Genomic DNA, 137,144 nt, shown 5'->3' on the forward strand with positions numbered 1-137,144 from the left:
AACTAAACTAAAATTTATTAAAAAGGAAAAGAGAGAGCGTGTTGGTTAAAAGATCAATACACATACAGACTTGAGTTCAATTCTTGAGGTTCAGATACATAGCAGAGATGAGTTTGTAGCAGCCAAAAGTCCTTTTAGAAATAGTCTGGAGGTTATAGTCCAATGTCCATGTTCAGGGTGACTCCAGTCAGTGACTGGGGATCTCAATCCTTATGGCTCAGGGTTTCCCCTTCTTGAAACCCAAAGCAGATCTGAGATGACGAAGGATCATGTCCCAAGGTTTTTATACATTTCCTGCAGCCTTTGGCCTGAGAAAACAATAGGCTTAACTTTCCTTCTTCCAAACATCATGGCAATTAGCACAGGATAATTTATCCATTAAACAGTTCAGATACAGGTTATCACAACCTTCAAAGAGACATAGACAATAATACTATTTCACTCAAGTATATGTTAATATTCCTTTTTTGATCTTTGAATCAAAGCTATAGCAATAGACAAGATTTGTTTGCTTACATCACAAGACTTGAGCAAACATCTACTCTTCTATCGCTAACAATGCAGACTTGCGTTTCAAAGCACTATTCATTTACATATCTTCCTAACCAGTCTTTAAAGTTCGGCCATGGGTCAGGTCAGTCTGTGAGTTAATTAACTCTTTCTGGCCCTGTCACCTTTCAATGAGATATTATATTACACTCATAACGTCACACCTGCACATTTCCCAGAGTCACTACCCTTGATAACAGAATGTCAGTGATTGCATTGGCTACTTGGATCACAGTAGTCCCCACAGTAGACTTGCCCACTCCAAATTGATTCCCAACTGACAGGTAGCAGTCAGGCATTGCAAGCTTCCACAGGGCTATTGCCACTTGCTTCTCAACTGTCAGGGCAGCTCTCATCTTGGTATTCCTGCGCTTCAGGGCGGGGGAAAGCAACTCACAAAGTTCAAGAAAAGTGCCCTTACGCATGCGAAAGTTTCACAGCCACTGTGAATCACCCCATACCTGCAACACTATGCAATCCCACTAGTCTGTGCTTGTTTGCCGGGCCCAGAATCGGCATTCCACTGTATCAACCAACCCCACTGCTGCCATGATGTCCCAATTGCCACAGCCAGTTGTGGAAAAAATCCAGTAGGCCTAAACTTCCCAAGTAGGCCTAAAATTTTGGTCAAGCTAACTATGTGTGTAAAAACATAAGTAGAGGCTGAGAAAAATTCCACTGTGGGGAAGTTGCAACAGAACAGCTTAGGAAATGTAACCCTAACAGTTAGAAATTAGGAAAGACTCACTAACTGCACAGAAGAACCTGTCAATAACAGGAAAAGCTTGTTTTGCTATATCCCAAACAAGGAAAACTACTGTTAAAGCCTATACTATTTGCCAAATAAGGAAAACACTGTTAAAGGAAGTGTACTTATAAATTGTGGTTTTCAGCTATATAAACTCCTGTATTTTCTGCTTATGCAGACTTATGGCTGACTCTCCCTGTATACGTATACTTGAATAAAGCTCCTCAGGCATTTCTGATTTCAAACACAGCGCGTGGTTAATTTTCCATCACACCCGTGCTTTCAGGAACGTCTGTGCCCATGTCCTCATCACAATCGTCCTCATGGTGGCATCTCTTAGCCCCGTTCTGCACATACTCCAGCATAATGCGCAAGGTATTTAAAATGCTCACAACAGCAGCGGTGAGCTGAGCAGGCTCCATGCTTGCCGTGGTATGGCGTCTGCATGGGTAACCCAGGAAAAAAGGTGCAAAACAATTGTCTGTCTTTGCTTTCACGGAGGGAAGGAGGGGTGACTGACGACATGTACCCAAAACCACCCTAGACAATGGTTTTGCCCCATCAGGCATTGGGAGCTTAATCCAGAATTCCATTGGGAAGCAGAGACTGCAGGAACTGTGGGATAGCTACCCACAGTGCACTGCTCCGTAAGTCAATGCTAGCCACAGTATTGAGGACACACTCTGTCAACTTAATGTGCTTAGTGGGGACATACACAATTGACTGTATAAAATCGATTTCTAAAAATCGACTTCTATAAAATCGACCTAATTTTGTAGTGTAGACATACCCTTAGGTGCCACAAGGACTCCTCATTGTTTTTATAATGAAGTCTGTGTTTCTTTGTTTTCTTAGGGATTGTTTACACACATTTGCTGTATAGTTTTAACTATTTTGGTTTAGAAACACAGAGAATTAAGCCCCCTAATGTACATGCAGTTATACTGTTATAAAGGTACTCATATCAGTGTAGTTTACAAAGATAAGCTATGTCAATGAAAGCACTTTTAAACTAGCAAAACTGCATCCACTCTAGGGCGTTGTATTGCTTTAACCATATCTATTTCTAAACTGAGATAGTTAGAATGGTACATAACCATTTAAAGAGCTGATCTACACACAGTTTATTTGCATTGTTCAGAACTGTTTCAACAATTGTTTTCTACTAATCTCTTTTTTTAAGCAATTGCACTGGGCTTTACCTAGTTTTGTCTCTTTACTGAGCAAGCACTTGCTAGCAAATGGTATAATTATATACAAGTTAATATGTGTGGGGATGAGGGAAGAGAGAAACCAGAAGTGAGAGTGCCTGAGTCCTGCAGCCATGCTGAGGCAAACCTCAACAGGACTGTTCTTTCTCCTCCCATCCCAGTGGTTACATCTATGTGTTGGCTTTTAGCTTAGAGAGACTGACAAATGGGCTTTTACATAAAAGCCAATGAAGCCAACAAACTTCAATATAAGGTGTGAGGTCGTGCGTTACTTTATGCACATTCAGACTTTTCATGCTTCCTTCACGGTAGTTTTGAAATGCTGGAAGAGCTGTTTGCTACGGAAACATATCTGAAAGATGAGTTACCAAAATATCGAGTGTCTTCCATTTTAGCACTTTCTGTGCCTTTGCCTAGTTTAGAAAACTTGTTTCCTTTTTTAAAAGCTATACTAAGAGATTCTAATCACTATATCCAGTTATATGACGCACATTAAATATTATCTTAATTTTCCATTTGCACCAGTTCCTTGGGCTAGGGAGCATGCATTTTTAAAATCTCTGTAAAAAGTGTAAAAAAATATGATATTTTATAAATCTTTTTAAAATAAAGATTAAAAAGGTTAGATTAGGACAAATCGTAAAGCATGGGTTTTTTAAAATTGGTTAATTTAAGCAATGCTGTGTCTTGCTCCAAGCAGAAACATAATTAAATATATAGAACTGTTATGGTATGGCTGGAATAGCAGCCTCTTGTGGAACTTCCCAGCAGCCTGACAGGGCCACGGGTATCCCGGGTGCGGGGGAAGGGAATGGGGCAGGAAGTCTCTGTCCCCTGCATCCACTGAGCATTCCTACAGTCTTAACCTCTTTGGTGTGCTGGAGGAGATTAGCCCCAAAATGTTCCCAAGCAAAAAGTAAAGTCAACTCATGATTGGGGTCATTCCCAGTGTCCAAAACAGTCGCTCTCTTCTGGGGGCTAAGTTCTTCTCCCCCAGTGGCTACCCTGACTGTCAGGCCTGTTTCTCCACCAGCAAAGCTCCCTTCACACAGACAGACAAAGCTCTATCCTGTTGCCTCACCAGTTAGACCGGAACTACTACTATTTCTTGGGTTTTGTGGCATAACAGACTCATTTTTGAGTCTATGACCACCATCCACTGTACTTCATATCTTGTTCATGACTCAGAGTCTCGCATCGGTACTCTTAAAAAATTGCAGGTTTCAGAGTAGCAGCTGTGTTAGTCTGTATCCATAAAAAGAAAAGGAGTACTTGTGGCACCTTTAGAGACTAACCAATTTATTTGAGCATAAGCTTTCGTGAGCTACAGCTCACTTCATCGGATGCATTCAGTGGAAAATACAGTGAGGAGATTTATATACACACAGAACATGAAAAAATGGGTGTTTATCATGCACACTGTAAGGAGAGTGATCACTTAAGATGAGCTATTACCAGCAGGAAAGTGGGGGGGGGGGGAGAGAAGACCCTTTGTAGTGATAATCAAGGTGGGCCATTTCCAGCAGTTAACAAGAACGTCTGAGGAACAGTGGATGGGGGGGGGAATAAACAAGCGGAAATAGTTTTACTTTTTGTAATGACTCAACCACTCCTATTCAAGCCTAACGATACAGGTAGATGTGCTCGTTCACCTGCACATCTACCAATGTGATGTATGCCATCATGTGCCAGCAATGCCCCTCTGCCATGTACATTGGTCAAAATGGACAGTCTCTATGTAAAAGAGTAAATGGACACAAATCAGATGTTAAGAATTATAACATTCATAAACCAGTCGGAGAACACTTCAATCTCTCTGGTCACTCGATTTCTGACCTAAAAGTGGCTATTCTTCAACAAAAAGACTTCCGAAACAGACTCCAACGAGAGACTGCTGAATTGGAATTAATTTGCAAATTGGATACAATTAACTTAGGCTTGAATAGAGACTGGGAGTGGTTGAGTCATTACACAAAGTAAAACTATTTCCCCTTGTTCATTCCCCCCCCCCCCCCCCCCCCGCCAACCTGTTCCTCAGACGTTCTTGTTAACTGCTGGAAATGGCCCACCTTGATTATCACTACAAAGGGTTTTCTCTCCCCCCCCCTCACTCTCCAGCTGGTAATAGCTCATCTTAAGTGATCACTCTCCTTACAGTGTGCATGATAAACACCCATTTTTTCATGTTCTGTGTGTATATAAATCTCCTCACTGTATTTTCCACTGAATGCATCCGATGAAGTGAGCTGTAGCTCATGAAAGTTTATGCTCAAATAAATTGGTTAGTCTCTAAGGTGCCACAAGTACTCCTTTTCTTTTTTTAAAAAAATTGCAGAAGAGCTTTTTATATTGGGCCACATTTTTCTTGTATTCTTGATAAATGTTGCAAGGAAAATATTGTTACTTTAAGACGTCTGAGTTTTCTATATAAACACCTCCCTTCAGTGGTGCAGTCTATACAGTCCCAAAGGATATGATCTATCATTTCCTGGACCTTACATATTATGCATAATCCATTTTATGTGTTAATTAGAAATGAACTACTATGTAATCCATTTAGAATTGTAAATAAAGCCACTTCACTCTTCCTCTCAGGGCCTTGGATTATATCAACATTTTCAAATGTTAGGCATACTTCTCGGAAATTTTTGCCCTTCGTTTCATTTGCCTAGAGTTCTTGACATTCCTTCCTTAGCTCATTTTTGACTAGGTGTTTAAATTCCAGTTTTCTTATAGGGATTCCTAGGACAACTTATTCATGGTTAATAGTATTTTTTACCTGTGTGTTCACCAATTCATTGCCTGTTATCCCTACGTGTGCCGGGATGCATGCTATTATTAAGGTTATATCCAATTGTGCCAGTTTGATTGTTAGCAGTAATATTTCATTAAGAATATCACTTTTGCTGGCAGACATTATAAATTGCCTACAGCCCTGCTAAGGAATCAGACAGGATGGCGGCAGCTGGCCATACATCTAAAGCCCAACTTAGTGCTAGCATAATTCCTGTTAGCTCAGCGGTAAAGGTGGACACGGAATTAGCTAACCTTATGAGTCCCAGTGAGGTCTTCTCCTTTTATTTATTTCATTATATAATTGCATGTCTCTCTCGGGGGAATGGTTTTCCAGTGATAGAGCATTTTCCCATAGCTATAGATTTTGGTCTCTTTTAATCCTCTCTTTTCATTAAGATCCTTTATCTACTTCTGTACCCTGCTTACATGAGGAATTTTAATAATCTCTGACTTCCTGTTGTTTTTCTAGACCATCATTTCAGCTGGGACAGACAGGGAAGTAGCGAGCCCTACCCTTCAAACTTCCCTTCCCTGCCTTTTTCAGAGCCATGAGTCTGAGCTGTCCCTGCTACTCACCATGGGGCCCCCTCCATTTTTCAGTTTAATGAGGAAAGTCACATTATCTAGTTTCTGTCCTGTGCCCTGTACAGCAGTGGCTCTCAACCTCCACGTAGTCCCCAACAATCATTACATATTAGCTTTGTGTTGTCAAATTCACTATTAACTAGTACTTTGGCCCAAAAGTTAAGTCTAGGAGTTTCATGCTAAGAGTGATAGGTGTTCCACTGGCTATCTGTAGTACACACAGAGGTGAAGTAATGAAGGCACCATGTGCAATACATAATGCTTGTGCTTGGATATAGTCACTTTTTTCAGACTTGTGTTGACTGCTGACCCAAAGGCCTGACATCCATACGAGTCAATAATTTGTCTAGTTAGCACTCTGTAGACCGTTACCACCATTTTCTTACCCATGCCCTAGGATGTTCCAGAGATACTTTTAAGTAAGGTACTTCTACCTTTGCACTTAGCTTTAATATTTTCAACTGAGTTTGATATCAAATATCACACCTAAGAATTGGTAATTTTTCACTATATTTATAGAACTATAGGTTGTATAGCTATAACTTTGCATCTTTTTGGATTGTCCTTGTTGTGAAGATCATTCCCTTAGGTTTGTCTATAGAGAATTTGAGACGCCACCTGTTTTCCCATTCTGCACTTCTCTTAACAGCATCACTGATTCTTTTGGTGGTGCTTTTGGTTCATATAGCACCGTCATCAGCAAATAATGTGATCACTATTCCTATACTCATCTCCTTAGGGAGACTGATTATGATGTTAAAGAGAATTGGGCTAATTACACTTCCCCGTGGAGTTCCATTTGCAGTTGAATATATATTGGAAAAAGCTTTCCCTATTTGGATTTGTATAGTTCTTTTGTTTAAGAAGTCCCTTATCCAGCTGTACATTTTTCCTATAATAGCCATGGAGTTAACTTTAGTCCCTCTCTCTATATCGCATCATAGGTTTTTTTCTATGTCCACGAAGGTTACTATCATGAATTCTTTGGTTCTCACGCTTTTTTGTGTTTCTAGCTCTTTCCTGACAATGTGGACAATTGCACTCCTTCTGAACCCACTTTGTGTTCCATCTATGAACGTATTTCTTGCTAGGTGTGCTAATAATCTCTCCATTACCAATCTTTCAATGGTTTTACCTAAACATGCTGTGAGGGAAATTGTTCCGTATGCCTCAAAGTCTTGAGCACAACTTATTCTGTTTTCTCACTGGGACAGTAATTGCATGTTTCCAGTCCTTAGGTATCAGCCCTGAACTGAGCCAGGTTATCTCCTTTTATTCCACCTCTAGGCTTGTCATTGGCTGCACGTATAGCAGCGTGGGGCTAGTGGGGCCCAAAGGCTCTCTTCAACATCTCCTCTGTTGGTGTGAGACTTCTCTGCTCCATCACATATCCCCACACCCCCCCATTTGTGGTAAGCCACTCCCGCATTGGGTCTTCCCCACCTCATGAAAAAAATCAGCATTCAGGTGGGTTCTTCCAGCCATGTGATGGATGCAGAAGGAGAGGGACAGGTAACACTGCATAATTACGAGGTTGGTTTCCTTCATGGTGTACAGCCAATATAGTGGGGCATGGTCAGTGACTAAGGTGACGTGACCACCCAAAACGTAGTCCCATTACACTGCCAATGCCTCTCTTTTTTTAAATTACAGAATAAACCCTCTCCCTTGGAAATAACTTTCAACAAAGGTAGAGGATAGGATGTTCATTTCCTTCCACCACCTGGAATAAATGGTTTCTAATCCCACATCAGAGGCATCAGACTGTAGCAGGAATTCTCTGGTGAATTCAGGGTTATACAAGACTGGTTCTTGGCAGAGGTGGGCCTTAAGGGTTTGAAAAGCCTCGTCACAAGCCTTCAACTACTGGATCTTCTTTGGGCTATTATTTTTAAGGTGATCCATAACAGGGGCTGTAATCTGTCAAAAATCTGGGAATAAACCATTGGTAGTATCCTGCCAGTCCTAAGAAGTGGCTTACCTGTTTCTTTGAATTGGGCATGAAGCACATCTGGAGGGCCTGGATCTTAGCCACCAAGGTTTGCATCTTGCCTTTTTCCAGTGTGTACCTGAGGTAGGTAGTCTCATTCTTGCCCAGGTGATATTTAGCGGGGTTCACTCTCAGACCAGCAACCTTGAGGGGTTGTAGTACAGCACTTACATGTTCTAGGTAGTCTTCCTAGCTCCGACTATAGATCATGACGTTGCCCAGGGAGTAGGTTGTCACCCGCATTCTCCAACAATTTTGTAATGGCATGGCTGGAGTAGTGCCCTTGATGGACCTTTCCAGTGTCCTGAAGTGGCCGCAAGTCTCCCCAGCAGTGGGTGGAGAAAGTTTCTGTTCCCTGTGTCCACCAAGTGCTCTTACAATCTTAACCCCTTAGAAGGGCGATAGGGGCTTAGTCCAGAAATGTTCCCAAGCAAAAAGTGAAGTCAGCTCACAACTGCATCATCACCAGTGTACTAAACAGTTTCTTAGTTGAGCATCCCTCTTTCCTGGGGTGTAGGGGCTTACAGAACTGTAGGATGGTTAACCACTGGCTGATCCAGAAGCAACAAGTTACAGCCCTTGTTCCTGAACAGGGCATTTGCCACCATATTTCCTTTCCTCTTTATATAGAAAAAACCTTTTTTATCACCTTTGTCTGTTTACAGTCTTCAGGACATAATATCAGAGAGAATCCATAATTTCACCTACAGAGCTATTACAAATATTGACCAGTGTGTTATTAGATTTCAAACAATATATTACATCACCTTTTAAATAAATATCATCACCGCTTTGAAGCACGGCTTTGAATATCATCACTGCTTTGAATCCTTATCGAGCAGAACCTGTCATTGGCATGGATGTATGTCCTCTAGAATGGTGGTTGAAGCATGAAGGGACATATAAATCTTTAATGCATCTGGTACATAAATACCTTGCAATGCTGGCTACAACAGTGCCATGTGAACACCTGTTCTTACTTTCAGGTGACATAGTAAACAAGAAGCAGTCAGCATTATCTCCTGCAAATGTAAACAAACTTGTCTGTCTGAGCGACTGGATGAACAAGAAATAGGACTGAGTGGACTTGTAGGCTCTAAAGTTAAACAAGATAAACATCACCCATTAGCTTGCATCGAATGAATTGCTAGCACTGATATTATTCTCTTAGAGGTGGTTTTTTTAATACATCAAGCAGTCAAGAGTCTAGTACTGCTGCAGGGTGTGGTGATCAGAGTCCACTATATGTAGAAACAGAAATTGATAAATCATGGCTCACAATGAAAGCTATTCATTCACTTTACCAATCTCATCATGCTTGACCCTGTTAATAATAACCATATTAATATCAAAAGGTTTTACAAAAAACGCACTAAGGCCTGTTTCTCATTTTACACTTATGAGACAAAAATTCCTAATGCATATGATCTGAAGGGTTTCTCTCTTATGTTGTGTCTGTGAGGAAGATAATTAGGGAAGAGGGCCTTAATACAATTTAGATTACTTCTAAAGAGCATATTTCTTTGTCTTTGGAAGACAGCATTTTGTATGCACCATATTTTCAAATATTTTCCAAGGTAGGTTATACCCATGTTCCTTTCTAAGAAGTCTGTCACTGTCACACTGTGTGACCTTGGACAAGTGACTTCATCTTTCTGCCTCAGATTCCCAAATCTGTAAAATGGGGATAATACTACTTATCCATCTATCTCACAGAGAGCTGTGAGGAATAAGTAGCAATATACCATACCATACTTTAAATGTGTGATACATTATATACATGCTATGTATTATTATTACTGGAAAGGAAATGGGTTGGGTCTCTTCCTACAAGAGCATACAGCTACGTTTTAAATGCAAAAACTAATATTAGGGAAAAATAGGGTTGTCAAGCGATTAAAAAAATTAATCACATGATTAACCACACTGTTAATAATAGAATACCATTTATTTAAATAGTTTGGGATATTTTCTACATTTTCAAATATATTGATTTTAATTGAAACACAATACAACATGTACAGTGCTCACTTTATATTATTATTTTTATTACAAATATTTGCACTGTAAAAATACAAAAGATACTATTTTTCAATTCACCTAATACAAGTACTGTACTGCAATCTCTGTCATGCAGTGATGCACCTTTGTAAGACAGGCATGGGCACCTTGTCCCTCTAGGGCAGTGGTTTTCAAACTGTGGGCCACGACCCAGTACTGAGTCGTGGAATGTAAGGCACTGGGTCGCGGCGGCTCTGGTCAGCACCAGCAGCAGGTCCGGCTCCTAGGTAGGGGGACCACGGGCTCCATGAGCTGCCCCCGCCCCGAGCACCAGCTCTGCACTAGGAGCCGGACCTGCTGCTGGTTGCTTCCAGGACACAGCGCAGTCAGCAGTGCCAGGACAGGCAGGAAGCCTGCCTTTGCTCTCCCACTGCGCCGCTGACCAGGAGCTGCCTGAGGTAAGCTCGCGCCCCAATCCCCTGCCTCCCCTTAAACCCAGAGCCCCTTCCTGAACCCCAAACCCTTCATCCCCAGCCCCGAGCCTGCACCCCCAGTCCCCTGCCCCAGCCCAAAGCCCCCTCCCACGACCTGAACCCCTCATTCCTGGCCCCACCCTGCAGCCCTCACCCTCACACCCCAATCCTCTGCCTCAGCCCTGAGCCCCTCCCACACTCCAAACCCCTCATCCCCAGCTCCCTTGGGTGGCGAGCATCAACAATTTTCTTCAACTGGGTCGCAAGAAAAAAAGTTTGAAAACCACTGCCCTAGAGGGACACGGTGCCCATGCCTGTCTTACAAAGGTGCATCACTGGGCAGACAGGTGACCATGTATGTTTGAAGAAATAGAAGACAAAGCTTACTTTTACAAGACAGCATCTGTATTAGTTTATTTATGATGCAAACTTGCACCCTGTATAAAATTATGTATTTATACACAGGGTATGAGTATGACCCTGTGCATGGTTACTCTTGTAATATGGGCAAAGTACACCCTACTGATAAAGGATATGGGTCACTGGTTTAGATATAAATATTAGAATATACCTCAACATGAGCTTATGATTGCTCTCAAATCTGATTCAAGATCAATGCAGCATGTACTGGTACTCCCATCACCCGGTACATCTGCAGCATGGTGATACTGGCTATGGCCATGTTAGCTTTTGCTGCTGGTTGTTTTGCAGCAGACATTCCCTTCCGTTGCCAACTCTTGTGAGTTTTGCAGCCAGTCTTGCAGTATTAAGCGTTCTTTTAAAAACTCCAGCTCCTGAAGTTTTCGGGAAGTTTTCATTGAAAATAAATGTACATTTCTCATCTTCATGGTTGTGGTGCAACACCTGGAGGGAAAAAAAAGCCTTAAAAAAACCTCAAAAAACCAGAAGTCAAATTAAAAGACCGTAACACTTATTATTTTTTAAACCTCTCTTGATTTTGGAATGCTTGGGCTTGGCACTATGGGCTCCCCCCAGCCAGGGGAGTTGACCCGAGGTCTCCCGGGTCTCAGGAAGTGGGGGTGCCAGGCACGAAAGGATCTCCTGGGCACAAACGGGGGCCCTCGGCTTGCCGGGGGCTGGGCAACACTTGGCGAGAAGGTGGTTCTATGGCAGCAGGGCCGGCGGGACCGCGGGCGGAGAGGGATCGGCGACAACCAGGCTGGGGGCAGGGCCAACCCGAGCGCCCCGGGCGGCTCCCCCGCCCTACGGACCCGGCAAAACCCTCCCTGCGGGAGCCAGCCCCGCCCCCGGCGGTCGCCGCAGGAGGACACGGAGCAGGCCAGGGCTCCTCCCCTTTGATCGCCGCGCGGCCGCGCAGCACAGCGATCGGCGGGAGCGCCGCCCGCCTGGGGATAGGGGCGGGGATAGAACGCGGCACGCGGGCGCCGTGCGTGCCGGCCGCGCGGTGATTGGCGGAGCCGGGCGGGGGGCGGGGAGCGGGGGCGGCGCTGGCGGGAGATTGCAGCATGGCGGCGGCGGCGCCTGTCTCCGCGGGGGAGTCGCTGTGGCCGGAGGGCTCGGGCGCCGAGGGCGGGTTCGTGCGCGCGGTGCTGGCGCTGCCCGACAAGCCCGACACCACCGTGCGCTTCTTCGAGCGCGGCGAGCACTACACGGTGCACGGCGGGGACGCGCTGCTGGCCGCCCGCGAGCTCTTCCGCACCCGCGGCGTCATCCGGCTGCTGGCGGGGGGCCCAGGTACTGGCGGGGTCCGGCGGCGGGGGCCCGGCAGGGCGGCGGTGCGCGGGTCGGGTCGGCAGCCGGCCGGGGGGTAATCTCGGCTTGGGCCAAGGGCCGGGGCGCAGCCGGGTGGGCGGCCCTGTGCTTGGGGACGCTGGGGTCTCGTGTGTGACTGTAGCTGTAGGTTAGGGTGTGCTGGGCTCAGCAGTAGAGTCTCCCCATGTGGGCGCTGCTCACAGGGTAACTGTGAAAGGACGTGGGGTGGGTGTCCTGCCTAAAGCTTGCCCCCAGCTCAGTCCTGGGCTGTTCTCTGCTGGCCGCACAACTTCTACATACCCACTTGTTACCCGTATGTTGTTACTGTAGCCCTTTGCGTCCCTCCGGCGCCTCGCTGATTACGCGAACGTGCCCCTCTTCTCGTCTGGCGTGGGTTTGTTTCTGGCTCTTAAATGCGCTCCAGAGCCTTCTGATTAGCTGCCAAGGCCCCAGATTTGAACGCGCCTGTTGCTGGTGCATAGGATTCTGGGTCATGGTTGGCATTTGAGGGACTCACTGTAAGAGAGTGAGCAGAAAGTGTGACCTCAGTTATGGATGCATTTTTAACTATTTAGGAAGCTTCAGCAGGTCCACAAATTTTTGCTGTGTCAGTATTGGGGACTAAACAATCATTACAACAGTGAGGATTTGTTAGTTAGCATTATACAGTACTGTAATCATCGGATCACTCTATTTAACTGCATGTTGCCCTATTGCAGAGTAAGCTTCTTTACTGTATCTGCCATATGTTGTTTCTGGTGAATTTATTAAATTGAGTGAAATCTCAGATTACACATTTAGCAAACCACCTATGCAGTGACTCCCATTTAAAAGTACAACCGAGAAATACAGGACTGGATAGATTAGTTGGAGAAGTGAGAGCAATGTGTTGGGGGCTGCCACCTGGGCTGGCTCTAAGCAAGAAATGTATTGATGTTTTGGGTTCAGGAATGAAAATCTCTTGTATGGTTGCTTAAGGGGATAAGACTTGTGGTTTAATTATGTTCAGTTAGGTTTAAAACACTTCTGAAAGATCTTGTGGGCCATGGTTCCAAACCTGTATTCATATTAGACACACACGTTGACATTTGTCATAAATATAAAGGGAAGGGTAAACCCCTTTGAAATCCCTCCTGGCCAGGGGAAAGCTCCTCTCACCTGTAAAGGGTTAAGAAGCTAAAGGTAACCTCGCTCTCACCTGACCAGAATGACCAATGAGGAGGAGACAAGATACTTTCAAAAGCTGGGAGGAGGGAGAGAAACAAAGAGTCTGTGTGTCTGTCTATAGTCTTGTCTTTGTCGGGGATAGACCAGGAATGGAGTCTTAGAACTTTTAGTAAGTAATCTAGCTAGGTACATGTTAGATTATGATTTCTTTAAATGGCTGAGAAAAGAACTGTGCTGAATAGAATAACTATTTCTGTCTGTGTATCTTTTTTGTAACTAAAGGTTTTGCCTAGAGGGGTTCTCTATGTTTTTGAATCTAATTACCCTGTAAGGTATCTACCATCGTGATTTTACAGAGGGGATTTCTTTATTTCTGTTTACTACTATTTTTATTAAAAGTCTTCTTGTAAGAAAACTGAATGCTTTTTCATTGTTCTCAGATCCAAGGGTTTGGGTCTGTGGTCACCTATGCAAATTGGTGAGGCTTTTTATCCAACATTTCCCAGGAAAGGGGGGGTGCAAGTGTTGGGAGGATTGTTCATTGTTCTTAAAATCCAAGGGTCTGGGTCTGTAGTCACCTAGGCAAATTGGTGAGGCTTTTTACCAAACCTTGTCCAGGAAGTGGGGTGTAAGGTTTTGGGAAGTATTTTGGGGGGAAAGACACTTCCAAACAGCTCTTCCCCACTAACCAGTATTAGTTTGGTGGTGGTAGTGACCAATCCAAGGACAAAGGGTGGAATATTTTATACCTTGGGGAAGTTTTGACCTAAGCTGGTAAAGATAAGCTTAGGAGGTTTTTCATGCAGGTCCCCACATCTATACCCTAGAGTTCAGAGTGGGGGAGGAACCTTGACAACATTTAAAAGTCTAAGCACTTGTTTTAGACCAATAAGTGGTTATTTATAGGTCTCAAGTATCAGGGGGTAGCCCTGTTAGTCTGTATCCACAAAAACAACAAGGAGTCCGATGGCACCTTACAGATTAACAGATTTATTTGGGCATAAGCTTTCGTGGGCTAGAACCCGCTTCATCGGATGTATTTATAGGTCTCTGAGTTGCTGTAACTTGTGCTCACTGGGTATTTCCCCAGTGGACCGCGGGTCAGCTAGGAATAGCCAGAGTATGACACGCTCCCCCTAGCCTTGCACCCAGGGTTGTGGGAAGGGAGATGTTGAAACTTGTTGCGCTGGCTCTACGCATGCTTGGAATTTCCCTAATCTTAGGTATTTGTGGGTGGTTCCAGTTCCCCTAGGTCTGCAAAGTAAGTGTAATGGGACAGACTTTCCCCTAAATTATTATGTGGCACCTGACCTGTTTGAAATAAAATGTTTGGCTCCAAGCTTAGAAGGTTGGATACCACTGCTTTAGGTGTTTAACTTTAGATACCCAAGCAAGAAAACTTTGTCCTAAATTCATGTAAGCACTCCTCTTTGCCTTTCCCATAATCCTAGGGTGATAGGACACTTGGAATTAAATCGTTCCTAATCTGTCCAGCCAATTGTGTAGTGCAGTGTTACACCATGATTGGCAATATTTTTAATGTCCCTCCCCCCCCAAATTGTAATAACTAACCAACATGCTCTGAGGCATAGTGCAGTCCAGGTACTGTTGTCTCTAGTGGCTGTAACTGTGAATTCCCGTTTGTGAATTGCATTAGGCTGTTTGCCAAGTAATGCCTTTCAGCAATGAATTTAGCATGTTAATTATATAGTGCATATTTTTTTTTCCGTTTCCTCACTGTGTAACTTATATTGTGAGCATCTAGATAAGCCCAAAGAGAATGATATCCAGAAAAATACTGCAATGTGAGAGGCAAACTTAGGCCATGTCTACACTGACAGTTTTTTTTACTGAAAGTTTGGTTGATGATCAAAAATGTGCTAAAAGAAAATCATTGTTGAATGTTCACACTGTCTTCCTCTGTCAGCAGAGCGCATCCACACTTGGGGCAGTAGCATCAACAGTGAGAGTAATGCACTATGGGTAGCTATCCCACAGTTCAGTTGTCCGCCTTCTGCCGCTAGGTCTTGTGGAAAGGCGGAGTGGATCGCAGCACATCATGAGTCTGGGCTCAGTGTCCCATGATGCACTGCTTTCCATCCCAGCATTCCATGTGCTTCTGTCTTTGGCTCAAGGCATTTTTCAGTGTTGCTTGTTTTCTGCTCGCTCTGCCACCTGTCTGAAAGAATGGATCCTGCACTGCTATCAGATGCTCTTCTAGCTGTCAGAAGCACATTGCGAATGGCAGTGCAGTTAATCGTGAAGTTCCAATCTGAGCAGGATTCACGGTTGCCTGACCTGCTGTGTGCCATGAATAGAAGCAATACACATAACTTTTGGCATTCACGGAAACACTGAACACGTGGACTGTCGCTTTTGGGCATGGGAACCCAGCACTGAGTGGCGGGATGGCATCGTTATGCAAGTCTGGGATGACTGCAGAACTTTTGGGTGAGGAAAGTCACCTTCCTGGAACTGTGTGCTGAGTTCGCCCCAGCCCTGTGGCGCAGGGATACCCAAATGAGAGCTGCTCTCAGTGGAGAAGCGCATGGTGATCAGTGTGTGGAAGCTAGCGACTCCAGATTGCTACCAGTTGTTTGCAAATCAATTTGGAGTTGGGCAGTCAACCGTTGGGGCTGCGTTAACAGGAGTGTGCAAGGCCATTAATTGCATCCTGCTATGAAAGACCGTGACTCTTGGCATGTGAAATAGCAGATGGCTTTCCCTAATTGTGGAGGAGCAATAGATGGTGCACACTTTCCAGTTTTGGTGTTGGATCATATTAAAGAAGTTCTGTATTAAAATCACAAATGAGTTTGATTCCCCATAGTTTAAATTCCAGGGTATTATTAATTAAGAGGTCTCTTGGTTTTTGGTACTGTTTCTCTCCTTCTGTGTGAAACTTTCAAGCTGCTAGTTGCCTTAGTACATTTTAAGACAGAGTCTGTTCTCAAAGCAATTCACACAGAGAGAGACTCAAAGCAATACTCTGTAACAACAGAAACAGCACCCAGAGACTCCCTGCCCTTTTGTTGTATTAACAATTGTGATTAAAATAGAGATAGAGGATGTATGTGGATAATAACTGAATGATCAGGGAGGTGCCAGCCTAAGAATCTAGTGTCCATCGGCTGAAGAAGGCGTCAAGTGAAAATAATGAGAGGACCCCCCGGAGGGCAGACTGGAATCCACCCAACAGCCTCAAGAATGGGAGAACCAAAGAACAAGATAACATCTGGCAGCATGGAGCCGTCAGGAACGTGCTATCTGCTGATTGATTCAGCAACAGCATGATGAAGCAATTCCCATAGACTGGCATAGGAAGAAATTCCTATAAAAATGGACTCTAGAAAGCAAGAACTTTGGGGTCTGATTCTGCAAACCAACTTCCAGGAGCATCAGATGAGCATCTGACAAGGCCTTGCTCCCTCCTCACGTCCAGGTCACCTGGCCAATGGCTTGGCATGAGCAACTCTAAGGCTGGTAACTATGATAACAACCTTGCAGAACCTGTGTGTGTGTATTTGTATGAATGAATGTGTGAATAAATATGAGACTGAATGGAATGTTATAGCTATAACTGCTTACTATGATTCTTTCTGTATTCACAATACATGTGGTATTTTGCCTTTTCCTCTTTAATAATATCCTGCTGGTTTTTAATTTATTGGTATAACATTGGCACCATACAACCTTGTGACGGAGTACATCAATAGTAAGGGGTACTTCTCCGTGGTGTTGCAGGCACTTGTGGATCACTGTGGGCATTTCACTAACCTCGATACGGGGTGGTCTGGAAAGGTGCATGATGCATGTATCTTTGGGAGCACCAGCCTGTACAGAAAGTAGCAAAATGGGGCTTTCTTTCCAGACAAGAAGATTACAGTAGATGTTGAAATGCCCATAGTGATTCTGGGAGACCTGGCATACCCCTTAATGCCATGGCTCATGAAGCCTTACATGGGAAACCTAAATAGCAATAAGGAGCGATTCAACAATAGGTTCAGTAGCTGCAGGATGACCCTGGAATGCGTATTTGGCAGATTAAAGGCATGCTGGCGATGCCTTTATGGCAAGTTAGACCTCAATGAGGATAATATTTCCACGATCGTAGTTGCGTGTTGCACGTTGCCCAATATTTGTGATGGTAAGGGGAAAAAGTTTGCTCAAGGGTGGACTGCTGCTTTTGAGCAGCCAGATACTAGGGCTGTTAGAAGGGCTCACAACAGGAGACAGTTCAAATCAGGAAGGCTTTGAGGCAACACTTCGAAGATGAGAATCAGTAATGTATGTTGCTATGCTCTGGACTACAATGCTTAATGAAATCAAGTTTTGCAAGGAGGAACTTGTGATTTTTTTGTGGCCTATGATTCAATATAAACTAATGATTTAACTGCTTGCTTGCTTGCTTGTTGCTGCCATGTATTATCACAATTTGCAGGAAACAGAGTTCATATTAAAAAAAAGCCCTTCGCTTTTCTTGTACAAAAAAATACAGCACCACCCGCACCCACGCCCACAATTGCTGTGGGGAGAGGAGGTATCAGAGGAGGGCCGACTTTCAGAGCTGTGCATAAGTCCAGCTGTCATTTGAAAAGATGTCTGGGGGGTGGAGTGAGCGGGAAAGCAAGAAGTCCTAGACAACGGAAAGGAATTCACGGGTGGAGTTTGGGGAAGTCATGGGAAAGAGTTCTGAATATGCTGGTGGGGAGGACAGACAGGCATCTGCTCAGTTTGGAGCATTATGAAGGATGGTAGCATCTTGGTTTGTTTCTCCATAACTTTTATCATCCTCTCTATTGCATCCCTGTTGTAAGCCTCATATTCTTTTCTGTCCTGCTTTTTGTTCTGTTTTTGCTTTTGTCCTCTTTTCTGTCCTCCACTGCCTGTGTTCCCTGTTTTTTGCATCTGAGCATTGCATGACCTCCTGGAATGTCTCTTCTTTGCTCCATCTTGGGTGCTTTCTTATCTGTTGGAGGTGCTCTGCTGGTGTGTACAGGGTGCCTTCGAAGGCCACATCTGCAGAAGCACAAAGAACAATACACAGAAGCATGATTAAGTACATGCAGAGGATTGAAACAGTACAGTAAAATACACCTCTACTAACACACAAATCACTTCCTCACTGACCAGCATGGTGAGTTTATCCCAGGAGGAGGTACGTTCTACATCAAGAGAAAATCAATATGAAAGGGTCGCAGTGCAGTTGACTAGGGACAATATTCTAAATTTTGCACCCTTTTCCACAGATGGGGGTCATTGTAGCAGATATCTCACTCCTGAGAGTGAGCAAGCGTGCATCTACTACACACTTGCAGATTCCGTCCCAGTCCCTATGCCGTTTGCCTGTGTGCTGCTTTGGTCCCTGCAAGTGTTTGCAGAATGGCGTGGGAAAGTTTCCTTCAATGGGGGAAGGAACACAGAAGCTCTGCCAAGGAACCTTTGGCAGAGGATTGGCGAGTACATCCAGAAAAGTTTCCTAGAGATCTCTGGAGGATTCCCATGAAATCTCAGTGTGCATCAGCACCTTGTTCTGCCATACTGCTTAGCTGCACAGGGGAATGTCCAGCACACAGAAATACAGCCAGCCTTATACATTTCTATGCCATCAACCCACCTCTGCACTTCACAAAGCAAAACCAATTACCAGGGGTCTCCTCTCATCCATGGGGCTACTGGTGGTGGAGGTGGGGTCGCCGCTGAAGATAGCATCCAACTCCCTATAAAAATGGCAGGTCTGGGGCTCAGCGCCGGAGCGGTGTTTTGCTTCCCTCGCCTTCTGGTACATGTGCCTCAGCTCCTTGGTCATTGCTCTACATTGTAGCATGTCCCAATCATAGCTCTTTTTTGCCCAAGCTTCATGAAATCTGCCAATGGGTATTGAAATTCCTATGGCTGGAGCGCAGTTGGGACTGCACAGCTGCCTCTCCCCAGATCCAGCAGCTCCGCAGTGGTCCAAGTGGGAGAGCGTCTGCTGTGTGGAACAAGGTCAGTTGGGAAGATGTGATGTGAGCTCTCCAGGCCGAGCGAACAGCATGTTGAATTTCAAAAATTCCCGGGGCTTTAAAGGAGAGGAGGGGTGGACAGTTGCTTGCCTGGCTGTAGGGCAGCAGTGTTGGAACCGCTGACCAGAGCGGTTGGGATGGGCATTGTGGGACAACCTCTCGAGGCCAATTACAGCAATAAAATAGTGTGGTGTCTATACAGGCACTTTGGTGTCAAAACTTTTGTGTAAAAAGCCCTGTGACTCTCTTTGAGGTGGTTCTATTTTGTTGCTGACAGTGACATTGCAGTGTGTAAACCTCTACTGTTTCATTGCCAAAAGCTGCCTTTTGCCGACAAAACTGTGCATTGTAGACCAGGCCTTAGTATAAAGAAAAGGAGTACTTGTGGCACCTTAGAGACTAACCAATTTATTTGAGCATAAGCTTTTGTGAGCTACAGCTCACTTCATCGTATTGTGCTTGATCAGGAATTGCTTTAAATACAGTAACTCCTCATTTAAAGTCGTCCCGGTTAACATTGTTTCGTTGTTACGTTACTGATCGATTAGGGAACATGCTCATTTAAAGTTGTGCAATGCTCCACTATTATGTTGTTTGGCTGCCTGCTTTCTCCGCAGCTGGCAGCCTCCCTACGCGCCCCGCCCCCCGCCCCAGTGCCTCCTACCCACCGGCAGATCCCGTGGATCAGCGCCTTCCCATTCCTCCCCTGCCTACGGCCCGTAGCAGTCAGCTGGCTTGCGGCATTGAGGAGAAAGGGGCGAGGCTGGAGGAGCAAGAACTTGGTGCGCAGGCTCCCCCTGCCTCCTGAACACCGCAAATCAGCTGATTGCCCTTGGCAGGAGGGAGGGGGGAGGAGCGAGGACGCGGCATGCGGAGTAAAGGTGGGGGGAAAGAAGAGGCGGGTTAAGGGTATGGGTTTGGGCGAAGGGGTGGAGTGGCCGGGCCGAGGTTTGAGTCCTCCGCCCCTGGTGCTTGCAGAGTAGGGGAAGCTGCTGCTGCGCAACGTGCTTCTCTTAGCCCACAGCACCTTCAGCCTCCTTGCCCTGCCTCATTGTCTCCAGTACCAGTGGACTGTACCTGTGCGGGGTAAAGTAGGGGCACCTCCCAACTGTGGTACTGTACGTACAATAAGTTTGTAAACACCCAGCACATGCACACTACCCCCCCACCCCAGCGATTCACTGGCCCAATGGCCCTGCTCGGGAATAGGGCTCTACACCAAGTGCTTGCGACGCCACCGGCTGCCTGCAAAGCAGCTGCGGGCGGTGCACAGCAGAGGCCCTGCCTTGCTGTCTTGCTACAGAGTAAATCATGTTTTATCTGCTCCCTCCCCTTCGCTGGAGGGAGGCAAGAACACAGGGGGCGGCAGCCCGCCCAAAGCAAGTTCCAGGAGTAGCATTCCAGCTCCTGCTTCGCTGGAGCAAGGGGGAGAAGTGGCGCAGAGATGCACAGAACCTGGCCCTGCTCCCATGAAAGTCTGTGAAATGCACAGGAGCTTCGCCATTCACTTGAAAAAAAAAAAAAAAAAAAAAAAAAAGGGGGTGGGGAGGGGAAGCAAAACAACCATCTCTAATGTGTTTTTTCGAGTTCAGCAAGAGGAGCAGCCGGACAATCCACCTTCTTCCACTCTCTGACTCCACCACCTCAACCACGCTTCATACTCGGCAATGATGATTGTAGTATTAAATTGCTTGTTTAAAATGTATCTAATGCCTTTTGTCTGGCAAAAAAAAATTTCCCTGGAACCTAACCCCCCCTATTTACATTAATTCTTATGGGGAAATTGGATTCGCTTAACATCATTTCACTTAAAGTCACATTTTTCAGGAACATCACTACAATGTTAAGTGAGGAGTTACTCTACAGTGTAATGTTACTAGTTCACATTCAGTAAAATAAATCTGAATGGCACGGTCACAATAGTGATAGTAATTTTTCCCTCAATTGTGTCAAGAGGGAAAACATTGTTCTGTAATACATGCTAAACTTTGATTTTTTTTTTTATTTGCACTGTAAAGACTTATTGAGCTTGACAGTGTATTACAAATTTTAAAGCTCATAAAGGTTCAAATCCAGAAGATATTAAACATGCATGCATGCATTTATATTCTTCCTTAGTTCCAGGTTTAAACTGAACCAAAACTTAACTCTTGAGTATCAGCTACAGTATTCAAATGTCCTAAAGTATAACTTTTATTTTGAATGAAGGTCACATGTAAAACTTCATTCACACATTCTTCATGTGCTGCAGATGGTCACCTCTTTTAACTACTTTAAAACCAGACTGAACAAAATACTAAACATCATGCTGTATGAGCAATCCTGCGTTGGCAGAGAGAGAGCTTAACAGCGTGTGTTTCCATTTCCTCTGATTCTAATGTAACTCATTTGTATGGCTATTGGTTGAGTTCTGAATGAAGAAAACAATCTAAAATCCTGCTATAGTTGTAAGATTTGTAGGATAAGTGGGTGGTATACTTATTAAAGATATAAAAGGGAGAGAAAAGCTTCCAATTTGGTGGACTTAAGAGTAAAACCAAGAATTTTGTCAGCTACACATAGTTTCCTTAGGGTAGTGGGTTTTATGGTGATGTATAGGGGGTTTTTTTTGAATTAATGTGCATGCTCTTAACTCTTTTATTTTATTTTATTTTTTATTGTGGCAGAATTCAGGTCACTATATAGCAGGAGGCCGCCCCTTGAATTAATGTGGACAACAGAGTTTTTCATGAGTTATCATTGGTAGTACTCCCCTGAAGAGAAAACTGTAGCTTGTTTCCACTCTCCTTGCTCAGAAAAACTATTGTGTAGTGCGAAAGACAAACTAGAAAATCTGAGGGTAAAACCCATATCAAGAGGGAAAAGTAGATCAATTTTATAGATTAGTGAAAATTTTTGAAATTGACTCGATTGCTTTCTGGGTCAATCAAGTTTTCTACAGAATCTGGAGCTGTTCTTAACACTTGGAAATCCGCATACTCTTTACAACGAAGTGAGATGTTTTTATTTTGGTTCTTGGAATTTGTGTGTGCTTCTTCCTTGCTTGTCAAAATAATACTGTATCCTCTAAAGGTTATTACATTTATCCTTTGCAGAGCTCTCAATTACAGAATGTATGTAAGAAAACCAATACTACATTTACCTTACAAATATTTTATTCACTTTTCCTCTTCCTGTAGGAAATCAGAAACTCGAGAGTGTTGTGCTTAGTAAAATGAACTTCGAATCTTTTCTGAGAGATTTACTTCTGGTTCGTCAGTACAGAGTTGAAATTTACAAGAACAAAGCAGGAAGTAAATCTACCAAAGAGAATGACTGGTATTTGGCATACAAGGTACAATTTTCTATCTCCATATGATTGAAGTGGAAAAAAATGCAGATGTTTACTATGCTTCTATTCATCCAGTTTCAAACTTCCTTACAGGCTTTCAGTGCCTCCAGTTGGCCACATGATTGGGGAGGGGGAGGGGAGGTATGTCCATATTTTTCCGTATGTCGCAGCATTTCCCCGCTACTCCAGGGTGGGTGGATCCTGCACTGCAGGTGTGCCATATGATGCTCTGGGGGAGCTTCAGGACAACTGACTTACTGTATAGCTGGAGGTTTAAATTCATATTTTTTTTCTGCAAGTATAGTCTTAATAGTTTGAAAAGTTAGAACCCTGTCTATTTTATGTACTGTGAGCATGCAGTATTTCATTTGTCCCTTTGTGCCTTTAAAAAAAAAAAGCATGTATATACAGCATATTATATTACTATGTTTTACAGCATCAAAAAATCACTACACTACAGGTGCCAAAATGTTTCTATCCTCACGCTCCAAAGACAACATTGTATTAATCACATTTAGGCTTTCTTTGCAACCATTAGGACAAGAAATTTTTTTAAACCAAAAGCTAAAACTGTAGAATCTGAATGTCCTGTTGTCCACAAATTACAGGCTGGGTGTTTTGACACTTCTGGATTAGAGTAACATAATTTGAGACTAGAAAGGTAGTTCAAATTAATCTTAGTTTGAATGTAGTGTTGTAGTTGTGTTGGTCCCAGGATAGTAGAGAAACAAGGTGGGTAAGGTAATGTCTTTTATTGGACCAACTTCTGTTGGTGAGATGCAAGGTTTTGAGCTTACACGGAGCCTGGAAGAGATCTAAAGAAGAGCTCTGTGTATATTCAGAAGCTTGTGGCTCTCACTAACAGAAGTTGGTCCGGGTAAAAGATATTACCTCACTCCCGTTATCTTATTTTAAAAGCAGTTTCAGATTTCAGGATAGTTTGGGAATCCAGTTGCATTGGGAATGAATTTTATTGGATACAAATTTATGTAGTTAATTATCATATTTGCTTTTATTTCTATTTCAGATGATTTTAAAGTTTGAGAAATCCTAGAACACTGATTTCTCTGAAATGCAAAAAAACCCCCAATTTGTTCTACTAACCTGGACAGTGTTTGTTCTGCAAAAGATTAGAAAAAAAATTGTAGGGCTGTTCTAAGTTTTCTTTCTCAAATAGGGTTCTCCAGGTAACCTTGCCCAGTTTGAGGAAATTCTCTTTGGCAATAATGACATGTCGACTGCCATTGGTGTTGTGGGTGTTAAGCTATATACTGCTGATGGACAAAGAATAGTTGGAGTTGGGTATGTTGACACTACGCTCAGGAAGCTGGGTGTCTGTGAGTTTCCAGATAACGATCAGTTCTCAAACCTTGAAGCTCTGCTGGTTCAAATTGGACCTAAGGAATGTGTGCTACCAGGAGGAGAGACTTCTGGAGATATGGGAAAACTGCGACACGTAAGTGGGGTGTATATGTGGACTGACTGATTTACATTTGTATTATTTGAGAATGGGAAGAAAAAGCTCTGAAATAAGTTGTGAACTAAGATTGATAAAGGCTAAGAAATGAACAGGATTAATATATTAACTTGAGGGAATTCTGGATGATATATACATCGCTTGTTGATTAAAACGTAATCAACAACAAAAGATACTGTTAATCCTTGTCTATGCTTTCGAGTTAGATCTACGCAAGGCAGCTCAAGTCAACCTAATTCTAAGTGTCTACACTAAAATGTTGCTCCTGCTGATATAATGCCCACTGTGCCAACTTAATAATTCCACCTGCACAAGAGGTGTAGTGGTTAGGTTGACATAGTTAGGTCGACGCAGTGTCTGTACAGACACTGTGTTGCTTACGTGGACTGTTGCCCCACACTGACAGTTAAATTGGTGTAAGCACTCCTGGTGGGGACATGCACCACTAACACAAGGAGTGTAGTGGGGACGTGCAAAAGTCTGTACTTCTGAGGGAATTTTGCTCCCACTCCCAAAAAATTCTGCACGTTTTATTTGTCAATAAATAAATGTGGCTCCAGCATGGCAGTCGGGAGTACAGGCACCTGGCTGCACAGAGGTGGGAGATCATCCTACAGGATCCAAGTATGGGGGAATCCATGTGTGGGGTGAGAGAGTTCTGTGTGGGGGGCAAAATGTGGATGTGGGCAGCTTGGTGGGAGGTGTGGGTGCCAGGGGGATCTGGATGCACAGGGGCTTGTTGGGAGGTTGGGGGGGGGCTTGTGGGGATGAGACTCGGTTTGGGGTGGGGGGGGTCCAAGTGTGTGAGGCTCGGTGGAAGGGTTCTGGGTGCAGGGATGTGAGGCTCGACAAGGGTATGGATATGGATGAGGGGTCCACATGCACAGGGGTTGGGCGGACAGGGGCGTAGCTCCCTGCAACGTGACCCCTCCCCTGCAACTGAGGACGGATGGGGGCAGGAAGTGGGGGGTGGGGTATGGAGCTTCCTGCAGCTGGGGAGGTTTCTGGGGGTGGGTCTGACCCAGCCTTGGCAGCTCCTTGCAGGGGAAGAGGAAGTCCTGTCCTCCTCCAGCCCAGCTGGGACTAGCAGCTCAGCCTGTTGCAGGGTAGGAGCCACAAGCCGAGGTTACCCCAGACCTGCAGTGATTGACATCTCCACCGGCTGCTCTGGGTCCCGAGAATGACGCTCCCTCACTGCTGAGGGAGGAGTGGGGGTTGCGTGACTGCTCTTTTGGCTTCCCTTTGCTTCTCTGTCAGAAAGCCATTTCTCTGTGGGGAAGCAAAGAAATCTTCAGGGGACATGAATTCTGCATGCACGCAGTGGCATAGAATTCCCCCAGGAATAAAAAGTGATTTAATTACTGCAGTGGCTGTATGGTAACGTAATTTAGGTCAACATAATTTTGTAATGTAGACATACCCTTAAAGTAAACACCTATCTTACTTCTCTCTGTATAGTCTAACAATTGAATACAGATTAACAACTTGTCTTTGAGACTACTCTCAGTAGTTCACGTTCGCTCTCTTGAGAACTGGAAATGACTTACTAAACTTATACACAACAGATCATTCAAAGAGGAGGAATCATGATTACAGACCGAAAAAAGGCTGAATTCACAACAAAAGATATTGTGCAGGATCTCAACCGCTTGCTAAAATCAAAAAAGGAAGAGCAAGTGACTAGTGCAACATTACCAGAGATAGAAAAACAGGTGAGTAACTTGTAGCTGCTGTAGATAGAGTAGCGATTGATAATACATATTTTTTTAAAAATGGAACACTGTCAGTTGTCGACTGACCACTCTGCTTTTACTGTATTCCTTTCTTCCTGACTTTGTTTGTTAATCGGACTGCAAACTCTTCAGGACACAGACTGCCTTTCTGTTTGTCCAATATCTGGCATATTTGAGCACCACCAAAATGTGAACAATACTTTTTAAATGAGATATAGCAATAGTGTATAATTTTGATTTCACTGTACTGGTGTCATGGCTTTCGTGATGCCAAATGTTTAGAGGGGAAGGTTGAAGTCTGTAAGATTCTTTTAAACCTTTCCCTGACTACTGAAACTACATCACCTTGTAGTTGATACTTTAATGGACACTTTTTAAAGGAAAACCCACTATTACTAGGGACTACTAAAGCATAAATTAAAAGTAACTTTAAATTTGCCATGGTGCATTTACATTTCTGTACATAAGGTGGTTATGGAATCCTACTCTTCTGCATGGGTTTATAAGTGGTTTTAGGTACTTATTCCTATGGTCTGAAACTTATCATAGAGACCTCTAAATTAATGCTCTCTGTTTTGGTTCCCCATGGAATAGAATCCCATTTTAAGGTCCTGATGTGACATTCAAAGCTCTTTAAGAAATTGGGCATAGCTACCTGACAGCACGTGTGCCCTCACGCTGACTTGCATAACACTTACTCTCAAGGAAACAGTCACGTTTTTATAGGAGGAAGCTTGTGATTGTAGGAGAGGGCACCTTCCCAAGAGTTGGAATTAGACTATAGAATTCTATCCCAGAAGGAATAGGAGTGACTGCAGGCCTTGTGCCTTCTTAACTAATTGAAAATCTCATTTCTATGACTTAATGTTCCTTAAATCTTTAATTACACATTTAGGTTAGTCATAGCAAATGGAATCGGCCAGCCAGTCCAGTTTCTGCATGGCTGACCTCTGCATATGTGAGAACATCCTGTGTTTTTTGTGCTGTGGCAACTGTGCAGTGACCTTTCTAGGCAAAAATCTCATGGGAGGGCCAACTTGCTTGTCACAGCTAGGCACCATAGACTATAATGCAGGTTAGGAATGGTAAGGATGGTAAGGAGTAAAATTCTGCATGGGTTACTTAATTTGTTTGTGACTTTTTGCAATAGGTCACAAGTGGGAGAGGTGGTGGTCTCATGTTCCATTAATGGCTTCTTCAACTTTATGGCATCTACGTGATGGGTCTTGGGGTCCCCAGCCCTAAGAGTCACCTTGTTACCCTCCTGCCTCTTTACATAGCATCCATACATACAGTTCACAATAAGTTTAGTTATCAGTGTGATTCTGGCTTTCATTTAATTTTACATGACCTCATATCTGGATAAGTACCATGAAAGTGGTGTGCTAGGTGTAGTGAGTTTGTCAGGCCTCTTAAGAGTTACTGTTACAGAACAGTGAACACTTTGCCTGTTGGCACTGAAGGTTTCCTAGGGTCACCGTTCATGTGTTAGGAAAAGGTATGGTTACTTCTGCGGCTTGAACAGCCTCAAGAGAGACAGAAGGATAGTTCTTTTTGGGTGGCTCAGGGAGTAAGCATGTATGATGGTACCATGGGAGCAGCAGTAACAGCTTCTTCCATAGTACTTCAGTGAAAACAGATGCAGACTTTAAACACCTGTATAAGCATATGCAGTATTAAGCAGTTTCTCCCAAAAATATTCCATTCCCCTTTAGTCTCATTTGGATTTGAGATGGGAGCCAGGGATAGTACCTTTATCTCCTACCTAACTACTTCAAGATACTCTGCTTTCGAAAGCTGGATGCACATGCAAAGGATACTTACTTACTTGCCAATTGTTCTTCTCAAGAAGTTTAATCCTGTACTTTATTTCCTAATTTTTTTATGGTTTGTTGGCAAACAGCCATAACAAATGTAAAAATTTTTTTTGTTTCTGAATATTTTGAACATATATTTAGCGCATGCTGTATTTATATACTAAAATACTTCGTATTTTGTAATTTCTAAGGTTCCTGGTAACCAGTTCTGTGGAAATGCATGAGACACATAGGCTTTATCTTCACATCTACTGGATTTTGTAACTCAGCAGAGGTTTGATGACCCTGAGTGTAACCCAAGTTCCCAGGGCATTATGAATTCCTGTTTTAGACTAAAGTCTCATCAGATAATCAGAATTTTTGTTTGCTTTTTGATATTTTTTTTACGTTGACGTGGCTCTGAGATGCTACTTTTGGATATTGTCATTCTATAAAAGCATCTGTTGTTGTCAGAACTAGTTTGTTTTACTGTAACACACCTTTGTAACTTTAGGTTGCGATTTCATCCTTGTCGGCCGTTATCAAGTATTTAGAGCTCTTGTTGGATGAATCTAACTTTGGACAATTTGAATTGACTAGCTTTGACCTCAGTCAATATATGATACTGGATAATGCAGCTGTTCGAGCCCTTAACCTTTTCCAGGTAAGAAACAAACATGTATTTAAACTAATGAACTTGCTTCCAGTTTAATTCACAAAAGTATACACTTTGCTACTTGCAAATACAGACTACCCCAAAAATCCTTTATAGCGGTGGTGGTGCATAATTGGAGATTCTGATTTCTGGTTTCTATTTTGTGTGTTTGGCCACTCTGATGCTGTGTAATTTCCTTGAAAAAAGCAAGCAGAGTGGGGGACTTTATCTAACCCCCCCCCCCAGAAATTCCCAGCAGGCAGAGCCAGAGGGGTTCCCATCTCCAGTGTCTGCAGCTTAGTATTTTCGGTCTCATTTATTTGCATGCAGAATCCTACCTTACACGGGGAGGCTGAGGGAGGAAGGGGCTTGTCACAGTGCTCCTCTTATTGAGCAGGAAGTGATGCAAGATGCAGCTGAAAGCAGTCAGTAAACAGATTCCTCTGAAAGTTCTGCCAAAGAAACCTTGACATATTTAAATGGGCACTGTCAGCGTAGCCTTTTTAAAAACAAATGGCCGAATGTCGCTTTTGGTGTATTTGCTGACTATGCCCACAGAGAAATAGTTCAAACACTGGTGTATATACTGATTTCACCTGTTGTATTTTTTTCATACCAGATTCTGCTTAGTGCTCCTTGGCCTGAGTTACAAAGTATATGCATTTTGGGGCCCATGGAAGAAGCCCAGGGAGTAGAGTACTACTTCCCCACTCCACAAAGGAGAGACTCCTGGAGATTCCAGGGAATAAAGAACTCAGATCTGGCACCTAGGCTTGCTAGCTCAGGGAGAAAGGAGAAGTCTGAACATTTTTGCTGCCTTCTCCTGCTATACCCAAGAGTTTAGGGAGGGGAACCTCTGCTCCATTCCCTTCTCCAACTTTATGCAGGAGTTCTTGGGATTGGCACCCTCTAAACTCCTCTCCTTCCTGAGTTCCTGCCTGGGAGACTGGGACAGATGTAATTTTCTGACTAGATTCTTGGCATTGGGAGGACTCTTCCCATCTAATTTTAATCATTTGAAGATGGGCTTTTATTTAAGGGAGGTGTTGCATAGAGCAAGCTCAAAATATAGTCCTAAAAGTCCCCAGTGCAGGGGATCAAAAAGTAGCTTAGTAAAATGGCACCTTGTTTACACAATAGATCTACTGACTTTAAAATGCAAATTCGCTGAAGTGGAATGTTTCACCAAATCTATTACAGATTTCACAAAAGTCTTGTTGAAACAGGTAGGTTTCTATTGGAAACTTGCTGGTGTTCCAGAGACCCTGCTGGGGCTGGCACTCAAGGTTTCTGAGCTCCCGTTTTCAAGCCTGGGCTTCCAGGGTCCCTGCTGTGGAGCTGGGAGCTTTGATTCCTAGAATCAGGTTCCAGAGCCACAGGTTTTGGGACAGCCCCTGCCATACAGACTACACCAGGGTCAGGCATTCTCAGGGCTTCCAGCTGGCCCAGGAGATTGGAAGTGCTGGGGTCACCAGCCTGAGGCAGTCTGTATGGGGCTGCCTCTGTGCAGCAGACCCTGGGAATTGGTCCTATGACCTCCAGGCTCACAGTTTAGTGTCAGGGACCCTGGGTGACCGGAGAATCCTGGCTCAAACAGGGAGCCCATCAGCCCCAAGAGCTCCAGGGCTTATTGCAGTGGAATCCTTGTGAGTTTCATATCTAGGATTCAGTGAATGACAACATAGGGGCTTGGCTACACTTGCAAGTTAGAGCGCATTAAATCAGCCCCAAGTGCACTAACGCCTGAGGTGTCCACACAGGCAAGGCACCTAGAGCGCCTGGACTCTGCAGCTGGAGCACCCCTGGTAATCCTCCTGCACAAGAATCATAGAGCTTGTTGTGTCCTGGCTGAAATGCCGGGGTGTCAGTGTGGATGACATGTTGCATTACTGCACTGCGATTGGCCTCCGGGAACATCCCATAATCCCTTGAAGTCAAGTGGCCATTCTGGTCATTGTTTTGAACTTGGCTGCAGGCATGTGGATATCCCCTTTCAAAGCTCTGTTTCTGACAGCTGGCATGCTTATCTGCTCCGGGACACATAGCAAACCATTACTATGGAATTCTGCTGCTGCAGAGGGGTGGTGTGTGTGGGGGGCGGTCTGATGTTGATTTTCCCCCTGCTGCTGGAGCACACCATATTTTGGTCATTCCAAAATAAAATTTTGATCTCTGGCTTGCCTAAAAATTTCAGTAACTTTGCTTTAATTCCAGATTGGAACAAAAACAAATTCTGAAACAACTTCTCCCTAACCGAACACCCTGAGTTCTAGCCAGCTTTACTTGCTATATTCCTTATTTCTGTTAGCATTGCAGAGCAATATATCTTTCAGAGAACAAGATGGATTTTTTTGTCTTTTGCATCATAGTTGGTGTTAACCAAACTCCCAACTGTAGAATATTGTGACCACCCAAAACACGCAGCTTGTCATACAGATTTGCTTTTGAATTTGCAGAATGTCAGAGGAGTTGCCTCTCGTAAACCAAGCAGATTTGATTTGAAAATCACCTAGACACACTAAACAAGAATCTTGGCTATGACAGTTTTCAGATTAAAAATGTGTTTTAAATACAATTTAGCTATTTCTAAGACTTAACTTGTAAGTGATACATTAGCTATAACTTCAGAACCAGAGTAATTACAGGGTGAAAACAAAGCAGTTCAGACAGCAAAATGAAGGACTTGACTGCTTTGTTTTTTTCCTCTCTGTACTTACATCAGGGGAGCATCTTCAATCAATTTTTCATGGGATCTTTCTTTTACCCATGGTGCTCAAAGCTTTGTCCTGGTTCTCGCTGCTGTAATTAGTACAATGCAACATCTTGAGCTAGGATTGACAGGGTGTGTCTAAGTAGGTAAAATGAGCTGGAAACAGCTCTCTCCAAAGACAATGGATGTGGCTCAATAAACAGCCTATGCATTTGCTGCTTTATGGGTAAGGCACTTCCTAATCTGTCCTTGGGTTGCCAGCCTGGGAACAAAGAGGTCTGCCACATGGCACTACTGCTTGAATGTCAGGCTTTTCTCTCTTGACTAGTGTTTCATCTAAATAGAAAATCTGTTATGAAGTCTGCTCTTACATGCTTTACAATTTGAGTCAATCGCTCTGTGAGGCAGGAAGTTTCTGACTGATCGCGCAGCTGATGTCATGTAGTTCCACATGGTGCCTGAGCCATACAATTGTAATGTAGATTGGCAAGCGCAGAAAAATAAAGTTTGCTAGGAAACTTTTGAAGAGATGCAAAACCAAATATCTGTTCTACTGTCCGTCAGTTGGCTAGGTATGTATTTTTAAACAAACGCTTTAGCTATTACATACAATAGAGTAAATGTTTCATATACGTGAAGTGCCAGTGACTGTTATATAAAGTATTTTGGAGTTGGCATGACAAATTTTAAAATAGTGTTAGGTCTTGGGTCTGCTTGCACTCAGCTTGATATTTCATTGTCGTATACAGTTCTCCGATATCTTGACTGTGGCTATTGTACTCTGCCAAAATAAGATTCTCACTTTCATTTTAAACTGATATTCTACCTTGCTGAATTCCATTTCTCTCTTCTGGACACTTTCTCCATTACTATAGTGTGTCTCTCTGATAGTGAAATCAGATCTGAGACAGGATTTCCATTTGAAGCCGTTTGATTTTAATTATAGGTGAGGGTGAGAGAGAAGAGATCAAAACTACAAACCCCTCCACCCAAGCTGAGACTTGAAGGCCTTGAAGCAGATGTATCAGCTATTTTTGAGTGTTAAATGTGTCTGCGAATTTCCTGCTGGCTGAATTTTGTATAGCTCATTTAAAAATATAAAGCTGTGCGGGTGCACATGGCAGGTCTGCAGTTAATATCTAACCAAGGACTGAAGATAGTGTACTATAATCTGAACAGACCTGGTTTAAAGGTTGTAGTGTATAGTACCACAAAGTGCCGTTATTCTGCTAAATTTCATTGGGTCAGAAATGTAAAACTAGAAAACTCAAATGTTCTACCAAGCTGCAGTCATCGTTTTTTTTTGCCATACCCTCTATTTTTAAAATAATTTCTACATTTTTATTTCCAGAGTTCTGTTGAAAATGCCAACAGTACACAGTCATTGGTTGGGTTATTAAATAAGTGCAAAACTCCTCAAGGACAAAGACTGGTTAATCAGTGGATCAAACAGCCACTTACGGACAAGAACAGAATAGAAGAAAGGTAAACATACATATTGGTATGCATCTGATCACTTCACTGCAAATCCTTACACTATAGATAGGAGTCTGGTCACGCTTTTTTTTAGCAAATATATTATTTAGCCATATATTTATCAGAAACAACTGTTCAAGGTTACAGTGTTGACTTTCTATTGGAAAATAGACTAACAAGCACTTAGAGATTTCTGTAGAGGATAATGTAAATTTGTTTACAGAATGTGTTAGGTGGTGCATTATACTTGGAGCAAAGGGCTTTTTTTCTCTAATCGATTTATATCTAATAGAAGGATTAATGTATCAGGTCACAGAGTAACAGCCGTGTTAGTCTGTATTCGCAAAAAGAAAAGGAGGACTTGTGGCACCTTAGAGACTAACCAATTTATTTGAGCATAAGCTTTCGTGAGCTACAGCTCACTTCATCGGATGCATCCGATGTAGCTCACGAAAGCTTATGCTCAAATAAATTGGTTAGTCTCTAAGGTGCCACAAGTCCTCCTTTTCTTTTTGTGTATCAGGTCACTAAGCTAAACCCTCCCAGTTATAATCGTTTATACTTAACCATATATCACAAGTTACAGGGGCGTGGAGCCACAGTAGGCTTTACAGTTTTGAACACTTGAGACTCAGGCTATGTAAATGCAGCAGCCACTTTCTGATTCTTATCTAAAAGTAAACTATACACAGCATGAATACTCCGGTCTCCCAGCCTATTCTGAAAATGCCTCCACTGTGTTAACAGAACATTTAGACACCTGAGTGATCACTTATATAGGATAGCACATCTAGATCACACCATTAGGAATGTTACCTTCTGAGTGGAGGGACTTGTCCACCTTTTATAGACGCTTACTATGCAGATCAAATACTCCACACACATAAATAGTCCGTTCTGTCTTGGGGCTTTATGCTGCAGCCCATCGCCATAGTATCTGAGTGCCTTTTATGTAAAATCAATAATAGTACCCCAAGGATTTTGATACTTCATAGAGCTTTTGGCACACTCCCACTCAGTGTGAATGGTTAGGTAGCTTTTATTTCCTCCTAGACATACAGGTTGAAGGTCAGAGGATGTGTTTGAAAAGTAACTTGTTTGCCTTGTGACATCTTGGTCATAATCTTTCTATAAGCAAACAAATGAAATTTTTGACACTTCCTAAAATAACTGAGTTATCCTTTCATGTTCTCAGATGGATAGCAGGTTTGTGGGTATATATGTACATTTTAAAATTATATTGCAAAGCACAGAAATGGAGGCCAGGAAATTCTGATTTTAACTTTGAAATGGCCCCAAAGGCTGGCTTTCATATGGTGCCTTGCCGATATTGCTTGACATACTTATATAAAACACTGTATATGCTGCAATTAGGGCTGTTGATTAATCGCAGGTAACTCACGAAAATAACTCAAAAAATTAATCACAAATTAATAAAATTAATTGCTATTAATCGCACTGTTAAACAATAGAATACCAATTGACATTTATTAAATATTTTTGGATGTTTTTCTACATTTTCAGATACATTGATTTCAGTTACAACACAGTATACAAAGTGTACCCTGCTCACTTTATATTTATTTTTGATTACAAATATTTGCACTGTAAAAATTATAAACAAAAGATATTATTTTTCAGTTCACTTCATACAAGTATTGTAAGTTGCACTTTCACAATAAAGAGAGTGCACTAGGAATGTAGATTTTTTTTGTTTTGTTTGTTTGTTACATAACTGCACTCAAAAACAAAGCAACATGAAATTTAGAGCCTACATTTTTTGTCCAGCCAATTGCTAAGACAAGTTTGTTTACATTTATGGGAGATAATGCTGCCCACTTCTTATTTACAATGTCACCAGAAAGTGAGAACAGGCGTGGGGCTTTTGTAGCCAGCATTGCAAGGTATTTACATACCAGATATGCTAAATATTCGTAGGCCTCTTCATGCTTCAGCCATCATTCCACAGGACATGCTTCCATGATGATGATACTTGTTAATTAAATTTGTGACTGATCTCAGGGGAGAATTGTATGTCTCCAGCTCTGTTTTACCCGCATTCTGCCATATATTTCCTATTATAGTAGTCTCGGATGATGACTTAGCACATATTCATTTTAAGAACACTTTCTCTGCAAATGTGACAAAACGCAAGAAGGTACCAACGTAAGATTTCTAAAGATAGCTACAGCACTCAACCCATGGTTTAAGAATCTGAAGTGCCTTCCAAAATCTGAGAGGGATGAGGTGTGGAGCATGCTTTCACAAGTCTTAAGAGCCACACTCCGATGCGGAAACTATAGAACCCGAACCATCAAAAATGAAAATCAGCTTTCTGCTGGTGGCATCTGACTCAGATGGTGAAAATGAACATGCATCAGGCCGCATTGCTTTGGATTGTTATTGAGCAGAATCTGTCATTGGCATGTCCTCTTCAGTGGTGGATGAAGCGTGAAGGGACATATGAATCTTTAGCGCATCTGGCATGTAAATAACTTGTAACACTGGCCACAACAGTGCCATGCGAACTCCTCTTCTCACTTTCAGGTGACATTGCGAAGAAGGTGCGGGCAGCATTATCTCCTGCAAAAGTAAACAAACTTGTTTCACTGAGCGATTGGCTGAACAAGAAATAGGACTGAGTGGACTTGTAGGCTCTAAATAAAGTTTTATATTTTGTTTTTGAATGTTTTTTTTGGACATAATTTTACATTTGTAACTTCAACTTCCGTGATAAAGAGATTGCACTACAGTACTTGTATTAGGAGAATTGAAAAATACTATTTTTGTTTTTTACAGTGCAAATATTTAATCAAAAATATAAAGTGAGCGCTGTACATTTTGTATTCTGTGTTGTAATTGAAATCAGTATATTTGAAAATGTAGAAAACATCCACAAATATTTATTTAAGTGGTATTCTATTATTAACAGTGTGATTAATCACGTTTAATTTTTTTAATTGCTTGACCATCCTAGCTGCAATGTCTTTGGAACAAGGGGTAGTATAACTACATGGAGTAGTATAAGAATGAAAGTTCTAAGAACTCTTATTTTAATAGGAGAAGTCAGACCTCCAGTGTATGCTGTCTAGGAACTTGCTTAAAGCAAGCCTCCTTCATAAAAATGTTATATTAAATATCTGTCTGAAATATTTGTCCCTAAGTTGCTTGAACGTCAGATGATTTTCATAGACTATCTGCATGAATTTTGGATTGTACCTGTAGCTGAAACCTCATTTTTTATTTTGGCCAGTTGCAAACCAAGATCCATTTTGACCCTTTGGATTTGTGTCCTTTTTAAGAATGGTGGTGCCAGTCACAGTTCCATAGCTAAGGTTGAATTCCATTTTGCACTGAAAGAGGCTAAATTCTTTCTGTCTGAAAGTCTTTCCCACAGTCACGCTGAGTACAGAATGACTTTTTTTCTGATAATATACAAGCAAATAGTTGAGTTAAAATTTGATATTCTAAGAAATTTTGCATCTATGGGAATCTCTTCTTTGCCTGAGTGACTCTGATGTAGTGGTTCTCAACCCTTGGGCTGCTTGTGCCCCAGTCAGCAAACAGCTGTGGCCCATGTGACATTCTCAGGGCCATACAGATAGTGTGTGTGTGTGTGTATGTGTGTGTATATAAAAAAAATTGTGTGGATGCAGCCCCACATAACACACAGAGAGCTACATATGCAGCCCACAATGGTAAATAGGATGAGTCATACAAAGATACTAAGAGCTAATACATAACTGATTATAGTGTGTAACATTACTAACTATAAAAATAGCCTGTGAAAGTCCTTGCTGTTTGGCAGACATTTGAAATCCCGAGAAACTAGAAATTCTGCTGACTGAAAAGTAGAGGTCGCTGTATCATGCTTCTTGGTGAGCTCTCATACATGGTATATTTGGCTCATTCCTTGAGTCTGGGGTGCATCCACATCTTTCTGAAATATCTCACTGTATAATTTCTGTTCATCTTTCTTAAACAAAAATGTTGATTCCACTGACCTATTCAGTCCTACATGTGTATTGTCTTATTGTGGTAGTCTCTGGGACCTGATCTGGGCCCTATTGTGCTAAGCATTGTACAAACACATAAGTGTCCCTACCTTGAAGAGTTTAGTCTAAATATACTGTAGAATTATGCACTTTAACATTAGTTACCTGGCTGGATTATTCTGAGATGCTTCTAAATTTTGCTTTGCTGTCTCTGCTGTTTACCTTGGTTAGGGAAATTAATCCCCGCTCTTGCAGCCTCAAACTATTGTTAATCTGACTACTAGATGTTGAAACTTTATACCACTCAGGGAGATTTGGATGATGAAATCAAGGGGTTCGGGTAGAATTTCCTTGTTCACTGAGCTTCTAGTGATTCATTCAAGACCTTTTCTAGACTAAAAAGGTTTTAAAAAAAACTCTGCTAAGCTAATGGGTTTTATTTAAGGGTTTAAAAACTTGTTGCTACCTAGTGCAATGGGTTTTAACACCTTTCAAAGTATTTTAACTAGTCAGGGTAACGCTAATGGTTTTATTAAGATACTCTGTAGTAGTTTCTCTTAAACTTTCTCTCAGAACAGGAAAATATAATAATTTATCCCTGCAAAGTATTGACAGTTATCACTGTGGCTAGCAGAAGTGTTAGTGTAATGATGCTCTGGAACAGTTGTCAGTCAAGGTTGAAGTTGGGACCTTTCAGTTTTTGTTTGAGATCAGCCTTCAGTGTTGAGGTTGAAAGGTATTAGCCTGCATCTACACCATGGAAAAAAATCCTGGTTAGGTTGGAGGTAGCAAACTCTGACCTAAACTTAGACCCCTTTTGAATTTGGACAAACTGTGAAAGTGCACCTAATGGCTACAGGGAAGTTTCCAACATATAGATTGATCAATGGACGTTTCACATCAGAACGTGACTTGTGATTGGTTTACAGGACAAGCTACTATAAATAGTGCAGGTGAAATGAGCGGTCATTTTACTGACATGAATAGGACTTGCTGGCTTTTGCAATAAGCCTCTAGTTTAAAATATAGATATACATTTTTATCTGATGACAGGGTGACATAGTAGCGCTTAAAACTGTTTGAGCATTTGCATTATAAACCCCTTTTCAAGAATGCTTAATACAGTAACTCCTCACTTAACGTCATCCCAGTTAACGTTGTTTTGTTGTTACGTGGCTGATCAGGGAGAGAACATGCTCGTTTAAAGTTGCACAATGCTATTTATAATGTTGTTTGGCAGCCACCTGCTTTGTCCACTGCTTGCAGGAAGATCAGCCCCTTGGAGCTAGCTGGTGGGGGCTTGGAACCAGCCTGGACCAGCAGCCCCCACTATCGGCTCCCCTAAGTTCCCTGTGCGGCAGCCGCCAAGCAGGCTATCAATTGCCGGGCAGTTCAGCTGTCCCTCCCCTCCACTACCGTGTGCTGCTCCTGCCCTCTGCCTTGGAGCTGCTCCCGGGAGCCTCCTGCTTGCTGTGCGGGAGGTGGGGGGAGGGAGAGGGGTGTTAATGTCAGGGTGTCCCCCTCCCCCTGCTCCTGTACCTCATCTCCACAGAGTGGGCTTGAGGAGGGAGGGGGGACACGATACAGCTCAGGACCGAGGGAGCTTGCTTGCAGCAGCTGCTGTCTCAACTTGCTGATGTACTTAAAAAGGCAGTGTACTTAAAGGGGCAATGTGCAACACACACACTCTGTCTCTCTCTGTCTCTTCCTCCCCCCACAGGGTGTATGTCTCTGTCTCTCTATGTCATGCTGTATCTCCTACATTCCTGCTGCCTTGTAGAGTATGAGGCTACATTAATAGCAATGAGTTAACCCTTGAGGGCTCAGCTGAGTGCTAGTTCATCATTTAGCAGTAACGCATTCCTTGGGAAATATCCCACCCTCTTCCACTCTGACTCCACCACCTCAACTAAGCTTCGCAATCATCATTCCTGTGTACAGTATTGAATTGTTTGTTTACAACTGTGTGTGTGTGTGAGTGTGAGAGAGAGAGATGTCAAAGTAGTGTTTTTTGGGAACATAACTACAACGTTAAGCGAGGAGTTACTGTATTCTAAAAGTTGCTTCTGGGTCACTTACATTTTCATAAACTTTGGTTTTAGAAGCAAAAACCAACTAAAGACATGGACTTCAAGTGTTTTTAAAAAAACAACAAAAAATCCTACTAAACAAAAGCTTCATCAGCCCAGCACAAACAGATCAAACTAGTCACTTTTATGACTGTCCTCTACAAATCACTGATTTTAATTTTTGCATGTGCTACACATGGATTTAACTTTTTTAAATGATTGTCAAGTGATTTTACCTGTATTAATTTGGTTGGGCTGTAATATTCTAGGGAATAAACAAATAACTTTGAACAGAGACTCCTTCTAAAACCAGTAGTTTGTGCCCAAGGGACACGTATCAGTGTTTGGGTTGGATATGTTCCTGAAAGCTGTTTGCTTATCCACACTTATCCAAACTACTTTGGTCCAGAAATTAGATAGCCAAACTGATCTAATTTAGGTGGGAAACGCTGTTAATTTATCCAAATAGACTTGACCATCCTTAGTATGACCCTCAGCACTTCTAATTTTGTTATGCTTTCAATAGTATTTTCATGAAAGATGTAAATGGAACATTTTAAACATTTAGTATTTTTGATTGTGCACCAAAACAAATAAATGAAACTTTAGCTTAAAGCCCCAAACTCTGAGTTAAAGTGTAAATTGTCTGACCTGTCCTCTTGTTTGATATTTTGTACAAAAGTAAATAGGGTTGAATTGTCTTTTTCTTAAAAAGCCTGATAGCTTAAATAGGTACTACAACATGCCCATACCCAACCAATATTGAAGAATAAGTAGACTTTCATTGAGATTTCCTGTTCTAGCATTGCTCAGTACATGCCACCACTTCAGTAGCAGGTAAAAGCTAATAGAACTGTATGAAACTAATGGGCTTCGTTTCAGAAATTCAAGGAAACCTTTCTTTTCTCTTTTTCCACCCACACTGTTCTGCACCTGAGTCTGAGGTTCAAAGAAAATAAAACAGGAACTTGGCTGAAACGGTCAGGTTTTTGTCTGGCTTTTAGGCTTTGTTATAAAAATTTCACACCTCTTTAATAGACTAGGGACATCATACTGCCCCTCTTCTTTTGTTCTCAGCCTTCCAAGGTTAAGGTATAATAACTTTAAAAAAAAATGGAGGCTTTGCTTAAGATTTGTTTCTGACAAATCAGGAACTAAAACAGACTTTGAACGCCCCTGCCCTCTCTTTCTTAAATGACAAAAGTCTCCAGTTAACCTTTTAAAGGCTGAATGACTTAACTGTGTGTGTTCAAATAGTAAACAGTAATCATTCAAAGATAATTGCTTTTTGTCATGGTGTCCTTCTTGATTAGAAATTTGAGCTCATTCACTTAATGTAAAGGCATAGGAGCCCTGCATAGTTTATAGATTATTGCAACTGCTCTACTTAATCAAACACTGGATGAAAGTTTGACTATCCTAAACAACTAGAGTTGCCAGTTACTAGGGCACTGACAAGTAGTTGAATCTAGATTACTTTTAATTTTTATAAGTCCTGATAGAAACATTTTCATTAAATCTATGGACCAGAAAACCATTCTCCTCTAGGATTTGCAATATATATATGGAAACATTGTGCTAGTGCAGTAAAACCAGAATCTGATCTGGTTAGTTTGTTCTTAAATTGTACAAGCTCAGTGAAGTGCAAAGAGTAAAAATCAAAGGAACACAATTATCTTTGGAGAAGTAAATTTAGATGATTAAAATTCAATTCTAAAAGTCTAAAGTGCTTTGCTTAGTAATACAGGTTTCAGTGACACTTCTTTGCAAACCTGTTTCTCTAAACTGTCCCAGCAGTTTGAAGAATCTGTAGTTATGATTTTGTTAGGCTTTAGTATTTAACAAAATGAAAACTGGCACAAATCACCAGGAATCCTAGAAAAGTATGATACTGAGAACCAGTTTCAGCCAGTTCAGGATTTTTCTCGAAGAGTTAAGGGTGGGGCAGTTTCAATATGTGAAATGATAAACTGGCTAGTTACTGTACAGTACTTTGCTGCTTGTTCTTTATTGTAATTATGGAGAATAAAAATAGTCTCCGCTGTTTTGTCATATGAAAAATGTTGCTTTTAAAACGGCTAATAGGCTTGGTTTTTTTTGTTGTCTTTCTGTCATGAACATATTTAGGTTTCAGTGGACAGGCAAACGTCATTTAGGTGTTTCCTTTAACAGGAAACTGTCTTCCCGTCAATAACTCTCATGCACGACTAAGAGTTTCTTGTATATGAATTGTTTGGTATTCAGTGGTCAGGATTCAATGTGAAACTGAAGGCTCTTCGTTTGAATCCTAAGTATGATGACGACGATCTCTCTGCTTTGACGCTGTTCAGCAGTACTGCTTGCAGCAGTCCGAACTAGTTGGTGGTGTCATAAACTAACTGAGTTTTATATAATTCAGGGTTAAACTCATTTTATATTATTGTACCTGGTTCATAGTATAGTGGGGGCAGTTTACATTTCCATGGTAATTTATACAAATTTTCAGTGATAAAGACTGAACAACTGTTGTTCCGTCAAGAACTATTTTTATTGTTTAAATTAGACATTACTCCTGGGGGGATTCTGTGCCCAAAAAAATCAAAATTCTGCATATTTTATTTGTCAAAATGTAATATAATCACACCAGTTTCAATTGTTTTGAAAATTTATTTAAACTACGATACAGAAAAAAATTCACAATAAGTATTTAGCATTTCCTAAACACATGAAAGTTAAGTTACAAACATTTGGTAACTAATACTCTGCATTCCAGTTATAGTCCTGGATTTTCATTTAAATTACAGAATATCAAACAGCACAGGGAAAAAAAAACAAGTAGAATGTCATTTTAAATTGCTCAGACTTTCACACATGAGTCATAGTTTTGATGCTCATTGTCCTGGACCTGGCTGGGTACCTTGGGGAGTGCTTGGTTTTGATTGTCCTGACATTTTGACTGCTTGGTAAATATTTTATTTGCCCTTTTTTTTTTTTTAATTTATTAAATGGATCTGTAAATTAAATCCTGAGCTGTAATCTCACCCCATTGTGCCACTTTGGCACAGGAAAAAAGTGATAAAGCTCATAGATCTTCCTATCTGACAGGTTTCAGAGTAACAGCCGTGTTAGTCTGTATTCGCAAAAAGAAAAGGAGTACTTGTGGCACCTTAGAGACTAACCAATTTATTTGAGCATGAGCTTTCGTGAGAAAACCTGTATTTGTGCTGGAAATGGCCCACCTTGATTTTCATACACAGTATGCATCCGATGAAGTGAGCTGTAGCTCACGAAAGCTCATGCTCAGATAAATTGGTTAGTCTCTAAGGTGCCACAAGTACTCCTTTTCTTCTTCCTATCTGAGTATTCCCTTGCTGTCATTTATAGTAAGGCTCCTTTACATCTCTCTGGCAATGTAGGGGCCTTAAAAGTTTTGCAGGTTTTATGCTCCTAGGAGAATTGACTGAGAATGGGAATAGCTAACTAACAATAGGAACGTTAACAATGTTACTACACAGGCAGGCTGCTACATTTCTGCCTACCTTGTGCATAATAAAGTTATTTAAGAAATACTTTATTATAGTAGTCTGGAAACCCAGATAAACAAAAATTTTCAATACCTTTTCTTCCCATCCTCTACTCTCAGTAAGAAATTAGTTTTATTGAAGACTTTTTGGAGAAAGAAGGGTTGGAATGAAAGTTTCATTTCCATAAAAACCAGATATCTAAGTGCCTAATATAAAATAATTTTCTAAATCTTGCAATTTAAATGTCAATACAACAATATAAGGAGCCTGGGGGATTACAGTGGATGAGAAGATGGATAAATTGTTGGATATGTTGTTGCCAAGAAGCCAATTGGGCTGAATTAGTACTTGCAGTGGCGAAGGTCTAGGTTGGATATTAGGAAACACTATTTCACTAGGATGGTGGTGAAGCACCTAAGGAGGTGATGGAACCTCCATCCTTAGAGGTTTTTAAGGCGGGCTTGACAAAGCCCTGGCTGGGATGATTTAGTTGGTGTTGATCCTGCTTCGAGCAAGGGATTGGACTCGATGACCTCCTGAGGTCTCTTCCAACCCTAATGTTCTATGGTGGTAAAGTACTGGAATTGGAAAGTAGCCCAACAAGTAGAGCCCTGTGCGATTGGCGATCCGCAAAAATGATCCACAGATATCCGCATCTGCTGATGCTGTTATCTGCGCATATAAAGCGGATATCTGTGGATTTCCAGGGCTCTACCAACAAGAATGTTCTGAAATTTGTTTGCTTTGTATCGTATCATTGGAGGATACAGGGTTGATGTCGGAAATGTCTGGTTTTTACATGTTGATAAAGAAACTGTGATTTAAATATGTTCTTGCTTATTGAGATGTCAGAAATCAAGCTTACTGTTCAAATGTGTAGAGGAGCCTATCACTGTGAACCAAGAAGTTAGCTGCTTCTTTCTCCTCCCATAACTTTCATTCTCTTATCCGCCAAAAAATATCATTTGGTTAGGGCCCTACCAAATTCATGGTCCATTTTGATCAATTTCACAGTCATAGGACTGTGAAATTTCAGGGTTTCAGATATTTACATCTGGGGCGGGGCGGTCACGGTATTGTCACCATTCTGCATTGCTGTTGACGGAGGTGCTGTTTTCAGAGCAGGGTAGCTGGAGAGCAGCAGGCAGCGCAGACCCAAGGGTCACATGGTCGGGGGTGGGGGGCAGGGCTAACCTTATGTGTGGGCGAATGCCCTGGGTTCAGGTGGTGGTGTGGTCCCTCCCCACACACAGCCAGCTCAAGGCCCTTTTACCCCCCAAGCGCTGGACCAGGAGCTGGGTGCCAGAACCTTTGTAAAAGTTCGGGGGGGGAGGACACCGGTGCTGGAACTGGGAGGGCTGGGGGACATGCCCCCCACTTTTAAGCATGGGTATAGTTTGGGAGTGCGGGGGCAGGGTTGTCCTCCCAAACTGCAAGCCTCAGGCTGGCACAGAGTAGTGCCAACAGGAGCTGCGCTGTGTGGCAGCGTTGTCCCTCCAGTTGGCAAGCCTCGGGTAGGTATGGATTGGAGCCTGCAGGGGCTGTGCTTTGTGCTGGGGGAGCCGCACAAGGCAGCACCTGCCTGAGGCTTGCAGTTTGGTGGGGGTGAGAGGCAGTGTTACCCTCCCTGAACTACACCCATGTTAAAAAAGTGGGGGGAACTTGGCCCCCCGTCCACCTGGTTCTGGTGCTATCAGCTGGGGGCGCTCCAGCAATAGTTTGATGCCTCCTGGAAGGAAGAAACATCACACTAGCCTGCAGATTTCCCCCCTTTCCAGCCAGAGTTCAGTTCTATTGTCTACTTGTTTGGACCTTCCTGTACAGCCACCTTGTTTACAAGCTGCTCCAGAGTGTTTGCCTGTTGTGGCTACCACTGGCCTCCTTGCCAGCGACGGGCTGTTTCTGACCCCAGCTCCCAAGCTTGTTAGGGTTTCTCACCACAGCCAGTTCCAAAACTGCTGCCTCCAGCCTGCTCTGACATAGCTTCGCTGTGTTTCTGTCCTCCTGGGCCAGGTATACCCAGGTCCTCTCTTGCCTCTGGCTCTATTCTATTTTTCTGTGCTGGAAGGATTATGAAGCTCTCTGCTGGTAGGAGTTAACACAATGCCCAGTAAGGAGCTGGCATGTTCATAACAATTCGATACTTGCAGTAAGCTATGTTAGAAGGGTATATTCTGTCAGTGAAATAGTCTGTTACCTTGGTTTAAATAAAGATTTAAAATATCTAGGTTTAGCATTTATCCATTGTAATAAATCATATATTCTATGTAAATGGCAAATTTAGCCTGTGTGTGTATCTTTGTTCATCAGCTTGTAAATGAGCTATCTGGTGTAATTTGAAGCATTTTTAGCCTAGAGACTAACACCTGCATTTAATGAAAAACTTTCATGAAAAAACTTTCTGAATTTTCTCTGATAGAGAGGGCACATAGTTAAACTGTATCTAATGACTAATGGCAGCGGTATTGCATGTGTCTTTAATGCTGTATTTCATTAGCTGAAAATTAATATTTAACACTGTTATCCTGCATTTATGATTTTGTTATTGTAGGATTACGTTAGCTAGTTCTTGGTGGTATTGACACTTGGCAGTAACTAGTTGGAGGGTGGACCTGAATAAAGCACGTGTTCTTCTACAAGCCTTTTTATTTGAGGAGTGGAGGAGGAGAATATTGTTTTCTTCCTCCTTTAGTGCATCCTTTTTTTCCAGATTAGTTCAGGTCTGTCTTTCTATTAAAAAAATTACTTTATCTGGAAAATTTTTCAAACCTTCTAGCATTTATCACAATTCCCATTCCTCCAGCTTTTGAGATGAGAAAGTGAATCACCTTCAGATTATAGTCACAGAAGCTACAGTGGATGGGCTGGAGTTAGTGATTTTTGCAGTGTTGCAAACCCGTAGTTTCAAACTCCACACCTAAAATAGCATACTTTAAACATCCAATTCCTGATTTATTAGTGCATATGTTTTCTTTGTTCTGTTACCTTGCTTTGTTTTTCAAAATTGTTTTCTGTAAGCTCGTTAAGTCGTCTTTCCTTGACTTTTCTTACATCATACTAGTGGCATTCCCTGAAAATTGCATACTACAAAAGCACTGGGAATTTGTCATGAACTGGGGAAATAGTGGTGACCTTGTAGTAAGTAACATGCTAAACTAGGAATGCAAGTTCTGAAGAATTTTATCTCACTTAAGACAGTTTCCTTCAAAGCTTTGAGCAAGTGTGTGGGGAGCGGGGAATGGCAGGAGAATTTTGTGGGGAGAACTTAGATGGCCTAGAAAGCTTCTAGGAAAATTGTGGAGTCCTAGATTGCACAAATTGTTCTGTGGTAATGCCTCTAGAAGGGAACTTTATTTACCAAAGTGGCTGAGCAAGCCTACTGTAGGATGTAAGACTACCTATCCTCCCACAGTCATTTGTATCTACATGTATACATTCACACAAAATATGGGCCAACACATTAAAGAGCTTTAGAGTGAACTGAGAAACTGCTCTGTACAAGCTCAGCCCTTAAGGATGCACAACGTGAGAGACTAAACTTCATACACTTTTTCTTTTACTTGCATAAGTATTTACATGTCAGTCTAGAGACACAATATAATAACTTTATCTTTAGTGGTGGATTCTGTTAGTGCATACTGAAGAATTTTGTCAGCACTAATGAAATTTGGTTTTAACTTTGTAAAGTCTTAGAGGCAACATTTTGATATCCTAAATTGACCACGTAGAGTGTATTTAGAAAACAGTATTTTCAGTTGTTGGTATAAAAAACTTAAAATAAGTAATCTTAGTAGAGAACTAATACTCAAGTGTTTCACCTTCAAAGTACTCAAATAGCTAATTGATACTATATTGTAAATACTGCATGAGGCTGATATTTTACCTTTTATGTAAATGGCAATGTTGCCCTCTGCTGGAGATTCCAAACGCCATCAGAAATTAGAGACACGTATTTCAAAGCACAAAACTTTAGATAATATTTAAGGACTGACTGTAGCAGCATAGGTGATGCATAGGAGTGCTTCCCTCTGGCTTGAAATGGTTTCTATCATATACAGGGTTTACAGTTTGGTTCAGTGGCTCTCAGCACCCTCACTATACAAATTGTTCCAGCACCCTGTGTAGCAGTGGTGTCACAGAATAATGGTGTAAAATCTATTGGCATCATGCAACAAATTGTAATGATTTTTCTTGTATTGTTGCTTTTCATACTTTTTTTTTTTCTTTGTAGAAAATAGCTTCTACATACAGGTCTAAGATTGTCAGTGTTTTGTTACAACTTGTATTTACAAAAAATCCTTTGCAGGTCATCATTTAAGATCAAATGATTACTGATTTGGGATATTAAGCAATCTTTTAAGATTTGTGCATTGGTTTTAAAGTGTATGGGACAGGAATGAAGCCTCCCACAGCCATAATAACATGATCAAGTCCCCATTTATGTATGATTGATACCATCAATATCACAATTCAAATTGTATAGTGAAAGTAACATTTCCAGGTAATTTTGACCTGTTCCAAGTAAAAATATAGGTATACAGAGTACATTCACAGTTCAGTTGGGGGTAAGGGAGCAAAGAAGGAAGTGAAATGGCTTGATTCAACTTCAGGTCCCAATCTGGTATAAAGAGCAATACTGATCAGAAGTATAGTTTCCGATCATCGAAACACCTTAGCAGCCACTAACTAAGAAACCTTTTGGTTAGAGAGAACACATTTTTACAGAGTGCAACATTGACCAATAAGAGAAGTTAAGATTTGGCAGATCTGCCCATAGTGGGGGCTATCCTAGGTTGTAACAATATGGCAGGATAACGAAGCTTACTAGTTTAAAAAATGTTCTGTCATCTGAAATAAAAGTGTTAACCTTTAAGTTGCATGTGTTCATGCTGAAAATGCTCCCATAGGAGGGCTATTTTATGTATTACATACAAATTTGACATCAAATAAGGACTAGGAATACTAGTCTTTCCTCAGATGCTGGGAAAGGGAAAACATACTGAAGAGGAGTAGTGATCGCTTGACTTTACTCCTGAGTTTTTTCAGAAGGACACGAAACTGTATGAAATGAAAGTTGGGAGTGCTGGAGGAAATGGTCAGGAATGGGGAGCAGTAGCAATAGGAGGGAATGGGTAGATGGCTGACAGGATGGGAGATAAAAAAGGGAAGGAGGAGGATCCTGGGAACTGCAGGCCAGTCAGCCTAACCTCAGTCCCTGGAAAAATCATGGAGCAGGTCCTCAAGGAATCAATTCTGAAGCACTTAGATGAGAGGAAAATGATCAGGAACAGTCAGCATGGATTCACCAAGGGCAAGTCATGCCTGACTAATCTAATTGCCTTCTATGACGAGAAAACTGGTTCTGTAGATGAAGGGAAAGCAGTGGACGTGTTGTTCCTTGACTTTAGCAAAGCTTTTGACGCTGTCTCCCACAGTATTCTTGCCAGCAAGTTAAAGTATGGGCTGGATGAATGGACTATAAGGTGGATAGAAAGCTGGCTAGATTGTTGGGCTCAACAGGTAGCGATCAATGGCTCCATGTCTAGTTGGCAGCCGGTATCAAGTGGAGTGCCCCAAGGGTCAGTCCTGGGGCCGGTTTTGTTCAATATCTTCATAAATAATCTGGAGGATGGTGTGGATTGCACCCTCAGCAAGTTTGCAGATGACACTAAACTGGGAGGAGAGGTAGATACACTGGAGGGTAGGGATAGGATACAGAGGGAGCTAGACAAATTGGAGGATTGGGCCAAAAGAAATCTGATGAGGTTCAACAAGAACAAGTGCAGAGTCCTGCACTTAGGACGGAAGAATCCCATGCACCGCTACAGACTAGGGACCGAATGGCTCGGCAGCAGTTCTGCAGAAAAGGACCTAGGGGTTACAGTGGACGAGAAGCTGGATATGAGTCAACAGTGTGCCCTTGTTGCCAAGAAGACCAATGGCATTTTGGGATGTATATGTAGGGGCATTGCCAGCAGATAGAGGGATGTAATCATTCCCCTCTATTCGACACTGGTGAGGCCTCATCTGGAGTACTGTGTCCAGTTTTGGGCCCACACTACAAGAAGGATGTGGAAAAATTGGAAAGAGTCCAGCGGAGGGCAACAAAAATGATTAGGGGACTGGAACACATGAGTTATGAGGAGAGGCTGAGGGAACTGGGATTGTTTAGTTTACGGAAGAGAAGAATGAGGGGGGATTTGATAGCTGCTTTCAGCTACCTGAAAGGGGGTTCCAAAGAGGATGGCTCTAGACTGTTCTCAGTGGTAGCAGATGACAGGACAAGGAGTAATGGTCTCAAGTTGCAGTGGGGGAGATTTAGTATGGATATTAGGAAAAACTTTTTCACTAGGAGGGTGGTGAAACACTGGATTGCGTTACCTGGGGAGGTGGTGGAATCTCCTTCCTTAGAAGTTTTTAAGGTCAGGCTTGACAAAGCCCTGGCTGGGATGATTTAGTCGGGGATCGGTCCTGCTTTGAGCAGGGGGTTGGACTAGATGACCTCCTGAGGTCCCTTCCAACCCTGATATTCTAAGATTCTTTGCAATTCTGCTTCATAGATTAAAACAGACTACTCAAATTTTACCTGGAAGCTTATTAGAATCCTGAGCAGATCCCAGAGCACGGGAAAGAGGTGCATCTGACAACTCCACTTAATAGATGGGCTGTAGCATTCTGCACAAGTTTCATTTTCCAAATATTCCCAAAGTGGAGCCCTGTGTAGCGTGTATTACAGCAATCTGTGTATTGGTTCATCTCTCCTTTGGGAGATAGGGCCGAAAGGAGAGGGCTGTGTGTTGCTCCTCATATTCCTTTCAGTAATTCCAATCAAGTGCTCCTGTGAAAGAGGCAGGGCTGCTGTGTGTCTGAAATGTTTGTAAATGTGCCATTTGTCTAGAAATCTGCTCCCCCCCCCCCCATTACACATCTGTGCACTTTAGATTCTCATGTTTTTTTAAATTTAACTGTTGGGATGATAATGGACAAAATGGCCTGGAATGGACTATTCTCAGTAAGTGTTGCTTTGTGCTGTTAAAACACTTGCAGTATGTTGACCCCAGTCCACCCAGCAAACTGACTACAGTTTAATGGCAGATAAAACTATCCTAGTGTATAGTCTGCCGATACATTGAAGTTTGTAAAACACATTGGGTTCTCCCAGGATGAAAGGTGCTTTATACATGTAAGCTTGGTGTATATTGTTTGTTCAGAAGTTTAACAATTGGGCATGGGTTCAATCTCTGTACTGGTTTTTCAGTTTGTAGAGTGATTAAATAGCAAAGTAAAACAGCCAAGATGTTTTGTAAGACTATATTTACGTCAATTTCTGGATGACTCGCAAAAAAATTGGTTGGGTGCAGGTGCAGTGAGTCCATGGAATAGTTTGTGATATTTGCTGACAGCTCAGCAGAAATGCAATGTTCTGAGGTAAGTCATCTTTGAAAGAACTAGCTTATGACAAAGTCATGCCAGTATAAAGAAGAACCCTCATTCAGTCTGCCATACTTATTATTAACATGAGAGCTAAAAGTATTAATCACTTAATTGCAAAGGTGTAAAAAAAACCGTAAATCCACAATGCCAGTCCTGTATTTAAAGATATTATCCTATTGCCTTCTTAGCTTTGAATGAACTAATCTTTAAGCTAGTTGAATACATTGCAATGAAGAAAATATTCCCTTTACACCTGCAAAAGAGGCTACTACTATCGAACACTTCAAAAAACCTGAGCTCTATCTGCTTGGCCAGTGACCTCAGAAAGTTCAATGGTTTGACTTTCTTCAGACCTTAGCAGCAAACATGTATGGCTTATTTTTGATGTGTTGAAATTGTTTTAATAGATTATAATTTAGGTCTTAACATAGGTTGCCATAATTTCAAATATAATTTTAAATAGGCTTATTTTTTAAAAAGAGTTAAATTTAAATCAGACTTTTACTTTAAAAAATCTGATGTGATTTTCTTTTTTTAAATCACCAGTTTTTATCTACCCTGGTCAAGCCTATTAATGACTGTTGGGCATTTTTTTTACCAGACACTTCCACACGTGCTGCTTTTTACATTCATGCAGAAAACCACAGTATCTATTACTACAGATATATCTTTATTTCTGTAAGGCAGTCTTTTTAACCTTGTGATTCTGTAATTTGGTTTGCATACATATCAGTCTTGCTTAATGCTTTCTTGTCAACTTAAGAAACCTTATCAAAGTGTAAAAGCTTAGAAATTGTGTTGAAAGGTATGCCTGTTACGTCAGGATTGAGTCTGATACCATCAACATTGTAATTAAAAAAGGCCCATTGGCATAGCAACAGAGGAAGCAATCTGTGTGTGTAGGGAGAAGCTTGCAGACCTCCTCTCAATAGAGACAAGACATGGAAATAAGCATATTGAATTCATCATGTCTTTTCATGGTGTTCTGTGTTTAAATTAGTCATGATTTTGTAGTGGTACATCAGAGTGGTGGTTTGTAGGAACAGGGGTGAAATGGTAGCAGTTGAGTTGTGCCAAAAAAGTGGAGATACTGATTTCCTTTAGAGATCTACAAGATTAGTACCTATTGATATTCAAAATAGAAAGAATTAATTTGGACTAGTGAGAGGAAAAAACTGAGAAAGAATGGTGCTGAAAGCCCTTTCTAAATTCAGGGAGAATGACTTTAGTCCATAACCTTAACTAAAGAAAACTGATGTGACTTGAAGGTTGTATTTAAAAAACAAACAAACAAAAAACATTCTCCTGGTTTTTTTTACTAATGACAAATAAACCACGAGCTAGGTACCAATGCAGGACATGAATTCTCTGTTTAGTACCTTTTCCTGTTAAATCAAAATTGTTTCCCCAGTTCTGTGGTGAGAAGCATGCTTTCACCTGCCCTCCCCCTCTGAGGTCTGGTCTGCACTACAAAGTTAAGTCAACGCAAAGTGGTTTATGGCAACCTAATGATAGTCATAGACTTTTTAAGGTCAGAAGGGACCATTATGATAGTCTAATCCGAACTCCTGCACAATGCAGGCCACAGAATCTCACCCCCCCACTCCTGTAATAAACCCCTAACCTATGTCTGAGCTATTGGAGTCCTCAAATCATGGTTTAAGGACTTCAGCATCTACACTACAATGTTTCTCCCGCTGATGTAAGTCTCCTGCTACATCGACTTACCACCACTTAATGCTTAAGTCAACATAGATAGATCACCGCAGTGGTTGTGAAGACACTGTGTTGCTTGCATCGACTTAAGTGGCCTTCAGGAGGCTTCCCACAATGCTCCATTGCGACCACTCTGCTCATTGTTTTGAGCTCTGCTGCCCAGCGGCCAAGTGTGCAGAAACGAGCCCCATCCCTTTTAAGGCCTACACATTTTTAAAATTCCATGCACTGTTTGTTCAACATGGAGAGCTCACCTAGCAACTGTCGAGCATGCCAGCTACAAACTCCACATGCGAACCTGCCTGGAGCGTACCAGAGGTGGTGGATCTTCCGCGTCTGTGGGGAGAAGAGGCTGTGCAGGCACAGTTCAGATCCAGTTGTAGAAATGTGGACATCTATGAGCAGATCGCTTGGCGCATGGGGGAGAAGGGCTACAAGAGGGACCCACAGCAGTGCAGCATGAAAGCCAGGGAGCTGCAGCCGGCATGTCAGAAGGCCAGGGAGGCAAGCAGTCGCTCTGGGATGGTGCTGCAGACATGCCGTTGTTACAAGGAGTTACATGCTATCCTCTGTGATGACCCCGCCATCACTCCCAAGACCTCTGCGGAGACATTGGAGGAGTCAGAATCACGGGCCACCACACTCAAACCTGAGGACATGAATGGGGGACAGGCGACCAGGGAATCCAGTGTCATGGCAAGTCAGGAGCTGTTCTTAACCCCAGAGCAGTCCAGCTAGTTGCAACACTCCAGCATAGGCGAGCATGATGCCAGGGAAGGAACTTCTGGTAAGTACGTGGTTTGCACTGATATTTTGGGGACACATCTTCTCATTTACTAGTTTTTTATTTATTACAAGAGGTAGTGAAATAGCCACTCTACCTCCGCTGGTTACCTGCTTCTCATTGTCTGGCACAATTAGGCAGAGGTGGCCCTGTGAAATATTTTGTTTGTGTGCACCATGATGTCTCCTGAATCATCCAGAGAGATCTTAAGGAGACTTCCCTGGAGGTACTCAGCATTCCATTGCCAAAGGTTCTGTGGAAGGCTGCCTTATTTCTGCCACTGCGGTAGGACATTTTCCCATGCCACTCAGCAATTAATTTGGCAGGCATCATTGCAGCGCACAGGCTAGCAGCATACAGACCTGGTCTGAAACTGGACACGTGCAGCAGCTGTTCCCTTTTTGCCTCCATTACCCTCAGGAGTGAGATCAGCGAAAGTTACATCAGCCTGTGGGGAATGGTGCCAGTAATCAGTTCAGTTGTCTGAACCTCAAACACTAGTGCTCTTCTGGCTGCTCCTCTCTCCACCCCCGCACCATAATCACCATGGCTGGGATAGCCATCACAGTCCGTGAATACCTGATCGAAGTGAAAATGTACTGCTTTAAACTTGCATGGATTAGGGAGTGATTTCAGTATAGCAGGTCTTCCATATACCTTGACTATGCACTCACAATGGCACCTCTATGCATTCTCTTTTGCCACTGCAAATGTGGCCTTCCCCTCTCCTTCAACACTAGTGAAGCGACTGAGCCAGATAAGAAGAAAGAAGAGAACTCGGGATGACAAGTCTCTGGAGCAGCGGACACTGAGCAGAGGATGTGGAGGATCACACTCTGATGAAATAGACAGGGACATTGAGGACAGAAGAAAAGCTCAGAAGGAGTGATGTGCAGCAGGAGATGATAGTGCTTCTGAAAAAGCAAACAGACATGCTGAGGAGTCTGACCTTCAGGTGCAAAAAATTCAAGCTCACCTCCCTCTGCAGCCTGTCAAATTGTATTCCAGCACCATCCTATAGGGATGGAGATGTGTGTGTGTGTGTGTGTGTGTGTGTATATATATATATATATATATATATATATTATTTTTACTGAGGTGTAACTTGGTGAGTAGATTGCACCAGTGCCTTTTTAAATGGCCAAAGGCACTTTCAACAGTCATTCTGCACCTGCTGAGCCTGATGTTGAAGTGCTCCTTGCTGCTCTCGAGGTGTCTGGCTTCATGAGCCATGGAAGTAAGGGGTAGGCTGTGTCTCCCAGGATCATTATTGGCATTTCAACATCTCCAGTGATTTTTGTGGTCCAGAAAGTCAGTCCCTGCTTGTGGCTTTCTGAACATGTTCTTAAAGATGTGTGTCATGCACCTTCCTGGACCATCCTGCATTTGTCTGTAAAATGTCCCCAGTGATCCACCAGTGCTTTCAACACCATAGAAAAGTAGCCTTTCTGTTGATGTACGCGGTGGCAAGATGGTCTGGTGCCAAGATAGAGATATGCATGCTATCTATCACCCCACTGCAGTTTAGGAATCCACTATGTCTTGCATGTTGCCCAGAGTCACAGGCCTTCTTAGCAGAAGGCAATTAATGGCTCTGCATACTTGTGTCACAGCAACCCCCATGGTGGATGTCGCAATGCCAAATTGATTGTCAACTGATTGATAAGTCTGGCATCACAAGCTTCCACAGATCAATCACCACTTGCTTCTCCACCATCAGGGCAGCTCTCATTTTGGGGTGTCTGCACTTGAGGGCTGGGGCGAGTTCTGCACACAGCTCCAGGAAAGTGGTCTTGCACAACTGAAAGTTCTGCAATCACTGCTCCTCATTCCATACATGCTTCACAATGGGATCCCATCAGTCAATGCTTGTTTCTCAAGATCAGAACCGGTGCGCCACCATTTTCAGCTGCTCTGCGATTGCCAACAGCAACCAGGAATTGTTTCTTTCCATGGCTTCCAGCAAGGCTACTTGAAAGGAATTGTCATATTCTGCATAGTGGCTCTGGAAATGCTGCAGGATGAGGTGCATTGTGTTCTCAATGCTCACCACAATAGTGTAGAGCTGTGCAGGATCTGTGCTTCTCTAGGGATGGCAGATGTGCAGGTTTGGTCGGCTTTTGAAAAGAGGCATGAAATATTATGGGGCATAGATAAACTTAGGGAAGGGGAAAAGTGCATCGTGGGTCATTCATGCCATGTTCCCAGTCACCCCTGCATGAATGTTCTGCCCCCAGGAGGCATTGCAAACACTTCCCAAAACATCCTGCGCTAGATTGTGGTGAGTTGCACAGTGGGATATCTGCCCACAGGGCACTGCACTCTGCATTGATGCAAGCACTGCTAATGAGAAAGCAAACTGCTGACACAAGGAGTGTAGTGTGGACATGCACAACCGACTGAATTACTGTGGCAGCTGTATGCCGACATAACTTAAGTTGACTTAATTTTGTAATGTAGGCATACCCTTAGTGGGAGACAATATGTCCTACTTTCCACTTTTCCAGTGTGCCTGAACACTGTTCTCATCTGGATCAGAGTAATGTCCATCCACTTGAACAATCTATCCTAAAATGTAGATCTTTATTGAAATCCAGAAATTTTCACTTAAAAATGTTGGCTGTGGAACCTTTGTGTGGGGGCAGTGCTGCTCTTTTGGATGTACGCTGTTTGGTCTTTACCCAGGAGCAGATTGAGGCAATCCAAGACCCTAGACACACCTGCCCCCATGCAATGGCCCTGCCTCCATTAGGAGTAACAGTGGCAGAATTTCCCCTCCCCGCTTTTCCAAGAGGCTGGGGCAGCAGCATGGGGATCCCTTCTTCCCCCTGGGAATAGTAGTAGGGAATCAAGGCCACCCTTTGCCCCTCCCTGTACTTACACCAGCTGCTGGGTCTGCTGGAGACGAAGATAAGACCTAATGTAGGGGGCAGATCTGCCTACTATGGGGTTCTTAAATCATGCTCTTTAGCAGGGGTGGCCAACCTGTGCTTGAGAAGGAGCCAGAATTTGCCAGTGTACATTGCCAAAGAGCAACAGTATTATGTCAGCAGTTCCCCCCACCCCGCCTGCCAGCTGCCCCGCTGATCAGCACCTCCCCTCCATCCCTGTGCCTCCCGCAGCATGCAGAAGGCTCTGGGGGGCAAGGAGAAGAGTGAGGGCGTGGCAGGCTCGGGGGAAAGGGGTGGGAAGGGACAGGGCCTAGGGGAAAGAGGTGAAGTGGGGGCAGGTTCTGTGGCAGAGGCAGGGGTTGACCAGTAGAGCATTGGAGAGTCGGCACCTCTAGGTCCAGCCCTGGAGTCGGTGCCGATGCCAGGAGCCGCATGTTAACTTCTGAAGAGCCACATGCATCTCTGGAGCCACAGGTTGCCCACCCCTGCTGTTTAGTATCTGTATTAGCCGCTATCAGACAGGATATTGGACTACATGGACCTTTGGTCTGATCCAGTCTGGGGTATCCTATGTTCCGAAGAGTAATTCAAGTAGGAGAAAAGTCTTGTAGCATTGTGTAGTGGTTTATAACATGGGCATGTTTTCACTTGTGACGCTGTAGGATAAAATAGCCAAATTAGTTTTCAGTTTGGACTTAAGCAGGAATTTTTTACCTCTTGTAAAAGGACAGATTAATGTATCCATCTCATACCCTCACTTGTATCCTTAACAGTGGTTTTTATGAAGAAAAGCTCAGCATTAAGCTAAAGCTGAGACAGTTTCCAGATTAATGCATATGAAAATGTTTGTTTTGAGTTCTGTCTACTCAGACTTTATCATTATAGCACAGAGGTGGGCAAACTACGGTCTGTGGGCCGCTCCTGCCCGGCCCCTGAGCCCCCGGCCCCTCCCCCGCAGCCTCACTCACTGCACCGCCGGTGCAATGCTCTGGGCGGCGCAGCGGGGCTGCAGAGCCCAGCCTGATCCAGTGCTCTGTGCTGCACGGTAAGGGAGCAGGGCAGGTTGGATAAAGGTCATGGGAGTTCGGGGGGGGTGGTGGTCAGGGAATGGACAGGGTTTGGGGCAGTCAGAGGGTGGGGATTAGGGGGGTTGCATGGGGGCAGGGGTCCCTGGGGGGTCAGTCAGGAAGGAGGGGGGGCAGAATAGGGTGGTGGTGGGCAGTCAGGGGCAGGAGTCCCGGGGGGGGGGGGGGGGAGCAGAATGGGTGCAGGAGTCCCAGGGGGGCAGTCAGGAATGAAAGGAGGGATTGGATGGGGCGGGGGGGGGGGGCGGGGAGTCGGGGCAGAGGTTCCAGGGGCGGTCAGGGGACAGAGAGAAGGGGTAGTTGGATGGGGCAGGGGTCCCCGGTTGGGGGAGGGCCGCCTGTCAGGGAACAGGGGGGGCTGGATGGGGCAGGAGTCCCTGGGGGGGGCTGTCAGGGGGTGAGAAGCAAGGGGGGGATAAGGGGGAGGGCTGGCCCACAGCCCCCTCCCCTAACTGGTCCTCCATACAATTTTTGAAACCCGATGCAGGCCAAAAAGTTTGCCCTACCCTGTTATAGCAAGTCAGGTTAATTCTTAGAGTAGTGACAGATTTAACAGAGAGACCTTAATGGCTCCCAGTCTACTTCCCAGAGACTGTCTCTGGCTATGTGCTTCAGTTTTTAACCTGGGGGGGGGGGGTGCGTGGAAATGACCATGTAATTAACTGGTTTATTTCTAAATAAAAAACGTGAACGAACTTCCCCCGACACACCCCTTTCCAGGATATCTAAGAGCTTGTCCTCATTTAAAATCTAGTGGCCTAGATCTTAAGTCATTGCAAATTTATGAAGAGTAATAGTTGAGTCAAGAAATAGAAATGAAGGTTAAGAGTTATTCCTTAAAATGGCTCGTTGATTTTGTTCAGTATAACACTTTGGCTTTATAGGAACACTCTGAATAGAACGCTTTGTACAGCACACAAATATCTGCATTGAAATTTTCAAATATAAAAATTAGCGATGTCAAGTGATAAATATTAATCATGCGATTAAAAAAGTTAATCACAATTAATTACATGATTAATCACACTGTTAAGCAATGATAGAATACCATTTATTTACATATTTTTGGATGTTTTCTACATTTTCAAATATATTGATTTCAGTTACCACACAGAATACAAAGTGTACAGTCCTCACTTTATATTTATTGTTGATGACATATTTGCACTGTAAAAACAAATTGTATTTTTCAGTTCACCTAATACAAATACTGTAGTGCAATCTCTTTATCATGAAAGCTGAACTTACAAATGTAGAATTATGTACAAAAATACCCTGCATTCAATAAAACAATGTAAAACTTTAGAGCCTACAAGTCCAGTCAGTCCTACTTCTTGTTCAGCCAATCACTCAGAGATAATGCTGCCTGCTTCTTCTTTACAGTGTGACCTGAAAGCGAGAACAGGTGTTCGCATGACACTGTAGCTGGCATCACAAGATATTTACATGCTAAATGCGCTAAAGATTCATATGTCCCTTCATGCTTCAACCACCATTCCAGAGGACATGCATCCATGCTGATGATGGGTTCTGCTCAATAACAATCCAAAGCAGTGTGAACTGACACATGTTCATTTTCATCATCTGAGTCAGATGCCACCAGCAGAAGGCTGATTTTCTTTTTTGGTGGTTTGGATTCTGTAGTTTCTGCATCGGGGTGTTGCTCTTCATAGCCCTGGTCTACACTGGGGGGATTGATGTAAGTTACGCAACTTCAGCTATGTGAATAACGTAGCTGAAGTCTACATACTTAGACCTACTCACCGCAGCGTCTTCACTGCGGTGAGTCGACTGCTGCCGCTCTCCTGTTGACTCCAGTACTCCACTGCCACGAGAGGAGCAGGCGGAGTTGACGGGAGAGCGCTCGGGTGTCGATTTATCGTGTCTAGACTAGATGCTATAAATCGACCCCTGCTGGATCAATCGCTGCCCACTGATCCGGCGGGTAGTATAGACATACCCTAAGACTTGTGAAAGCATGCTCCATACCTCGTCCCTCTTGGATTTTGGATGGCACTTCAAATTCTTAAATCCTGGGTCAAGTACTGTAGCTATGTTTAGAAATCTCACATTTGATATCTTCTTTGCATTTTGTCAAATTTGTAGCGAAAGTGTTCTTAAAACTAACAACATGTGCTGCGTCATCATCCGAGACTGCTATAACATGAAATATATGGCAGAATGCAGGTAAAACAGAGCAGGACACACACAGTTCTCCCCCAAGGGGTTCAATCACAAATTTAATTAACACATTATTTTTTTAATGAGTGTCTTCCACATGGAAGCATGACCTCTGGAACGATGGCTGAAGCACGTGAAACTTAAGAATCTTTAGCTCATCTGGGACATAAATATCTTGCAACACCAGCTACAATAGTGCCATGCGAATGCCTGTTCTCACTTTCAGGTGACATTGTAATTAAGTGGGCAGCATTATCTCCGGTAAATATAAACAAATGTGTTTCTCTTAGCGATTGGTTGAACAAGAAGTAGGACTGAGTGGAGTTGTAGGCTCTAAAGTTTTACATTGTTTTGTTTTTGAGTGCAGTTATGTAACAAAAAAACCCCTATATTTGTAAGTTACACTTTCATGACAGAGAGATTCCACTACAGTACTTGTATGAGGCGAATTGAAAAATCTTATTTCTTTTATCATTTTTACAGTGCAAATATTTGTAATAGAAAATATAAAGTGGGCACTACAACACAGAATACAAAGTGTACAATTGAAATTGATACATTTGAAAATGTAGAAAAACATCCAAAAATATTTAATACATTTCAATTGGTATTCTATTGTTTAACAGTGTGATTAATCATGATTAATTTTTTGAGTTAATTGCGTGAGTTAACTGCGATTAATCGACAGCCCTAGTAAACACCTATATTCCCTGGACCTTGGGTTTTCCAGCAGCTCTTGCTCGAGAAGCTAAGCTTTATTTAAGAAAGTGACGTTTCTAATACTGCTAGCTGCAAAGATATCTATTAATGTGTAATTCAAACCATTATAGTCTGTTGCAAGCCTGCAAAACAATAGCAGTAATACAGTGAAAGTTCTGTTCCTTTCTCCTCCCACGTGCCTCCTAAAGCAGTACTAATGCTGAAGTCTAGTCACTGGCCACTTACATGTTGATATGATTTAACAAGAAGCTCGGACAGCTGTGTTATGTTTCAATAGCGGGTCCCTATAAGTAGTTCAACTCTCTCCTCTTACGTAATTATAAATAAAACGTTACATAGCTCAAACATATTAGAGCAAAGAATTATACCTAACATTATTAATGTGACCAATGAATAGTTCAGTGTGCAGGGAGGAAAAATAGTTTTTTTTTTCATTGCAAATGCAAGAATATACAAAGTATGGAAAGATGTTAACGGGGAGTGACAAGTACTACAGTAAAAACTATTCTCAAAAGGAACTCATAGATACTATATTACCTTGTGTAGAAAAATATAACTCAGTACTCCATCACTTGTCATGAAGATGGCAGAACCTCTACTGTGGCTTTACAGCCCATTAAGAATATTTTACATATTTTTACAAAATTTCAAAAAGGGGGGGGGGGAAAGGAGGAGGACCTGGTTTTTGGAATTTCATTTTCTTGTTCCCAGATATTGTGCTGATAAGAGGATGGAAAACACTTAGTTACCTTGCTGATTTTCCAACGGTCTTGTATGAGTACATGTTAATTGGTCACACTTTAAATGAAGACTACTGTGACAATAACAGACTTGTCAGTGGACATGCTAACTTTACACAGTTAAAGTGTGTGTCAGACTAAAATTCTTTTTATATGAATGCAGTTAAGCTATTATGAAATTAAATCGCCAAAAAAACAGCTCTTTTGCGGATTAAGGTTCTGTAAAATCTTTGAAACACTGACAGTAATTTGGGAAAGTAAATAATGTTGGTTGAGTAATTAAACTACAAAGGTGAAGTTAGTAATGATCTTCCAGTTGCTCTCCATTTTAATTTAACTGAAAAGGATTTCCCAAAAAGGGGATTGTATCTTTGTTTTACTGCTTTGTTTTATGAAGAAGGCTTAAGTTTTGTTTTGTGTTCAAAGTGGCTTTTCCCCTGCTTATTAGAAATATTAGGAATGACAAGTCTTGTCTTCCCTAATTTTGCTGGAGGACTACTTTTGTGTTTTTGTGGGAGTAAGGGTTGATCTCAGGTGTATTGTGAGCTTTCTCACCTTTATTGCAGAGGGGAAATCATAGGACTGGAAGGGACCATGAGAGGTCATCTAGTCCAGTCCAGTCCACTGCCCTCATGGCAGGACTAAGTATTATCTAGGCCATCCCTGACAGGTGTTTGTCTAACCTGCTCTTAAAAAGATCCAATGGTGGAGATTCTACAACCTCATTGGGGGATGTATTCTACTGCTTAACCACCCTGACAGGAAGTTTTTCCTGATGTCCAACCTAAACCGCCGTTACTACAATTTAAGCCCATTGCTGATTGTCCTATCCTCAGAGGTTAAATGAGAACAATTTTTTTTCCTCCTCGTTGTAAAGACCTTTTATGTACATGAAAAACTGTTATGTTCAGGGGTGTTTGAACTTCTAAAGAGATCCCCTCTTTCAAACATTTACTAGATATTGAATTGTACTTTTTTTTTTAAGCAGTTTGGACTAAAAAAAAAAAAACTCACTTGCTTAGCCTTGTCTTATGTAATGTCATAATTTCACTAGTTCTGCCACCAAACGAGTGTTGGTATTGGGTGTAACTAAACTAAAAGAGCCTTCTACACTTCCATTTTTGCAGTTCAGTAAAGCTTTCCATTATGACCTACTAATAACAAAGGCTTGCCAATTTGCAATAATTCTTCTTTTGATCTTTTATGTAGGTTAAATTTGGTTGAGGCCTTTGTGGTAGACACAGAGCTACGGCAGTGCCTTCAAGAAGAGCTTCTACGTCGTTTTCCAGATCTCAACCGGCTAGCCAAGAAATTTCAAAGACAAGTAGCAACCCTGCAGGACTGTTACCGAATGTATCAAGCTATTAACCAACTACCTAATGTTGTACAAGCACTGGAAAAACATGAAGGTAACATGCCTCCCGCCTCTTTTATACATGTTTTATGTCTTGTGACATACTGATATTGGCAAGAAGTAGAGAATGGATTTCAAAAGACGACTGTGGTAGCCTGTTTTGATGAAGGGAGTAAAACTGAAAGGGAACTTGAAGTGTGTTATAATTCTAGAACATCAGAGATACTTTTCAGATGAATTTAGCAAGTGAATAGAAAATAAAATGTCTCAAATGGTGTAGTATCCCTTTTGCAAAAACACTTTATAACTGATAGGTAGCCAAGATGGAAAGTTCAATCCTGTCTGCTAGGGAGAAATATCCCATAAGCCAGTCTGTCTTTAGAATTCTCTCTTGAAATCTAAAAATAAATAAAAGAATGTAAGTTTTCTTCTTTGAAAGTAACGCTGTAGTTAATTTATTGTTGACTTTTTTGAAGGAAATATTTTAGTTGTAGAATGCAGTAACTCTTTAATAGTCTGTGTTTAAATCCAAAAATCAGCTTCCCAGGAACTGAAAATGTTAGTGGAATAACTGGTAACACTTTTTTTTTTTTTTGCTTTCTGTTAAAAATTAGTGAGGCAACATGGTAAAGCTTTCCCACATCTTAAAGCAATAACAGCTGGGTAGGCAGTCTCTTTGATTTTTATTAGAATGGAATCTTTTATTACTTCAGGCAGAAAATATGGCTACTTATAGGGCATAATGAATAAGAGAAAAATGAAATTGAGTATTTCTATCTGATTTTAGCTGAAGGTGTTCAGTACCCATAAACAAAAATAGGTTTCTCTTTCTTGATAAATTGTTGTACTGTGTGAAAAGGGAAGGAGAATACCATAAAATAAGGTATATTGTCACAATTGTGGAAAATGGGCTTCCAGATCTGAGCCTAGCATGCAGTGTAAAATGTAATCCATTGTAAACCTCTGTACAAGCATAGAAAATCCATATTGCTACTAAAAAATTAAAATCTGATTATATAGAGCACCATATATAAAGGTAGGTTTTGGCTCAGAATCTCACTAAAAATGTCCTTGTTACGGAACAAGGCCTTACAAAATGGTGGTAAAGTCCTTGTAATATGTATATTAATGCATACTGTAGAGGTGAAAGAGGTGTTTTGTTTTTCAGAAATGCTGAACACCAAGTAATTTGATCCCCAAAATTACTAAAAATCTGTAGTCTGGAAAAAGGAGAAATAGTGGGCCAAATCTTAATTGCCTCTATTGATGCCAGTTAAGGGATGTGGCCCCAACTGTTTTAATCTCCTGGAGGTCTTACCATGTCTTATGGGATACCATGACTAAGACAAGTAAAATGCTCACAATTAATAAGTGAGTATTTTAATAAAGAAAGGAATAAAACCAAAACACAAGTAAGCAGTAAACAGTGGGTCCAGAAGAGTTACAATTTCTCCTGTATGTCTCTCTGTAGAGAATTTTCAACAGAGATTACACCTTTGAGTGGGTCTGCCCTGGTGGGGACATCCTTCTCTCGGTAAATTTAAGACCACAGTATATTATTCCACAAATCAGTTGAGTCCTATCTTAGTTTATCTTAGAAAACAGTTGACAGAAAGCAAAGTTTCCTAGGAGTTCCTTTAATTAGCTTGAATATCTCATTTAATAAAATAAAATAAGCAACCAAAAACAAGCATCTGAGCTATTATTCTCCAAGTAATATGTGTATGAAAGTAACTGTTTTTACCAAATTTTAGGAGATACTTAAACAAGTTTGTAATAAACTAAAATTACCATAATAAATTATATTTTTTATTAATAAAATCATTTTTGATCAAAATTTAGGCTTCTTATCCTCCACAGTACATGCACAGATCAAATTGGGGGCGGGGGGAATAATTCATGATCTCTTCTACAAGGTCTGTCCACAACCCAAGTACTGCCAAAACTCGATACTGGATTTGTGGTCTTGGCCCCCTCTGGCAAAGATCTTTCACTTAAAGCATGTGTGTATTAAGATGAACAAGTAATGCTTGTTAACTTGTTTTAAAATAATATTAAGCCAATTTAAAACTCTGCTAACGTCACATCAGTTTAGATTGTATTTAGTTTACACCCCATAACGAGATTTTTCCTCTAAATTAGAGGCGCTGTACTTGAGCCTTATATTCACTTGCAAGGTACTGTAGCAAAATATACTCTCAATGTACTATGCAAGAACTAAAGATGGAACTAAATATTGTTCAGCACTATCCAGCCTAAAACTGTTGCTCTGGCTGAATTTACCCGTTGTGGTGCCACCTCTTCCAGGCTCTTCAGGCACTTACTCCTTATTCTAAGGATTTATTCCCACCTCTGGGTGTAACCTCAAAGTCAGTGTTGACCTTACTTAGCAGCCTGCACTTGCCCTTTCTCCCTGGGATGGAGTGTGCCTTTGCCTAGACTATCTGTCAGATGTAGCTTTCATCCGCTTTGAATACTGTAGTTCTGTGCATTCTGTCACTGTTTTATTTTTGTTTTTCACTATTGGCTTTTTCTTTGAATCAACAGTATTACTCTGACATCATTACAGGTGAAAATCCATACATATGAAATGAACTGAGGAGCAAATTATATGGCAAACTCCCAAAACTACAAGGAGTCCAGTGGCACCTTAAAGACTAACCGATTTATTAGGGCATAAGCTTTTGTGGGCTATAACCCACTTCATCGGATGTATGGAGTGAAAATTACAGATGAAGGCATTATTATACTGACACATGAAGAGAAGGGAGTTGCCTCACAAGTGGAGAACCAGTGTTGACTGGGCCAATTCAATCAGGGTGGATGTAGTCCACTCCCAATAATAGATGAAGAGAGGTCAATTCCAGGAGAGGCAAAGCTGCTTTTGTAATGAGCCAGCCACTCCCAATCTCTATTCAGGCCCAAATTAATGGTGTTAAATTTGCAAATGAATTTTAGTTCTGCTGTTTCTCTTTGAAGTCTGTTTCTGAAGTTTTTTTGTTCAAGTACAGCTACTTTTAAATCTGTTATAGAATGTCCAGGAAGATTGAAGTGTTCTCCTACTGGCTTTTGTGTGTTACCATTCCTGATGTCCGATGTGTGTCTGTTTATTCTTTTACGTAGGGACTGTCCGGTTTGGCCAATGTACATGGCAGAGGGGCATTGTTGGTACATGGTGGCATATATCACATTAGTAGATGTGCAGGTGAATGATGGTGTGGTTGGGTCCTATGATGGTGTCACTAGGGGAGATATGAGGACAGAGAAAGCAATGAGGTTTGCTACAGGGATTGGTTCCTGTGTTAGTGTTTCTGTGGTGTGGTGTGTAGTTGCTAGTGAGTATTTGCTTCAGGTTGGGGGGCTGTCTGTAAGCGAGGACTGGTCTGCCTCCCAAGGTCTGGAAGAGTGAGGGATCGTTTTCCAGGATAGGTTGTAGATCATTGATAATGTGCTGGAGAGGTTTTAGCTGTGGGCTGTACGTGATGGCCAGTGGTGTTCTGTTGTTTTTCCTTGTTGGGCCTGTCCTGTAGTAGGTGATTTCTGGGTACCCATCTCTCTCTGTCAATCTGTTTCCTCACTTCCCCAGGTGGGTATTGTAGTTTTAAGAATGCTTGATAAAGATCTTATAGGTGTTTGCCTCTGTCTGAGGGATTGGAGCAAATTTGGTTGTATTTTAGGGCTTGGCTGTAGACAGTGGATCCTGTGATGTGTCCTGGATGGAAGCTGGCATGTAGGTAAGTATAGCAGTCAGTAGGTTTCCAGTATAGGGTGGTGGTTATGTGGCCATCACTTATTTGCACTGTAGTGTCCAGGAAGTGGATCTCTTGTGTGGACTGGTCCAGGCTGAGGTTGATGGTGGGATGGAAATTGTTGAAATCATGGTGGAATTCCTCAAGGGCTTCTTTTCCATGGGTCCAGATGGTGGTGATGTCCTCAATGTAGCGCAAGTAGAGTAGGGGCATTAGGGGATGAGAGCTGAGGAAGCGTTGTTCTAAGTTAGCCATAAAAAGGTTGGCAAACTGTGGGGCCATGCGGGTACCCATAGCAGTGCCGCTGACTTGAAGGTATAAGTTGTCCCCAAATCTGAAATGGTTGTAAGTGAGGACAAAGTCACAAAGCTCAGCCGCCAGGTGTGCCGTGGCCTCATCAAAGATACTGTTCCTGACAGCTTGTAGTCCATCTTCATATGGAATATTGGTGTAAAGAACTTCTACATCCATGGTGGCCAGGATGTTGTTTTCAGGAAGATCACCAATGTACTGTAGTTTCCTCAGGAAGTCGGTGGTGTCTCAAAGATAGCTAAGAGTGCTGGTAGCATAGAGTCTGAGGAGAGAGTCCAAATAGCCAGATAATCCTGCTGTAAGAGTGTCAATGCCTGAGATGATTGTGCAAAAAGTTTCTGATTGTTTTATATGAGAGTGACAGTGATAGGATATTTCATTTATTTGCAGCATACCTAAATGATCATTTGTAGTAGGTGACCTTGTTCTAATTTTTCTCACTACTCGGCTGCCCTTGCTGAAAAATATTGGTATGGGCCTAATGATTGCGGATAGGTGTGATTTTGTTATGATGTTGTCATTCAGTCTTGATCTGATTATTTTCCTATCCATTTGTTTATTGAGACCGGAAGAGCTTTTACCTCATTGAGAGATTTGACTCATTGTCAAACTTTCAAACAGTTTCTGGTAAGTTTGAGAATCTGACACATTTCAGGACTTTGTTTCCTGATTAATGATTCTTGGGAAATATATCAACCATATCATTAAGTTGGCATCAGTGACTACTTTTCCCTGGAGGATTTCTTTATATTGCTGGTCTTACTTTTATGAATTATGTAAGTTATTAGTAAAAATGCTGTTTCTAGCAGCAAAAAATTTAATTTATAATATTTCAAGATTTGAGATGCAAAGTGCTCTTACCTTTCAACTTTCTGTGTAGTAATGCAGTATTTTTAATTTTGAGTTAATAGGTATAATAAAACCTTTTACTACAGTAAATTGAAAATCGTGGCAATTGTGAAATAGTAGTTTAATTTAAAAAGATGAGAGCAGAGGTGGGTGTTGCAATGGGTTAATTCCTTTCCTTTTCACCTTTGGAGATGTTATAGGTCAATTCTTCTCTTCCTCTGTATGTGCACAGCTTACTTTAATAACAATGGGAATTACATGCAGAGAATATGTTGATAGGGTGATAAAATGAATGGCCTTTGAAATGAAGCTGTAAATGCAACAGTGTGACAAATGGAGTTGAATTTGGAGCTTTTTGATAAAGCTTAAAGAAAAGGAGTATTTGTGGCACCTTAGAGACTAACAAATTTATTTGAGCATAAGCTGTCGTGAGCTACAGCTCACTTCATCGGATTCTATCACTGATTCATTAATATGGTGCATTATGCGTATAAAGCAGTGATTCTCAAACTTTTGTACTGATGACCCCTTTCAAATAGCAAGCCTCTGAGTGCGAGCCCCCCCCCCCCTTATAAATTAAAAGCACTTTTAAAAATATATTTAACACCATTATAAATGCTGGATGCAAAGCGGGGTTTGGGGTGGAGGCTGGCAGCTCGTGACCCCCCCCCATGTAATAACCTCGCGACCCCCAGTTTGAGAACCCCTGATATAAAGAGTGTGCATATGAAAACTCAGTGTTCACTGTGTCTTAAGCCTTGTATCACCGTGCCTTAGATTTAAGTAACAAAACTAGAATGAAAATGAATTTTCATTTAAACTAATTTTAAAAGTATCTGTTTTGATATGATTCATATGCAAAAGAAATCCAGTATTTTCTTAATCTTAAATTTGACTTTTTTTGTGAATTTATATATTTTTTGCATTTAGACTTTTGGAAAACATGTTCATCTAAATTCATTATTTAAGTTGTATCATTAAACTTCCTTCATTCTTTTAAAGAAGGTGAATTTTTACTGCTACTTAATTACTATAATTTATCAAGTAGTCAGGTATATATGAGATTATTGCACTGTATGTGCCCCAGCTCTGTTAATCAGTGCATGAATAACTGATGAGTCCACTTTCAGAGAAGAGAAATTATTTGACTCTATTTATCTAATCCCTGCCACCTCCTTAGTGCAGCCCGTTTTTCCAAATTAGTTCATAGAATCATAGAATATCAGGGTTGGAAGGGACCCCTGAAGGTCATCTAGTCCAACCCCCTGCTCGAAGCAGGACCAATTCCCAGTTAAATCATCCCAGCCAGGGCTTTGTCAAGCCTGACCTTAAAAACCTCCAAGGAAGGAGATTCTACCACCTCCCTAGGTAACGCATTCCAGTGTTTCACCACCCTCTTAGTGAAAAAGTTTTTCCTAATATCCAATCTAAACCTCCCCCACTGCAACTTGAGACCATTGAGAACAGTCTAGAGCCATCCTCTTTGGAACCCCCTTTCAGGTAGTTGAAAGCAGCTATCAAATCCCCCCTCATTCTTCTCTTCTGCAGGCTAAACAATCCCAGCTCCCTCAGCCTCTTCTCATAAGTCATGTGTTCTAGACCCCTAATCATTTTTGTTGCCCTTCGCTGGACTCTCTCCAATTTATCCACATCCTTCTTGTAGTGTGGGGCCCAAAACTGGACACAGTACTCCAGATGAGGCCTCACCAATGTCGAATAGAGGGGAACAATCACGTCCCTCGATCTGCTCGCTATGCCCCTACTTATACATCCCAAAATGCCATTGGCCTTCTTGGCAACAAGGGCACACTGCTGACTCGTATCCAGCTTCTCGTCCACTGTCACCCCTTGGTCCTTTTCCGCAGAACTGCTGCCTAGCCATTCGGTCCCTAGTCTGTAGCGGTGCATTGGATTCTTCCATCCTAAGTGCAGGACCCTGCACTTATCCTTATTGAACCTCATCAGATTTCTTTTGGCCCAATCCTCCAATTTGTCTAGGTCCTTCTGTATCCTATCCCTCCCCTCCAGCGTATCTACCACTCCTCCCAGTTTAGTATCATCCGCAAATTTGCTGAGAGTGTAATCTACACCATCCTCCAGATCATTTATGAAGATATTGAACAAAACCGGCCCCAGGACCGACCCTTGGGGCACTCCACTTGATACCGGCTGCCAACTAGACATGGAGCCATTGATCACTACCCGTTGAGCCCGACAATCTAGCCAGCTTTCTACCCACCTTATAGTGCATTCATCCAGCCCATACTTCCTTAACTTGCTGACAAGAATACTGTGGAAGACTGTGTCAAAAGCTTTGCTAAAGTCAAGAAACAATACATCCACTGCTTTCCCTTCATCCACAGAACCAGTAATCTCATCATAAAAGGCGATTAGATTAGTCAGGCATGACCTTCCCTTGGTGAATCCATGCTGGCTGTCTTCAGGTTTGTCTTCCGAGTTTTCTCTTACATATTAGATTATTTTTTTTAATCACAATTCATGTTCCTTCAGCTCTTGGGAATGAGAAACGTAATTGCCTCCATATTAGTCATACTGTAGGTGGACTGGAATTTGTGACTTTGCAATGTCACATAAATCCACAATTTTAAACTCCACACCTGAAATAGTAGCACACTTCATACTTCCAATTTATTGGTACGTATTTCTTTTCTCTGTTCTGCTGTGCTCCCTTGCATTGTTCTTCAAAGTTATTTTCCAGAGACTCGTTAGATTTAAAATGACTGTCTTCCGTTTCGGCAGCTTCAGCAGTCTGCTAATGAAAGGATTTAATCTTTTACTCAGGAATAGATATTGATCAATTTTTTAAATCAAAAAAAATTTAAGCAAAAATAAATCCAGAAGAGAAAAGGAGAACAAAAAACCCAGCTTTCCCTTGGTCAGTTATGAAACTCTAGGATTGAAAGCAGAATAGCTTAATCTCTGAGCCCATTCTATTCTTGGCCTGCCAGTGAGAGTTATGTTAGTGATGGTACTTGATGTAGCTGTATGCACACTGAGACCAACAACTTATGTTGCTTAGCCCATTAAATAGCCTTCAGATGGAAATGACAGGTCACAAGGTACTTGATATAGAATAAAGAAAAGGAGGACTTGTGGCACCTTAGAGATGAACAAATTTATTTGAGCATAAGCTTTCATGAGCTACAGCTCACTTCATTGGATGCATTCGATGAAGTGAGCTGTAGCTCACGAAAGCTTATGCTCAAATAAATTTGTTCGTCTCTAAGGTGCCACAAGTCCTCCTTTTCTTTTTGCGAATACAGACTAACATGGCTGCTACTCTGAAACTTGATATAGAATGGAGTTCATGATTTAGGATTGAAAGGCTCTATAATGCTGATAGTGATCACCTGAACTGTCTAGTCCCCTAGCTTGTGCATTTTTTTTAGCCTTTGCTGGCCTGTGTTGCGGGGAGAGTCTTTATGTTTTAAAAAAAAAAAAAAAAAAAGTGTTAAACACGACTTGGCACCTAGATTACACAATGTCTCACTCCTTTTTAAAAAAGTATAAGAAGCAAATATTTACTACTGCTTCAAAGACTTGTGCATTATTAAATAATACAATTTGTGAAAAAGGTTAGGATGGCATTCTAGCATTTTGAAACCTAGACCATTTAAAATTTTGGCATGTTTTAAGCAGAATCCTGACAGTGGAGGTCTGCAGAGCTCATTAAGTTAACAGAAAATGGTGAGAACTTTGCTGATGTTCACCTTCCTGCTTCAGCATGTGCTTTGTGATGCTAAAGTCCAGCAGTCTTTTGGAGCCTGAGAATATTTTTGGAATAGTAACTTTTAAGAAAAGTTCCCCTGCAAGTTGAGGAGCCTGACGGTCTTAGCTTTCCCTTTGCAAGTCCTGCACTGCTGAGCGTTGGAGATGCATGAAGGCAGAAAAAACAGGGATTGGAGTGCACTAAGACACTGTCTACTATCTCAGTTCATGCCACTATTATAGGCAGAAGTAGATGCAGAGAATATGCTCCCATTTTTCCTTACTGGAAGTGAGCTGCTGCTGCTGTTCTGCACTGTGCACCAGTTTGGAGGAGGGAGGGGAATTAAAAGGAAAACTTCAGGCAAGTCTTGAAGATAATTTCTGTAGACAATTCCCAGGGAGGTCTCCAAGTCACGGATCAAATACAATTCAGTACACAAAATCAATAAATCCTTAGATGCACTCCATTATGCTAAAAGCTGTCCAACACCTAATGGGATCTGGAGTGTTCAAACCAGGGAACAAACACTGAAGAAGTGTGTATGTTTCTTCCCCCCAGTATGGTTCCAAAGAAATCAGGAGATGAGAGAGTGGTGTTGAGTTTTATGGAAATGAAATAATTTACCTCTCCAGATACCTGAGGACAAAAAGATGGGTTGTGGTTCATGTCAGTTCATACCTAAAAAACCTTTAAAATAAATAAATAAATAAAAAAAATCCAGATTCTAGAATTGAGAGGGCATCAAAACAGAGCCAGTAGCCCACTCTTTTCAAATGGAGGGTGTTCCAGTCAAGTGTTTCAGATGTTGGCAACTGGAGTACTATTATAGGGGAGGGATGATTGTGGATAAACATGTCCTAGACCTAGACCATTTAGGCAGTAGTCAGTTACTTCTCAGTGGTTAATATTGGTGAGGTGAGGCGAGGGGTGAGTGTGAAAGTGAAATGGAGGGGAAGAGACAAGGGTTTCTCTAAACAGGTTGGTAAGGAAATGCGAAGTTCTGGTAATAGCCAGTACATAGTACTATCTTTACATGTTAATGCAGAGGGCAAACTATGGCCTGCGGGCCACATCCGGCCCGCGGGACCCTCCTGCCTGGCCCCTGAGCTCCCAGACCGGGAGGCTAGCCCCTGACCCCTCCTCTACTGTTCCCCCCTCCCCTGCAGCCTCAGCTCACTGCACTGCTGGCTCAATGCTCTGGGCAGCGTGGCTGCGAGCTCCTGGGGCAGCGCAGCTGCAGAGCCGCAGCCTAACCCAGCGCTCTGTGCTGTGAGGTGGTGTGGCTGGCTCCAGCCCGGCGGCACGGCTGCCTGTCCTGGTGCTCTGGGCGGCAAGGCTATAGCGCCGCCAGCAACCAGTGCTCCAGGCAGCATGGTAAGGGGGCGGGGGGGGGGGGGATAGAGGGCAGAGGAGTTTGGGGTGGTGGTCAGGGGGAGGGGGAGTGGACAGGGGTTGGGGCTGTCAGAGGGCAGGGAACAGGGGGAGTTGAATGGTGGCAGGAGTCCCGGGGGGTGGGGGGCACAGTCAGGAAGGAGAGGGGGGTTGAATGGGGCAGCCTCCCCTAACCGACCCTCCATACAATTTCAGAAACCTGATGCAGCCCTCAGGCCGAAAAGTTTGCCCGCCCCATGTTAACGCATTGAGGTTACTTGTGAACATGAAAGGTGTAGATTATGTTCAGAAGTAAACCTCATAACCTTATAATTCTATACTTAATCAGCTGCTGCAGTGTTACAGCCTTTGATTCATTTTGCAGAATTCTATGATAATTCCTATTATTAGTAATACTGATGTAACTTTAGCTGCTATGATTAAATTATACCTCATGGTTGCAAAAATGTAAACATTTATTTACTGATATGAAGTGTTTGCAGTTGGCTATTGTATAGGCTCACCGTTGCAGCTCAGAAAATATGCTGGTTTCACAGAACACAGTCTGCGAGTGCTAACAATAAATCTGGAGTCTTATGTTTTTGTTTTTCATTGCTTATGGATTATTTTATACTTTGAAAATTCTATACACTTTTGTGTGAGATGTGGAATCTTCTCGTATGACTATTGTATTCAGTGTTAGGTCATGTATACAGGACATACATATAGAAAAATAGATGATATGTTTTACAGTTCAGGTTTTTTTAATGTTTAATGAATTGGCTTCCCATTTGAAATTAGTATTAGCAGATGTAAAGATCTGATGCAGAGTGAAGAAGAGATATTTTAACAGTATTTTCCAGTGATGCCCAAGGTCTGAGTTACAACTTGTAATGTCGGAAGTTTCCTAACTTGTGGGATTTTATTTTTAATACAAACAATTCACATGGGGCAAAGATAATAGAAGTTTTCAAATAATTTCAATTAATACATCTTAAAAATTGGTAACTCTAGAGGTTAAAATCTCAGCAAAAGCAGTTTTCAAATTTCTGCATCCCCCAGCAACGCTGCGTTGTATTGAGATGGCTGATGATCACTTTACCTATGCTATGCAGCACTCAATGCAGTTTATTTAGATCACTTTGGATATGAATAAAGTGCATGTAATAGCACCAAATGATTCTCTAGAGCATTGGTTCTCTACCTATTTACCATTGTGGGCCACATATGGAGCTGTCTGTGTTACGTGGGCCACATCCACACACTATATATATATATATACACACACTACCTGTATGGCCCTGAGGATGTCGCATGGGCCGCAGCTATGTGCTGACTGGGCCGCAAGCGGGCCGTAGGTTGAGAACCACTTGTCTAGTGAGAGGCAAATGGTTAGTCTCCACCCTAGGAATGAGGTAGATAAGCTAAAAGTAGGAAGAATTTCTGAAGTAAGTGCAGTCTGTGAAATAACTGTTGTCACATCTCAGTGAAAACTAACAACTCATTAGTTGTGTACTGGTGCTATTTTGCTTCAGGCTGGTAAGTTCAACTGAATATTTAGAGAAATAATGACTATCACATTTTTTTTCTTTGACAGGAGCACACCAGATGTTGTTGCTGGCAGTATTTGTAATGCCTCTCAACGATCTCAACTCTGACTTCTCCAAGTTTCAGGAAATGATAGAAACAACTTTAGACATGAACAAGGTATGGGATAGTATCAGGGGGCAGCCGTGTTAGTCTGTATCCACAAAAACAACAAGGAGTCCGGTGGCACCTTAAAGACTAACAGATTTATTTGAGCATAAGCTTTCGTGGGTAAAAACCTCAGAACTGGAGCCGGAGGAAGCTCCCGGAGGTGGAGGTGAGTCTGATCTTCCACGTGCTGCTGGGAGTGTCCCAACCAGAGGCTCCTAGCTGCTAGTCCCCACAGGTTGGGGAGGGACAGGACTTGCTCTTCTCCTGCACAGCCCCTTTCAGGGCGGGGAGATCAGACCCACTTCTGGGTACCTCCACAGGCTGCAGGAAGCTCCACAGCTGGGCAGCAGCCCCAGAGCTTCCTGGAGCTGGAGGAGGTTCCCGGAGGTGGAGGTGGATCTGATCTCCCCCTTGCTACTGAGAACACCCCATCCAGGGGCTCTTAGCTGCTAGTCTTGGCCTCACTTCTGCCCTGCCTCTAGAAGTGGATCAGAACTCCCCGTCGAGAGCGCCTGTGCAGGGGATGGACAAGTTCTGTCCCTCCCCAGCGCGGACTAGGACCGAGGAGCCCCCAGCTGGGGTGCTCCCAGTAGCATGGGGAGATTGGATTTCATGGGGAAGGGAATATTTAATGGTACATAATAAATTTTTCATGGCTGTGAAATTGGTAGGGCCCTGGAGATGACGTAGAGGTTTTTCATTGAACTCAAATAATAGGAAAATGCTGGAAGAATTGCAAATTGGGGTTTTGGAAATAAAATATAAAATGTTTAAATAAACCACTTTATTGCATGAATGTGCTTACTTGCTTGAAATCCAAAGCCTGCAGCATTGCTTCTCATCCTCAGAGCAATAGCCAGCAAGAGTGTAAAGATCAATTTAAAAAAGTTAGAAATTTCTTTCTTTTTCCATTTTAAAAACACTTTCACCCTAAATTCACGTAGAAGAGAATATTTCCAGGGGTAACTACTCCCGCCAGGTAACATGGCACACTTGAGCAAGCTGTACAAGAACTTTTTTCAAGTAGAATAGCTGATTATATAAAGTCTGTTTTTAGACAAGTTTACACAGCTGTGTTTCCATACTCATATGTGGCGGATTGCCAGGTTGATCTGCCTACACTTCCAATTTATTTGTTTTTGTTTTGTATTTTGCAGTGGTACTGTAACTTTCCAAACTGAAGCTAATTTACTTATTTTTAGTTCCCTGTTCAAGTTTGCAGCAGCTTATTCAGAGGCAGTGGTTGGTTACTTCCCAAATTAAAGATATATTAGAGGGGTTTGAATTTGTAAACATGACTAAATAGATTTTGGTTCACCCCATCTGATCCATATATGTTCCTTTAAATAGTTATAGAAACATGTTTCTCTGCTTCCTGAACTAGTGCTTAATTTCTGCAAAAAAAAATTCCCACCGAAGATGTATTCTTCTGCTAAATTGTGTACAGATGCTACTTTGGATGACTAGAGCTATTCTGATGCTATACATTCAAATTCCTGCTACTGATTTAGCATTTGTTAGGGTTTTAGATGCGCAATTTTTCTAAAATAAAGCTACCTAAATCTTCTGTTGATAGTATTACAAGTTACTTAGATTGTAAGCTCTTCTGGCACAGTAGAGTCCTCGTCCATAAATTGGGCTCCTAGGTGCTACAAATAATAAATACATGCTTGCACATGGGAGCCTATCCTAAATACTGAGGTTGAGATTTTCAAAACTATGTAAGAAATTTGTCATTCAAGTTAATGGGGGATTTTGTCTAAATCCCCTAAAATGCTTTGAAAATTCACCTCTGGTATTTAAAGTACCAAGGCTAATATGGGAGAGAATAACTGAATTTGTATTTTGTGTATTGGAACAAATTTTGAAAGAGAAAATAGCTAAGGACAAAGACGTAAATGGTAATTGGGATAAAATACAACGTGGTTTTACAAAAGGTAGAATCATGCAAGAACAGCCTGACCTCCTTTTTTGAGAAGATAATTGATTTTTTTAGACAAACAAAATGCAATAGATCTAATCTACCTGGATTTCAATAACATATTTGATACAGTTCCACATGGGAAATTATTATTTAAATTGGAGAAGATGGGGATTAATATGAGAATTGAAAGGTGGATAAGGAACTGGTTAAAGGGGAGACTACAACAGTTCATACTGAAAGGTGAACTGTCAGGCTGGAGGGAGGTTACTAGTAGAGTTCCTCAGGGATCAGTCTTGAGACCAAACTTATTTAACATTTTATTAATGACCTTGGCACAAAAAGTGGGAGGGTACTAATAAAATTTGCAGATGACACAAATTTGGGAGGCATTGCCAATACAGAGGAGGACCAGAATATCATACAAGAAGATTTAACATCCTTGAAAACTGGAGAAATGGGATGAAGTTTAGTACTGCAAAGTACAAGGTTATGCACTTAAGGACTAACAACAAGAAGTTTTGCTGTCAGTTGGAAGAGACAGGAGGAGGAGAAAGATCTAGTATTGGCTGGTCACAGGATGACTGGGCTGCCAGTGTGATGTGGTTGTGAAAAAGGCTAATGCAGTCCTAGGATGTATGCAAGGTATTTCCAGTAGAGACAGGGGAGTGTTAGTACCATTATGCAAGGCACTGGTGAGACCTCATCTAGAATACTGTGTGCAGTTCTGGTCTCCAGTCTTTAAGAAAGATGTATTTAGACTGGAAGAGGTGCAGAGAAGGGCCACTAGGATGATAAAAGGAACAGAAAACCTATCTTATGAGAGAAGACTCAAAGAGCTTGGCTTTTTTAGCTTAACCAAAAGAAGGCTGAGGGGACATAGATTGCTCTCTATAAATACACCAGAGGGATAAATACTAGGGCGGGAGGAGAGGAATTATTTAAATTAAGTGCCAGTGTGGACACAAGACAAATGCATATAAACTGGCCATCAGCAAGTTTAGTCTTGAAATTAGACAAAGGTTTGTAACCCTCAGAGGAGTGAACTTCTGGAAGACCCTACCAAGGGGAGCAGTGGGGCAAAAAACCTAACTGACTTCAGGACGGAGACTGATAAGTTTATGGAGGGGATGGTATGGTGAGGCTGCCTACAATGGCATATAGCTGATACATGACTTCTAGCAGCAAATATCGCCAGTGGCTGGTGATGGAACTAAATGGGAAGAGTGACTGTTAAGATAATTCTCTCCCTGTTGTCTAGCTGGTAGGTCTTGCCCACATGCTCAGAGTTTAACTGATCACCATATTTGGGGTGGGAAAGGAATTTCCCCCTAGATCAGATTGGCAGACACCCTGGCAGTTTTTCATCTTCCTCCGCAGCGTGGACCATGGTGTCACTTGCAGGTTTAAACTAGTGTAAATGGTGGATTCTCTGTAACTTAAGTCTTTAAATCATGATTTGAGGACTTCAGTAACTCAGCCAGAGGTTATGGGTCTATTGTAGGAGCAGCTGGGTAAGGTTCTGTGGCCTTCAGCGTGCAGGAGGTCAGACTAAATGATCATCATGGTCCCTTCTGGCCTTAAAGTCTATGAATCTATGAATATTCATAACTCTTATGGACTCCTGTGGAATGTTATATGTGAGGACGTATCTGGAAGAGACACATCTGTAAGCCCCTGCCTGTGCCACTCTGTCTCATGTCTTATACTTAGATTGTAAGTCCCTTGGGGCAGGGACCATTGTGTTTGTACAACATGGCACAGTGGGGTCCTGGTTCATGACTAGGGTCCAAAGGCACTATGGTAATGCAAATAATAAATAAAGCAAATGTTTTACTCTAGTACTAGGATATGTATTTTAATTGTTTTGAGGTAAAATAAAATACAAATGACAAATTGACAATACTGACAGAAAAAAAATGACTGGTAAAGCCTCATTAATAGATGGGTGTTGATTAATGGTCAGTCTTTCAGACTGTAGTGTCCAGCAAATGTTCGGTCTCTTTATGCCCACAACATCAGGAAGATTATCCTTATCATGAGAATGAAAGACTGTAAGAACACATGACAGTGACATCAGAAACATTCACAAATAACTACCCAACTGTTTTATTAATAATTTTGTTATGCAGCTAAACAGTGCCACAAGCACTGAAATATGACAGCGGATAGAAACAATGCAAAGTGTTTAGCCCTATGACTGCTATCGCTCACATCTCCTGCCCAGGAACCCCAGAGTGTCAGTCATTACTTTCTCCTCATCATCTGTAGTGGTCGTCCTAGCGTCTCCTGGTGCGTTCCCCATCCCCACTTCCACCCCCGCACATAGGTTAGGCAATATCTTTTATCCTGAGTTACCCTACTAAGGTTGTATACCGTTTCCAACCCCTTTTTCCTTATCCATACTTCCACACCCCACTAATTTAGGGATCTCCCATTTCTCTTTGGCTGTAGGCCCTGTGTTGCAACATTGGTTAATGTTTTGTATTCCAACTCTATATCCTAAATATACTTTACCTTCTATTCTTGGGTATATTGGAAATGTACAGTTCATTCACTAATATCAAAATTGCAGTAAGATTATCACCTCTTGAGCAACTGTATAAGCAAAAGAAGGAAGTTAACAAGTTTCTGCCACACATTTGGCTTTAAAGATCGTTGCAATTCTGACTTTCTGAAGAGGCCAATGAAGTTTTCCTAAATGGTATTAAATATTGTTTGTCCTGTAGCCTGAATACTGTGTGACTTCTACATCTGTTTACTGACCAATAATTGTCAATAACAATTGTTCTGCATTTCTTAAGTCTGAAACTGTTTTTCCACAGAGACTTGTGTAGAACCACTAATTGGCACTTGTGAAGTGTTTCTAAATCCCATAGTTTTGGTGCTGTCAGGGAACCTGTTCCAGGACTCGTAATTCTAGCATGTGACCAGTTCATGATACTTTTCTCTACTGCTGTAATGTCAAGTACACGTAGCATTATTTGATTGAATCAAGTGTGCATCGCTAATATGTTGCCTCTGTGGCAAATAATTGATCCAGATATAAAAGTTAACTTTCCTTCCCAGCATAGAGAAGCTTTTTCTTATGAAGAAAAAAAACAACCTGTATTAACTTTGGTTAAACTGTTACATAACTTCATTGTAAGATACCGTAGATCACAGGTCTAAGATTTTTGGCAAAACTTTCTATTTTATGTCAGATCACTGAGGAAGACTTGAAAGATGCAATTCAATAAAGACGAGTGCAAAGTACTTCACTTAAGAAGGAAAAACCAAATGCACAATTATAAAATGGAGAATAGCTAGATGGTAGTACTACAGGAGAGGATCTGGGTGTTACAATGAATCACAAAATAAATGAGTCAAGTGTGATGCTGTTGCAAAAAAGGCTTGTATTCTGGAATACGTTAACAGGAATGTTGTATGTAAGACACAGGGTGCAATTGTCCTCAGCTGGAGTACTGTGTCCAGTTCTGAGCTCCATACTTCAGGAAAAATGCAGTCAAACTGGAAAGAATCCCGAGGAGAGCAACAGAAATGATTTTAAAAAAAGGTTAGTTTTTCAAATCTTATGAGGTAAGGTTCAGAAAAGTGAACATGTTTAGTCTTCAGAAAAAAAGACTGATTGGGAGGGACTTGATAAGTCTTCAAATATGTTAAGGGCTGTTACTAATAGTTTGGTGATCAATTGTTCTCCATGTTCACTGAAGGTAGTACAAGAAATATTGGCCTTAGTCTGCAGCAGGCAAGATTTAAATTGGACGTTAAGAAAAACTTTCTAACTGTAAGTGTAGTTAAGTTCTGGAATATGGTTCCAAGGGAGGTTGTAGAATCTCCATCAGTGGAGTGTTTTAAGAACAGGTTAGACAGACACCTGTCGGGGTTGGTATACATTTACTTGGTCCTGCTTCAATGCAGGGGGCTGGATGTGAGGACTTCTCTAAGTCTCTTCCAACCCAACGCTTCTGATTCTGAGAGAGAAAACCCTGACCTTTTGGTCTGTTTCTGAAAGTAAGTGGCAATAATCAGTTGCGATTATTGTAGACTATGTTCAACAGTCCTGAAAATTCAGAGTTGACATCTTCATGTCCTTTCACTAAAATAGGTCCTATGCATTTCTGTAACGGTAATCTTTGAAGTGTAAAATAGCAAACATGATTCATAGATGTCACTAATTTCCCCAGGTGGTTAGTACTATATATTAATATTCTGTTCACAATATATTTTTTCAGTCATTTCAGGAAAAGCTTTTATTACTGATAATTAAGGCTGCAAGTCTGTCACGGAAGTCACAGATTCCATGACTTTCTGGTACCTCCGGGGCTTCTGCAGAGGCCGGTGTGGCTGACCCGGGCGCCGCGTGAGCAACTCAGGAAGCCCTTAGGTCAGCTGCACCAGTCGCTGCTCAGGCAGTCTTGGGCCACCACACCTCCCTCACCCCCAGCAGCAGCAGGAGTTTGGGTGTGGGAGGGGGCTCAGGGCTGGGGCAGGAGGTTGGGGAGGGGGTGGGGGCTCTGGGTGGTGCTTACCTTGCAGGGACGGGGGGCTCCCTGGGAGTGGCAACATGTCCTTCGGCTCCTAGGTAAAGGTATGGCCAGGCAGCTCCGTGCGCTGCCGCCGCCCCTACAACTCCCATTGGCTGTGGTTCCCGTCCAATGGGAGCTGCGGAGCCAGCACTCAGGGTGGAGGCAGCATGCAGAGCTCCCTGGCTGCGCCTGCGCCTAGGGACATGTCGCCACTTCCGGGGAGCCGTGTGGAGCCAGGTAGGGAGCCTGCCAGCCCTGCTAAACACCCTCCCCCCTTCCCCCCCCCAAGCAGTAGTGGGGGTCCCAGGCTGCACGCTGCTGCCCAGCACCATGGCGCCCCTGGTCTGCCCTGCCCCCGAGCACCCAAGGGTTTTTTTCATCTGTGTGCCGTTTTGATGGTATAGCTTAATAATTGGCTTTCACTCTTTGTTTGAAGGAAGACAGGTCGATTGACAAAAATCCTAGAATTTACAATATATGCTAATAGAGATTTATAACCTTACACTAGTTGGAGACCATCTGTTGATTTAGTTTTATGCCTTGGGACATCTTCTGTTCTTTTCCAACAACTGTGCTAAGCTCTTACCCTTCAAATCACATTCCAACTTGATGTAAATGTTTTTATTGCACTTCTGCTAAACAAAATAATGAATTGGATATTTGTAGTAGCACCTTATAAAATGCACTATGTGGGATTTGTTTTCAAGTCATAGGAGTTAATTAAAATGGTGGTTGATTTGCCAGCTGTGGTTGTACTGGAACAATAACCTTTCCTCAGTATGAGCATTAAAATTTATGCCTTCCGGCTTTGCATTTTGTTAGGTTTTTATAGGATTTAACTATAATGGCTGAGTCTAATAGAGAATAAGGTATGACAGAATTACAAGGTGTCATAGCAACCAAGTTTTATCAGTAATCCATTCAGAGTAAGCTTTCTGGGGTAGGTATCAAAGAACACTATTTGAAAAGCAGCATATATATTTGCAGTCCTAATAATGACTTATTCACTTAAATAGCTGTAATAAATATTGGTAACTGGATAACTCTTTTTCCATTCCTGTATTTGATTAGTTATCACTTTTTTCCATAGGCTTGATGCTCTGTACGTGTACAAAGAGTGTATTAGACTACAGCATTGCCTAGAGGGGTCCAAATGGAATAGATTTTAATTAGTAATGGGTAAATATATGTACCTACTTAAGTGTTTGCAGCATTTGAGCTGTATCTTATTTATTATCCACCCATGTACATTTTAACATAGCCAAATGTGTCGGAGTGTTTATTAATATACACCAGCAGTCCTGAGAAAACTAAATCTTGGCAAGCTGAAAAAAGGGCTTTTTTGGGTGGGAGGGGGGGTGAGATGGGAGGGGGCTAGCTAGTTCTTCTCTTGTTTAGTCAGCACTGAGTTAGGAGATTTGCATTCAGTCTAATGCCCTGGTAAGTGAATGCATGTGGATTAAAACAATGTGACAGAGATACATATGGCTTAAAATGGAACAACTCATGGCTATTTGATCTAGACTTTGCTGATGACATTGCTCTTATCAGTGAAGATGCCAACGGACTACAAAAATGCACAAACCAAGTAAAAAGTAATGGAGAAAGGTTTGAGATACGATGCAAAAAAATGAAAAGTCATATTAATGGGGACTACAGGGACAGAAATCAAAATTGAAGAGAAAACGGAAAAGGTGGACAGTTTTACGGATCTTGGAAGTACCATCAGCCAATATGGTACTAGTTCCGCAGAAATAAGAAGAAACTGGAAGGCAAATGCTGCATTTGGAAGACTCAAAAACATCTCCCTCAAGACAAAACTGAATGTGAACAAAGCAATTGTTATCGCCATCACAACATATAGCAGTGAGACATGGCAATTTACCAAGAAAGATATGCAAAAGCTGGATGCATTTAATCACAAATGTCTGAGAAGAATATTGGGAATAACATACAGAGATAAGAAGACAAATGAAGTCAGAAAAATTAGTGGACAAGGCACCCTCTCACAAATCATCTACAGAAGACATTAGTGGTTGGGACATGTGCTGAAAATGGAAAAAGCGGTCACCAAATACTGCCCTTGAATGGAAGCCAGAAAATGCAAGAAGAAAGAGAGGAAAACTTTGAATAACATGGAAAGGAACAATTCTGAACAATATCAAGCACCTCAACATGAAATGGGAAGATTTGGAGAGAAGGGCAGTTGACTGGCAAGGATGGCAAATGTGGGTAGCCCAATGTGCAAAAGCAGAAGATGGTCTAAGGGAATGCCCTGGTATGTGTTTGATACAGCAATCTGTCCGTTCATGACTGTTGTTCATCTACTGTTCCATGCCCGGAATGGAAATCAAAATCTTTGATCTGTTATGGCAGATTCCATTGAAACTAACTGCATGTTTGTACTCCTTAATCTCTGAAGCCAGGTGGACATTTGGCTATACTGGAATAGGAGAATCCTTTATTTTAGAATTCAGTATCCATTTCAACAATGAAAAAATCATTGATGTGCTCTTAAAGCTGAAAATGTGTGCATGGTGATGGTGGCTGACTTTTTATTCCTGCTCTTATGTGAAGCCCAGGAGAGAATAAATCCAGTCCTTCAGTGTTTTCCTAGGTTCTGGTGGATTTTTCCATAGTCATATGGCAGAATGTTGCCATAAAAAAGCATTTTAATGTCTGAAAACTATTGGGATTCACAATTCCACATGTTCTTTCTAAAATTTCTCACACCAGATTGGCAGCTGCACATGGAATGAAGAGAGACTTGGTGAAGGAGAAGAGAATAGCTTCTGTGTTGGGCAACTTTTCTAAATACAGTTAGGGCTACAGTTTGTAAAAAAAAATTAAAGTTTAAACTTTCCAATGTTCTATTTTGGGATAATAGATTGATTATTTTATTATTCTGAAAAGTTTTATCCGGAATGGCAGATATGATTGATTGGTTTTTTTGCTTGTTTGGTTGGTTTTTTTACCAAATAGTTTAGGAACTCCTTTGTGTGTGTTTGTTAATAAGCTGCATCATCTAGTAAGTTCAATTTTCACAGTTAAGGTTTATAAAACATTAAATATTAGCTTAATCAGCTTACCTTGGAGAATGTGGTCAAATGTAACAGTTCTGTTTCAGCATCTGCTAGTGAAGGATAGTTGAGTATAGTCTTCAAATACTTGAAAGTGGCACAGGTGATAACAGATCTGTTTACAGGAGTTGGAGTAAGCAATCAATTTGCTGGCTCCTACAGACTCTTACTGGAAGCAGTGCAAACTGGGATACACACTTCTAGGTGTCTATGGATATAAATGCTGAAAACTTATTTTCATGTTTTGCCTTTTTGTGATTACTGGCTTTGGAGCAGAAGGGGGGAACTGGATTTGGTTTGAAATGGAACATGGGAGTCTTTCAACCTTCAATTTGTGAGTCTGTGTGTAGTCCTAGTTGGCAGGGAACGAGAATCTGTAGCTCCTCATAGCTGTTTGGTCTGTGTGAAATTAGTTTCTGTGATGTGGCTCCTGTTCTTGTAGGTGAATGGATCGGTCTTCTTGATATGTCAGGCAGGTGATAGTCAATCCAGATGCAGGATTTTTTTCACCAAGTTCAATGCAGGAAAGCTTTCTTGGTGCACAGCTTTCAGATCTGGGGGTGGAAAAACTATAGTCAGGATAGTGTAGGCTACCTGTCCAGTAGTTTTGCTTGAGCACTATTGTTAGGTAAGGAGAGAGAAATGTGCATGCTTTTGTAGTGGGTGGTCCTGTTTAACTGCAGGACCAGCCAAGGTCAGAGAGACTAAGCTGACTAAATTGATCTTTGAACTTTGAAAGCTCACTTTCTTCTTTAAGCTTCTTGGGTCTCTTGCTTTCGACAGGCTCCTTTATTCTGTTAGTGTGAGCACTGACCTCAGTGCTGTAATACTTGCAGTGCAATGCATTCTCTTCGTTCCTGTCTTTACTTTTCTTGGAAATTTCTAAGCACTGATTTTCTTGTTGGTATTCAGGCATAGATTTGTGTTTTCGCCCCATGTTTACCTTTTTACCTCATCTTTATCTGTGGAGGATTTCTGGTTTGAATTCAGTACTGCGCTAAATGGATACAAAAAAATAGCCGAGCAGTGAGCCTATTGTAGTGCAGTATTAATATTGTTTGTTTGATTTTCCAGCCACCACTTTGTGTGTGTTCTGTGTATTATGTTGGAACTGCTTGAATCACAGAGCTGCAGGACACAAGAAGCAGTGTTTAACAAAAATAAGTACCTGAAAAAAACATTGAGTGGATTGATAAACAGGTGTAAATCAGTAAAAACCGAATTCCTTTAATAAAAAAACAGGTAATTTTTCCGTGAAAATAGGTAAAAACTGAAAATGCAGAACACTACATATCCCTAAAGAGGTAACTGTAAACCCAGAGTTCCCATGAGGCTGGAGTTCTGGGAAAAGGTGTATTTAAGCTATGGGGAAGTCTGATGAGACCACACTAGTCCCAGGGGCTAGGCAGTTGAAGCACAGGGTGCCAGGTCTCAGGAGGGACACTCTAGCATGGGATAATGCTTAGAATGTGTTACCCAGTGACAAACACAGCAGCCTGCAGAGTGTCCAACCAGATGGGGAGCGCTACCAGGCTTTGTATGTGATTCAGCTAAACTCTCACCAGCTAAGAATATAATCTGACACAAACAATACTGAATTATGAAATGTTGAACAAAATCTATTAAACCAAATCAAACTAAATGACTAATGTAAAAACATTGAACATCTGCATAACAAATGTATGCAGCAATCAAAATAGTTGTATTCATTCTCATTCTTCTTTTCGTAGGTGGAAAATCATGAATTCCTTGTGAAGGCTTCTTTTGATCCTAATCTGACAGAGTTGAGAGAGAAGATGAACAAACTAGAGGAGAGCATGCAGTCTCTTCTAAAGACTGCAGCCAGAGAACTAGGTACGGTGGGGTAAAACTCTCTTTAATACTTTCTTCATAAAGTGCTTTGAGCTCTACTGACCATTTAAGAGTAAGGTATTTTTATCTTTAGTTTAATTATTTAATTATTTGTTAGGCTGCTGGATGATTTTAATGGTGTTATTTAGTATGGTACATGGAGAGTAACAAGCAGCTTTATGTCCAAATTGCTTTTTGTGAAAGATGGTGTTTCAGAACGTTTACCCAGTTGCTGCATACCTATTACAGGGTTGTACAGAGTTTATTTACTGTAACTGTGTCTAGCCTTCTCCACTGATTTTATTTTTATTAAGATCCTTGGGGAATGTGTATTCAAATATCCTGTCCTTATCTATTCTTATGGGTGTCCATTCTGGAAATGCCCATTTCTGTGGTATGAAGGTGCATATAAAATGGAATACAGAATTCTACTGAGCAGAATTAAAGATTTAAAGACTACAATTTCTTGTGTGTACAGTCAGTGCAAATCTCACACTGATCAATAATTAAATGATCTCTTTTAATGAAAATAAAGTGGTAAGAAACTGACAAAATAAATTAATCTAAATTAGTTTTATATTTACATCATGGTTTTGCTCATGTGTCCCTGCTGCTTCTTCTGGAGGTTCCAGATGTACCCTACACACACACTGCTATCAGAATATTCAGTTTTTCTTTATAGATCATCTAGTTAGTCGACTACTTGAGTGAATGAAACTCTGCTTAGTTTGCTGTTTTCCAAAAATGGAACTAAACTTATTTCTGGCTACTTTGATTGGTTTTTGGGACACAAGTAAACCAAACTTGTTTTTACTTTGTGCTTCTAAACAAAATACCTGGATGAAAGGGAGCAAAAGACTTGATTGGCTAGGAGTGGAACTGGGGTTTCCACCTCCAGAAGCATGTATCAATTGAGATAAGCAGTTCTTTTAATACAAATGAGCGTAGCTCTATATGAGGGGTTCTCAAACTTCATTGCACCGTGACCCCTTTCTGACAACAAAAGTTACTACAGAACCCTATGAGGGGGAACTGAAGTCTGAGCCTGCCCGAGCCCCACCCCCTTAGAATCATAGAATATCAGGGTTGGAAGGGACCTCAGGAGGTCATCTAGTCCAACCCCCTGCTCAAAGCCGGACCAATCCCCAATTAAATCATCCCAGCCAGGGCTTTGTCAAGCCTGACCTTAAAAACGTCTAAGGAAGGAGATTCTACCACCTCCCTAGGTAACGCATTCCAGCGTTTCACCACCCTCCTAGTGAAAAAGTTTTTCCTAATATCCAACCTAAACCTCCCCCACTGCAACCTTGGGCGGAGAGGGCGCAAAGCCAAAACCCAGGGGCTTCAGCCCTAGGCAGGGGTCCTGTAACCTGAGCCCCACCACTTAGTGCTGAAGCCCTCAGGCTTCGGCTTTGAGGCTCAGACTTCGGCTTCAGCCCCAGGCCCCAGCAAGTCCTAAGCCAGCCCTGGTGACCCCATTCAAATGGGTTCGCGACCCACTTTGGGTTCCCGACCCACAGTTTGAGAACCGCTGTTCTATACTGATAGTTGTATAGACAATACTTGTAATTTGCTTTGTACACATCATATTAAGTCTTAGTTGAATATGGAGGGAGAAGGAGGAGTGAGAAAAATTGTTAATTGTTAAAAATTAATCCTCTTAATTGCTGAGGATAGGACAAGAAGCAATGGGCTTAAATTGCAGCCAGGAAGGTTTAGGTTGGACATTAGGGAAAAACTTCCTAGCTGTCAGGGTGGTTAAGCGCTGGAATAATTTGCCTTGGGAGGTTGTGGAATCTCCATCATTGGGGATTTTTAAGAGCAGGTTGGACAAACACCTGTCAGGGATGGTCTAGATAATACTTAGTCCTGCCATGAGTGCAGGGGACTGGACTAGATGGCCTCTTGAGGTTCCTTCCAGTCCTATGATTCTATGATGTGATGCTTATTTTGTATCCAGCAGCAGGATGGAGCTTTGAGTTAGATAAATGTGCCATTTGATGGTTTACTGAATTAATGGTGGAGGTGAGCAATACATTTCCGAATAAAGTTCAGATGTTTCCTGTCTGTAGCACCAAAGACAAGAACATTGAACATGGCGTGCCCAATATCATTTAAATGGCAACCCAGTTGACAGGCAGCATTCAGAGAATAGGGATAATATGGTGACATGTATTTCTAATGGTGAAATCATTCATTTCTCTTTTCTTTCCCCACCTTCCTCCTACTGAAAAGGCTTGGAAGCTGGCAAGAACATCAAACTGGACTCCAATTCACAGTTAGGACATTACTTCCGAATTACCTGCCGGGAAGAAAAAGTTCTCCGGAACAATGCAAAATATAAGATCTTAGATACCCAGAAGAATGGTGTGAAATTCACAAACAGGTATTTGGCAAACAGAATTAATCTTTTCAGTTGTTTGTTTTGAGATGCTAATTCATCCCTTTTTGTGTAGACCTATGGGGGTCGTCTTTCAGAAAAATACTGTTCGCATATTACTCCTGGGGGAATTCTGCACCACTGCGCAATGCAGAATTTTGCATTAACTTGCATGCAGAATCCTCCCCCCCCTCTCCCCGAAATGGTTTGCAGTCCTGCTAGCCACCACTAGGGGCAGCTGGACCTGGCAGTGTCTAGCTCGCACATAGAAGACACCACGGGGGAGGAGGGGGCGGGAGGTAGAGGGTTCCTGGCAGCTGCAGTTCCAAGCACGCCCTGAGGGAAGGAGACAGTGAGCAAGCCTGGGACCCAGCATCAGACTGTTTCTCCCTCTGTATCCCTGGGCTCTGGGCAGGAGAGGGGGCGGGGGTATCTGGGCAAGGGGGGGCCCCGTGGCAGGGGTTGGGGGGAGAGGATACAGGTATCTGGGCCAGGGAGCGTGGCTGGGCTCTGCGGGGAGGGGGTGGGTGGGTTTGGGTGTATTGGCTGGGGGGTGCCCTGTGGCTGGATTGGGGGGGAGGGGTTGTGGCTGTCTAGCCCCCCCCATCTGGGCTCTGGATGGGGGTGGAATGGGGAAGAGAAACAGGAACTGGGTTGTCATAGGGGTTTCTTTAACTCTCTACTCCTGGGGGAATTTTTGCCTGTCTGTATTGTTATAGACGTACTTGCCGACAGGTATTTTGAAATAAATTACCAAAGTAATTGAAACTGGTGTGATTATGCAGTGTTATTTTGACAACATCTGCAGAATTTTTAATTTTTTGTTGCAGAATGCCCCCAGGAGTAGCCTATTTACATATTGAATTGCTTGGTTTCCCCCTCTTCTGTGTAATCATTCTGCTCACAGACTGAAATGTTGTTGAGATAGGCGTGAGGGAAGGGATGCTGGTGCAGGCATGGCTGTCACGACCACACGTTCCCCTTGTATCCTGCTATAGATTTTTGCTGCTTTGATTTCAGTCCATTTCTCTTGGATGATTTGGCTGCAATTGACCATAGTAACAGCTGCAGTGAAGGCATTCTTGCAGGCTGTTGTAGAAAACAGCAAATTCTAGTTATCCCTGAATTTTATATGCTGCTATTTGAGGTAATCGTTTCTGTCCTCTAGTGTATTTTGCTTAATTAATTTTCTTGCATCTTGGCCTTTCCAAATATGCTGGCTTAGTTTTTGTACATTTGTGTAGATGATCAAAACAAGAATGAGGAAATAAACATTAATTTGATTGAAAGATTACAATGATCTTCAAAACATCCCTAAAATGTAAAGCAGTTATCTTTTGTGCTCTTAGTTGTTCTAAATCTTGTTTCACTTCACAATCCAAAATTGATGTTAAATACTGTTAATCAGCGATTGAAGATGCTAAATTTAACAAGGGAAAAGAATCCCTTAGAAAAACTGAACTTTTTTGTAACATTTTTGTTGTGCATAAAGGCACCCAGATAGACTGAGGTGACAGTCATGGAGCTGAATCTCCTCTATTCATAGAATAGGCATAGTCGCAGTGCGTGCTTTCCTATACGGCCCCATAGAACCTAACCTGGAGAGCGGAGATTAAAAGGTAGCTTAGAGTTGTATGTAGATATATATTTGTTTGAACATCATGTTGTGAAGCTGCTTGGAGTGGCTCAGAGCATGAGCACCAACCTCAGGGCAGACTGTTGAGGAGGAGGGCACACATCCCAAATTGATTGAGAGTTCTATACTTAGATTTCACCAACGAATTACCAAGTGTGAATTCCTCAGGCACTGCGGTAGCCTTAACATGGAGTCAGACAGTTCCCTTAGGTACTCCAGTCTATCTTGCCTCCCAGATAAGCTTGCTGTTGTGATAGATGGTCCCTTATATCAAAAATCAAATATTCAGGTTACTCTCAGTCCCAAAGGACCAGGCACTTAGCCCAGGTCAGTTGTACTTTAGGTCCTACTCCAAGGACGACAATTGTAGCTAATTCTATAATAAATTAACTAAAAATGTATTAGCGAAGAAAAAGAAATAAGTTATTTACAAGGTTAGAGCAAGTAAACATACCCTTTGGAACCTAAGATTAACTCATTTGTGTGTGTATTGGAAGCTGCTACAATATGCAAGCTCTATAAGTCCTTTAGGGTTAACCCAGGCCAAGCACTGGGGATCCCTTGTGTATGCTTAGAAATCTTGCACCTTCCAAGTCCAGGCAGTGAAGAGATGCGGTTTGTTCCTGTCAGGGATTTTTATTCCCTTCCCGCAGAGTTCAAGCTGATTTGACAAGTCCCCATGCACATCTCCTCTTCATACGTGTGGGGGGGAGCAATCAATGAAGTCTTGTCCTTTGATGTTCCACAATGATTTGTCTGGTGTCTGTGGGCCTTCTTTTGTTGGACAGGAAATAATACTTCCTGTGGTGAACTAGTATTTAGCACATGCTAGTGCTTCTCTCTTGACCCTGGGGGTTTACAGTTTCAGAGCAAACACGTAAATATTACCTTATAACATGGGATGCAGATATGTGAGATTACTGCCTGCATCAATTTACAAGCATTTCATAAAGTCTAACACTAAACATGTTTTCATAAACCTAATACCTGTTGTAACAATGCTAACATACAGGTGAGCCAGACTGGTTTTCAGCTATGCATTTGTGAATGTTCAATTGAAGCCTAGGGGCCTTGGAATGAGCTGTCTCCTGATCTGCCAGCATCACACATCCATCTGAATCCACCTTATCTGAAGACTATGAATTGTTCATAATGTGCAGTAGCTACTTGAGACTTTATGAATGAAAAAAGTAGACTTCTCATAGTATACATTGCTTTCTTCAACTGTGCATAGCTCTAATATGGACCTCTCTACGTGTTTGGACAAATCAGTTTGCTCAGTGTCAGGTTTTCCCCCATCAGATCTTCCACACATCACAGTTCATTATAGAGTAGCCAAAGTTCAGTTCTGCTTCTGTCCTTTTAAAAAATAAATCCATTCTCATCACACACACACATAGCAAACAGGTACATTGCTAGATTTTAAAAATAGCAGTGTACAGATACATTAAACTGCTGCTTAGGGTCACAGCAGTGATCTTCTGTTGGACTGTAGTCTAAACTCTGATCCATTTGTTCAGACCAACATAACCTTAGATGTTCTGCATCTTGATTTTTGGATTGTCCTCCCCAAGTTGAACACCCAGGACAATATCTTGCCATTAACTGAAAAAACAAAAAGTGATGTATTGTAGCAAATGGTAGTACAGACTGAGAGAACATCAACTTGAAATATTGTGATTTTGTTCACAGTAAATTGAGCTCCTTCAATGAAGACTACGTAAGAAGCAGAGAAGAGTATGAAGAGGCTCAGGAAGCCATTGTTAAAGAAATCATTAATATTGCTTCAGGTAAATAGGGCTCTGTTAACAAATGAAATGAGCTGAAATGTTTGGAGAACTTACTATAATCTTTCTTTTTTTTCCTGTATACACAATGATCTATTGTTTGCAGTTGGTTTCAAGCTCGAGTCCTTTAACTCCCAAATTGTTTGAAAATGGATTGGTCACCTATTAAGGTGGCCAAAATGTTTAACACTCCTGGATGAAGAGTTATAGCTTACCTGGAAGCGTAGTTTCATGCAAAGCAATTCTTAAATCTTTAGGGGACAAATTAAAAAGCTCGTGGACATAAATCCCAAATCTAGGGGGGAAGAAAAAAATGCTGCTAAGCAAGCTTTATTTAAATGAGCCACTAGCCCAGTAAGGAAAGAGCTGACAGTTCTGCATCTTTAAGCCAAAGAATAGTAAAGAAAATTGTAGAAAGCAACACAGTATAAGTGTCCTGTGTCTTTATGAATACTTTCTTGACTGCTTTAAGTCGATCAAAGAAATGCTGGTAATTATTTATGTGAAGCACTGCTCCTAAGAACTGGCTTTGCAGTGGGTTTTGAATAATAATTGGCAAACTTGCAAGTGCATAAAAGGGAGAATGAGTAACGAGGAAAAAAGCTGCTGATAGGAGGCAAAAATGTTAGGTGCAGAGGGATAAATAATCAATTAGCATTGCAGCACCCACGTGTGTTTCACACTCTCTGTAGAACTACAGTAGGTGCATGTGTGTGTGTGTGTGGCAACCGTCACGTACTTGAGACCAGTCTGTTGCAGCAGCCTTGTCCTAATGTTTTTTCTTTCTTTAGCTTGTCTCTCACAGCAAATGTATTTTGGGAATAGATAGTTAAGCACAGATATGATGCTGAAACAGAAATGGAAATTACTCAAGATTTCTCATTCTGCCACATAAACTGTTCCGGATTATAGGAACTGTAGGTCCTATTCTGTATCTGGGTACCATAATTAAAGAAATACAAAATGTTTAGAAGACGACTGAATCTCTTGCTCTCCACTGAAGTTTTATATTACATTTTGTTTACTTATATCTGGAGTTAAAGGCAGCAAAATCCCCCATAATGATTTTTTTGCATAAAGCTTGTTTAACTTTTATTCTCAATTTCTGTTGTATTCATTTGCTTAACTATAGTCAGTTGCAGTGGCCGCTTGCATACACTACTATGTATAGAATTCACTCACACATTGCAAAGCCAGCATTCGTTTGGCTTGATTGGATCGTATTTTCATAGTTTGCATCATGCAGTAGCTATTCGTTATGTCTTTTGCTTTAATATACATGGTGCAGCTGCGTGAAAGCAAATTAGGAGGTTTGTAAAAATGGCATCTTCTACAATAAACATCCAGCAGACATAAAAGTAGGTCTCTCTTGACTCATTTGAAGACTTCACTGGTGTGTTAACACAAGCCCACAGATGTATAATCCTATATTTAAACATAATTTTTCTGTCTTCCTTCAGTGGAGGCAATACAATAAAGAAACTTTCTACAGTCTGGATTGGGTATACGATTCTTAATTGGAAGTGATCTTTTAAAAAAAAGCCTTCATGCTGTTCTGTACCCTGCTGTTCAATGAGATGTCAGTGGAGCTAGTTAAAACCCAATGAGAGAGTTCTAATTTCCCTGTGAAGATTGCCTGGTAGAATGTTCTGGAATGAAATTTTTTTGCACTGCACTAGTCACTTCTTTTGACATGTTATACCACTTGTAAATATTAAAGTAATTACAGGTTTGTAGTTCAATCACTATAAACACCCCCAACAAACATTTAATGCTATTAACACAGGTTATAGAATTTAAATAACTGCACAGTATGTGTTCTCACTCGACCTTGTTTTCACGACACATCCAAATAGTGGTCATCAGAGATTGTGTGGGAGGAAAATATTTCCAGCTACATTGTCATTCTGACCATCTATTTTTCCATATTAAAATAAGCTTCCCCCCTTCTCTAATGCCAGTAAGAGGCAATTAGTAATGGTCATGCCTCCTCCCTATTATAGACTGAGAGCATCTTATCTTTGTGGCCCAAGTGGAGGAATCGCATCATGACGTCTTAACTCTCGCTTCAAATATGGTGTGTGGTGATTTGTCACTTAAGCAGCCAAGTACGCATTTGTATTATCACATACAATTCATTCAGTTCAGATTTGTCACTATCATCTGCAATAGGTGGTCTGCAAAATGAATGGAGTTATTTATCAAAAATGTCTTCATTATTGGTTTCCATATTTGCTTTAAAGCAAAATTTAATTAAAAAAACATGGATTTTGTGACCAGATCATAGTAATTGAGTGGAAAGTATGTGAAAGATAAGTTGAACTCTGATTTGAGATTTTCTATGCAGCTTTATTGTAAATTGCAGTCTTTTGTTTTTCATAGTGTCCACAAAATGTTGTGTGCTGCACAAACACAAAAGGAGGGACAGTCCCTGCCCTAAAGAACTTACCCTATTTTAGTTCAAATTTATGTTAAAAGTTCCCTTGTTTTTTATTTCTATAAATATAAATTCAGTACAGTTATAGATTAATTGTTCTGCTTTTCTTAAAACAGGATATGTAGAGCCAATACAGACAATGAATGATGTGATAGCTCAGTTAGATGCTGTCGTCAGTTTTGCTCATGTATCAAATGGAGCACCTGTGCCATACGTACGTCCGGCCATTCTGGAAAAGGGACAAGGAAGGATTCTGTTGAAAGGTTCCAGACACCCTTGCATTGAAGTTCAAGATGACATAGCATTCATCCCCAATGATGTTAACTTTGAGAAGGGCAAGCAGATGTTCCATATTATTACTGGTAAAAACTAATTTATATGCAATATTTTCAGTTTTCATTTAAACTCAAGAAGCAATGTCAATTTTGCAGTATTTCTTGTGGAAGATGTTTTTAAAAAATAAGTCTGTCAAAACCATTCAGTGCTTTATAGGTGGGGGAGGGGGGGAAAGAGTGGGGAAAGAGACCATTTAGTAATTTACTTATACCAGTGTTGGCATTTGGGGTAGGTTTTGAAAAAAAGATGAGACTGGCTTTTATAGGCCAGTTTCAGCACTGCTTTATTTTTGTGATGGTTATGGTTAATAAGCATGTGTTTTAGAACAAAAAGTGGCCATCATGTACTTATAAAATGTTTCCTTCTGTGCTGGGTACTTCATACACACGGACTCAGCAGTCTTGAAAATGACTAGTCTGCATGATTTTAGTAGAGGTGCGCTTGTGGGAATGCTGGTCATGGCATTTGGGGTCTGGTAACATTTAAACAGGATTGTTAGGGTAGAGGAGAGAGAGGTCACACAAGATATTTATAAATAAATATTAGAATATTAGTAAATCCCATAGCACTTTAAAAGACGACCGTGTACGTGTTCACGATTTCTGTGGAGTTGCCATACGCTTGAGTCAGAGTTATAAGTTAACACTTAAGGGAATGTTAAATTTCTCTGTTAAATTAACGTACAGTGGACTACTTTAAAAGGTAGTATGACTTAATAAATTAGTGATATAATAAACTCTTGGTAACAAATTATAAGGTGAAATCATTCTTAACACCAACAGCATGATTGCCACTGTACATACATGGAGGAAACAGTGGTTTCTGCCTTGAAAGATCCCAGGATCTAACTTGAAATGCATCATAATTCATTGCATTATATTGCCATTCTTGTTATGATAATTAGATAGGTCATTCTACTTGAAAATTTTGTCTACAGTCCTTGTTCAGAAGTTGTTGCTAATGTGACTTATCAGTGGAGATGTATAAACGTCACATTAATAGTGTAAGTGTGGATTACTTTACAGGCAGGCTTTACAGGAGCAATATATTTTAGTATGTCCAGTAGACAGTGTAGTTTCTATACAGTGTATAGATGTGTAGTTTGTCTAAAAAGTATTTACACTGTATATATATGTACATTTCCTGTAAAAGTTCATCTTTAATATGAATAATCTGCTATACCTTCATACTCTTCTGTTACCAGAGTGGATAAAAATTGATGATTTAAAAAGTGTGTATGGGTGGGGGTGGGGGGGGGGAATGTAAATTAAACAGTTCTATTTTTAAAATCTGTTTAAATTTGAAGTTGACAACCGATGTTAAGGCCTAAACTTACTATAATCTCTTACAATCACGCACATAAAGAAGTGCTGCAGCAATGAGCCCTCCTCAGATTTTGGTTTGTTTGTCTAGCAGGCGCAGAGAATGTTTTTCTTCATTTGGAGGAGTTAATTCAAAGATGAGAAACTGACTGGATGTTGAAAAATCAGGAGAGCCTGTTTTCCTCTTCCAGTCTACTAATAAAAATTAGGTGGGGGAGGATGAGGTCTGTTAATTCTGAAAACTTGAGGGACATGGAGCCAGATTTTCAAAGGTGTGTGTGTGTATATAGGCACCTAAAGATGCAGATAGATGTAGAGTAGGATTTTCAAAAGCTCCGGAGCAAGTTAGATGACCAGAAACAATCACCAATTCACTAACTACAGTTGATGTTTCCTTCGTTTAATAAATCATTTTTTAAAATAGTTTTATATGGAGCAGATTGTGGAGGAAATAATTGATCTTGTAACTTAAAACAGACTGCATTCATTGTTGAAAGGAAACACTATCAAGACTGATGAGCATAAAATTAAACCCTTCTACCTTTGCTTTAGTTTACAGGTATGTACGTGTGCTTCAGATTGTTGCTCATATTTTTGAGAAGTTGGGTTAAAAAAAATCTTCTTTAGGAAGAACTGCAGTCAAGTATTTGCAGTTGCAAGCAAGTCCATCCATGAAGTTGTGCTACTTGTTGCAGCTGTTGGTTATATAGGGAGGAAGAAGTTTTTAAAATATCAGTTTTAGATTAAATTTAGCTTCAGACCCATTAAGCTGAAGAATCCCTTAAAGCTATACATAATGTACCAAGGAGAGGAAGCTAACTTATTAATTTCTTGTCAAAATTCATTTCTTAGGCCCTAACATGGGAGGGAAATCAACATACATTCGCCAGGCTGGAGTGATAGTTCTTATGGCCCAAATTGGGTGCTTTGTACCATGTGACTCAGCAGAAGTGACTATTGTGGATTGTATTCTGGCTCGGGTAGGAGCAGGAGACAGTCAGTTGAAAGGTGTCTCAACTTTCATGGCGGAAATGTTAGAAACTGCTTCAATTCTTCGGTAAGAGTTGTACCTGCGTTGTTTCATCAAAGCGGGAGGAGGCTACTTCAAAGGATTTCTTTATATTGTACCATTTTTGTTTCTATTACTTAGAAAATATCTAATCTATCACCATAGATACTGGTGCTCCTAGATAAGGACAGCCTAAGTGTTATACTTAATGAGTGCTCATCTTCATTCACACATTGTCATGAGTCTGATAAACATGTCTCTTGCATAATCTCATTTCTTTTGCTGTGTGTGTACACAATTAGCTATTTGCACGTGGCATTAGACTAAATTTTGAATTTCAGAGCACTTACACTATCTAAACTTTGAAAAAATGTTTTTATTTTTAGGACAGCATCTGAAAATTCCTTAATAATCATTGATGAGTTGGGAAGAGGAACTTCAACATATGATGGATTTGGATTGGCATGGGCTATTTCAGAATATATCGCCAGCAAAATTTGTGCCTTTTGTATGTTTGCCACACATTTTCATGAACTGACAGCACTTGCTAACCAAGTGCCAACTGTGAATAATTTACATGTTACAGCACTAACCACTGATGAGATGCTGACTATGCTTTATCGTGTCAAGAAAGGTAAGATCTTTTAAATGGTGAACAAGATAAAACTATCAGATGCCGTGGGAGAAGAAGAGGGAGCCTTTCCTGCAAAAAGACCTGAAACTACCTTTCCTATTCTGATACTAGGTCTCAAGCTGTTCTTAGCCATCACTAATGATTTGGTCCATTTCTCTCTGAAATCGGATACCTACAGAGAGCTGCATCTCTGGGTGAATACAGATGAAAATCAGTATATTTTGTAATGAAATGAGTTGTTTTGATCCCCAGACATAGTTCTACAACACAGATTAAAGCTTTTTGTCTTGTTTTTAATATTGGATTATCAAAAGGAGAAACCCTTCCCAAATTTCACAGCTCTGCATTTTTCTAATTAACATACTACCTATAACTACTCTGGCATATTTCATGCCTTATAATTTTGTTTTAGAGCAAACAATTGGAACCTATTTCTACGGGGAGGATAGGTGTTTAGAGTTTAGCAGAACAGTTCAGTAAGATAGTAAAAAGAAATAAAACCGTAAGCTCCAGATACATATATCTTAATTAACAAATGGTTCAATGTGTGGAGGCGTAATCACTGAAGATATTGGCTAACTTATTTCTGCAACAATTCATATCTAGGAAAAAGGTTTTGCCCTTTTTAAAAGGAACTGGCAAATGAAGTTGCAAGCCCAAAAGCAAGGATTTTTAATGAATCCATAAACTCAGGTACTGTATCACTGGAGAATGCAAATATAGTACCTATATTTAAGACAGGAGAAAAAAATTAATTCAGGAAACTACAGGACCGAAAGTTTCACCTCAATTGTATGCAAGGCCTTAGAACAAATTTTGAAAGAGAAAAATAATTGAAGACCTACAGCTAAACAGTAATTGAGGTAAAATACAACATGTTTTTTATTAAAAGTAGATTGTGCCCAACCAACCTGATCTTTCTTTGAGAAGATAACTGATTTTCTAGACAAAGGAAATGCAGTAGATTGAATCTACCTGGATTTCAGTAAAGCATCTGATAGTTCCATAATTAAAGTGAATGTGAGAATCAAAAGAGGAGTAAGGAACTGGTTAAAGGGGAGACTAAAATGGGCCATGCTGAAAGGTGAACTGCCAGGCTGAAGAGAGATTACTAGTGGAGTTCCTCAAGGATCAGTCTTGGCACCAATCTTCTTTAATATTTTCAGTTACGATCTTAGCATAAGAAGTAGGAATGTGCTAATAAAATTTGCACATGACACAGAGTTGGAAGGTATTGCCAATACGGAGGAGGACCACAATATCCTCCAAGGAGATTTGGATGACCTTGAAAACTGGAGCAAAAGATATGGGATGAAATTTAATAGTTCAGAGTGCAAGGTCATACACTTAAGGACTAACAACAAGAATTTTTGCTATAAACTAGAGACTTATCAGTTGGAAATGACACAGGAGAAGAAAGACCTGGGTGTATTGGTAAATCACAGCTGTGAAAAATTGGTTTCAGAGTAGCAGCCATGTTAGTCTGTAAAACCTTTTGTAATGATAATCAAGGTGGACCATTTCCAGCAGTTGACAAGAACGTCAGATGTTCTCCCCCCCCCCCCACCCGCTCTCCTGCTGGTATTAGCTCATCTTAAGTGATCACTCTCCTTACAGTGTGTATGATAACACCCATTGTTTCATGTTCTCTGTGTATATAAATCTCCCCACTGTATTTTCCACTGAATGCTTCCAATGAAGTGAGCTGTAGCTTACAAAAGCTTATGCTCAAATAAATTTGTTAGTCTCTAAGGTGCCACAAGTACTCTTTTTCTTTTAGCTGTGAAAAAGGCTAATATAATCCTAGGATGCATCAGGCGAGGTATTTCGCCTGAGAGAGAAGGAAGAGTTATTACCATTGTAGAAGGTACTGATAAGACCTCATGTGCAATGATGTGTGCAGTTGTGTTTTCCATTGTTTAAAAAAGATTAATTCAAACTGGAACAAGTTCAGAGAAGGGCTGCTAGGATGATTGGAGGAATTGAGAACCCTACTTACAAGAGGAGACTTAAGGAGTTTGGCTTTATTAGCCTAACAATACAAAGGCTGAGGGGAGATCTGATTATCCCTCTGATGTATGTATAGAGAGAAAACACCAAGTAGGGAGAGGAGTTATTTAAATTAACGGCCAATCTTGGCACAAGAACAAATGGAAATAAATTGGCTATCAACAAGATGGGAAGGGCTCTGAGGGCTAGTCTACACTAGCAACGCTAAAGTGCTGCTTTGTGGCGCACTGTTTACGAGGGGCATTATTTACACTGGCGCGTTACAGCGCTGAAACTTCCTGCGCTCGGAGGTGTTTTTTCACACCCCTGAGCGAGAAAGTTGCAGCACTGTAAATTGCCAGTGTAGACAAGCCATGAGTTACTACTGAGAATTCTTTCTTAGGTCTCTGGCTGGTGGGTCTCACCCACAAACTCAGAGTCTAACTGATCACCATATTTGGAAAGAATTTTTTCCTAGGTCAGATTTGCAGAGACCCTGGAGGATTTTTGTCTTCCTTACCAATGTGAGGCATGGATCACTTGTTGGTTTGAACTAGAATAGTGGCGTCTCTGAGTTGAAGTCTTTTAATCAAGTTTTGAGGGCCTGAGGGGGTAGGGATAGCTCAGTGGTTTGAGCATTGGCCTGCTAAACCCAGGGTTGTGAGTTCAATCCTTGAGGGGGCCATTTAGGGATCTGGGGCATAAATTAGGGGTTGGTCCTGCTTTGAGCAGGGGGTTGGACTGGATGACCTCCTGAAGTCCTTTCCAACCCTGATATTCTATGATTCTGTGAGTAACTCTGCAAGAGGTTAGGGGCCTACTACAGGAGTGAGTGGATGAGGTTCTATGGTCTGCGATGTGCAGGAGGCTCAGACTAGATAATCATGATGGTTCCTGTGGGCCTTAAAGTCTGAGATTAAAGGAATATGCCATGATGTACCAGCCATCAAAATGTATACAAATAAACCTCCAAGTTCCTTCATAGCTTTGTGTGTGTGTTTTTGGACTTCTATCTTGGCATAGCTAATCATATGCTGCAGAGCTCCATACCAAAATGCTTGGGTGAAATTGAGGAAAGAAAAATGTTTTAAAGCAATTACAAATAGTACTAACAGACTGAAGACAAACATTATTGTAACTTAAAGGAATGTTATCTACTTCCTTTGCACTATTCTATGCAGGGATGTAAGCAAATAACACATTTCCTAGGATGTTATCAAACATAAACTAAGTGGTTGTAAGTCAAGAAATATTGGGAGGACCTAAATCATATCACTCCCTTCTCAAAAAGAGAAATATTGCAGGGCTTGTTTTTATGATCTGTTTGTTAGTCATTGTAAATACTTTTTCCTGAGAGTTGACTTTATTTATTTTTCTCCAGGTGTCTGTGATCAGAGTTTTGGAATACATGTAGCAGAGCTTGCTGCTTTTCCAAAGCATGTAATAGAGAGTGCAAAAGAGAAGGCTCTGGAGCTAGAGGAGTTCCAAACTATTGGAAAACCTGAGGAATCTGAAGGAGAACCAGCAGCTAAGAGATGCTACAGAGAAAAAGAGGTTTGTTAACATAGGCCAAATAAAACCTGTGTCAGCTAGTCACACTGACAACTTTTTTCAGTGAATAATGGTTATACACAAACAATACATGATTTTGAATAAAAAGATGGTGACTGGCAAAAGCCTTTCATCCTTTCTGTGAACAAACAGGTTGCAGAATTGTATTTTGCTATATTTAGCCACTGTTTAAGTGGGCTAGAAAAATGTCAGACTCTGAGAATGTCATCTTCTCTAGTGTTGTCAGTTTACAGCTCCCCTCCAGGGAGATACATGAAGCCTTTAGAAAGCAGTGGGTGGAGTTGCATGCATGTCTTCTCGCTGAGCAGAACAGTAGGGGACTGAAGGCATATATGGGACCATGGCTCCAACTATCCTTCAGTTTTTTCTTTCTCCCATGGGCTGGAGGCCAGAATTGGTTTGTTTTTTGGGGGTGGGGGGCTTTGTGTGCGCCTTTGGTTGTAATTTAGTTTATATGTCAATTAATAGCTCTTGCATTTGTTAGGTTTGTAGTTTGCATGGCTCTGCAGTTGACGCACTGTCTTTGTCCTGTTACGTGAGGGTTCATCTGTACTAATTTCTTCAACCTCAGACAGGCCTGTTCAGTATAGCTGATGCCAGTAAAAAGTTAGGTTCATATTGTTTTCTAAGTATTCAGAGAATGTGGAATCGGTCAGCGCTATGCTTGGCTGATGTGGCAACTCATGGTGTTAGATGCCATAAGGTGGTCGAGGGACATCTACATGAACATATCACAGGACATCAGCAATACCAGGAGGGATAAGCTGGAGTTCTGATGAGAAGCACAGTTGGGAAAGTAACTGAAATACTTCCTTCGTGGATTGTATTTTCTAAATAGACAATGTACCCTAAATTCACAATCTTCACTCATTAATATATATTGCTTTCCACAATGAAAACTCTCGACAACTTTTCATGAGTGATAGAATCTGAATACTGGGGTACAATATCTAAACTGTATTGTTAAAATTCACCTAAATGTGGGTTATTGCTGATTATGCACTATATATGTATCTTATCTATATGTATCTTATGACTTTTAAAACAAACTTTGTATGTGTGGATAATCTAAGCACTTATACCCAGATGTACAGACACTAAATTTTTTTAACATTAATGTCAAAGATTAGCATACCAGGTGTGTGCTATGCAAAATGAAAGTCATCATTCTTTGAGTGCTTGTTCATGTCCATTCCATTGGAGGTGTATGTTCTCGCCACATGCTCTGGTGCCAGAAGATTTTCCCTCAGTGGTATCCATAGGGGACTAGCTCTGGCATCCTTTGGAGTGGACGACATATGCGCCTGTATAAGGGATGCTGCTGCCCCCCAACCCGCCCCCTTCAGTTCCTTCTTACCGCCAGTGACGGTGCTGCAACGTCCCCTTGCCTCAGCAAGTTTTTGACTATTCCAGTGTGCTTTCTAGTATTTTTTGCTATATATAGTTGTTGAGAGTAGTTTCCAGTGTAGTTCTTATTAGTTCCCTTAATGTAAGTATAGAAAAAGTTAGTCCCCAATGGGACTTAGCCCAGAGATGGGGCATGCCCCAGTCTCCGGGCTTCAAGCATGGTGAGCATTAATAAAACCTGTGACCATCTGCGATCCTCACCAAAGCTGTCTGAAGTGCTTGGGGGAAACCTACATAAGTGACAAGTGTCGCATTTGTAAAAATTTTAAGCCACGAACCAAAAAGGAGCGGGACATTCGGCTTCGAGTGCTCCTTATGGAGTGGGCCCTCACACCGGCCTCCAAGCTGGCCAGACTGGACTCTGCTCCAAGCACCTCTGCATCAGTGGGGAGCACCCCACTGTCCCCATCACCAGTGCTTGCTAAGAAGCAGAAGAAACACACTGGGAGAGAGCGGCCTCCCATGTCCCATAAAGGAGAAAGCTGGAGCCGAGCAATGACCCACGTGGGGCAGCTCATCCCCGCCGGAGCACAGCCAGGTTTCAGCATCACCATCTGATCTGTCGAGCCCCCTCTGGTGCCCGCCCGCCACCCCGGGAAGTGGAAGAGGCACCCAGCACCTGGCAGTGTCGTCCACGCTGGAGCCTTTCAAGCTGCTTAAGGACATATTGTCCCTTTTGGTGCCACCAACACCTGCGAGAGAAGTTGCCTGCTTGAGAGGCAAGCCCTGTGGCCCTTGCAACAATCCCCATGTCCGCAGCACCGCTCCCCAGCACCATTGTAGGCGGCATTCCTCCAGCAGTCTCCAGAACTGCGCTATCGTCCCTCCAACACAAGCTGGCTGGCCTGCCAGAGCTCCCGGCACTGCTCTCCGTAATACCACTGTTGATCACCAGCTATCTGTCGCAGACCTCCTGAGGCGTGCTGCCAGTCCCCAGAGACCCAGCACAGGTCTCCTGAGCATCCGCGTCATTCTCCAGACTCGCGGCACCGATCCCCTGAGTCTCGATGCTGGTCCCCAGAGTCACGCCACCGGTCTCCGGATCGATGGTACGCATCTCCAGAGGCCTGACACTGGTCTCTGGAATCAAGACAAAGATCTTCACATACCCAGTCACCGGAGCCATGGCGCCGTTCCCAGAGTGAGGCATCAATCACCGAGCTACCATCCCTGATCCGCCGAGCACCATCACCAGAGGCATGGCACCGAGCTCTGACATCCCAGCACCAATCCCCAAGGGAAGAGCACGGAGACAGCCAGCATGGAAAGGGCAAGGAGGCGGCAGCGGTACCACTCTGGTCCTCGGGACGAGTCTCTTCCTCCTCAGACTTGGAAGGCAAGGAGGTCACAGTGTGCCCAGGCCCACATCACCCACCAATGGCATTGGGATTTCCCCCGGGACTGCCAGTAAAAGTGTGGCCTCAGGGCCAGTGGCTGGCTCTGTGGCAGTTCTGAAATCCGTGGGGGTTCCCTCAGATATCAGAGCATGTGCAGCAGTCGGTCTCAGGGACATCTGAGAAGCAATCGGTGACAGTCTCCCGTTCACCCCCAGACTCAAAAGAGGAGTTGGAGCAGGGTGCCCAGGGCCAGCCAGCCTTGGCCGAGGCTCCCCCAGCAGGGGAAATGGAGGTGGTCGACTCCCCTGTGCCCGCCTCCTTATCCTCTTCACCTGATGAGGCAGTGGTGGGGCCCTCCCACGTGGTTCTCCAGGAGGGTGTCAAAGTTCACCACGAGCTACTTAAGAGTGGCAGCGAATCTAAGGCTGGATGCCAAGGTATTGTCAGAACCCTCCGACACCCTATTTGACACATTGAGCACAGCAGTCCCTTTTAATGTGGCCCTGCCCATCCCCGAGGTTGTGGTAAAGTTAATCAAGGCTTTGTGGCAAACTCCCTCCTTCCTGCGCCCCATCTCCAAGCACATGGGGAGAAAATATGTCCTGGTTAAAGGCTTCCAATACCTTTACACCCACCCTCCCTGAGCTCGTTGGTCACATGCACTGCCAATGAGCATGAAGGCAGAGGCAACCCAGTTCAACCCCTAAGAACAAAGATGCAAAGAGGCTCGATTTGTTGGGCAGAAAGGTTTATTCAACTACCAGCCTCCAATTGCAAGTGGCCAACCGCCAAGCCTTGCTTGGAAGATATGATTATAACATTTGGCAATCCATGGCCAAGTTTGTGGACTCATTGCCAAAGGGCTGGAAGCAGGAGATCCTGGCCATTCTCGAGGAGGGCAAGACAGTGGTGAGGGCTGCCCTCCAAGCAGCCTCAGACATGGCAGACTGTGCAGCCAGGACATGGTTTTGGCCATGGCCAAGAGAAAGGCGTCTTAGCTACAGTTACCCAGGCTCTTGGTGGAGGTTCAGTAGTCAATCCAGGACCTCCCCTACGATGGCCTGGTGCTGTTGTCAGACCAAACAGACAACAGATTGCACGGTCTAAAAGATTTCAGCGCTACACTGTGCTCCCTGGGTCTTTGCACGCCCACGCCTGCAAGGATGTGGTTCAGACCACAGCAGACCCAGAGATTCGGGAGCAAGTGCAGGTCGGAGCCCTACCACAAGAAGGGTAATGGCTATAAGCACTGTCAGGGCCAACTGCCGACCACCTCTGCTCAGTCGGGTTCTACCCACCACTAGCTGGATAGCAAGCAGGCCTTTTGAGGGTGTGCCCCAGGGCGACTTGAAGATCGATAGGGACAAAGTGTGAATCATTATGATCGCCCCGGCTTGACCTTGCCACGTTGGTTCGGCACACTCATGGACCTAGCGGTAGCAGCCCCATGAACTCTTCCCAACTGTCCAGGACCTGCTCTTTCAGGATTGCAGATGGTTACTGCACCCAAACCTTGCCTCTCCCCACCTCATAGCATGGATGCTGTGTGGCTAAATCTTGAGGAACAAGCTTGCTGTAGTCAGGTCCAGCAAGTTCTCTTGGAAAGCAGAAGACCCTCCACCAGAGCAACTTACCTGGTGAAGTGGAAGTGTTTCTCCTGTTGGGTGTCAGACCAGAATATCTCTCTGGTCCAATCATCTCTACAATCCATCCTGAATTACCCCCTTCACTTAAAGCACCAGGGCCTCACCTTTTTATCCATCAAGGTGCACTTGGCACATTGGCCTTCCACCCTCACATCCAGGGTAGATCAGTATTCTCACACAAGATGATGATCAGATTCCTGAAAGGCCTTGCAAGACTTTTCCCACCAGTCTGGAATCTGGTTTCCCAATGGGATCTCAGCCTGGTCCTCTCCAAGCTCACTAGCCCTCCCATTGAGCCTCTGGCTTCCTGCTCTCTTTTGCACCTGTCATGGAAGGTCACATTCTATTGGCGAGGTGAGTCTCTGAGATTAAAGCTCTTACATCGGAGCTCCCATATACAGTACTCTGCAAGGTACAACTGCGTCCCCATCCAGCCTTCCTGCTAAAGGTAGTGTCACAATTCCATGTTAACCAGGATATCTTTGTCCCAGTGTTCTGTCCAAAGCCTCACACATCCAACGAAGAGAGGCGTCTGCATACCCTAGATGTCAGGCGTACCCTGGCTTTTCTACCTGGAATGCACCAAGTCCTTCCGCAGATCCACTCAGCTCTTCATTGTGCTGACTGACAGGATGAAGGGCCTCCTGGTGTCTTCTCAGAGGGTTTCAACCTGAATCACTGCCTGCATCTGTACTTGCTTCGAGATAGCACAGGCTGTGCCTGCACCGATAGTGATGGCTCATTCAACAAGAGCTCAGGCATCGCAGGCCACTTTCCTGGCATATATCCCTATCCAGGGCATCTGCAGAGCTGCAACGCGGTCGTCAGTACACACCTTCACGATGCACTGTGCCATTACCCACCAAGCCAGAGACGATGCTGGCTTTGGCAGAGCTGTGTTGCAATTGACACGTCCATGAACTGCTATCCCCTTCTGGAGGTACTGCTTGGGAGTCACCTACAATGGTATGGACATGAGCAAGCACCCGAAGAAAAATATGGCTATTCAACTTTCGTAACTGTTCAAGATGCGTTGCTCAAGTCCATTCTAATACCTACCCTCCTTCCTCTCTGTTGGAGTTCCAGCAAGAAGGAACTGAAGAGGGGGGAGGGGTGGCGCCCCTTATACTGGTGCATAAGCGTGCAACTTCAGAGGGTGCCAGAGCTGGTCCCCTACAGATACCACTGAGGGAAAAACTTCCAGCACCAGCACATGTGGGGAGCGCACACACCTACAACGGAATGAACATGAGCAACGTATCTTGAAGAACAACAGTTAGGAAAGGTGAGTAACTGTTTTTTTCCCTGGGGAGGTGTGTAGCATATACCCATTTAGACTCTTGTTCTTTGAGTAAACTTATTGTTGTTGGTGAGAGCACTACTGGTTAATCTGCTTAAAGACTTAGCTATTTGGACTCTGGAACTTCAGTGTTTTATAGATGTTCTGAAGCAGTCTTTAGGTTCAAAGACCGTAAGAGAATTTGGGCTGAGATTTTTCCTCTTCCTCATCAGATGAAGAAAAGGCATGAGTGTTCCCTCTTGGTCTTACCCAGACTCTGGGAGGAGGTTGAGGTGGTGCTGATCTGAGAGCAATCTCAGATATCAAGGGAAGCTGATTCAGACACTGCCATGGTTCCAGTGGTCTGTTGCCTTTGTCAGCACCAATTGATCATTCAGTACTAGATGCTGCCATTGATCATGGAAATGAGCTGCCAATTAAAATTGTTCTTCTTAATCTTTGTTCTTCCTTTCCCCCCTCTAATAGGCTTAAGCAAGGTTTCATTCCCCAGAATGCCTCCTAGTAATAGGCAACAGGAGGCTTTCTTATAAACAGTCTCTAGTTGGCTTCTCTGCCATTCTGGGAGTCCTTGTGCCAATAATGATCCCATATTGCCTTTTCACCAAGGGTGCCAGTAATGGATCCACCTTATCCTAGTTACATTGGTGCATGTAAATCTAACCTAGGTCTCCTAGGTTTGTGACATATGGAGATGAATCTGAGGAAACCATCTCCTTATATTGGTGCACATAACAAAATTCATGTGGTGGGGATGGGGCTGAGGGGTTCGGAGTGTGGGAAGGGTCTCAGGGCTGGGACAGAGGGTTGGGGTGTGGGGGGATGAGGGCTCTGGCTGGGGGTGCAGGCTCTGGGGTGGGGTTGGGGATGAAGGGTTTGTGGTGTGGGAGGGGGCTCAGGTCTGGGTGCAGGGGGTGAGGGCTCCATCTAGGAGTGAAAACTGGGGTGGGGCCAGGGATGAGGGGTTTAGGGTGCAGGCTGCTCCAGGGTTGCAGTGGGGAGACAGGACTCCCCTCAGCCCTATCTCATCACAGCGTCTCGAGGCCAGGGAGAGGCGCCTCTCCCCAGCCGTGGCAGCTCCAGCGGGGCTGGGCTGGGCCCAGGGAGGGGCTCCTCTCCCCCAGACATGGAAAGACCGGGGCAGGTCTGCAGTGGGGCTGGCGGGGAGGGGCTCTTCTCCCTGCTGCAGCCGTGAGCTCCTGCACAGGGCTTAATAGGCAGCTGCGCGCGGCTGCGCAGCTTAGAGGGAACTTAGCCAGTAGCTGTAGTTCTTCAGATAGACTTAGTCCAAACCCACATTCCTTCCTATAAATCTTTTTATAAATCCTAATAAATGCATGGTCTTGTTATGGAGTCCTGAGGAAGTGGAAGGATCTGAGGGATGGTTGGGGCAACAGTTCCATACAGTACTGTACTCCGAAGTCTGAATGTTGCTCCCTGTGAGGGAGCATACACACAGCCCTGTGGTCGTGGCCCAGTAGGATTCCAGGGGGGTTTCCAGAGTACGTACATACACATCTCAAGAGTATGTAATCTGTAGTCTACTCAACTTAGGTTACTTTTTACCAGTAACTGTTCTTTTGTTGCATCTTAATCAAGGTCAGGGTAAAATAATCTGCAAAATTGTTTGTCTGAGTTCAAATGATGTCATCTCTTAATTGGATGTAAATTAAATTGCTATAACCGACTGTAGCAAACCTCTCAAAGTAGGGGGAAATGTTTCATTCTTAGGTGTTTTTTAAAAATACTCTTAAGGTTATACCATACAGTGTCACTTCAGAAAGAGACGCAGTAGTACTGCATAGTTTCAGCTGTTTTGTCTGTGTTAATTTACCAGATGCATTAACATCACTTCTAGAGGCAGACACATGCTATAATATCTGCAAGTCCTTTAGACTGATGAAGGTTCCCCACTGGATGTGCTTTGCATAAGCACTTCATGCTAGGAAATCACAATTATAGGAGCCATGGGATTAAGCAGGTTATTGCATTGGAGTCGCACAGTGCAATAGAGGCTTATGCAGAATCTTGTACTCTTGACATATTATGTTACCAACACAGGGATATTGAATACTAGTAAAAAATTTGGTGCTCTTAATGTTTGGTTTTATTGCACGCCACTTCAATTTAAAAAAGTTCTGCTCATTGGTTTCCTTAAAGTCAAATGCATAAAGCTTTTCTATTTTCATGTGTTCCCCTTGGTGACTGCCAGTCTCTGGTTGCTTGGTAACAACTTGTCCTTTCCTTTGTTTTTAAAAACATGTTTCTATTTGCAGTTTAGCTTCATAATAGCTGTATAGGTATTCCAGCTGTTGCCGATCAAATATATTGGAATAGTCTCTATGTTCATCTAATGCACAGCTCTAGAGCTAAACTATGGACTGGGATTTAAATATGAAACACACACAGTAGATCCAGCCTTTCAAACTAGCAGGTTTTTAAATCTACAGGTCTTTACATGGACAGTTACTAACCTCTAACCATTTTTGTTTGTCAACAAAAGATTTCTACCCATCGTTCAGAAGGTGAAAGCACTCTTATTGCTCTGCTACTAATTGCTCTACTAATTACTCTACTAAATCCTTTACTTCAGGAAAACTTCTGACACTTAATGAAATTCTGTTCTTGATGCTTCCTTGGTGGGATTGGGGAGAGAATGATCTTAAAGGTGAAATACGCTTTCATTTTTCTTTCAGGAAGGTGAAAAAATAATTCAGGAATTCCTTTGTAAAGTGAAAGCATTGCCCTTGAGAGACATGTCAGAGGAAGACATCAGAACCAAACTGAAACAATTGAAAGCTGAAGTGTTGGCAAAGAACAACGGTTTTGTGAATGAAATTGTTTCCCGAACAAAAGTTACTCCATGAAAAAAGCTAAAATGACACTACTTGAATTGTTTCAAGTCACAAGAGCTATCATTTTCTTGTCTTGTATGTTTTATGCTTTGTGAGGTTTTGTACTCACTACTGAAGCAACACTTTCTCTTGACTTGTAATTACTTTTTAAAATGAGTACCTATTGTACCTGCGTAATAGTTTAGTTACTGCTATTTTCAATAAAATCCATTTCTCGAATATCAGGGAAGTGTGAATAAAAGAAAGCCGTAGATTTTTTTTTCCAGAAAGTCAAACTACATGTAACTTTTACCATGCTGTGTTAGTTAAGAAAACGGTCAGTTCTAGTGCAAAATCTACAGCTGCCCTCCACTGCGGTTATTTTTCATTGTCATCACTGATGCTTTACTCACTGGTCCAAAAGAGTACCCGGGATAATTGCAGTTTTAACAGGGCTGTATTAGTGATGTCTTTTAGAAAAACATTTGATAAGGAATCTTAGCTAATGATTAAACATTTAACTGGTTCTGACTATACTCTCTTTAAATGCAAGGGATTGTTTATGCTCGCTTGAGCCAGATGTAGTACAGGCTAGTGCACTTTCCATTCCGGTGCTAACTCTTCATTGTACAGAGACTGCCAGTCATGTGGTGGGTTGTAATGTGAACAAACAGGAACTAGGATGATGCCACCAATTTACTTTCTTTTGAGAGTTAAATAAGCCCAAGTCCCCAGAAGGGAGAAAGCAAATTCATTTTACCTGATCTACTTAACATGCTTCATGGGGGGGCCCTGTCTTATGTATGCAATTATTTGAATTGAAAGAGGACACAACTGTCCTGTGCATATGCTATTACTGCCTCTTACATACTGTGTATCAGCTAGTGTGCTTCAATTCAGAGTGCCGTAATCTCCCTGTGTTGGCAAGCCCTGAAGCACATCAAGGTACAAGTTTGCCTGCACCACTTGCCTAACTCTTAAGACCTTGCTTGTTGGCTATATCATAGAATATTAGGGTTGGAAGAGACCTCAGTAGGTCATCTTGTCCAATCCCTACTCAAAACAGGACCAACGCCAACTAGATCATCCCAGCCAGGGCCTTAAAAACCTCTAAGGATGGAGATTCCATCATCTCCCTAGGTAACCCATTCCAGTGCTTCACCACCCTCCTAGTGAAATAGTGTTTCCTAATATCCAACCTAGGCCTCCCCCACTGCAATTTGAGACCACTGCTCCTTGTTCTGTCACGTGCCACCACTGAGAAAAGCCAAGTTGCATCCTCTTTAGACCCCTCCCTTCAGGTAATCAAAGGCTGCTATGAAATTCCCCCTTACTCTTCTCTTCTGCAGACTAAATAACCCCAGTTCCCAGATATTTGTTGCTTTATATCTAAAACTGGCAGTCTGACAAGCTTTATTTAAAAAAAAAATGTCTGGCTTTGGGATTATAAGATATATATGCTGAAGGTGACAGACATGACTCTTTGATATATGCTCTAGCAGAGATTAAACCAGAATATGTGTTAAGGATGTTGATAGAAGCGTGCTGTTGAAAAACTAATTGTGTGTGTCTGAGCTATACACTTGTTGGAGTACAGTACATATAATTTTATTACTGCAATGTTTGTTTCTAAAAGGGTTATACTAAACTTGAGAAGTTGATCATTTTTACTTTTAATTCAGTAGAAGGTGGAAAATAAGCATATTATACCCTAGCAGATGTAGGAAAATGTTAATTCGATGCAGAGATTTTATGTACATTGGACTCTGCCACAATACCTTATTTTTGTTTTAATTTAGAATGCAGTATACTTTGTTCCTATTAAACATTGTAAGAAAAAATATCTTAAGTATAGTACTTATATACAGTATTATATAGTGTCTGTAAAGTAACTAGATTGTCAGTCAGAATAGAATTGTATAAAGCAGTGCAGAGTACTGCAATACAAGTCAATTTTCTTAATACACAAACATTCTTATAGATACTTGGGAATCTATTTAAATTACTATAGAAATTCATGGGAAGTCACAGGGTTTGAATTAGATCAACCTGTTTCACTATATCTAAAGAAAGCTAGCAGTCCTTTGAAGACTGTAAGTGACATACACCTATTACAAGCCTAGGGAAATGAGTTACTAGTATATTTGCTTATGTGAAGATTACATGCTTGAGTCAATCTCTTAGTGAAAATGTTGTCATGCTGTTTATGGTCCTTGTGACTGTTAATCTATGCATGCTTTCCTCCTCAACCATGAAAGAGGAGTTTTACTTCTGCAGCATGCCTGCTCAGCTCCACCGTTGTGTTACATGGGCACTCCACAGGATTTCATCTTGGAATCTAGTGGGCAGGGTACAAGAACCATCTTGGTTCCTCCCATATTCTGCCCTCCAAATCCCACAAGAAAGGAAGGTGTAAGCAAATACAACTTGAGGCTGTATTAATGTACACTGCTTTTCTGTGTGCACTTGAAACATCCGCTTTGAGGGGCACCAGCAGCAGCTGTGCCAAGGGAACCCCCAGAGGACAGCTCCTTCTGGAGCCAATGCTGTCCAAAGTTATGAGAAAGAGAAGTATAGTCAGGAGGTCTGTGTCAAGATCAGGAATTATACTCAAGAGCATGGGCCACTTCTGCGGATGCTCCATTGCAACCTGTGGATTAAAGGTGGGGAAATCCCTGAATGCTTCTGCAGGATGGAGGAACCCTCCAACAGACCTGTGAGTAGGAAATTGTGAGTTGAACTTTGCAAAGTTTCCTCCCATCATGCGGGTTGTTCCTCTGAAGGGGAAAAGGGTGCCATTTGTTTTAATTTAAATCAGTGACCCTCCGACTGAGGCTCAAGAGCTGCAAGTGGCTCTTTAATGTATCTCCTGCGGCTCATTGCAGCATTTACTAAAACAGTGTGTGACTTAATTATTAACCAATTTAAGTTATCCTGAGCTTTTACTATGTTAACGAATTGTTGTTAATAAAATACTTGTCCTTTTGCTATGAGAATGAATATATATGACTGACCAAGTATTTTATTAACGACAATTGGTTAATAGTAAATATAAATAGTAAATGAAACAATGAATACTCTCAAAAGAGCCACAGTAGTGTGAAATGTTTATTGCTAACCTGGTTCCTGAACCACTGAGGTCTGAGCATCACTGAATTAAATCTAGCTTCTTTTTTTTCAGAAACATGTCCGTAATGACAAGAACTGTGCCAGGAACACATCTTAAATGAAACAGGAACTGTGTCAAGAATGCAAAGATGATCAAAGCTTCAGAACTAAATTGTGCCATTATCAAGAAAGCTTGAGGCCACGTCCTGTCAGTCTTGAGTCAAGATGTAATTTTCTTTTTTGCTCATTCACACCAGTGTTCTCAAAAAGCTTGGCACTGAATACCTTCTGCATATTCAGTATCAGTTTGTAATCTGTGCAGTTGCTTTTCATTTAGAAGGCTGTTGAGGAAGAAATAGCTTTCGGTAAAAGGAAAGGTCATATTACCAAACACTACTAAAATTCATTTCTTTGGAAAATGCCATTTTCTCCCTGATTACTTTAGCATCTGTTCACAAAATAGAATGGAAGAGCAGTGTAGTGTATGTGCATGAGTGCAACATCTATTCAGTATACATATGAAATACTTGTTTTATTTTTCTATTGCATTCATAGGCAAATGAGACGTAGCTTAAGACAACTGAAAAGAGCTAGAACAATCTGATACAATGGTAGGGAGAATTCAGTGATCAGATAAACAAGTTAATGAATTAAAATAAAATCAGCCTATCAGTTCTGAAACTCCAGTTCTCATGTGACCAGTAACCTAGCTGTAGTGTTTGCCTTTAAGCTATTTAAGACTAATATGTATAGAATAACACTGATCTGAATGTCCAGTTGCAACTGCATGTTCACCTCTAACAACTGATAAATGACTTTAAAATCTGATTTTTGTTGTATGTTGTAACTTAAATGTTTATGGAATTTAAGATGGAGTACAAATATCCTAGCTAAATGTGTAATTTAACTCCTTGTCCATTGAATATAATTGAATGCACTGTCATCAACTTGTGAAACTAATGACATTTTTATGCTGTTTAAATATTCTCAAACAGTGTTAATGAGCTCTTTCTTTATTCAGTAATTCACCCCCTGAGTACGTGTATGAGAAGATTTAGACCACCAATCACACTTGGTCAAAACATCTAGGGAGATAAAAAGATACAGTAGATAGTGTGCACAAGAAAATCACAGTAAATAATTGCACTCTATATTATAGCTTTGGCTTGACAATTGAATTGGGACACCAGTGTGACCTAAAAAGTCTGCTTTTACCACCACAAACTAGTCAGGGGCCAGCTGCTTGAGAGGACATATGAACAGGGCGTCTTCAGCATAGGGTAACACTGCTCATGTAATACAGTAACTCCTCGCCTGAGATTGAAGTTATGTTCCTGAAAAATGCTACTTTAAGTGAAATGATGTTAAGCAAATCCAATTTTCCCATAAGAATGTAAATGGGGGGAGGGAGGTTCCAGTGAATTTTTTTTTTGCCAGATACATGTGTATATATACATACACAGTTTTAAACAAACAATTTAATACTGTACTGTGAAGCTTGGTTTAGGTGGTGAAGTCAGAGGGTGGAAGAGGGTGGGATATTTCCCAGGGAATGCCTTAGCACTTGGCTGAGCCCTCAAGGGTTAACACGTTCATGTAGCCTCACAGTCCATGTGGTAGCATGAATGGAGGGAGGAGACCCAGCATGGCAGAGAGACACCCACCCGCCTTGTGTGTGTGTGAGAGAGAGAGAGAGATGCATATTGCCCCTTTAAGTACACTGACCCCACTCTAAGTACACTGCCTTTTGAAGTAGATCAGTAAGTTGAGACAGCAGCTGCAGCCAGCAAGCTCCCTCTTTCCTGAGCCCTGTCATATCCCACCGTGCTCTGTGGAGATGGGGTACAGGAGGAGGGGGACACCCTGATATTAACACCCATCTCCCTCCACCCCCCGCACAGCAAGCAGGAGGCTCCTGGGAGCAGCTCCAAGGCAGAGGGCAGGAGCAGCAGAGGGCAGGAGCACCACACGGCAGCACGGGGAGGGACAGCTGAACTGTGTTGCAATTGGTAGCCTGCTGGGCGGCTGCTGCACAGGGAACTTAGGGGAGCTGATGGGGGGGGGGGGCTGCCAGCCCACCCTGGTTCCAAGCCCCCACCAGTGAGCTGCAACAGGCTGCTCTTCCTGCAAGCAGTGGACAAGCAGGTGGCTGCCAAACATTATAAATGAGCATTGTGCAACTTTAAATGAGCATGTTCTCTCCCTGGTCAGCAACGTAACAACATTAATTGGGATGACATTAAGTGAGGAGTTACTGTACACAAGAATTAGGACTGTCAAGCAATTAAATTAATCCTGTGATTAAACAAAAATAGAATACCATTTATTTAAATTCTTGATGTTTTCTACATTTTCAAATATATTGATTTCAATTAGAACACAGAATACAAAGGGTACAGTGCTCACTTTGCATTTATTTTTGATTGCAACCTAATACAAGTACTGTAGTGCAATATCTTTATAATGAAAGTTGAACTTACAAATGTAGAATTATGTACAAAAAATAAGTGCATTCAAGAATAAAACAACGTAAAACTTTAGAACCTACACGTCCACTCAGTCCTACTTCAGCCAATCACTCGGACAAACAAGTTTGATTATTTGCAGGAGATAATGCTGCCCACGTCTTGTTTACAATGGCACCTGAAAGTGAGAACAGGTGTTTTCATGGCAGTGTTGTAGCTGGCATCACAAGATATTTACATGCCAGATGCGCTAATGATTCATATGTCCCTTCATGCTTCAACCACCATTCCAGAAGGCGTGTCCATGCTGATGATGGGTTTTCTCGATAACCATCCAAAGCAGAGTGGACGGATGCATGTTCATTTTCATCATCTGAGTCAGATACCACCAGCAGAAGGTTGATTTTCTTTTTTGATTTTTGGTGGTTTGGGTTCTGTAGTTTCCGCATTGGAGCATGGCTCTTAATAATACATATGAAAGCATTCTCTGCACTTCATCCCGCTCAGATTTTGGAAGGCATTTCAGATTCTTAAACCTTGTGTCGAGTGCTGTATCTATCCTTAGAAATCTCACATTGGTACTGTGACATTGCACTCTATATGATTTTATAAAAATATGCTAATGAATGTGAATATAATGGAACTGGGATATGCTTCATGCAAAAGGTCTCATGTAAGGTATCTTTACAAAGCTTATAGTCTACTGAATGTGTTCATCCTAGTTGTATGAATGTATCATTCTTGTATCTGAAACTAGAACTATAAAACATAACTGAGGGCCTATTGTAATTATGCAAAGCGTGGGCCATTAATGGTGGTTTGGAATCTTGATGGCACCCATTAACCAGGACAATGGACTGTAGATGGCTCTGTTTTACTTGTAAGTTTTCCTGTATAGGTGTGTGCTGGCAAGTGAGTAATGAAGTCTCACAGTGACATGTGATCATGTCACCTGAACTGGAATCCATCTTTAACCTGGTGCTTGTCCATTGTGAAGGAGGGGTGGGAACCCAGAGAGGGACAAAGGATTCCCACCTTATGCAAAAGATATATAAGTGGGTGGAACAGAACAAAGGAGGCTGCAATCATGAGAAGTCCCCTAGCTACCACCTGAGCTAGATCAAGGGCTGTACCGGGGAAAGGATTGTGCCAGACTAGGAAGGAGTCCAGTCTGTGGTAGAAGCTTATTGAAACATCTGAGGGTGAGATTTTATCTGTATTCAGTTTTCTTACTGTATTAGACACAGACTTGCATATTCTATTTTATTTTGCTTGGTAATTCACTTTATTCTGTTTGTTACTACTTGGAACCACTTAAATCCTACGTTCTGAATTTAATAAAATCACTTTTTACTTGTTAATTAACCCAGAGTATGTATTAATACCAAACAGCTGTGCATATCTGTCTGTCAGTATTATAGAGGGCGGGCAATTTATGAGTTTACCCTGTATAGCTTTATACAGGGTAAAACAGATTTATTTGGGGTTTGGACCCCACTGGGAGTTGGGCATCAGTGTTAAAGACAGGAACACTTCTTAAGCTGCTTTCAGTTTAAGCCTACGGCTGTTAGGGGACGTGGTTCAGACTTGGGTCTGGCTCAAACCAGGCAGAGCACTGAAGTTCCCAGGTGGGAGCGTAGAGAAAGCAGGGGCAGAAGTAGTCTTGGCACATCAGTTGGCAGCCCCAGGGGGTTCCTGTGATCCAACCTGGCACAGGTACCTTCTTTGCATTTTGTCAAATCTGCTGTGAAAGTGTTCTTAAAATGAATATGTGCTGGGTCATCATCCAAGACTGCTATAACATGAAATATATGGCAGAATGTGGGTAAAACAGAACAGGAGACATACAATTCTCCCCCAAGGAGTTCAGTCAGAAATTTAATTAATGCATTTTTTGTTTTTTTAAACGAGCATCATCAGCATGGAAGCATGTCCTCTGGAGTGGTGGCTGAAGCATGAAGGAGCATATGAATATTTAGAATATCCGGCATGTAAATACCTTGCAATGCCAGCTACAAAAGTGCCACGCCGAACGCCTATTCACACTTTAGAATAAGAAGCAGTCAGTAGTATCTCCTGTAAATCTAAACAAGCTTGTTTGTCTTAGTAATTGGTTGAACAAGAAGTAGGACTGAGTGGACTTGTAGGCTCTAAAGTTTTACATTGTTTTGTTTTTGAGTGCAGTTATGTAACCAAATAAATACATTTGTAAGTTACACTTTCAAGATAAAGAGATTGCACTACAGTACTTGTATGAAGTGAATTGAAAAACAGTATTTCTTTTATCATTTTTACAGTACAAATATTTGTAATAAAAATATAAAGTGAGTACTGTACACTTTGTATTCTGTGTTGTAATAGAAATCAATATATTTGAAAATGTAGAAAAACATCCAAAAATATTTAATACATTTCAATTTATATTCTATTGTTTAACAGTGAGATTAATCGTGATTATTTTTTTTAATCAGTTAATCGTGTAAGTTAACTGTGATTAATTGACAGCCCTAATAAGAATGCATTGTATTTAACTTCCTATGGCAGCACAGGCTGAAGTTTGGTTTCCCTGGGGCAGTATCTTGTTTAGGAAATCATGTATATTTGAATCTTGGAGGTGGGGGGGGGGGGAGGCGGAGAGGGAAAAGTAAGAACAGGATAAAATTGGACAAGGGCATGAGGCAACCACCAGCTAGGGTTTTGCCAACTGTCTGATCACACAAACCCAAACACCCTTGCCCTCTCCCCCTCCCCACTCACCCCTTTCCACCCTCCCTCTGTCGCTCACTATCCCCCACCCTCACTCACTTTCCCTGGGCATGGGGTTGGGAAGTGGGTTCTGGACTGGAGCCAAGCAGTTTGGAGTGTGGGAGGGGGCTCTGGGCTGAGCCTGGGGCAGGGGGTTGGTGTGCAGGAGCGGGTTTGGGGTGCTGGCTGTGGGAGTGGGCTCAGGGCTGGGGTGCAGGCTCTGGGATGGAGTTTGGGTGCAGGAGGGGGTGAAGACTGCGAGCTGCAGCCAGGCAGCACTTACCTTGGGCATCTCCCAGTCAGCGACGCAGCAGAGCTAAGGCAGGCTCCCTGCTTGCCCTGGCCCCATGCCACTCCCAGAAGCGGCCAGCATGGCCCTGTGGCCCCTAGGGGCAGCCAGGGGTCTGCATGTGCTGTCCCTGCCCCAAGCGCCATCTCCACAGCTCCCATTGGCCACAGTTCCCAGCCTTGGGGCAGGGGCAACATGTAAACTTCCTCTCCCGCCCCTCTGCAGGGGCCACAGGGATGTGCTGGAAGCTTCCAAGAGCAGCGTGGGGCCAGGGCAGATAGGAAGCCTGCCTTAGCCCTGCAACACCACCAGACTTTCAGTGGCCTAAAATCTCCCTGTTTGGCTTCAGTAGCCTCTGGGAGATAGAGCTTGATTCCGGGAGACTCCTGGTCAAACCAGGAGGATTGGCAACCCACCCAGCAACGCAATTCAAGCATTAATTCACAAGTTGTTTCAGAGCTTCTGCGAGGTGCAAATCATTTTGTGTTCTCTAGGAGCTTGATATGCTTTAACCATAAGAGTTGGTGCATAGCAGTGAGAACCCTGCATCTTCGGCTTTGTCTACACTGCAGGGTTTTGTCGCCAAAAGGCAGTTTTTGGTAACGAAAGGGTGGAGGTTTACACGCTGCAATGCCACTTTTGGCAACAAAACTCTTCAGTTTCAGCGACAAAATAAAACCACCTCGACATGGGTGGTGGGTACCATAGGCCAGAGGAGGCTGAGCTTCTCCAAACAGCCTGGCGTGGCCCTGCCCATGCTCTGCCCTCCAGGAGTGCCTTGACTCTCTCCTGTCTCAGGTTGGGGCTGAGGCCTGACAGCCTGCTGCCTGGACTCAGGGATGCTGGGGTTGGTGCCTGCCTGCCTGGCGCTCTGGAGCTGGGGTCGGGGACACTGTGTCGGCAGTGCTGCCTGCCTCACACTCCAGGGCTGGGGTCAGAGGCACTGTGGTGACTGGGGGCTGAGAGGCTGGCAGCTGCGGTAGGGGTGCTCTGGGCTCGGGGGGGGAGGGAGGAGAGGGAAAAGTAAGAACAGGATAAAAATTGACAAATAGGATAAAAACAGGATAAAAATGGTTGCATTAGGCAACCACCAGCTAGGGTTGCCAACTGTCTAATCACACAAACCCAAACACACTCCCGCATAGAATCATAGAATATCAGGGTTGGAAGGGACCTCAGGAGGTCATCTAGTCCAACCCCCTGCTCAAAGCAGGACCGATCCCCGACTAAATCATCCCAGCCAGGGCTTTGTCAAGCCTGACCTTAAAAACTTCTAAGGAAGGAGATTCCACCACTTCCCTAGGTAACGCATTCCAGTGTTTCACCACCCTCCTAGTGAAAAAGTTTTTCCTAATATCCAACCTAAATCTCCCCCACTGCAACTTGAGACCATTACTCCTTGTTCTGACATCTGCTACCACTGAGAACAGTCTAGAGCCATCCTCTTTGGAACCCCCTTTCAGGTAGTTGAAAGCAGCTATCAAATCCTCCCTCATTCTTCTCTTCTGAAGACTAAACATCCCCAGTTCCCTCAGCCTCTCCTCATAACTCATGTGTTCCAGTCCCCTAATAATTTTTGTTGCCCTCCGCTGGACTCTTTCCAATTTTTCCACATCCTTCTTGTAGTGGGGGACCCAAAACTGGACACAGTACTCCACATTAGGCCTCACCAATGTCGAATAGAGGGGAACGATCACGTCCCTCGATCTGCTGGCAATGCCCCTACTTATACATCCCAAAATGCCATTGGCCTTCTTGGCAACAAGGGCACACTGTTGACTCATATCCAACTTCTCGTCCACTGTAACCCCTAGGTCCTTTTCTGCAGAACTGCTGCCGAGCCATTCGGTCCCTAGTCTGTAGCGGTGCATTGGATTCTTCCGTCCTAAGTGCAGGACTCTGCACTTGTCCTTGTTGAACCTCATCAGATTTCTTTTGGCCCAATCCTCCAATTTGTCTAGGTCCCTCTGTATCCTATCCCTACCCTCCAGCATATCTACTCCTTCCAGTTCAGTGTCATCTGCAAACTTGCTGAGGGTGCAATCCACACCATACTCCAGATCATTTATGAAGATATTGAACAAAACCGGCCCCAGGACCGACCCCTTTTTGTGCCGAGGTCAGTAATAAAAAGATTAAATAAGATTCTTCCCAAAACAGATCCCTGAGGAACTCCACTTGTAACCTCCTTCCAGCCTGACAGTTCATCTTTCAGTATGACCCCCTGTAGTCTCCTGTTTAACCAATTCCTTATCCACCTTTCAATTTTCATATTGAGCCCCATCTTTTCCAATTTAACTAATAATTCCCCATGTGGCACCATATCAAACGCCTTACTGAAATCAAGGTAAATTAGATCCACTGCATTTCCTTTGTCGAAAAAATCTGTTACTTTCTCAAAGAAGGAGATCAGGTTGGTTTGGCACGATCTACCTTTTGTAAAACTATGTTGTATTTTGTCCCATTGACCTCAATGTCCTTAACTACTTTCTCCTTCAAATTTTTTTCCAAGACCTTGCATACTACAGATGTCGAACTAGCAGGCCTGTAGTTACCCAGATCACTTCTTTTTCCTTTCTTAAAAATAGGAACTATGTTAGCAATTCTCCAGTCAGACGGTACAACCCCTGAGTTTACAGATTCATTAAAAATTCTTGCTAATGGGCTATAATTTCATGTGCCAATTCCTTTAATATTCTTGGATGAAGATTAGCGATGTACCCTCTCACTGTGCAAGGCTATGCTGTGACCAATGCTCAAGCAACCGATGGGGTTGCAGGAATCTAAGTCAGACCGTTACTAACCCACCAAATCCACTGGTAACCTGACGAAGCTGCAGCAATTGTAACTGAAACCCCCAAAACTAGACCTTCTGGATGGCTGGTGAAAAGTGAAAAACCCACATGGCTATTTTCCAGTTTTCCAAAGGTGAAAAATCCATTGCAGACACCAAAACTGGCAGTCAGCCTAGCATCACCAGAGACCCAGCTACTAGATTAAGGGTGAGAAAAGTGGGACTGAAATTAAACCCACAATGACTACCCCACCCAGGCAGCAAACTCCATTAACTCCTCCTCTTGCGGTCTCCCCAACTGGGAGCCAATCACCTGGCCACAGCAACACCACCCTGTTCAATGGTGGTGGCGGCAGCAGCAATGCATGGGATAGACCCCAGGTGCAGCTGGTGGCCCCTCTCCCACCCATGCTCTGCAGCACAACAAAGGAAAGGAAAGAGAGAAGCCCCCATGCACTGAAGGCAAGTGGTAGGGAAGGAACAGAGAGGGGACCTGTGGAACATTGACTGTGCTGCTCCCAGCTGAGATCCTTCCACTACCTTTGCTCACCTCTCCGCTTCTACTCCCATCACAGCCACACCCTAGCTGGTAGTGTGAGCATTTCTAACAAACTGGCTTAAATATTTCTAACTCCAAAATTAATGCTTTTGAGTCATCTTTGCAATGTTTTCTCACTCCCATGCTGTTTCCTGCTTTCTTTTAGTTCTAACAAATGAGCAATAGCAGGCAATTGCTTGATACTCACTCAATATAGTAGGAGCTACACAATAATTAACATGTTCCATTGTAGAATTGCTATTGTGTGTATCACGCTGACTGAAACATGCTCTCTCCCCTGATTTTATGTCAATTGTTTATTTTTATTTTAGCTCTCATAATGGCAGCATCTACGGCACTTGCATAACTAACTAACTTAAATAATTAAGATTCATTATAAAATGTAGCTTGGCTTTTCAAAGCAGCTGGGAACTGTGCACATCGAATAAACGAAGGTCATGATCCTGCACATCTGCATACACCCAGAGGTCTGTCTGAGTGGAATCCCTTTCTGGAGTGGAGTCTAAAATTGCATATTCTTCTATGTTTAAAGCCTCCTACAACCTAAAGTTGAAAGAACCCAGAAGGGTTTTACTTAACCTGTATACATGCTGTATGTACATCTCCCTTTGATGTTAAAGGGTGTTTAATGCATAGATCAGGGAGAAAAAGTGTGTGCTTATGGTTTAAAACTATTGGTGTGTGACGGCAGAGCTAGAGTCAATTCCTGGCTTTACTGCAACCTTCTAGTGTGACTTTGAGCAAGTTACTTAATCACTCATGCCTCAAGATCCATCAGTAAAATGGGAACAATAATATTTCCCTACCTCATGAAGGTATTGTGGGAATAATTCACTACAGTTAGGTGCTCAGATACTGATGATGTTATGAGTGCATAGGCAGAACAAGCCCCAAGGGTGCGCTGCACGTAATGAGTAGAAATAATGCATAAGGGAGTGACACTAAATGATTAAATGCTTTGAGATATTTTCACAGCGATTGCTTTGATAGCAATTTGGTCTGTATTTTCTACATATCACTACGTGGAGACACAGGATTTGGTAATCACTTCTGTTTATGTAAGTATGCGATGGATTTATTGAGTACTATAACTTTTCATAGCCCTTAACACATGAAAGTCATGAACGTAGCTCTGTGTACTTGGATAAACTCAGGTTTCAGAGTAACAGCCGTGTTAGTCTGTATTCGCAAAAAGAAAAGGAGTAGTTGTGGCACCTTAGAGACTAACCAATTTATTTGAGCATGAGCTTTCGTGAGCTACAGCTCACTTCATCGGATGCATACCGTGGAAACTGCAGCAGACTTTATATATACACAGAGAATATGAAACAATACCTCCTCCCACCCCACTGTCCTGCTTGTAACAGCTTATCAGGTTGCCTGATGATCACTTTAGATAAGCTGTTACCAGCAGGACAGTGGGGTGGGAGGAGGTATTGTTTCATATTCTCTGTGTATATATAAAGTCTGCTGCAGTTTCCACGGTATGCATCCGATGAAGTGAGCTGTAGCTCACGAAAGCTCATGCTCAAATAAATTGGTTAGTCTCTAAGGTGCCACAAGTACTCCTTTTCTTTTTGGATAAACTCAGTGATATTTACAATACACATCTGTCGTTGTTTATTTTCAGTGTAGTAGCACATAGGTGCCAGGTGTTGTACAAACCAAGACAAAAAGATGGTCCCTGCCCCAAAGAGTTTATAGTCTACGCAAGGACTGCTGTCATCCGTCATTTGTAGTGAAGACACTAATTGTTAGCTGCTTTTGGACAACTAGGATTTTAGCTACCAGTGCAGTTGGTAATACAAGTCAATTCATTGCTTTTGGGTTGCTGTGTAAGGTGTAGCTGATGTGTTAGCAAGTACAGTAAATCACTGTAATAAAAGGGAATGGGCCATGTGATTGGGTCAGGTGTATAACCTCTAGTTAACCAGCATGGGGTTTAACTGGAGACTAAGCCCAATTAGGCCATGGGGTGGCACCTGGAGGTGTGTGCATAACTGGTGATCAAACTCAGCAGGGCCCTCTTAACAGTGGGAGCAGAGAGGAAAAAGAGACCTGGGAGAAGACCCAGATGAAAAGTAACTGGGTGTTTCTTTTCTTGGACTAAAGGCTGAGAGAAGCTAGGGAGGCCTGAAACTTTGGTGAGCTAGAAAGCAGCCTGGGTGCCTAGGGCACTGAAGCCTGGCGGCAGAGGTAGGTTGTCCTGAACCAGGGGGAAGCCAGAGGCAGTGAAGCCCAAAGGGTAGTGATGCTAAAGTGAAAGGGGCATTTGGATTGAAGTTCAGAAGGCTGTGAAATGGCCCATGAGGAGGGGAGATTCTAAGGAAGAAGCTCTGAAATAAGAGCAAGGAATGACTTTGAAGGCATAAGGCTGATGCACTTCTTCCTCAAGGCTTCTTGCTGGAAGCTGAACATGTCAGGGAAGGCTGCTGGGAACAGGGCAGATCCCAAGTATGGGCAGTTAAAAGGCAAAGGCTGCTGAAAATGGCGATTCTCACTACAGCAAGCCCAAAAGGTGGCTCAGTCAGGAGCTGAGACTGAGGAAGTACCAAGACAGTGGGAGGTGAGGGGTTCTTGCCATGGCAAGTCCAAGACTGGCTGTGATGAAGTACTTGCTGTTCAGTGGGAGTAGCAGTACTAGAGTGGAGATTTCTTCGAGTGATCTACAGTGATCCCATGGGTCTTAGTAACCCTGAAGATTGGTTATTATTCTGTGGATTCGGGACTGGAGTACCCCAGGAGTGTAATACTAAGAAGTGACCTGGCCAGAGGGTCGAGCTGGGAGGCAAGGCAGCCCACTGTAGGCGCAGAGCGACTGTGAACAGGAGGTGTGAGACTAGGGTTGCCAACTGCCTAACCACACAAACCCAAATGCCCCTGCCCGGCTCACTCCATCCCCCTTGCTCCGTCACTCACTCTGCCCCACTCTCACCAGCCTGGGGCAGGGGTACAGGAGGGAGTGTGGGCTCTGGGCTCGGGCCAAGGGATTCAGAGTGTGGAAGGGGACTCCGGTCTGAGCATGGGGCAGAGGGTTGGGGTGTGGGATGCAAGCTCTGGGAGGGAGTTTGGATACTGGAGGGAGCTCAGGGCTGGGGCGGCAGGTGTGGGGAGGGGGTGAGAGGCGCGGGCTCTCTCCAGGTATTGCTCCCTTTGGGCAGCTTCCGGTCAGTGGCGTAGCGGGGCTGAGGCAGGCTCCTCGACTCCGCGACGCTCCTGGCTGGCAAGCCCCGAGATGGGGAGGGGCTCCGCGTGCTGCCCCTGCCTGCAGGCACCACCCCTCAGCTCATATTAGCTGCAGTTCCCAGCCAATGGGAGCTGTGGAAGTCGGGGCGGAGGCAGCATGTGGGGGGGAGGGCCATTGCCCCTCTCAACAGAGGTGAGGCATGGGGAGGGGTCACGTGCTACTCCCCCATTTCTGCGAGCACCGAGCTGCCTTCTAGGGCTTGCGCTGCCCGGGGCCGGGGGGCTCTGTCCTCCCCCCCACACACCTTCCCCCTGCTCCCCATAGCATGTTTCAGCTCTCGGGGGGCAAGACGGAGAAGCTTTCCCCCCTGCACTCTAGGCTGCTGCCTCAGCAGCTGGATGCCGCCTCCCCCTGGGTCCTAGTACCCCCCAACTTCCTGTACAATGATCAGGCCCCATGGGAGGGGCGGGGCAGGGCAAGGGGGTGGGGTGGGGCTGGGGGGGACAGAGGGGGAGACAAATAGGGCAGGGGGAAGAGAAAGGGATCGGATGGGGCAGGGGACAGTGGGGAGAGGAAGGGAAGGGGATATGGGAATGGATAAGGAGAAGCAGGAGCCTGGCATGTGGCATCCCCTCGGTGGCAGCAGCAGCACCAGAGCAGGGACATCACTTCAGCAGCTGGTGCCGGAGTGGCCTCCAGGAGCAGCTGGGGCTGCCCCGATAAGATGGCCTGTCCCCCCCAGCACTGGCCGCCCAGGTACCACTCCGGGTGGAGAGAGAGGTTTGTCCAACCTGCTCTTAAAAATCCCCAGTGATGGAGATTCCAGAACCTCCCTAGGCAATTTATTCCAGTGCTTAACCACTCTGACAATTACAAAGTTTTTCCGAAAGTCCAACCTAAACCGCCCTTGCTGCAATTTTAGCCCTTTGCTTCTTGTTCTATCCTCAAAGGTTAAGAAGAACAATTTTTCTCCCTCCTCCTTATAACAACCTTTTATGTACTTGAAAACTGTTATGTCTCCTCTCAGTCTTCTCTTCTCCAGACTAAACAAACCCAATTTTTTCAATCTTCCCTCCTAGGTCATGTTTTCTAGACCTTTCATAATTTTTGTTGCTTTTCTCTGGACTTTCTCCAATTTGTCCACATCTTTCCTGAAATGTGGCACCCAGAACTGGACACAAGACTCCAGTTGAGGCCTAATCGTAGCGGAGTAGAGTGTAAGATTTACTTCTTGTGTCTTGCTTACAGTACTCCTGCTAATACATCCCAGAATGATGTTTGCTTTTTTTGCAACAGCGTTACACTGTTGACTCATATTTAGCTTGTGATCCACTATACTCCCCAGATCCCTTTCCACAGTACTCCTTCCTAAGCAGTCATTTCCCATTTTGTATGTGTGCAACTGATTGTTCCTTCCTAAGTGGAGTACTTTGCATTTGTCCTTATTGAATTTCATCCTGTTTACTTCAGGCCATTTCTCCAGTTTGTCCAGATCATTTTAAATTTTAAGCCTATCCTCCAAAGCACTTGCAACATCTCCCAGCTTGGTATCATCCACAAACTTTATAAGTGTACTCTCTATGCCATTATCTAAATCATTGATGAAGATATTGAACAGAACCAGACACAGAACAAATCCCTGCAGGACCCCACTCATTATGCCCTTCGAGCATGACTGTTAACCACTGATAACTACTGTTTGGGAACAATTTTCCAACCTGTTATGCACCCACCTTATAATAGCTCCATCTAGGTTGTATTTCCCTAGCTTGTTTATGAGAAGGTCATGCGAGACAGTATCAAAAGCCTTACTAAAGTCAAGCTATACCACATCTACCACTTCCCCCACATCCACAAGGCTTGTTACCTTTTTTTGACAGGGTATCAGGTTGTTTTGACACCATTTGTTCTTGACAAATCCATGCTTACTTATTTATCCCCTTATTATCTTCTAAGTGTTTGCAAATTGATTGCTTAATTATTTGCTCCATTATCTTTCCGGGTACAGAAGTTAAGATGACTGGTCTGTAGTTCCCTGGGTTTTCCTTATTTCACTTTTTATATATGGGCACTATATTTGCTCTTTTCCAGTCTTCTGGAATGTCTCCCATCTTCCATGACTTTTCAAATATAATTGCTAATGGCTCAGATATCTCCTCAGTCAGCTCCTTGAGTATTCTAGGATGCATTTCATCAGGCCCTGTTGATTTGAAGACATCTAACTTGTCTAAGTAATTTTTGACTTGTTCTTTCCCTATTTAGATTCTGATCCTACCTCATTTTCACTGGCGTTCACTATGTTAGATGTCCAATCACCACCAACCTTCTTGGTGAAAACCAAAACAAAGAAGTCATTAAGCACCTCTGCCATTTCCACATTTTCTGTTATTGTTTTTCCCCCCTCATTGAGTAACAGGCCAGCTCTGTCCTTGGTCTTCCTCTTGCTTCAAATTTATTTGTAGAATGTTTTCTTGTTTCCTTTTATGTCCCCAGCTAGTCTAATCTCGTAATTTTTATCTAAATTTATTTATTTAAATAAATTTGTATATTTAAATATTTATCTTCTGGATGGAAATGAAATGGGGTTGGGAATCTTAAACTAAGACTGACTAAATGTAGCTTTAGCTCTTACAGACGGAATGTTGATCTGCATCATTTAATTAAATTTTATGTATTGAGCCATCTAATCCCTATTTCTTGGATGTAATTGAAGCAATGAAATTCATTCTACTGAATTCCAAAGATGTTCATTGTATTGGAATATCTATCAAATGTAAAGGTGCTCTGTATGCTATACTAACTCCTCCTTGACACTGCAGCAGGCAAGGAGAAATGGTATTTGTTACTAACCATCATGTAATTAAACAGCTGGTTATGTGGAAATGAATGTCTGCATGTGTGTGTTTAAAAACAAAACAGACATGGAGCCTAGAAAGCTGAAGAATGATGTGTTGCACATATATTACAGTGTTGGTGTAACCTTAACTAAACACTGGCTGAGTTGTGCTCAGTGTAGGAGAGCAATTTTGTGTTCCCAGTGCCCCAGGGCTGCTGGGGTCAAATTCCATTGAGGCTAACTGACAGCTAGCTACAATGACTCTGAAGGGGCTGTCATTCTGGTCAAGCACTGCTGAAGCACAGTGCTTTCTTGCCATGTCTCTTCCCTGTCTAGAATACTCCATAGAGCCAGTTATTTTCAAACCAGAGATTCCCCAGCACTGAGGATATCCATAGCTGGTCACTTAGAGCAGCTATAAGACTGCATTGCTCTAATAGAATGGCACATGGCTATCTTATCAGTGAGGAGAATCTAGTCCGCTGCTTTAAAGCAAAGAAAGTTTTAGTTGTTGATCAAGCTCTTGTCCCTAGTCTGTCTGGGATCAATGCAGAGATACTGGGATTAAACAGCAAAGCAAAAAAATTTTTAAAGTCAAACAAATTGTCTGGATGTGGTGAATTAGGGGCTTAGGAGTACCATGTTTTATGAATATTATATGCCCCTCAGATTACCTGAGTCATATTAATCAACCTGACTGCCAGGAGTCAAATGAAAGAAGGGTGGTAAGGCAAAATCAACTGCAAATGAAGAGACGAGACACAATTCTGGAGGAAACCATGGAAAAGCTGTTATGAGGAGTATCCCCTACCTGGCTCCACCAGGGCCAGAACAGTTTACTCTTCCCAAGTTTGAGTCTAGCATCAGAGGGAATCCTAGAACTACAATGTCCTAGGCTCAGAACAGAGGATGGGGAGTGGGTTGTCAGCAGATGGAAGCTGACACCCAGATTGATGGAGGGAGCATGCTGCAAGCAGGACAGGTAGGCTCTCTCGACTCTGAGATGGGAATAAGCTGGATCTCCCAGAACTCTGGATAGAGAAGTTAAACTGAGGTAAGGAAGTCTGCCTCTAGGTCTCTAGTTGTGATAACCCATTTTCCTAAAGGCCATGTACCTGTGCGTAACAAATAAAATGTGCTTTGTTTCAAAGACTTTGTTTCCATATGACTGCAAAGATTTGCTGTCATAGGTACCCAAAGGGAAACACTTGTGTCAAAACTGAGTTGGACATGTCATTAATATGGTTGGGACGGGGGGGATCCCAGAGATTTAGTCTCAAAGGGTGCATCGACAGTGGGGAGGAGGGATAAAAAAACAAAAGCCTATGGCATTGAGTCTCAGAGCCCAGGTCAACTGACTCAGGCTTCCACTTTGGGGCTAAAAATAGCAGTGAAGGCTTTCCCGCTTGGGCTGGAGGCTGGACTCATGCCACCAGGCTCCTTGCAGCTACCTCCCTGAATTGCTTCCTACCGTGCCTGTCAGCAGGCCTCTCCCACAGCCTCTGTAAATTCACCCTTATCTCAGAGGCAGGACTCCCCTGGAATCCACCAATAAATCCCAAACCAAGAGTATAAAGTTAAGCCAACTTTTGCCTTCCTCAGGCTTGACCTTTCATGGCTCTTAAGATCCTTTGCTCTGTTCCTCAGTTGAGCACTCCTAGGGCTCTCTCCCTGACATCCAGATCCTGCCATTATAATAGGGCTCCTTACCACTGGAACCTGCTTCATACCAGTGGTTGCTCTGTCTCCCTCCTAGCCTCTTGCCAGCCTCTCTACTCAGTTGAGGAACCGAGGACCAATTCTTCCCTAGGCTTCCTCCTTGATCTTTCCCTAGTCTCTCTGTTCTAGTCCCAGAGTGACTGCAACTTTTCTCCCTGCAGCTTCTTACTCTGCATTTCCTCTCTTTATTAGAGACACCCAGCTTCTTCCCCAGCTATAATTAAGACAGGCTAATCCTCCATGTACAGGCAGGCCCACATTGACCCTTTCATTGCCTGGGTGCGGTACATACCCATCCCAGGAGGACATTCACTAAACATCCACAGCTTCCTCTTTGTGCTTCCTTTACCAACCCCAAATCTAGTTAGCTCCCTGCTGCTAAGGTAGGAGAGAATTGAGGTCCAAATTCCCATGTTAACCTTTAACCCAAAGAAAGAGCAATCCCCATTTACAACTTTGAGCATTCGAGTATATTGGTGGTCTTGGTTCAACACAGGTTTTTTTTATATATAAGCCATATATTCAGTGAGTAGCAGTAGGTGGTGTGTCCAGTTCACACTATGATGTACGTGTCCTAGACCAGGTTCTCAAAGCCGGTCCGCCGCTTGTTCAGGGAAAGCCCCTGGCGGGCCGGACCAGTTTGTTTACTGCCACGTCCGCAGGTTCTGCCGATCGCAGCTCCCACTGGCTGCGGTTCGCCACTCCAGGCCAATGGGGGCTGCGGGAAGCGGCACGGGCCAAGGGATGTGCTGACCGCCCTTCCCGCAGCCCCCATTGGCCTGGAGTGGCGAACCGCAGCCAGTGGGAGCCGTGATCAGGTAACCTGCGGATGCAGCAGGTAAACGAACCGGTCCGGCCCGCCAGGGGCTTTTCCTGAACAAGCAGTGAACGGGCTTTGAGAACCACTGTCCTAGACACTGAGATTACTACATGTCTCTTGATCTGCATTATTTAGTGTAAGAATACAAATCAGACTATAGTTATGGGCAATTGTTTTCTTTGGATATAGTGAAATCAGATGGACTGACAGCTGAACTAGAACTGTGTCTCCTTTGTAGAAGACAGATTTTTAAAAATATAGATATACTATTGAGAGACATTTCTATGGGACTCACCACCATACTATGTGGGCCCCACATAACCATTTATCAAGGTAGGGGAGTATTGTGATTGCCATTGTAAAGATGATACAGAGACAAAAGCCTATTTCCCTACATTTCTGAATGTATCTAATAACTGTGGGTACCTGACATGAGATATCCAGGGCCAGATTAAGGTATAAAATAACTAAACTACAGTTTAGGGCCTTGCAATATGAGGGGCCTCTAAAAAAGAAAAAACTGACTCCATGTCAAATTTTACCAAAATCGATTGATAAATAAAGGAGATATAGGAAAAAGAAGATTCTCTCTAAATATAGACATTGTTGTTCAAATATGACAAAAATGTACACATCTGACTATACAAATACCCTTACCCTACCCTTACCCTTCACTAATTATTTATTATTGACAGGTGGGAGGCTGGGGCTGAGAAAAAACGCCAATAATTGCACTTGTAAAATTAGTATTTCTATGAGGAAGTCTGCTATAAATCTCCTAAAGCAGTGTTTTCTTGGCCAGCTGCTACTAGTAAAATTTTGACACTGCCTTCATAACTTATTTAAATAAATAAATAATCTCACTGCTGATAAAATCGGGAAAAATATGAGGTCGGAGACGGCAGTGTCGTGAAGCCATCCTGCCAAGCTCATACTCTTATGGGTCTCATCCTAGGAGTGACATCATAGTATAGTGTCCCCCTTGGCTGATAATAGCTGGAAGGCAGCCATATTTTGTTTATGGTCCAGCACGCTCAGCTGTATAGTACCTTCCCTCCTGTTTTTCTTCATTTTCTTAAGTGTTAGTGTGTTCTTTCTTCTTTTGATCTGTACATATATACAATTGTTGTTTTAGTGTGCACACCACTTTCTGCTTCATGCACTGTCCATGCTTCACATGATTGAGTTTGCAGGTGATCATCTTACGGACTTGGATCTAGTGGATCTTGAGGAGGATAAATTTGTGTTGGCTTCCCTCCGTCAGTTTTGGGAACCTTCACAGTAAATATCAGAGAGTGCTGTCAAAAGGATAAATAGAGGGTTTTGAGAGAAGTGAAGGAACATATATATATGTATCAAAATATTCTGAGTAATTGGTGAGCAAGTTATTTCAAGCTATGTGCATATATGGTTTAAAGCCTATAATAGTCATTATATTTGCTTGAATATAGGCTAGTTTTTCCTCACTTTCTCAATGCCTGTTTAGAAATTACCAGTCTTTTTCTGGTAAATTCTTTCTTTCTCTTTCACGCATATAGCTTGTTGTCACTCTGTGTGTCCGAGATGTTTACTTGAAATTAACTAATGGTCCTGAGGGCGAAAGAGGATAGAGAAGCGAACGCGAAGAGAGATGTCTGCCTAGAAAATGCTGAAAGAAAAGCTATCTGCCCTAAGCATTCTGTGCATTGAAAGTGACAAACTCCGTAGCTTATCATTTGAGCTTTGACTTCGCGCTCCAAAAATCACAAAAGAAAATATTTTAAATTTCAGTGTTAAAATTAATGTGATGTGCAACCAGACATACTGCAGGTTCTACTGCTTTCATTAAGTAAGCCGGTGTGGGTAACAGTAACTGCTTTTGTGTTGCTGTAGATATCTACTAATTCAGAAATCAGATGAAAATGTTAATTTTGAAACTATTTTATAATGCAAACAAGCATATTGCAAGACATTTGTTTTACTTAGATTGTTCTATTTTTACAACTTTGCCTTGGTATGTATGCAACTATAAAGGTTTTGTGTTTATTTTTCAATGACCTTTCCATGAAAATAATAATTTTTTTTTTTTATGGTATGGGACCTCTTACACTTGGCATATTTTAGGCATATCATAATCCAGCCCTGCCAGGATGTGATTTTCAGAAGCACGAGCACCCACAACTCTGGTTTAGTCAAAACGAGCTGAATTCACTGCACCTCTTGCCACCCCGGGATGTGGTAGCCATACCACTACTAAAGCAGCGAGCAGCTCTCTCTGGTAAGCGGAATGCCCTGGAAACGCGAAAGGTGAATTTATTTTATCAATGGAGTTATCCATTAATGCCATTTGAGGATCTGGTCCTAAATTTCCAAAGAGCCTTTTAAGCTGTGCCTGCAAACTTTATGAATTTGCACAAATAAATAACCATATTTATGTGTTAAATAAACCTTCTAACCTGCCAATGCAGGATTTTTCAGGGGCATTTTAGGAACTCTTTGAAAAATTGGGCCCTTGTTCAGTGATATATATTACAAGTATAGACTCTGTCGGTTTGTCCCTTTGGGGGTGTAGAGTAAAAGCCTGCTTACAGTATATCCTTTCCCAGTTTGTACAGTTTCATTAGTCACAATCAAGTCAACATGTGCCTGGGAAATGTAAACCAATGTAGTTTTCGAGTTATTTAACATTAGACATTTTGCAGTAGGCAAATTACAATGAGAAGTTCAAACACCTTCTCAGCAAACTCCTGTAGTTGCTGGTCTTCACCTCTGCAACTCCCCATGTAAGAAAATAGTGCCTCAAATGGATTTTCATGTTTGTTTGTGGTTTTTAGTGGCTTGACCCAAAACAATTTTTTTTATAACTTTTCGGTTTGGCTATTGAACCCAGAAAAATCAGTTATTTTCACAGTTCTACCTCGAGTCCCCAAAACCTTAGCAGCATTGATAGATCTATTTATGTCGGGAAAAGAGAGATGGGCGTGCCAAGTTAGACAGCTGGTGAACACCTTGTGCTGCCACCTGTCCTGGTGGAAGCTGATTTGCTCAGGATATTGTGATAGACACGTGTCTTTTTCTGAAATACTTCTATAGGTCTGGCCCAGCTCCCATTAAAGTAAACAGAAAGCCTGCTGTTGATGTCAGTGGAAGCAGGACCAGGCTCACAGTGTTCGGTATGGCAAGATGGTCACTGAGGGCACTCAGCATCTCCCAAAACTGGGCCCCTCTTCTGTAAACCGGGGCTTTCACCCACTTCACTTCAGTAGGAACAGAAGCAGGCACTAACCTGGCACAATCACAGTTTCAGATAAAGTAAGCATGAGCCAGCAGGTGCTTACTGAAAAGGTGATGAAGTTGCTACAGTTCGTTGTCAAGAATAAACTTCCAGGGAGTGATTGAACATACAGGTTAGTGGTATGTGTCATAACTCTGAATCGGAAGCTATGGAGGTTTGGAACATAAATATAGGTGGAAAGCCCTACCAAAACCTGTACCAGCAAACATTTAGGTAGCTGTATATTCTGGAAGTTTAGGAATACACTGTGCATCTACTCCATGATGTTCCTATACAACTGCAAGAATAGAGATTAGGCAATGTGAACCCACTTTGTCCCCTAAAATAAAACTGACTGTCCCAAAAAGTATTTCATTTTCTTGCATTGTACTGAATACCATTAAAAATGGACACAAGCAGAGTTCTTTCTAAGTAATACGAACAAAATCTCTTGCCCTAATTCAGCATTGCAAAATGCATTAGGGAACTGGAAACACTGGATTAGCTGGCCCAAGTAAAGCAGCAGATATCCAACTGGCAGTGCTCATCTTGCTGCGTCGTCATCACCACGTTTACCTGTGCCATTCAAAATGCTATTCTCTTATCTTCACAAGTGCCTCTATGTTTTCTTCCGTGCAATCCCTTATGCTTGTTGAAAAACTCCACATCACAATCCAGACAGACTTGTCCTTAAAACTTGCAGTGCAGTAATTCCTGCAAAAAGCCACAGGCTGCTTATGACTCAGGTGAGGAGTTGACTCCTGTCTATTCTGCAAAATTTGTTTAGTGAGCTGGTACCTTGACCTCCCACTCACTGACCCCTCCATGTGTCTGCTTCATTTGCTTGTCACACCTTGTCATAAACCTAGACTGAGAGCTCTTTCTGGAGCAATCATCTTATTCTCTGTTGTCTGTGCAGGGCCGAGCACAATGGGGCTCTGATCTTTGATGGGGGACTGTGAGTGCTACTGTAATACAATTAAATGATGATCTTCTTTCTGGGCTGGATTCTGCTCCCCTGGAAGTCCGTGACAAAACTCCTATTGACGTGAAGAGTGCAGCCTGGAGTCCTAAAAGCGCCAAGCTGCACTTCCTATTTTAAGTTGTGATTAAGTGAATATTAAATACTGAAGCTGAGCAAGGGGAGACATTGCATTCTTGTTGAAGAATGGAAGAGAATTATGCAGGGAGGTGGAGATAGTGGAAAGTGCCTGAATGTGAATCTTTGGCAGGGGCTGTGGAGTTCTTCCCCATGTTTTTGCCTCCCTCCCACATCTGTCTTTTTAGCTCTCATGTTATCTTTTGTCTTTCTAGCTCCCTTCTGCCAGTCTTCTTTCTTTACCATATTCCATCATTGATCCCCTGCTCCACTCCTTTGAGAGGTAAGCTAGCAATGCAAGCAGCAGCCATGTCAGTGAAAATGTTTAAAGTCTCCCAGTGGCCCCTCCGCATATGAATCAGTTTTTCTGACAGGGCTGTTGCAGCTGCCAGTAAGGCAGAACAGCAGGAATGCACAATTTCATTCTGCTCTATTTAGGGCCTTACGCCATGCAGTGTTTTTCCCTGGAATTGAAATTAGGGAGTGGGTGTTGGAATATTCACGGGGGGGGGGGGTGAGGGCCGACGAGGGTTGAGACTGTGACTGTGAAGGTGGGCTGTATGGCACCATAGTAAAAACTTTATAAATGTTTCACAACCATTTTATTAGATCTAACTCATGTTTTAAAATCATCACAAAAATTAAAGTTGGCTACTCAAGCCTACTATGAAGCACTCTTCTTGGTTTCTTGTTGTAATTTTGCACTCTTTGGTGTCTTCGTGTGTGTCCGTTACTTCTGGTCCTTCATGATATGCTCATGATCAGGAGAAGGCGACTTCTTTCAGGACACAAAATTCTTTCTTTCAGAACACAAAATATACAGGAAGGGTGGGCTCCACCTAAACCAAAGTGGATCCAGACTGCTGGCACTTAACATTAAAAAGGTTGCAGAGCAGTTTTTAAATTAAGAGATGGGAGAAAGCCGATTCCTGCAGAGGCGCACGTGGATCGGACAGAGACTTCTCTTAGAGGAGAGTCTATTGATAGAGAGGAGAGGATGGAAGAGGATAAAGTATGGGCCAGATCAGACAAGAAACATTTACAAATAAGAATCTGACACATCAGAAAAGGGCAGACAAATAAACAGAGACAAGTTTTTAAAGTGCTTGCACACAAATGCTAGAAGTCTAAATAATAAGATGGGTGAACTAGAGTGCCTCATGTTAAAGGAGGATATTGATATAACAGGCATCACAGAAACCTGGTGGAGGGAGGACAGTCAATGGGACACAGTCATTCCAGGGTACAAAATATATCGGAAGGATAGAACAGGTCGTGCGGGGGGGAGAGGGAGGAGTGGCACTATATGTGAAAGAAAATGAAGAATCAAATGAAATAAAAATCTTAAATGAATTCACATGTTCCATAAAATCTCTATGGATTCCATGCTCTAATAAGAATATAACAGTAGGGATCTATTATCGACCACCTGACCAGGACGGTGATAGTGACGATGAAATGCTAAGGGAGATTAGAGAGGCTATCAAAATAAAAAACTCAATAATAGTGGGGGATTTCAATTATTCCCATATTGCCTGGGTACATGTCACCTCAGGATGAAATGCAGAGACAAAATTTCTGGATCCTTTAAATGACTGCTTCTTGGAGCAGCTGGTACAGGAACCCACAAGGGGAGAGGCAACTCTCGATCTAGTCCTGAGGGGAGCGCAGGATCTGGCCCAAGAGGTAACTATAACAGGACCGCTTGGAAATAGTGACCATAATATAATAACATTTTAACATTCCTGTGGTGGGAAGAACACCTCAACAGCCCAACACTGTGGAATTTAATTTCAGAAAGGGGAACTATGCAAAAATGAGGAGGTTAAACAGAAATTAAAAGGTACAGTGACTAGAGTGAAATCCCTGCAAGCTGCATGGACGCTTTTCAAAGACACCATAATAGAGGCTCAACTTAAAAGTATACCTCAAATTAAAAAACACAGTCAAAACTAAAAAAGAGCCACCGTGGCTTAACAACCATTTAAAAGAAGAGGTAAGAGATAAAAAAGGCATCTTTTAAAAAGTGGAAGTCAAATCCTAGTGAGGTAAATAGAAAGGAGCATAAACACTGCCAAATTAAATGTAAAAATGTAATAAGAAAAGCCAAAAAGGAGTTTGAAGAACAGCTAGCCAAAAACTCAAAAGGTCATAACAAAATGTATTTTAAGTACATCTGAAGCAGGAAGCCGGCTAAACAACCAGTGGGGCCCCTGGACAATTGAGATACAAAAGGAGCACTTAAAGACGATAAAGTCATTGCGGAGAAACTAAATGAACTATTTGCTTCAGTTTTCATGGCTGAGGATGTTAGGGAGATTCCCAAACCTGAGCCATCTTTTGTAGGTGACAAACCTGAGGAATTGTCACAGATTGAAGTGTCACTAGAGGAGGTTTTGGAATTAATTGAGAAACTTAATAGTAACAAGTCACGGGGACCAGACGGCATTCACCCAAGAGTTCTGAAATAACTCAAATGTGAAATTGCGGAACTATTAACTATGGTTTGTAACCTGTCCTTTAAATCAGCTATTGTACCCAATGACTGGAAGATAGCTAATGTAATGCCAATAATTAAGAAGGGCTCTAGAGATGATCCTGACAATTACAGACCGGTAAGTCTAACATCAGTACCGGGGGAAATTAGTTGAAACAATAGTAAAGAATAAAATTGTCGGACACATAGTAGAACATAAATTGTTGCGCAAAAGTCAACATGGTTTCTGTAAAGGGAGATCATGTCTTACTAATCTATTCGAGTTCTTTGAGGGGGTCAACAAACATGTGGACAAGGGGGATCATAGTGTACTTAGATTTCCAGAAAGCCTTTGACAAGGTCCCTCACCAAATGCTCTTATGTAAATTAAGTTGTCATGGGATAAGAGGGAAGATCCTTTCATGGACTGAGAACAGGTTAAAAGACAGGGAACAAAGGGTAGGAATAAATGGTAAATTTTCAGAATGGAGAGGGGTAACTAGTGGTGTTCCCCCAAGGGTCAGTCCTAGGACCAATGTGATTCAACTTATTCATAAATGATCTGGAGAAAGGGGTAAACAGTGAGGTGCAAAGTTTGCAGATGATACTAAACTGCTCAAGATAGTTAAGGCCGAAGCAGACTGTGAAAAACTTCAAAAAGATCTCACCAAACTAAGTGATTGGGCAACAAAATGGCAAATGAAATTTAATGTGGATAAATGTAAAGTAATGCACATTGGAAAAAATAACCCCAACTATACATACAATATGATGGGGGCTAATTTAGCTACAACTAAGCAGTAGAAAGATCATGGAGTTATTGTGGATAGTTCTCTGAAGACATCCACGCAGTGTGTAGTGGCAGTCAAAAAAGCAAACGGGATGTTAGGAATCATTAAAAAAGGGATAGAGAATAAGAGGGAGAATATCTTATTGCCTTTACATAAATCCATGGTACACCCACATCTTGAACACTGCGTACAGATGTGGTTTCCTCATCTCAAAAAAAGATATACTGGCATTAGAAAAGGTTCAGAAAAGGGCAACTAAAATGATTAGGGGTTTGGAATGGGTCCCATATGAGGAGAGATTAAAGAGGCTAGAACTTTTCAGCTTGGAAAAGAGGAGACTAAGGGCGGATAGGATAGAGGTATATAAAATCATGAGTGGTGTGGAGAAACTGAATAAGGAAAGGTTATTTACTTGTTCCCATAATATAAGAACTAGGGGCCACCAAATGAAATTAATGGGTAGCAGGTTTAAAACAAATAAAAGGAAGTTCTTCTTCACTCAGCACACAGTAAACCTGTGGAACTCCTTGCCTGAGGAGGTTGTGAAGTCTAGGACTATAACAGGGTTTAAAAGAGAACTGGATAAATTCATGGAGGTTAAGTCCATTAATGGCTATTAGCCAGGATGGGTAAGGAATGGTGTCCCTAGCCTTTGTTTGTCAGAGGGTGGAGATGGATGGCAGGAGAGAGATAATTTGATCATTACCTGTTAGGCTAACTCCCTCTGGGGCACCTGGTATTGGCCACTGTCGGTAGACAGGATACTGGGCTGGATGGACCTTTGGTCTGACCCAGTATGGCCGTTCTTATGTTCTCATGTTATGTTCTATTCAATGAGGAAAAAGAATGCTCAACTGTAGCTGTTGTGACTGGGAGTAGCAAGAGATGAATTCCTACTTCTTTCATCCTAGGAAACATAGCACAAAGATTGGGTCGAACCACTTGTGATGATAAAGAAGTTGAAGTTAAATCTTCATTCGTTCATTGTATGATATTCCATTCTGTGTTCAAAATTCTCTATTCTGTCCAGATCACATAGCAGCCCCATGCTGGTAGTGCCTCACTCCACGCAACTGCAGGTGTTTTATAAGACAGGCATCTGAAAAAGCTACATGGAGTTTGAGTAGAATCCAGAAATCGCTATTGTAGATTTGTAAGAATCAAGTCTGTGTACTTTTTCAGCTGGCTCAACAAACACTTCTTGTCCTCTTCACTAAAGGAGTTGATACAAATACCTTTATTAGTCAATTTCTGAACTGAAGTCTTTGCTTCTTCCAGTACATTATCAGTGGATATCTCTGACTGATCCAAGGGCTAGCTTCTGTTCCTAGACAAAGATCTACTATTGTTGTAGCAGATGCCTGGATGACATTGTTTAATG

General features: G+C 42.4%; 1 protein-coding gene across 3 annotated transcripts; it reads left to right on the plus strand.

The window, feature by feature from the left end:
• Positions 1 to 11,810: 11,810 nt before the first annotated feature.
• Positions 11,811 to 111,727, plus strand: MSH2 (mutS homolog 2). Of its 3 annotated transcripts, none has more exons than XR_014710886.1 (17): positions 11,811 to 12,069; positions 22,439 to 22,593; positions 23,768 to 24,046; positions 25,633 to 25,779; positions 28,111 to 28,260; positions 32,313 to 32,446; positions 60,765 to 60,964; positions 72,518 to 72,627; positions 83,879 to 84,002; positions 86,235 to 86,385; positions 89,708 to 89,805; positions 92,356 to 92,601; positions 94,750 to 94,954; positions 95,293 to 95,540; positions 98,911 to 99,083; positions 107,485 to 110,352; positions 110,804 to 111,727. XR_014710886.1 is itself a non-coding variant. In XM_084623544.1 (16 exons), the coding sequence occupies exons 1-16, from the start codon at positions 11,841 to 11,843 to the stop codon at positions 107,653 to 107,655; spliced, it is 2,820 nt and encodes a 939-aa protein (XP_084479670.1). In that variant the 5' UTR covers positions 11,811 to 11,840; the 3' UTR covers positions 107,656 to 111,727. The 3 variants fall into 3 exon arrangements, 1 of the variants encoding a protein (XP_084479670.1); XR_014710887.1 differs by having other exon boundaries at positions 107,485 to 110,338; XM_084623544.1 differs by having other exon boundaries at positions 107,485 to 111,727.
• Positions 111,728 to 137,144: the final 25,417 nt, after the last annotated feature.

Source organism: Lepidochelys olivacea (assembly GCF_965140295.1).
Source record: "Lepidochelys olivacea isolate rLepOli2 genome assembly, chromosome: 3".
NCBI classification, from domain to species: Eukaryota; Metazoa; Chordata; order Testudines; family Cheloniidae; genus Lepidochelys; species Lepidochelys olivacea.

What these genes read in the sequence shown, in the direction of transcription:
- MSH2 (XM_084623544.1), top strand. Translation starts at nt 11,841, where the DNA reads ATGGCGGCGGCGGCGCCTGTCTCCGCGGGGGAGTCGCTGTGGCCGGAG. An exon ending in AGCACTGGAAAAACATGAAG is followed by an intron (nt 60,965 to 72,517) that starts GTAACATGCCTC and finishes TTTCTTTGACAG; the next exon opens with GAGCACACCAGATGTTGTTG. An exon ending in GACTGCAGCCAGAGAACTAG is followed by an intron (nt 84,003 to 86,234) that starts GTACGGTGGGGT and finishes CCTACTGAAAAG; the next exon opens with GCTTGGAAGCTGGCAAGAAC.